This window comes from Leptosomus discolor, chromosome 8 (assembly GCF_034619465.1).
Source record: "Leptosomus discolor isolate bLepDis1 chromosome 8, bLepDis1.hap2, whole genome shotgun sequence".
In the NCBI taxonomy this organism is placed as follows: Eukaryota; Metazoa; Chordata; class Aves; order Leptosomiformes; family Leptosomidae; genus Leptosomus; species Leptosomus discolor.
Genome location: NC_141398.1, coordinates 1,507,669 through 1,651,847, shown reverse-complemented (window position 1 = coordinate 1,651,847; position 144,179 = coordinate 1,507,669). Strand labels below are relative to the sequence as shown.

The following is a 144,179-nucleotide window of genomic DNA, read 5'->3' as shown; positions in this document are numbered from 1 at the left end:
AGCTCAGCACGCTGACGCGGGGCTCAGCGCGGGGGAATTGCCAAGACTTCGCAGCAAGGTGCGTCGGTGCACGCTGGGCTGCTCCTGGCACCTGAACTACCTCCTCGAAACTGTCTAAGGCACCAGCGTGCTACGATGGCCTCTGAAGGGTGGGTACAGCTTCCCTCCGCAGCTGTAACGGGCAATAACCACAACATCTTTGAAGCTCTCTGACTAGGATAATTGTCCTCCCTTAGAAATTTCTTCTGCAGTTGCAAACCTACAGCAAGGCAGCATTCGCCAAAAATCGACATTAGTGCCTCGTCCCACTGCTTTATTTAGGAGGCAGAATCAAAGGTAGTTGCCTGTGATATCACCACATATTAAGCATTTCTGTCTCTGGCTGGTTTAAGTGGCAATCAATGTAAAAGTAGATGTTTCTAGAGATTTTCCCCCTGCAGTTCTGGCCTGTTCTAATTAAGCATGTTTGATTTTTAGATTTGGGAGATTATCTCTCGTATTAGGCCACTACTTGCGAGGCTTTGCAAATAAAGAGGCTAGGGCTTTTTTTTTCTTTATTTTTTTTTTTTTTTTAGTGGTACATTAACTCTCATATTCTAGTGAATAGAGATTTTTACCTAAATCCCATAAACACCTCTGCTGTACCCCAATAGTTCCCATAAGGCCTAAACAGCTATCTTTTTAGGCCACCTGAAAGCAGACGGAAGGACAGCGCCCTATTTTGCCCGTACAGGTTCGGCCGTTCTTGCCATACGAAGAAACTCCAAAGAAATCAACATCGCTGAATGTCATCCCTCGGTGCTGTCACAGGGAGTTCAATCTGAGAAGGCTGCTTATTTGCCAGTGTAATTAGATCGCGTTGCCTACAGCAGAAAGATGCTTAGCCTTAAGGAGCTGGGGATGCAATTTCTCTGAATGACTGCCTGATGGTTAGAAATTACCTCAGGAGAGACAAGAACGCCTGTATTATAGCGCTCAGCGGGGCAAGCGGGATATGGATTTCCATCCCGTGCCTGTTTAATACACTTTCTGAGGAAAGCTTGTACTTTGACAATCTTTTATGATCCTTGTAAGTATTTGGTCAATAGGGTAGTTGGCAGGGAAACACGGATTACTTCATCAATGTTGGTGAAGCGAGCGGCTATTACTAACTCCCAGCTAATATAATTTTATACGAGTTTATAATCACTTTATTTTTTGTGCAATTGGTAAGCATGCATGTGCTTGTGTGTGTGTGTGGAAATGCGCTCTGGATGCATTACTTCAGTTCTCCCAAAGTCAACACTGGTGTATTCTGCAGAGGATACGTAATGAGCAAACCCTTCCGGCTGCACAGGCTTACTGGCTAAGGGGATGTACAACAGGAGGGCCCCCGAAATTTTCATCAAAGAAAGGTCCTCAGTTTTAAAAAGTGTCATTTCTGGTGGCATGAAATATTTCAGGACATCTCCAAATACTTAACTACTCAATTTGATACTCAGCATCCACTCAATGTCCCACTGTTCTACTATTTGTATCAGCATAAGCAGACTCACTGCTTTACTTAAAAATTCAGGGTATCCCAATTTCTACCAAAAGAAAGGAAACACCTTTGCCAAGACAACAACGATTGTGCTGGATAGGTTTGTCCATGGAGTTCCTTGAGGTTTAGCCCAAGTCTTTTGCTATTAATGACACTGGTGCAAACAGCAGGATCGTGCTAATGAAACTTGCAGATGATGCAAAGTTGCGGGAGGAAATCAGCACAGAAGGCGATTGGAACATTTCACAAGATGAGGGCAGAGCTGCAGGCCCACTAGGACAGCCCTTTGCTATCTCCAAGGCATCTAAGCCCTGGGCAATAGAGAGCCAAGTATCCTTTTAAAGGAGCGGGGGAACAGTAACAAAATCCATGCAAAAAACCCACCATTTGCCAACATTTTGATGGAACTTGGTCGCTTTATTAATTTCATTAATATTGCTGCTTATGATGGCAGGACACCATTCCTGTGTTCCCATGGTCAGCAAGTGCTGCCCCTGATAACAAAACTACAAGTTGCACAGAGTCAAGCACAAATAAAAACTCCTAATAAGTGCACTCAGGGGGGTTTTAATGTCATGCTATAACAGTAAGTCTGAGATCTTGTCGTGTTTTCTTCTCTGAAGAGATTTTTAGTCTCATTAAATTCCATTGTTAATTTCTAACTCAACATACCAGTATTTGGAACGAAAATGCAAATGCATATCACCATGTGGAATAGGTTTTGAGTGGGGAAAATTACTCCTTTGTCAACTCATCACGCTACTGCTGGGGCGTGAATTAAGTTTCTCCAAGAGATAAATAAATTCAAAATACTTGTGGTACTGAGGATTACAGCACAATAGGAAATGCTTTTCCTTAGACAGAGGGCATGTTTCAGAGCTAGATTAGAGCCATCTTTTTGGGGGGTGGGGAGAGAGGAGAAACATAAATTTTAACATCTTGGATTTAGGCTGAAGGTGAAAAAGAACCCAGAAAAGTAGAATGAAGAAAATATTGGCTCTTAAATGAAGTGACATAAATGAAATCATTACAGTAAAAAAAGAATAATGCTGAGCTTTGTGGATAGCTATTTGTGTCTTATTCAAGGCAAAAGCCGTGAAAGCTGCTTCAGCTCCTGAAATACCTGCTTCACTTCTCTCCTGTGACCTGCCTGTCACTCGGCATGAGCAATGAACACCTCTCACTGGCTCTGCATTTCCAGTCAAAGGGCAACGAGTGGAGAAAGGGTCAGCAAGTGACAGAGGATCTCATCAGCGACAGTTAAAGAACCCGAGGAAATTCCAGTGGTGACAGTAACATTTGTGATTAGGAAGTACTTTCTTCTTGCACGCCCTTTGCTGTGTTCGTTTCTTCAGTGATATCACCGATACAATTGTTAAAGTGTCATGTTCACTAGAGAGAAATGCCTTTGAGATTTTTTAAAGCTAAACAATATGAGCTAAAGATTCCAGAAATTTGGGAACTTCTTGAAAATTCATTTGAAAATTGAAAACAGAGTAAAAAAATGTCAGTCATCCCAACATTAAAATTGCTGTCCAGTATTCTTTGAGTGAGATAAAAACCAAACAATTTATGATGAGCACTGCACACTGCTGTGACAGAAATGAACGTTACTCTAATTTACAACTTGCCAAGATGTTTTCTGTTCTTAAATATCTACACTATTTTATGTAAAATAGGCTGCTTCAGGTTTAAGTCGGTTTAAGTTGAAAACGTTCATTATTGGTAGCTGAAACCTGACATTTTCAGCTTAGAGGAAACTATGAAACCACTGTCCCTGTAGCTGCAGATGATGAAGTTTATACTGAGCACTTTGTGTCTTTGTAGGCCTACACCTAATATTTCAAAAGTGATTTAGCTGCATGGGTACATCAGGCTTGTGTCTGAACGTAACAGGTTTCAATAATTGATTTCAAAACACCTCCAAAAATGCTGCTTAAGGACAGCAAGTAAATTTTTCCTTTTGAACAATGTTTTCATGTAGGCTAGTCACAGTCTCCATATATACACATCACTTGCACAGACCTCTCCAATACAGATGTACGTACAGACACAAAGTACTCGGCCTCACCTCTTTTTTTTTTTTCCTTTTTCTCTGCAGTATTGGATTCTATATTGCTATCCAGTGCTACTTGGGTGTTAATAAAACGGTCCAAACCAGTTTTAATTTTCATTGCATTGTTTTCTAAAGCCTGAATTCAGTATCCTAAAGTGAATTTATTTTTTTAACTATGCAATATGCCCTTTTCTCAGCTTAATGAGACTTTTGCTTAATACACTGACAGTGGTGAAAGAACTTTAAATAAACAAAGTGCTTGAGCAGAGTGAAAGGCCCTGCTCACTTAATGTAGATAGATTTTAAATGATTTATCCACTCAGTGGAGGGAGATTAAGATAATTGCTTCAAACAATGCCAGCTTTTGTAAAGGGCTTTTCTTCCCACTGTGACGTGAAGCTTTGAAGAGGGTTTCCAGAGATATGAAGCTTTTGCTTATGAAAGGAGTTGCTCAGACTTCAAACATTTTTCACACTAATGGGAAAAAAGTTAATTGCAGAAATGATAAGGTTGCTCCAAAGGCAAAATTCAAGACCGAAATATGTACATCAGACAGAAATCGGGAGAAACAAAGTGTTCACCTCATCAGACTGCATAAATGTCTCTGTTATGCTCATATCTTCAGTAGAAATACATCTGTTAGCAGAGCTTACTGTGGACTTCACAGTATTACGATTCTCCTCCAGGTAACATACAAGATAGTTTCCAAGCTCTGAGGGAAAAAACCTCAAATGTTATTTGAGTTTTGAGCAGGCTAGGTGCCTACTGAAGCTGTTTTTACTTAGGAACAAAGGTAAGTTCCTCCAGTTGTGGGAAATGTGATGTAATTTTCCAGATAAAACAATGCTGAAGAGATGAAACTGCCTCCAGCCTACTTAGAAGTAGTGGGTAAAGGAGGCAAAGGCCAAAACTCTCCTTGAGCTCTTCACTGCTAGAAGAGTAAGGACTGGTTCCTGCTACAGCTTGTCTCCTCCTGACCTGCTGCCCCTCAGACCCAGCAAAGACCTGCACTGGGGTACTGGGACCCATCACTGCTGAAGGGCAACTAAGAAACCTGCCTCCAGCCATTCAAAAAATAATCATCATTTCAACCCCTGACCACAGATCTCTGTGCCTGTCAGGAAGCAGCGAGGGCCAGCTGGTCCCCAAGGGATGGTGACCCAAGACCTGATGGTGACCCAACCGAGGCCGTGCCCTCCTTCAACCCAGGGGTAAATTTCCTGCAGAAACCTGTTGCAAACACACATCCCTCTGTCCCTGCCCAGATCCTCTTGTTTGATTGAGCTCGAGTGGTTTTGGCAGTCACCTGCCTCTGTGTCCCACAGGCCTCTCTCTGGCGAACTCACCTGATTCCCATGCTCTGTAAACTTTATCTGGTTTGAAGCATTTAAGGCAATAAGTGAACTGTTCTGTAGAACACATGCAATGAATAAATAAGGTGAGCCACACTGGGCACTTCAACAGAAATAAAAGGGACATTGGGAGTAAACAATGTGGGTGTTTAGGTAAGAATATGTCTTACAGACATAACAGGAGAGAAAAAGATGGAATGATGGTAAAAAGAAATATGAATAGCATTAGCCCAAAGTGGGATTTTCCTGTAGGCAGGAAGTTCTAATATTTCAAAACCTTTGTTTGAGATTATCCAAGCATTTAGCAAAATTTTTGGTGGATTTTTTTCTGTTTTAAATATACATCATGTCAAAAAAAAAAAAAAAAGGGATAAACTTGAAAATGTTGATACCATTTTTTATTAAACCAAATGTTTGATGAAGCAAAAAAAAAAAAAGTATATTTTGACTTTGTGTTGAACAGTTGTTCCTATTTCTAAAAAAGCATGGTTTGGCTTTGACAGAGCTGCTTTTATAATTGACATCTGCTTTGCTGAAAAAAAGTCAATATGCCCTATTGGAAGATTTTTGAGTTGCAAGAAAGTATTATAGAATGTAAAAAATACTAAGAGATAAGCAAAGGCAAAAGATGGAACTTGATACAGGACGACTATGAGATGTGAGAAAGAAAGTTATGTAGGAAATAGATTTATTGGCACAGCCAGAAAGAGCTCATTCTGTTTGGAACTCAAGAGGGTGACGTGTTCAGCTGGCCACTGAGCGGCTGAAACCTGAAATTGTATGGCCCAGATACTCCTTGCAGATACAAATGCAAGACTTTGATAACTCTGTGTGTGAAATGTGTATTTCTTTCTGTCTTCACGCACAAATATAAATATAGCCTCATATGTGTCTTTGTGTGATAGATACATATTCAAACTGATTAAATCACTGTAAGAGTTGTCAAGAATATTTGTGACAGATAAACCTGACAAGTCAGACTACCCACAGAGCTGTGGCTACTCTGCATACATTTTTTAAAGATATCCGTGATAGAACAGTGGGCTCAGGGAAGCCAAAATTATTGTTTTGTTCTGGAGGAAAAAATATGTATATTCAGGTGTTGGGATATACTACAAATAGCAAAAATAATGCTAGTTAAAGTACATTGAATGTTGAAATTCAGTTTTACAACAAAATAAAAAACTAAGCTCATCTTTACAATAAAACCCAGGTGAACTACACAAACTGCCTTGACTGAGAACACTGCCACAGCATAGCTGGTTGCTTGAAACCACATCTGCTAGTGACGCAGGGCCACGAGCCAAGTGACCATGGCTGCAATTCTGGCGACATCCCCTCCTGCTGCCCTTTGCCAGAGCCAGTGCGAGAGCGACCAGCTGTCTAGACTGGCTCTACAGTGGCCAAGAGGCTTTCCAAGTGTCTGCATTTAGCCTGTACCCAGGGCTCTATCGCTCTGTCACCCAACAAGCCCTCACCAGCCAGGGAGGGGAACTGGGAAAAAGGAGAGCAGAGCCGTGGGTGGGAGTGAAACCAGTTTGATGAAATACCCCCGATATGGACACAGACACACAGAGTTACACTCACCCAAAGGGATATCCAGCCATCACCAGGAGAGCAATCCTCAAGAGAGGCCAGAGAAGGAGCAGCAAGAACCCCACTAGAGCTCCCTCTCCTCCCCAAACCTCCCCCCTTTATACTGACCATGACGTTATGGGACGGGCTACACCTGCAGCTCACTCAGGTCGCTGCCCTGGCTGACTCCAAATTGCTAATGGTCTGCCTGGGCTGGGGTTCTGTCCCAGCCAAATCAGGACAGCCAGCCATGATGCCCTTTTAGTCAGTAGGGTCTCATGTTTCCTTCTCCTTTTGTATTTTGGAGCAGTCCAAGATGCCAGGCTATTTCTAAGTTTGTAACTCAGTTGTTTTAGCCTTTCTTCACATAGCAGAACAAACAACTTCTCTATGTTATTACCCTGTTGCTTGTCCCTCTTTCCTTCCTCACCCTTACTAAAAGACTGCCATCAGTTTGTGTGCCAAGAGAGACAAGCACAAGTGGTCTAAGAAGGATAAAAGTCAAGTCTGAAATGCCCGAACGCCTGTAACAAGTAGTCTCAGGCAGAAGACCAAAATTATGGGAAGCTGGCTGAAACACTGAGGGATGAAAAGACTGGAATTGAAGGCCTGGGCTGTGTTTCAAGATGTGAGCTGTTAAGCCATTTCTTCTAAAAAAGGAGCTCTGTCATGTTAGGAAGATTTTATTATTATTATTGGGGATTTTTTAATACCTATTACTTAATGATAAGGAGGTTCAGGTATCTTTCTATAAAGACAACTCTACTTCTGTTAGCAGTGGAGGTAGAGTCTAGGTCTGGAAATCAATACAGATTTGCGCTTCATTTCAGTAGAGGAGGCGGGCTGGAGAGGGACTTGATGCTATCAAATAGTTAAACTGTTCCGCATGATCCGGTTGTGTCTGTGAACACTGTGTGTTAGAAACAGATCACTAAAGTATCTGAGGGAAGCTGTGCACTAACAGCTTCATAGTCAACAAAAACGTTAAATGGGGTTTTATTGACTTGTTCTTATGTTACTTCAGTCATTTTTCATTTTCCACGTGCAGCAAAAGGAACTGCATAGGAACAGCAATATGGCTGTCGCTTTAAAAATAGAGTAGTATTATACGCTACTCTTTTAAGTTTCCAGAATAACATACGACAGTATCTTCGTGGGATTCAATTAACTTGTGCTCTTGGCTTCAATAGATTATTTGCTCCACCTGCATTTCAATAGCAAAGAAAAGTTGAGCCATTGATTTTTGTTATTCTTTCATCCCTCGCTGTAAGTTGCCTCATGAACAGTGAAAAGTGCTGACAGCTCCAAAAGAAAATCACCAATTGGCAGACAGGTGAGATTTCACCAATAGCTGGTTAGGTTGTGCTCTAATGGAATATCTGCAGATTTGCACCAATAAATTAATGACAATTGGAGCTCAAAACCCATACAGGGTATGCTCCTTTGCTTCGCTGTAGCTATTGGAATATTTTACTACTTTACCTCTTCGATGCACTGACTTATTTGTCACAATACTTTAGTCAAATTTTTTTGTTTATATCCAAAACTTTAAAAATCACAAGCTGGAACACAAAACAAGAATGTCCGATGGTTCTTCCTCTACATCAGTATCACTGCGTTCTGAGAATCATTGAATTGGGAGGCATGAATGCTCTTTGGATTAAAGGTGCATAGAATACTGGAATTTGTTTCCTTTGAGCCTCTTTGCAGCTGTTTCCAGATACTGGCACAGGAACTCTCAGCATGTCTGATCAGTAGCTAAACCCTTCTACTACCGCAAACCAGAAGTAGTTGATATTTAGCACTGAGGCAAAATGATTTTTCGATAATCAGAGAGAAAAACTGATTCTGAATGCCAAGTTACTCAAAATTACTATTAATAATAACATGCATATTCCTTAATTTAAGAGTCATAATATTACAATGCATGCATTGACAAATTAATCTTCATATTCATGTCTACAATAAAGCTAATTAACAAGATACATTAAACTGTAATCACACAGGTGATTTAGTGGAAAATTGGAACGCTTGATCTTGACTCCTGTGTGTCTTGTAGCATCTCCACACTGAAATTACCGGCAAAAGCCCATATGTTGTCAAACTATCAGAACCGACTTAATGACTAACTTTCCTTCTCACACAATGGAAATTGCACCTACTTTTTCAGAGTTGTTGCCTGCAATTACTGCATAATCCCAATTAAGTGTTTAATATCATTGCTTAAATAGAGGGAACTGATAAAATACTTAATTTTTCAGGAAACTTCCTGAATGTAGATGGAAGGATAGATTGATAATCCCTTTTCTCTATGTATTCATTATTTTCAGCATAAACAGACGATTTAAACTTCCAGACATAATGAGAGCCCAAAATAGCAGCCAGCATAGCTTTCAGAAGAGCTGTGATAGTATTCAGTGGCAGTTGTCTTCAGGCTATGTTAAGATACATTCCCTGCTAAGCACGAAAAAACTACTGTCGAAAAATATTGATACTGGTGTTGGAGAGCTGGCTGTTATCCTTCGTCTCCAGGTGAACCAGAAAAAGAAAGTAGGATCTTTGCAGTAGGCTATTTGGCAAGCTGTAACTCTCTCCAAAATTTCCTCAATTAAAGTGCATCCTCCTTGGCTGATCTATAGCACACCTTCTCTGCTGATTGATCTTCTTGCCGGTTCACGGGAAGCTTCGCGTAACTGAGCAGTGTTTGCAGCCGCGCTGTTCAGTATCTGATCGACTCTTTCCCCCGGCGCATAGTTAAAAGCAACCCGTAGAGACTGGCCAGCCCAGGCGTCCACAGGGCTGACTCTCCCTGCCCTCCCTCAGAGAGAGTCTTCCTCAGGGCAGAGGGGTATCTCTGGAGAAGGAAGGGAAAGTGTTTTATGGAGTTATGACCCTGGGGCTGTAGGCTGTAGGGCTGGTTCCAGGGGAGGGGAGGGGAGGGGAGGGGAGGAGAGGAGAGGAGAGGAGAGGAGAGGAGAGGAGAGGAGAGGAGAGGAGAGGAGAGGAGAGGAGAGGAGAGGAGAGGAGAGGAGAGGAGAGGAGAGGAGAGGAGAGGAGAGGAGAGGAGAGGAGAGGAGAGGAGAGGAGAGGAGAGGAGAGGAGAGGAGAGGAGAGGAGAGGAGAGGAGAGGAGAGGAGAGGAGAGGAGAGGAGAGGAGAGGAGAGGAGAGGAGAGGAGAGGAGAGGAGAGGAGAGGAGAGGAGAGGAGAGGAGAGGAGAGGAGAGGAGAGGAGGCCTCTCTTGTTTAAGTTGCACAGCTGTCATGTGGCTTAAACCTAGAAATAGTCCTACAGAAGAGAAAATACTTAAGAATTTCTAGGAGCAGAAACCAGATGCCTCCTGGGTAAAGCTCCAGGCAAAACGATAACAATCCATACAGCCCTCCCCCTGGGGTGGGAAGCAGGGATTTCCACTCCTTTAGGTGAACCAGGAGCTGGCTCTGGGCTCCATTTCCCAGACAAGGGCTGTGGCCGTGAGGTTATTCTGCACAGGGCAGGTGGCTGTACCACAGGTAGTCTCCTTCTATAATCTTGCATTGAAAGGAAACAGTGAGCTCAGGTTAGTTCCCCAAAAGGAGTGGTTTCAACATCTACTCTAAGAAAGGATCACTAGCTTTCTGTAACAAATAGCTGGGAGGTCCTTCTGGATCTCCAACTTCATTACCTAAGCTGAAGGGAAAGTTAGGAGTTCAGACGTAACTCTAGCATGATGCAGACCAATGCTCAATATTGGGTTTTTTTGACTTATCCTTCTGAAGCCCCAGGTCAAGGAACCATTTTAAACTTTGCATTCTGGTCCAAGGATGGCAAACCAAGTGCTGGCAGAGCAGCACTAACCTGTAGGCTCCCACGTCTCTTATTGCATATTGTCTCCACTCTGCTGGAACCTTTTAGAGGCAATCCATTAACTACGATGTATTAACATCACACCTTTCTGGTAAGACTTTTATGTGCTGATTCACGATAAGGTTACGGTGTATTAGTTTTGTAATTTTAAAGACAGATTAAACTCCTTGCCCTTAGTTAATTACTTTGGATTCTGCAGAGGACTGACAGCTTGCTTTTCATACGGGTATTTTCTTGAAAAGAAAACGCAGAATCATAGAATCATGGAATTATTTAAGTTGGAAATACCTTTAAGATCATCGAGTCCAACAATGACAGGAAAACGGGTTTTTGTGTCCTTAGTGGTGTGGAAGTGCTCTGATGAAGAAAGATCTGTCCCGTATAAAAGGGGGACTGTTTAACAATCCTCAAGATACACAAGAACAACATCTAAATCAAGCCATAGGTGACTGAGCACATGTTAAATGTGCATTCCTAATTCTCGAGGTTTATAGTTTAGATATTAATAGTGGCAACTATCTTCATTACTATTTTAGCATCTTCCCAATAAAAAAGGTTACTGTCCTGTAAAAAAAGGCTCCAGTAGCAAAGTTTTTGCTCAGTTTCTCTCCCCTCCCCACCACTGTCTCTGGTGTAGAAGGAAGGTGGTTGTGATGGCCATTCTGGACCGAGAAGCTCTTTCAAATAGGAAGCCTTGCACGTCATTGCAAGTCCATAAATACACCTGTCTCTTGAATCAGTGCAAAAGTTGAAGTACAGTTAAAAAAATGAGCTATTCTCAAGTGAATAACTTACTCTCAATATAAATTACATACCTTTGAAATATTGTGCCACAATTCTCTTTGATAAACTTCCTCGGTTTTCACCCATATAGAACATAAGTAACTGCTGAATTAAGCATTTCTGACAGATAAAGCACAGGTTTTACACATAAAAGCACCCTATTGAAGTTCATGGGGAAAAGGCCAGAATGGAGACTTGGGAGTTGGGAAGTTCTTCAGGCTTTCAGCTGGCATTTTATATCAGGCAGTTCAAGAGTAAAAGCAAGATTCTCGATAAAGAATATCACATAATTTTGCAAGTGTCAGCAGGCCTGTCTGGGATCGTAACCTCATTGAATCAGATGGGTTTAATCAAAGATAAGGGGCTCCCTTATATAAGATGACCCACTTGTAAAATGCTTGGACTGCAGCCCATGGAAAAGACTCGCCCTGGAGCGAGGGGAGGTCTAAGGAGGAAGGAGCATCAGAGAGGAGCTGCTATGGACTGACCCCAAACCTCATTCCCTATCCCCAGAGGAGCTGGAAGTGAAGGGGTGAAGTTGAGCCTGGGAAGAAGGAGGGAGAAGTAAAGGTGGTTTAAGGGTTTTTTTTAATTTTTTAAGCCCAGAACTATGCGGAAAGGCCATTTTCAAACCCACTTGATGACCATCATCACCATAGGAAGCTGCTTTATAGGCAGACCAGCAGCAAAAGCGTTTTGCTGTTCTTCACTACAAAATTCAGTACGTTGGTACCATTTCACCGTCATATCGGAGACCAGAGTGCTTTTCGTTCCGCATTTGTCAGGCCAATGATTAGATTAGAAAGAGTGGGATGCGGCGGCTCTGCACACCTTGTGGCGAGGCTTGTCCCTCAGGCCAGCCTGCATTCGGTTCACTTCTTGTGCTGAGATCACAGGTTAGAAGACATAATGTTGATTGTAGACGACATAGCTCACTGGAAACCATGTTCAGCAGCAGCAGTTGGGGGTCAAACTTTGCTAGAACCCAACATTAAATAAGTTAAATATTTCTAACATTAAATAAGTTCAATATTTTCAGTGCAGGCAGGTCCTTGGCAGTGCCTTCTGACTGTTGTTAATTTACGTATGTAGGTCTCAAACACACAATCAGGACCAATTTTCCAGGTCGTTATTAAATCCTTCGGTAAACTTCCCACTCACAGGTCTTCTTCTTCCCTAACCTCCAGCTTCAGTGAAGTTCTGGAGTGAGTGCGACTAAAGAACAGAGAATGCTTGTGGGTGATGCGAATTCTGGCTTTGAGAAGCTGAATTTAGAGTATCTTGTGATCACCCCTGTTCAGACATCTTGTTCATGCACCACATATGGATCTTTACAGGAGCACTCTGCGTTTAATGTAGCGGTTGCAATGCGATTAAAACGTAATGCTCATTCTTACTTGTAATTGGCAGGGTAGGCTATGGGGCATTTTTATCTCCAATTTGAAAACAGCCTCAAATAAGCTACAGCTATGAAACCATGCTCTAGAAAAGAAAAATCAATGCAGCATGAGATGGCTGTCAGAGAAGGAGCACAGTCCAAACGTGGGGGAATGGACATTCCCCTGGAAACTGTTTTCTGGCTTCAGGGACCCAGGCCATATGGGGCTGATACAACTGCAGAACCTGCTCCATTTCTGTAGTTCTCACGTTTTCCCACAAAGAGAGTAATGCTGCTCATCTTTTCTTTTAAATACTCAAGAAACTGAAAATTTCCCTGGCTGACAGGATACGATTCTGAGGTCATGTGCGTGGCCTATTAAACTTACGGAAGGAAGGATTTCAGGCTTGAATACGTTTAGTAACAAATTCTTCTCTTGCCTGCATTGGGACAACTGTTGTTGATTTTAATTCAGGTAGCAGCAGGTCACATTTGGCCCATGGTCAAGGTTAATTTTAACTGTATTTTTTATTCTTGTACTGTCCTTTTTAAGGGCAGGGCACAGAGAGTTGACTTTATTCCAAAATAAATATATCCTTTGGTATTGGCCTCTTCTTACTCAGCCCACTCAATTATAAAACTTTGAAAATGTTCAGAGTACAATTGATTGCTTCCTCCTCATTAAGGTTAAGATCGTTCGTCTTTCAGCTTCTGTAGAGCTCAGCAACAACCATTTTAAAGAGTTTGTTGGGTACTTCTCTCCGATTCCTGTGATAATGTGTGGCAATTTCCGTATTTTCGTATTTTGATTATACTTAGAAAATAATGAGCAGATTAGTTTTCTTGAAGATCTGCTGTAACTGAGAGATACTATTTAAAACTGCTAAACACTTGCAACAGAAGTTGAGACAAATAAATACGTCAGATATGCTTAACTTGTTGGTTTAGAGGTAATCCTTCCAAGGATTTTTTTAAAAAAAGGAGATTTAACATTTTAAAAACTTCTGTACCTCAGCAGACCATTTTAACTGTTCCCTGAGTGTTTATCAGTTAATACGTTCTGGTGTTTCATCACCCCTATTCCACTTTCAAAGACAACGTACAAAATTACCTGTGTGTTTGTTACTCATAAACTCATTTTCCATTGCATTTACTTGGTAGATAAAGAATAGTATACCAACATTTTTCATCCAGTTTTATACACTGGCTATGTAATTTTTCTGCCCTTTTGGTTCAGTCTTTTTTTCTTTCCCGTGTAGTGACATTTTAAACCAGAAATTCGGTGATTTAATAATCATAAATATGCTGGAAAGATTAATTGTCCCACTGCAGATTTAGCTCAAGTATTATTTGTTATCCTGTGTGTTTCTTCCTTAAATTGTGCTTATAAAGGCTGAGAGTCACCTAAAGAGAGCCAGCCATTCTCCTGACTCACCCCACTACTAAGACAGACAGCAAGATTTGTCTTTGATGGTGTTTATCTTTTATGACTGGTGAGTCAGGTAAGTTTAGATGCATAATGTTACGGGGGACATAACACTAAAGATTCTTTCAGTGCGCTTTTTCCTGTCACCTCCTGCATCATTCCTAAACTCTGCTTCTTCCCACAGCTGAAGAGCAAGTCCGGTTTTTGAAAGCATCCTGGTCCCAGGCCGCCTTATTGCCCATAGCTGTAGAAACAGTAAATTTCTCCTCAAATAAGCACAGTGGAATACAAACAAATGTATTAAAAGTGTCAAAATAGTCAAAAGCAAATAAGAAAAATAAAATAAAGCCTAAAAAAAAATGTGCAAATGTGCTCAGCTGGGGTTTGCAGTGCTGAACTTAGCATGCACACTCATAAAAGGCAGCAGAAAGGTTGGGTTGACTTTTATAAGGCATCCTGAAATCCTAATTCAGTAAGGGCCATCTGACATTTCAAATATCCCATCCCATGCCTCTCCTTTAGCTTCCGTCTGCATTTGCAGAACACCCCCCCCACCCACCCCAAAGGGGTAATTTTTCATTTGCTGTCGTTACTCTGTGCAATGTATGAGTTATTCATCCAATAAATTCAATTTACAAACAAAATATTGATGTTTAAGGAAGTCTCATGAAAAAGACTTGTGTGGTTTGAATTTTGAAAATAAACAGCTCCTGCTGCTTTGGTTATGAGAAAATCCGCACCTCTTCGGGAACGGAGGGTGGAGCAGGTTGCAGAAAAAATGCTTTTCTTTCCTCAGACTCTTGCGGGAGGAAACGTCTGTTTGCTTTAGTTTTCAATCCCTGCTAATTAATTTCAGCCTTCGCTCTGGTTGCTGTCTTAGAATTTATGATCACTTAAAGTCAACATAATTATCATCCCCTGAAATCTGACAGTTCTTCACGGGACTGCGTTGTACCATACACTTTTTTAAGCTTTTTAGTCTAAAGAAAGTGTTACCATTCCTGGTTGTAAAATTTCTGTCCAGAGTTTTGGCCATTCTCAATACTTCACAATGACGCAGTGTACAAATATGAAATAATAAACCTAACACATTCAAAGGGAAGCAAACGAACAGTTTCGTGGCTAGTAAAGCCTGGGAGCCTCTTTTGCTATTAATTTTTTCAAAGGCAATAAGATACAGGAGAGAACATATATTGAGGAAGCTAAAGGTACAACCGCATTGAATAAGTCACAGTTGATTATTGATATTGTCTGTTTTAAATTCTAAAATATTTTTTATTATTTTAAAATATTATTCTCCCAGGAAGGTAGATGGGAAGGGGTGTAAAATAAGGAAGACAAAAGTGGCTTTATTTGTGGTATGGATTAAGAGGAGTTATTTATAAACCTCCTTGCTTGACTTTTTGTTAATTTCATTGCTTATCTAAATACTTCTTTCTTTTCAGCCATGATTGCACGAGACTTCATCCCATGTACACGTAAGATGCATCCCATGTACACGTAAGATACACTACACAGCGTGATAGGGGACAGTTTCCTTTCCACTTGGATGTTAATGCTCAGAAGAACATAGCTTCTGGTTTGGGTAGTTTCTTCCTAACTGTAAGTGCAAAGGGACGATTACACTTCGCTATTCCTTCAGAGAAAGATTATTGTCTTGATGTGGGAAAACCAAACTGAACAATTTAAAGGAAATCCGGTTTGTCAAAGAAAATAGAAAATATCTGCTGTCTCTGTGAAATGAGAGAGCGCCCACCCAGGCTGTTCATTAAAAAAAAAAAGAGAAAACAATGGGGGGGATGGGGTTTTCACTCAGCCAGACATCCCTAGCAAGCAGCAAGTATTGCTTGGCCAAACTTGACAAGATTGCTTGAGAAAAATCCTGCCCACAGTCCCTCTGCAAAAGTAACTGCATTTGCACTGTTACACCTTTCATTTAAGGTGTTTTCACGCAGTTTCCAGCCAGTGTCAGTGAATTAAACCTTTCAGTAACATTGTGAGATGTTGAAAGTTTTGTGTCTCTGTTTTATGACTTGAGGTATAAAAGTTTAAAACCTTAATCTATAAGAGGCCTCCAGCGTCTGGTGCGACAGTTAAATGGGATTTTAGGGAGCCCAAATCGAAAATGTAGGTCCTCAACTCCCCCTTCGCCAGCAGCCTAACCCCAGTGATGCTTGAACTGTGTTGCCCTCCCAAACGAATTTCTTGGGGAGAAGGAAGGTATTACAGCTAAATCAATGAGTCTTCAGATGGTTTAATAAATAACTGAAATAAAAATACTAAGCGATTAGAGCAGAGATTAGAAACCAGGTTTCCTTCCTCTCAGGCAAGCACATACTGAAACATACACAGTGAAACAGGGTCAGTCTCTTTTCCTCAAATTTTTCAGTCGAATGAACTGGTAGTTCTGCTTCACAAGATGTACATCTTCAAAGACAGCAACAGGCAGTGATGTCCTACTGCCCTGTGGCCAAGTCGTTCTCCAGGGGTACGGGAGAGCACAGAACCAGATCCCAACAATCTGAGTTATGGACTGACACCTCTTCCTAAAACAGATTTTCAAGATGGAATATGAAGACAAGGGATTCAGAAAAGACAAGAAAAAGAGATGGAAACGAAAAAGGAAAATCAGAGGGGAAAGGGGATGGGGTAGGGGAGGGGAAGGGAATGGCAGGCTGGGCAGAGGTGCCCATACACCGTATGCTGATAAATTAAGAACGGTATTACGTCTAAATGGCTACACTGCTTCCAATTCTTCAAACAGTCTGGTTATCTCTGTAAAGTATGGCTTTGCACCGTACTGAGAAGCCCACCATAGTACCTGTAAAAGTATTACTGAAAATAAGACGACACCGGTTTTGTGTCCAGATCAATGTTTGGATGCATTTATTTGTATTTCTATAATACTAGTAAAGAGAACTACCCAAGTCCAAACGAAATATATCTCAACTTTCTCCATGAAATGAAAGCAAAGGCAAATCAAGAAATATATTCTGAAAATATCTGACCTGAAAGCAACATCGTACTGTAGCGACGGTAGAGTTTTTCTTCTAACCAGCATAAATGGGTAAAAATTACCATTATTTCTTGGACAAAATTCTGGAAAGGAAATTCTTTATTTCACAAATTAAAAGAAAATCCTACTTTTGCATTGGGTGTCCTCTGGCCATCCTCCAGGCATTTACACTTTTTCCCCATAAAACTGATGACTCAGTCTGGCTTCAATGCTTCTGATTCTGTTAATAAAATCCAGGCTGGAATTTACAAAGGAATCACAAGTCATGAATTAAGAATAATGATGTGCATCTCAGCTCCTCCTGCTTCCACTGAACAAACGAACACTTTCTCAGAATAACTTTGAAAGAACAAAGAGAATTTTTCGTGTGTTTTAACAGAATAAATGAACTTACAAAGTACATTTCCTTCCATATGTAGTTAACATGTCATATACAGCTAAACATATTTAATCAAACTTGTCCATTTGCTTCTGCAGAGTCAGCATCTCATGTAAAGTTAGCAAGAAATTAAATGCAAATTCCACAGAAAATGTATTTTTCTTTCCTTATTCTGTTTCACGTTGTATTTCTTCATTTTTTAGTTTGGTTTCTGGTTTTCCACTATACTTTCATTTTAAGGTTGATTTTTTGGTTTTGTCCAAATAAAGATTCCTATACTGTGCTTGTAGAGAGTTATTGGCACTGTAAAGGAATGACTCCCACAGTAGTTTATAGTTCTTGGATGAATAATATCTTGTGCTCCTTGTTTTGAATATTTGCCATCATCTTGCACATCAGGTTCTTAAGAAGATGAGACGATGCTACCTTTAAGAATATAAGATTTATACCGATTGTTATTGGTATAAATAACATACTCCAAGTATTATTAATTGTGGAAAGAACAAAGCAAATCCGTTACTGAGATGTTCACTTGAAGACTAACCTTCCAATATGGACCTGCACTAGCTCCCCACTTCCATCCCTTACTTACAATTTCAATGTTCTTTTCTCCTCTACTGTCACCAGGCTTGTCTCCTTGCTCCTCTCACTCTTGCTTTGGCTCCCTCTCTCCACTTCTGCTTTGTTCACAAGCACTATCCTTTCTAGCTTGTTCTGCCTTTTTTTATGGCCCCTGTTTGCCATGGAATGGCAGCCAGCAGGGTGAGGCACACAGCTGAAGGGCATATAGCATAAGCAAAGGCTGCTGCTTGTTAGCGTTGATTTTGACACTAAACTCTTTGGATAAATCCATTCATTTTCACAAAACTAAAAGTACTGCGTGAGAAAAGTACCTACCCTGGACTATCCAAACTTTATAAAATTGGTCTGGTGCCTTTCTCTCTAGCTCTCCTCGCCCCTTTCTCTCTAACAAGTGATGGAACCTGTTATGTGCTCAGTACCTCTAAGATCTCCTAAGCATGTAACAATGAATGGTCATGATTAGTGAAAATATCTGGCTCCTGCAAGTACCTTTACTGCAGCAGTTGGGGGGAGCTTATTTGCTTTAGTTTCCTACAGCACCATGTGGAACAATAATAAAATTATCCCTTACATTATAAACAAATACTTTCTGGTTTTGTTAGGTTGTAGAATTCAGATATATTTCTTAGGAGTTTTTATTTGATAGATTTCCATTTTTAGTTTCATATCCAAAATCCGCAATCCAAGCACTGAGGGCTGTATAATAAAAGCTCAGGATGATTTTTTTGAATCTGGATCCCCAAGGCCTACCTGGAGCAGACAGGAGATGCTCAGAATTTATTGGAGTTCATGAAAAATCGTGGATGATAAATTTGCCTGATCACTGAATAGGAAGCATAATGGTTGCAGCCTCCTGGAAATGTTCTACAGACATCGGTTGTGTTTTTAAAAAAATACGGTAGCTGTTGTCTTCAGCAGTTATGGCCATTTATCTTAAGGAATGTTTGTTGCTGGTTGTAACAGTGCTCAAATTGCATTCACTGCCTTTGCCTTCCGAAAGTCCGTGACAACACACTTCAAAAACCCCCCTCTGCGCTGCTGGCCTTGTTCCGAGCTGACTGTGCTGCCACTCCGGTCTCGCTGACTGATGGATCACGGGCGGGGGTCACTGCCCTGAGGTACATATAAGTTTTTAAGAAAGTGTATTCTGATCGTACTGAAGTCTGACCGATTTTTTTTCTGCCTTATTAAGCTCCTGCATTCCAAGGATCTGATTATCTATTAGGAACAATGAAAACAACTTACAAGGCCGCTTTCTCATCGTGTATTTTCCATTTCCACTATCTTTTTCCTGAGCGTGCTTTTCAGAAACCGGCTCCATAGATATGCTCTAAAAGTGACGTGCTGATGAGAACAGCGTGGAGGAAAACGGCATCAAATCGTACATCGTAGGTATTTCCCTACGTGTATTCAATCACACAAATTGAATTTTGATCTTCTAATGGCTTCGCCAGCTCTGAACAGCTGATGTTTCCTTATGTTCTGCCTCCAGCTCCTTTGTAGAAACCTTTCCTTTCCAAGGAAAGCTAGGTCCCATTAAAAAAATCAAGCAAGGATTCTTTTTCATTTTTTCTCAAAAGGGAACGACATATATTGTATTTTTGTATGAATTATTTGAAGTTTTTTATACTTTTGGAATACGTTGTGAAAGCAGAAGACATCGAGTTAATGTTGCCTTTCACTAAGGTTCAGAAACTCAACCAAATTTTGTCTTTTAGAGAACTGACTCCACGTTTCATGTCACCAAAAAGAAAAGGGGAGATATCAACAGAAACAAATGTTTCAGTGCATCTAATTCTATTGCTTCTAAGAAACATCAAACAAACTGCAGGTTTTGTGCTGGGAGGCTGTATTGAACTGGGTACTTTCCAAACTTTCCAGTACTTTGCACACAGTCTCCAGCCCTAACCGAGGCCCCTCTAAACATTTCATGCTTCTTGACATTCAGCTACTGCACAACCTGAGTTTCTATTAATGATGTCCAAACTCAAGGCACTCACTGCCACTCAGTATTGTGATGCTTAACATTTGGGGGGGGGAGGGAGCCTAAAACAGCTCCGCTTTTTCAGAACATGGACATATATAGTAGAAATATTTTGACATAGTGACAGCAGAGCTTTTGATCCCAAGGCCCCCCACCCAGCCTATCTTCACTCGAACAGGAGGGTATAGGTTAAGGCACAGCTTTGGTGCAAGCTGAGTCAGCTCTGAGCACAGCTGTGATTTGAGAAGCACCGCCAGCCTGCCCCCTACACGGGACGGCACAGCTCGTTCCGGTGACGGCACAGCTCGTTCCGGTGACGTCACAGCTCGTTCTGGTGACGTCACAGCTCATTCCGGTGGCGTCACAGCTATCCCGCACTTCCTCTGTGTCATTTCCTGGAACAGCTCAGCGCGTTTGCGGCGGATCAGGTTCGCCCTTTCTGTGCAGCATCGTTCCGTGCACGGGCTGTGCTCGTTCCCCAGGACTGCAGCTCTGCTGTAGCCCGGGCAGCCAGAAACTCAGCAGATCCGACCTGCGAAAGAGGCGGGTCTGGGGCTGGGGTCTCACGAGGCGAGAGGATAACGTACTGTCTTTTCTCCCTTACCACCACCCACCAATATGGGAGGTAATTTTGAAAGAGGTAGTCAAAATCCTCGTTTAGGCTTTGTCTGAAAATCCCAGTCACCGCTTCATCGCTCGTAGCTTCCCAGCTGGAGTGGAGCGCTGCCAGGCAGCTTTCGCCCAGTACAAACCTGAATGATTCTGCTACAGCAAGTATTCAAACCGCAGCTATTCTTCCAGCAGCTCATAAAAGCCTCGTTTTACTCGTTTCTGCCTTGCCTGGGATTCTTCTGACAGCAAAAAAAAAAAAGCATCAGTCTGCAACTCTTTATGTGCTCTGAGATCACCTTGCCCCTGGGAAGACTGGGGCGTGGGGAGGAAATTCTGTCCTCTAGAATGTGATTCTGTGCTGCTGCTTTAAACTCCAGCGGGCAAGTAGTGATAACAACTCATTTTGGGGTTGCATCTTCTCAATAATTAAGTAAATATGCCTAATTGACATTACAACCAACAGTGCCATAAATATTAACCCCTAGGAAAGGGGGAACACAGGCACTCCGAGCAACTTGTCTGTGATCTCATAGCAATTTAAAAAAGAGATGCTAGAGTAGAACTGGTATTTTGGCTCCCAGGGCAGCGGTACTATTGCAGCTCAGCCTGGAGGAGAAGTCCTATTATCTAGATCCCATCCATCCTGCCAAGTCAAGTCTGAAAACGAGCCCTGAGTGTTGCAGTGGACGATGGAAGTCAGGTTGGCAATGCGTTTAGCTTGAATTGAACGACAACATGCCTGACTGCAGCAGCACCCAAGTTCATGGTTGAATATTGCAGTAATGAAAAAGCTGCAGAATACATTGAATGGCCAGTCCCCAGTATAAACCTGTTCCAAACGCTCCAGTTTATGGCACACCACCCAAACTCACATTTTGGTGAAGATTATTCCCATTCTGAAATTAAACCTTTAGTCCCTGGCCATGTAACCTAGGTGTGTTTCAGGAAACTGAGCCTTTTCTGGAGAAATACAAAATACTTAGAAATCATGATGGCTTTTAGCAGGAATGCTTTCTCTAGGCAGGCAAATGGTTGATAGACGAGGCTCAACCCAATCAGCTGGATGATGCATTCAGGCCCTAATTCCAGTCAACATGTGCAAAGTCAGACCAGGCCTCTGCACTGGGATGGGGAAAGAATTGTATTACCTGTTACTTGCAGAAGCACATGGATGTGTTTTCTAGGAATACGAGGTGTCCACTGCAGGTGACACCAAAGCCCCAGCAAAGCAGCCCTCTGCCGATGCAAGGGCCCCAGGGAAAAAACAGAAGTCGGCGCAAGCAGGTGGTGATACCCCCGATAACCCACGGGCTGGTTACTGACAACCCGCGAGCTGAAACCCAGGGGCGCCGGGGGACAGACGCAGGACATTCCAACACGTGCGTCAGAGGCCATGGATCCTCTTCTGTGGAACCATCCGATCCCTTTCTGAATCCTGTAGCAAGGGAAAAGTTTTGTGGCAAGGAGTTCCACAAGTCCTCTGTGCACGGCGTCTGGACATGGTTTCTTTAGTTTCTTTTGTATTTGCTAGCTTGTTTGAGGCTCTCTTGCTCTCAGGCTAGAAAAAGCAGTGAAAAATATTTCCTGTCCCCTTCTCTGCATCAGTCATGGCTTTATTATCTGAGAACCAACCAGTCAGAGCATGAAATGAAACAAGACATTAAACCCTAAACCCTTCAAACTTCAGTAATGCTTTAAGTTACTGGCAACTTACATCAGATTTGGATAGTTTTGTTTGAACTTACATAATTTGTTTTCAGTCTCGTCTAACACAGCAATTTTATATAGCCTAGCTAAATTTCCAAGCCCAAATGAAGAAATGAAAATATTGCTTTAAAATGGAAGTTTTAAAATAGGCTGCAATATTTATAGCACACAGCAAAATTATTGAGAAGGCAGTTTGCTTTTACTCTATAAATACATCTGACAAGTTTTCTGATGCTCTTCTAGGAGGTTGACATTTAAGTCAGATGGAGAAACCTAGAAAACATTTATACAAAAAAAAATGAAAGTAATAAAAGACAGACATGAGTTGATTGGAATGAAAACAGTTGAAGACACCCTTAACTGCCTAACCTTTTAACCAGTGCTTTCTTAATGATGATTTGGGAAAAATATACTTAAGCAGATGGTGTCGTTAACAGAAGATGTAAATCTTCATAAAACTGCTAATGAAGCCTGACACTTCCCTACAAGGTTAAAACAATGTTACTTTGCTGTTTGTCCACTTCTGTGAAGGAAAATACATTTAAGAAGAGTTTGCTGAACACTAGATGCCACTTAGTTGAGATTACCCAGAGAATGACTTGTCATTTTGATTACCAAGCTCCTCAGGTCTGCAGTCACATAGCAGCAGCCGCAGCGACTTTTTGTCTAGCCCGGTGGAGATTTAGAAACTCCGTGGTTACTCTTTGGGTGCTTTTATCTCTCTGCCAGCCCTTGCAGTGCTTTGCAAGAGTTTGCTCAGAGCACTTGTGAGCATCACGTTTTGGAAGTCTTTAGGAAACACCCCAACCAGAGGCTCGATGTGCGGGAGCTCTGAAGTAGGCGATGAGAAAGCTCGTTCGGCGGGAAGGTGGCCTTTTGGCCAGTGCATAAGGGGCGTTTGCTGCACAGGGCTGGTGCTGCTTTGTGCCTTCCACTGGCAATGAAGTGACTTTGGTAGTAAAAGCCTCATCTGAGGCCAGACGGTGGCACGTTCTGGGCAATGGCAGGTCGCAGTGCGTAAGGCGGGAGGGCAAGATCTCTCTCCCCGATGGGAGCGTCCCATACCTGGTGCTGATCCGTCACCTGATGCTCTCCTTTGATTTTATCTTTACTGTGAACTACACTGCAGAGGTTAACTGAAGTTTACTCTTCATTTTCATGTATTTTCTGCATAATTTTCTGGACCTTTACTCCAATTTTCATGGAGTCAATACATTCCAAAGGTGCCACTCTCGGTAGCTTCACGTGCCATTTCTTTCTTCTACGGTAGCATTTCTTTATACTAGCCAGTAAAACAGGATATTTTCGTACAGCAGCACTCACTGTGGGCATTTTTTTCCGAGTTCAAATATTGTCATTTGTTGGCAATCTGTGTGCAATAAAAATGATCGTTAAAATAAGACAATTTGGTAGAAGATACCTCAATAACAGGTAGAAATATGTTTCACACATTCACTCTTACTTAAATTCTCAGCTGCTAACAGTGTTTTACAAGGTGCAGCAATTTTGTCTTGGCAGAAATTTAATTCTCTAGAATACTGAGCTTTCAAAATACCCCTATGTTCCTGGAAAATTAAAAATATTTAATCTAGAATCCGAATTACTGGTATGAATCGGTCGCACTGGTTGCAAATCACAGTTCCATGTAATGTTATGGTGGGGCAGTGTCTGCCTCACTCAAGCTTCTGGCTCATTAACCTCAAACTAACTAATACTAAACCCAAGATCTAAGTCTATTTAGTCTATGATGTAAAGAACAATATTTCCCTCTTTTTATTGCCTCTTCTGTCCTTAAAGTGTCTTCTATTTTTAATGTCTTCTACAGTGTTACATGGTTTATTACTATTTTTCCCTTTGTGGAAATTAGTAGTCTCTTACATTCACTTGATGTTTTGGGGAATTTTTTGTTTATTAGCCTGGAAAACATAACTTTCATTGAATAGATGTCCAGCTTATTTTGGCAGGCGTTTACTTATTTTCTAGCAAATCTTATATCCACCATGTGAAACAAGCCTGACCAGAGAATTTGCATGTGCCATTGTACCCTCTTCAGTTTGCGGCTGTAGCTCATTTCATTTCTCTCTAGATATAATCCATCTTCCCATTTGTAACTGACTTGACGTGGTGCTCTAATTGTATCTGTTCCACATTATTTGTTGTTGTAAATGCCCGTTTCCTCTTCTGCCGTCAGTGTCTGATTGGGTTCATTGTCTCTTTGCTGGCACTTGCTGAAAAATGCTTTGGTATTACAATTCTGTTATCTTTTATATTCAAGTTATTCTAAGAGTCAAAATTGTCTTCCCAGTAATACTGGGGAAGGGAAAGAAAAGTGCCACCGCCTTTGCACAGCCCGTCTGCTCTCTGCGCCGTCTCGAGAGTCTCTTCTCGGTTCCTTTTCTGGAGTCTCTTTCAAGCGCTGAGGCTTTTGCAGGGAGCTGCACCCCAACAGCAGAGCAATAAATAGGACAGTGCAATGATTTCTGAAGAGTATCTTGGACAGCTTGATTCGCTTATTCCTTCACTGTGTCCAGGATGACAGAGGTCATCATTCCTCCTGCGTCATTCCTCCTGTCTTCATCAGCTGAACAAATAGGTGGTTGAAACATAAAATACTAAAGGAACTTGGTTGTTATTACCACCCATTTTCTGGTCTTCACTTGTCCTTGGAGATGTACGTCTAATTGCAGAGCTGAAACCAAACCTCTCTGAAAGTTGCCAGTGCGAATATTTTAAGCTTATCTCTCCAGATCTCAGAGTTCGAAATGTGTTTTTCCTGGAAACACAGACGATATGCTGACAAGCTTGTTCTTGGAGGGCTTTTTCAGCCTGTTTATCTTGTGGGTACTGTTGACCTTACATAATATTAACCTTCAGAATTTAGTTTTGGGATCCTATCGCTAGCGCATTTTGAGCTACAGCATTTAAACAATGTAATAACAGACAAGTAGAATGTCCCTATGCTTGAAGTTTGACAGTATTTCTCTGGCATTTTTGTGGCACTTCAACAACGTTCTGGGGTTTTTTTCAGTAGGGGGCATGGGGGGGGGGGAAAGGAAAGGGTATTTGGGTTTTTTTGTTGTTGAAATATGTTTTTAATGCACTTGGGTGATTGGTCTTGTATTCTACTGAATTTCACAGGCAACTTCGTTACTGATGATGCATATTCCACGTTCTGATTGATGCCGCGATTTTGATTAACTTCAATTTCTGTGATTCTGATTCCCAGACTCCCATGGGAAGGGAAAGGAAGAGCGAAACGGAAGCACTGAGATGACTCCTCAAGGATTTTTTTCAGACCGTCTGGAAAATTCTTGCACTGGCTGAGCTGCCTGCCTAGCATTGGCAAAGCTGAAGCTACTCAGTTTTATCTCACAGCATACCAAGCGTGCGCCTCACTTTCACCTCCTCCTCTCACGTGTGCAGCCTTCTTCCTGTCCGGCTGTGGCGTACGGCACCTCGTGCTTTCCTGCTAGGGGGGCGGGTTTGTCCCTTCGGCATCCTTTTGCCTGTGTAAGTGGTAATGTCGGATAACGACGGTTTGGTGGGCTCCTGGGGCTTCCTCCTCTCAGGAGGTTAATGAGCAACTTTGCCAGGATAGACGCTCACTTAGTTACATAATTCAACAAAGCATAAAAACAAGGTTTCTTCTCAAATAATCTTTATTTTTCTCTAATAATTTATTGTGACAGAAGGCTTTTTAAATGGGCTTAATTTTAGTAATGAATAATGGATGGTGTAATTACATAGAAACAGCATTTAATTATGCTTTTTTTCTTTGAACAATATGACCTATTAGCTACAGTTATTGAGGCTCATTAAACTGCAGTAGACAATAGCACTCACACAGTGTGTCTTGGTCATACCAGAAACCTTTTGTACCATTCTGTACTGCTTGGCGTTGCTTTATGACATTTGAGTGACCGCAATGAAATATGAACTCTATTGTAGCTAGAATTAAAAATTCAAAACTAATTAATATTTGAAATAAATCTTACTTTGTAACCCTAACATTCTTCCTGAATGCTAGCACATTACACTCTTTCAGTGTAACTTTCCAGTGTATTGACCTAAAAGGAGTAATTATTTATTAATGGAAAAGCATACAGAATGTTAAACACGTTCAGCTAATTCCGCTCATGAACTATAAACCACCTTTTGCCCCAAATTAACACAGTCTTTGAAAAATGTATAGGATACCAAACAGTTAAAGAAACCTGAAAATACAGATATGTAAATGAAGTATTGTCCACTCAGAGTGACAGGTATCAAATCTGGAAAATGAAAAGGATTTTTTTTGTAGAGGGAACAACCATATGGATGAGGAGTTGGCTGGATGGTGGCATCCAGAGGGAGGTGGTTAGTGGATCAATGTCCAGATGGAAATTGGTGACCAGTGGTGTCCCTCAGAATCATATTGGGACTAGTACTGTATAATATCTTCATCAATGACATAGAGAGTGGAATCGAGAGCACCCTCAGTGAGTTTGCAGATGACACCAAACTAAGTGGTGCAGTTGACACTCCGGAGGGATGGGACATCATGCAGAGGGACCTGGACAAGCTCAAGAAGTGGGTCCATGTGAACCTCATGAGGTTCAACAAGGCTGAGTGCAAGGTCCTGCACCGGGTCGGGGCAACCACCAGTACCAATAGAGGCTGGGGGCTGAAGGGATAGAGAGCAGCCCTGCCGAGAAGGGCTTGGAGGTGCCAGTGGATGAAGAGCTGGACATGAGCCGGCAGTGTGTGCACTTACAGCCCAGAAAGCCAACCGCATCCTGGGCTGCACCCAGAGCAGTGGGGCAGCAGGTCGAGGGAAGGGATTCTGCCCCTCTGCTTCGCTCTGGTGAGACCCCCCTGCAGGGCTGCGTCCTGCACAAGACAGACACGGACCTGCTCAAGGGGGTCCAGATGAGGCCACGAAGATGCTCAGGGGCTGGAGCAGCTCCCTGTGAAGACAGGCTGGGAGAGCTGGGGGTGTTCAGCCTGGGGAAGAGAAGGCTCCGGGGAGACCTTACAGCAGCCTTCAGTGCTTAAAGAGGACATATAAGAAAGATGGGGATAAAGTTTTTAGCAGGGCCTGTTGCAATAGGACAAGGAGTAATGGTTTTAAACTAAAAGAGGCCGGGTTCAGACTAGATATAAGGAAGAAATTTTTTACACTGAGGGTGGTGAAACACTGGCACAGGCTGCCCAGAGAGGTGGCAGAAGCCCCATTGCTGGAAACATCCAAGGCCAGGCTGGACGGGGCTCTGAGCAGCCTGATCCGGCTGAAGATGCCCCTGCTCCCTGCAGGGGGTTGGACTGGATGAGCTTTAAAGGTCCCTTCCAACCCAAACTGTTCTATGATATGAAGTAAAAGAATGAGCAGGGAACTTTCTGGTATTGGTAAATAAGAATTCATGGACTCGTATAATGGAAAGTGCTGAAGGACCAATAAAAAAAACAAACCTTCCAGTGAACCGAGGACCTGAAATGTAATAAATGGCAAATATATAGAAAGTCAATGCCAATGAAGTGCTATGAGTAATACTCTTCACTGTCTGCCTGAGTGAATCTGATTTGATTTCTGGATTTGTTCTTTTTCCTTATCAGGCCACCAAGTAACTGGAGGATTCTAGCCAACATCCCCTTTCGCTAAAATAAGCCTATGTCTTTGGATGTTGTCCAGCCTTCACTGAAAGCACAGTGACTGCTTTACTTTCCCATATAGTTGGTGCCCCTTCAGTATTTAACCCATACTTGGTAAAATATGTCTGAGTACCATCAGTGTGAGAAGAGCTACTTAGGAACCAAACTATTCCCCTTCAGTCATTACGGGAAAGGATGCTGGGAAAAGAGGTATAATTACAGGGGGTGAATACTCAATAAAATTCACCCCAGGAAATCACAATCTAACTTTAACGAGAGCAGCAAAAGTCAAGTACAGCCTCCATAACGAACATTTAAATCAGAAAACTCTGTGTGTACCCTACAGTTGAGCTAGTTTGCCAAGCTTCACAACTCTTTTATGTATTGTGAGTACAAAGTGCCGAATACACAACTCCACACAAGTAAGATCATGCTGTCCTTAGCACCTCGCCTCGCTCCGCCTGAGAGCCTGATGCAGCTCAGACAAACACCCTTTGTAAGTGTGGCCAGCCCCGTCCTTTGCAGGGCACATCGAACAGATGAGGAACAATTATTTCTGCGAGTAGAGTGCACAGAGGTTTAAACTTCTCATGGAGAAGCAGTTGCTCAGACCGAGCTGAAAAGGCACAGAAATGTATAAATGTGACCATTTAAATATATAAAACACGCCTTCGCAGTCAGCTTAGGGAAAAATCTTTGCAATGTCTTGGAGCCTTACCACGTAGCTTAACCCCCGTAAGGATGAGCCATCTCCTTGAAGTGAGATAAATCAGTGACTACAAACACTCAGGGCTCTGAAGTGTTTCAGCTATACTATTCCAGACTTGGTTTACTTACCCCAGACTCTAGATATTATCCAATAAGCAAGAATTACAAAAACTGGATTGTAATTTGTTTAGAGTTAAGTTTTTAACTAATTTCTATTTTAAAAGGGTAAAAAAAAGTATAAATATTTTATGATCCAGTCTTCAGATCAGACAGCAGTCTTTCGTTGGCCACCTGAATTTTTGTCGTTACATCCCCCCCGCTGCTGGGGGTAAAACAGACTATTTAGCAGGAAATGCCATTAATGCTAACACGAAACAGCAGCTTAGAGTTGTTGCCTCTAGCGCTGCATGTAGATGTCTGGAGTGCTGAGGACATGAAAGTGGAACAAGGATAAGAATTTCCCCCATTGCCACAAATTTACAGGTATTCAATCACAAATTTTTTAATTACTTCAATACGTTCTCCTTGAGAAATAACACTTTAAAAGAGTGAGTTGTAGTTGCTAGTTAATTTTAGGAAAAAAACCACTTTAAAAGTCTAGGAGAACCTCTCATCTGATTATCTTTTCATTTGAAGAGCAACAAGCCAAAGTCACTTGCACAAATATTTGGCAGCGACGTCGGCTAAGATCATTAGGAGCTTTACAATCCCGATGAATCCCTGAGGCTTGGCGAGACGCCAGCGTGACTTTCCGAACTCACCAGCCTGATGCAGGTTATGTAAGACGAGATTCCGACCGAAGACGAGATCATCCCAACCGTTTGACACGACTTACGCACGCGGCGTCCCGCTGCGCCGTGCAGGACGCAGTTGCTGGCTGGGAGGCGCCCGGTGCGCGGCGGGGGCTTTGGTGCTGCACCGCAGCCCCCGCGGGGCGCCAGGTAGGATGCCATGGGGGGTGCAGCGGCTGCTCCCAAGCGTTAACGCTGCACAGGAAAAGCCATCGTTTTTCTTGGCCCGTCAGCCTGGCTTTGAGTAGAGAAACGCAGCAGAAACATCCCATTAAACAGTTCTTTCAGCAAACCGGCCTGTGCGCCTTATTCTTTGTTTTTCCGTTGTGTAACTGGACCTGCACAGTTTCCTGTCAGACTTGCCAGCTCCTGCTGGGTTTTAACTTTTGCCTTGCCCTCTTTAAACATTTTTCTTTTGCAGGCTTTTTAACAAGCTGAATGGCTGTGCCGTCGCAGTCGTCGCTGAGTGACTGACTCAGCCGCGCCACAAGGACCGCCGCAGAAGGTAAGGAGACCGCGCTCGTAGCTGTTGCAGGGATCTGCCTATTCTCAGGCAAATCAGCCTTGTCTGTACTTGTCTTTCAATTTGGTGTGCTTTTATAAGCAGTGGATGAAATGCTTTGTTATATGTAAGATATAGCAATAATGGCAAATAAACCTCCACTTCTCTCATCAAACCTTCGCTATACGACTGGAGTGCATTTCCTACAAAACGAGGTGGTCTTTTCTAAGGGCCTGAGGCACGAGTGGCCTCAGGAGCCCAGACTTCTCATCCGGACTCAGCAGCTGCTCTCAGGCGCGTCAAGCCGTCCTTTGCCAGCCCCCACTTGCCAGCTCACTTGGGAAAAGATTTGAAAGCACAGGTCAAGAAAAGAAAGAGCGGTCAAGCACTGGCACAGGCTGCCCAGGGAGATGGTGGAGTCGCCAGCCCCGGAGGTGTTCAAAAGCTGTGTAGATGTGGGACATGGTTTAGTGGACATGGTAGGGTTGGGTTGACGGTTGGACTTGATGATCTCAGAGTCTTTGCCAACCTTAATGATTCATGACTCTAAGTCCAGAGCAACAATACTTCAGCAATTTCTGTTATTGGGGCTTGTGGGTCTGGGAAGAACCTGTCATCTCCTCAGAGGTTCTTCTACACATTTAACTCACAGCTCAGCGTCTTGGTTACAGGAACGTTTCGGGTCAGAGACAAAGCACAACTCAGGTCCTCCCTCTGTTTCCACACAGGCTACATTTAGCACGTTTCTCTTCAAAAGTGAACCGGAGGTGAAGACACGGAGCTGCCATCTGGGCTGTGTGATCCCTGACTGGAGTTCGGCCCTTCTTTGAAAACACCCTTGTTAGGGGAAACACAGCAAGTGGGCAAAGCACACGGACCTTCCTCCTCCCCCTCGGGGTGAAGCCCCTCTAGGCTGCAGCTCCATTCGCCGGCAGGCTGGCGCCCCTTAACTCGTACACCAAAGGCAGAAGTTCATAGGAGTGACTGCTTTAAACAAGTTGTACCAATAATTGACTCTTTTCCTCCCCACCTGTCATCCCTGGAATGAGTAACTGGTGCGTGCTAGAGTTAGAGGAATGAGCACAAGTGTGAGAGTGCACCGCCGCGTATTTGCAGTGGGCAGCACACGCGTTTCTTGAACTACTTAATTTCTTTTGTCAGTCTCTGCTTTATTTTTTTCCTTGTTATTTACCTTCTCCTGTCTGTCTTTTAACTGTGATGATATTGCAATAATCTCTGCGGAGAAGTATGATTTTTTGAAGATAATAGACAGCAGCTGTCAAAATGGAAATAGCTTCCATTTGTGACAGTCTGAAAAAAAATCCTCTGCCAGTTAGCATTGCTATTCCTTTCTGAGTCTGAATTTCATGTAGTATGTGTATATCATTTGCTTATTTCCTAAATAATGTCTTTATCAATATCACATGAATTGTGGGAACACTGAGGTATATTTTGTTCAGCTTTGCTAGCTTTGCTGAGCGTGATGGGGTGAAGGATGCTAATTTTAGCAGGGATCAGCTGATGTACATTTTTTGTCATTCCTGGGGAAATTTGGGCATGTGCCGAAGTCCTTTCAAAGCACAAAGCATGATAAGTGATGGTAAAAAGCCCTTCTTCCTTGTGGATCTGTAGCAGTACAGCTACTCTTTTGCTTAACTGCAGCCTGTGTCTTCCTGCTAAATGTTTTTCTGATTCCTTTACTTACCAGCCTTAGTCAAGGCAAAAAAATCTCAAAAACTAAAGTGTTCCGATCTGTATTGCATAAGTCCCCCCATATTCGACTTACATGGAGCACAACCTTGTTCAAAGCACTGCAGTATATGTATACACACCCTTGTGCATATGGGATGGGCAGAACGAACTGAAGTTTCTCACTTCTTTTGCTTCTTTTGTAATTTAAGAGTGTCAAACTGCGGATTTCTGGACGCCGGTTGTTCATACCCTTTTCTAGCCAGTATGGTATAAAATTGAACAAAGTTCTTTTTCATTTTTGAGCTACCCAAAGGCTCAGTTACCTGTAGGAGGGGAAAGTAGTAACTTAGAGTGAATCTTTTCGACAGGAGTGGATCCTAAAGGGCCATAAAAATTGGAGACTTGGTGTCGTGCTGTGAAAAGGTACCGAGTCGTTTTCCCTGAAAACTTTGTTCAGTACAAAGTCCAAGTTCTTGTGTTGAAAAAAAAAAAGAAAAAAAAGCTGTCCTTCTTTGAACCTTTGAAACACAGCTGTCTGTCATGAGATTCATTTGCTGCTAAAATCGGAATCACTTTGAGCCTGAACAGCTACCCAGGCTGCTCTTTCTCTCAAATGGTCTCTGTAGAGTCCTTAACTGTAGATCAATGCTGCTGAATTTTTATACAGGCTTTAAGGGGAGCATTGAAAGGAAACGTTCTGTTTCCTAGAGCTAGTCATGGGCTGTTACATTTCGAGAGATTTTACAAAGTCATTTCCTTACTGGTTTGTCAGTGTTATCACCTGAAGGACCTGCTGGGCTTAAGCTGATGTACCTCATTCTTTCCCATCCGTCTGCACTACTAGACAGGGATAATATCCCCACACTCTTTGTAAATACGAAAAGAACTCCCAGTGCTTAAGAGAGTGCTGGAGAGAGCAAGCAGAGCAGATACAGGTCACCAAAAATGAAGGGATTCCTGACAATAAATGAGGGGTGGTATCGAATAGGAGGGAGTGCTCTTCGTATCGCTTAAGGCCATGTTTGAAGGCCTTTCTTGAACGAAGGTCGAACCTCATTAGGTATAGAAATGCCAATTCCAGTTTAAAGTGTCATCCTCACTTTGCTTCTGGCCTGATAATTTCAGGCAAGCAACCTGAACAAAGGGAATTAGGGAAAACACTTGTTTTTGATTTTTCAAGCATTCCAAAATTCCTAATGCTCCTACTTCTTGGTTCATTCATGATCTCATCAACTTGGTTACCAAGAGGTTTATTTTCTCTTCCAGTCCCAAGAAATACACCCTCATCCTTGTCATTTTCTTTGATGTTCTTTGAATGCTGGCATTCCAAAATATTTATCTAGTAGCACCTTACATCTTACGGATTCATACAATCAATTCCTGTAAAATATTTACGTAGGAAGTCCATGGGCTGCCTACTGCCAGCTTCTGAAATCACACATCGGCCTTCAGCTTTCAGTCAGCAACAGAAATCACTGAGGAAGTTATGCAGAATCAAGCCTGTGTTAATGCAAATTTAAAATAGGATTCTGGTTCTCGAGTGCACACACGTTAACTCCAAGATTCAAGCTCACTGGCAGCACGGTGTAAACCTTTGCTGTTGTACTCCCTGATTATTGTATTAAATTTAAAAAATGAACCTGAGTGAAATCTTTGCTACAGCATCCTGTCTGTAATTTATGGTGGTTGGGGTTTTGTGTGGGTTTAGTCTCTTTTTTTCTATTATTTTTGCTGGGGTTTGGTTGGATTTTGGGTGAGGTTTGTGGGGTTTTTTTTGTGGTTGTCATTTTGCTGTTTGCCTTTTTTTTTTTTTTCTTTTTATGACCTAAAATCTAGCTGTGTGCAGATATAGGCAGCTTTATATTTATATCCAGACCTTTCCGAATTTCAGTCTTTTGCATACGTACAGCTGTGGGTGTGAATGTAACTGCTTGGGCTGATTTCTACGGCGTTTGAATTTGTGAGCTAGCAGAAGTATTTAAGTTCTTTTTCTCCTGCATTTTCTTCCCACTTCCTCTCTTTTCCATCCAGCTCTCCCAGTGAAAACAGAAAGAAGAAAATGTAGAAAAATGGCAATACACTTATCAGTACCTGGTTTTGACGGGGTTTTGCACAGCATAAACTTAGATGAGGAGTGATCAAGATCCAAAATATGAATCTATGTGAAATGGGAACTGCAGTGAAATATTATGTTACAAATAAGAAAAAACACAGTAAAATTATTTAAAGTTTTATGAGCATGTAGTCTGCTTCACAACGTGATACTTGCGACTGATGTCCAGTGAGTTCCACAGGAGAAAAAGTATTTTATTTCCTCACAAGGCTCAGTACTAACAGAGCAACACCCTAATGAAGGGACAACACTCAGTGGTTGCTGTTAAGGGAGCAGGAGAAAAGCTGCTGTGTCCTGCTGTGTTGTCACAACTGAAATCTTCGTAAAGAATTGAATTTGATCATTAAGAGAAATTACCTTGGAGATAAGATCAGAGAAGTACGAAGTATTTAACCCGTGCTTTGCACACAAGCAGAAATTAGTCAGTCGATGTCTGTTGACAGGGGAAGCTTGGTGCTGACAGTTTTGTTTCATGTGACAAATACAACTGCAGGGAAACGACCTTCATTTCCAGAGTTTAATTCCAGGGCTTTTCAGCAAACTGATCTGCAATTAAAGAAAAACAAAACAAAGAAGTGTGGATCACAGCTCTCTGTCGAGTTACAGCGATTGAGCTGAATAATCGCTGCCACCGTTTCACTTGCACTGATTCAGCAAGATTCCTGGAAGCACAACACGCAGGCACGCACACACACGAGAAGGTGGCTTGTCTGCTTGCCGGGTTGTTTCAGCCACTGGTTATCAGGGGACCTGGTGAAATATAATGAAAAAAGAAATTTCATTTGTTGCAACAGACGAACACACAGAGGGATGACTGAGGGAATGGTTTTGTCTGAGGTTTCAGGGAGTTCTTTTTCTAAAACTATTTGGTTTTTGCACAAAGAAGGACAGAAGAGATTCACTGTGGCGTTCTCAGGCTCAAATTTTCCATTCTACCTGAGCCACGCACAGAAGTTCAAATCTATCCTCCCAAATCCCAACAAGTGCTCTAACTTCGACATTTGGGGGCTTGAATACGTGTAAATATTTAGTTCTAACAAGTGGGCAAGAGCCACGTCTCCCAGCCAAATGTATGCAGTCCGATGAATCAGCAATACACCCCTTCTGAGTCCTGCCTTGTCAGCTTCCCTTCATTCTGTCCTGGAAGTACACGAAAGAACAATTCATTCTCCTCTTAGCTACGTTGCTGACCTTTGCTAAGTGAGCTCGCAAGATGCTTAATATTAACCACGGTAATAATTTTTCCAGCCTTGATTTACCCTCTAGATAGACCAGTGAAACCCTCACGTGGCTGAACACATTTTCACCGAACAGCTTCTATTTATAGTCAGCCTGGGTAAACTTCGAACCAGGTTCTTGGAAAAGATAACAAAGAGTTGCTACTTCGTGAGCCATCCGGTCTCTTCACAAAGGGTATCCAAAGATGTTCCAAAGTTACTGTGGATCAGGTTTTCATGTGGACTAATTAAACCACATCACACCTCTGTATGGTGACGCTTGATCAGAATTACAGGATTTCAGCTGAGTTTGGTTTAGTTTAATGTATTTTGAACTGCATCACGTCAGTTATTCCATTTAAATTTTGAATGAACATGTTCATATGAGTAGTAGATGGGGTTAAGTAATCTACTTTAAACTCACACCTTTAGTTAACTTAACTTTTTGACCATGCCCATGTAGCCTCAGGCAATTTCAGCATTTATACAGGCACAAGGAAATTTAGCCCCCGTTCTTTTACCTTTTTTGAGGCTGATATTTTAGAATAACTAGAAAGAATGTAGAATTAGTTTTTTTCTGAAAATAATTTCTCCCTCTGCTTGATTAAATCAGATCAAAAAGTTATTGAACATATTTCACAAATTAAGAGTTACAGTAATGATGTCTTAGATGCTTGATCTTAAAATAACTGAAGAAATACTCTGCTTACTTAGGCAAGTAGCATTTGCCAAAGTTGATACTCAAGGGGAAAAAAAAAAAAACCCTTCTTAATACTTTCTGTTTCCTTTGCAGAAAAATTAAGTGCAGAATCTTCTCTCTCAGTAATTCTCTCTCAGCCAAAACCAGTTTTGAGTCAGGGAAATTAAATCAATGCAATTTATTGCTAAGTAGCAAAATTTTCATTACTGATTCTTGTGTTGCAAAATAAAAACAAACAAACACGTAGGGAAAACACCTTTTGTCCTGTGAAGGACTTTTAGAGAGCTGAAAGGCGTACGCCGTAAATAACCGATCTCCTCCTGCCGCTCTGCACCCTTGCGTGCCTGAGGGTGTTCTGCTTCTGCCGGTGCCCAGGTTAATAACTCAGTGGCCATTTGTTATAGTCTTCATCCAGACCAACCTTTCCTGGCTGCTAGGATGCTCATGTTTCCGAAATGACACAGAAATGTCTCCTTATAAACAAATAATAGAGGCTTCACCATGTTTGACATATTTGCTTGCAAAAACGGTTTCTCCTCGGAAAATCCCATCTGTTAAGAGTGAGATGTTCATCAGCTGCAATACAGACATCAATTCAGAATTTTTTCAGCTTTGAGATTCGCTTAGACCTTGGCAGTCCCTCCCTAAAGAAAACCAACAAACATTTCCCAAGAGGGCGGGCATTGCCCACATCAGACTTTCACCACAAACTGGTAGTTAACAGGTGAATTCAGTCCAGAAGAAAAATAAAAACTAAAGCCAGATCAGTTCCTACACCTGGTTCAGTGTCACACAAAGGCAGAAATGAGTTGCTAGGCTGAAGAAAAGGCAAGGCTTCTTCTTATGGAGATAGTGGTACCTCAGGCTGTCTGATGTTTTAATGAAATTTAGGCTAAATCTTCCTGTTGCTTCTCCCTGGCACGTTTTCTTTTCTTTTTGTTTTTGTTTTGTTTTGGTTTTGTTTTGAGGTTATTTTTGTTGGATTCCCAGCCATCACTTCAAACTCTGTAAGGCTCTTCAAAGCAGTCCACTTAGCACAGCTGGGCACTATTTAGCTCAGCATTTTCAGCGGGAAATGTATGCCTGCCCTGTCTACTCATCACCAAAGACCCGAATATTTTCTCATGGGTTAAGAAGTTAGAAACAATTCTCTGCTGACAAGATCTGATCATGAATCTAGAGCAGGACCCAGGTAAAGTAAAAGTAGAGGAAAGATGCACTGGGAGGAATGAAACGTGGAGGGTTTCAGCATGGTTCAAAACCTCAGAAGTGGAAATCAGATCCAAAATTAGCTCTTCCATCTCATCCTGAAGTTATACCACCTGGAATTAGCATTTTCATGTTACAAGGTAGAGGAGTATAGAATTAAATTTTTACCCACCAGTCACAGACTATCTGAGTGAAATGCCAGGGCAATACGCCTCAATCTTTACGTGTCACTACTTGACAAACTGTGACAGGTCAGGAACTCACTCTGGCTATTGGTTGATAAAAACCATGCAGGATATCTCAGGTTACTATTTTTTTTCAAGTGAAACAATTCCGGAATCTCCAAATATCCTTTCTATACTTATATAATCTATATAAAAACACATTTTCCATAATAGTTCACACAGCTGTGTAATCATAAACATTTTATTTCAAATTAAGGAACATGTATTCTAGGCTTAAATATGTTTTTAACTTATATATGTGCTGCATGCACAGGCATCCAGTGTAAGAAGAGCCAGACTAACTGCACTATGTATTCAGGTCTTTCACAGCTGTTAAACCTTTACAAAAACAATTTTTAAAAGTTTTCCTGCCCTTCTCAGTGAATGACTCTACTGGTTTGTAGGGCAGCAACCAAAGATGGTTTTGTAACGAAAGCTTCCAACGTGAGAAGAAAACTTTAGGTATCATTATGCAGATCATCATTTAGCAACCACTCATATCCGAACAGATGGTGAAATCAATTCAAATGAATATGTAAACATATTTTCAAAGATCACAGCACCCTAAAGGAGAGTGCTAGAATTTATTTCTCTTGAACAGTTTTTGCTGTCTTAAAACAAGACAGAGATAAGACTACTGAGACAAAGATTTTCACTGATAATTGCCATTTTAGATGTCTAAATCCAAAGTTTAGATCCTTAAAATCTCTTCGTAGCTGCAGAGGTCCCAGAATTTACAAAAAGTGCCAAATTTTAATGCCAAAAGGACCCTAACAAGCCAACATCTCTGAAATGGGGCGTATTCCTGTCTGGCTAATTTTGACCACTGTTTGATGCTTGGTTTACCCTGAGGGTCTGGTGACATTCACAGCTTGGCGATTTAGATGGTTCAAAGGGCGTGACCAGCGCTACCCCTCTAGCCGAAATGTGAGAGGATGCACACTTTTCTTACAAACTGCAATCCACCCACAACCCACCTGGAAATCTCACCTGGAACATACGACACTCAAGACTTGGCCTCTCCTACACTTCCCTTCTCTTCCCTACCTTTCCTCCCCCTCACCACCGTCTATGCCCTTCTGTTTTCTAAATTCTGATTTTACAAGACGTTGCGGGCCCTTTATGACTGACTGACATCATAAAACTGCCTTTTTTTTTTTTTTCTTTTTGGTGACAGTAACGATACACTCTAAGTCTTGCACTCCATCGTTCTGGAGCTAAGCAGGACCTCGGCCGTGCTAAGAACACCTAGGGAAGTGTCTGCAGCTACCGAAGAATCAGCTTGTCACAGGATAACGCTAAAAATCACATTTCCCATTCCCAAGTACGGCCAGGCCGGGGTCTGATTTAAGGCACTAAGGAATGCCTTTAAACGTGGAGCTACCTCTCTGCGCGGTGTTAGCGGGCAACACAAACCCGAGTCCCGTTTCAGCCTCGCGCTTGCTGCTGTGAAACCACAGCTATTACATCGCGTTGAGGTTCAAAGAGGCGATCACAGCGAGAGGTGAAGGGCTTACAGCTTTGATAAGATCTGGTATACATGTAATGAGAGACGGCGTTTAAGATATTAATTCTTAGAGAATGAATGGCAAGGAGAATAATTTTTCAAGATCCTCTTCCTATTTTCACTGAGGCTGCACGGCCATGAACTGTTCTAAGGAATGGGATGGTTGCTCATATCTAACTAACTCCTTACATAATGAAAAAAACCCGTGAATCGTAGTATTTTCGCTGAGATCTCTTGTCATTCTTGAATAGTAAAGCAAGGACATTTATTGCAGATAGCTATCTCGTTACTCGCTCTTGCTGAATTATAACTTCACTGTAGACAGAGGAGCTTCCAGGGACCTGCTGTGTAACATAACAGTAATTGTCTGGGGTTAAGAAATCTCTTGATCAAATGATCAAGATGACAGGAAAGATTGCAAAGGCTGAAGAATTCTAGGGTTCTAGCAAAGTAGTAAGTAATAATAGCAACTCGAGGGTTGATCTTAATCGAGAAGAACTCATTAATTGTTAATATCTTCGCAAACCTTATAATCCATTATATTTTAAAGTACGCTTTTCCACTCAGTCTTTATATTTATTTTTCCTTTTTCTAAAGCACCCAGGTTTCTTTTGTATCTGCTTGAAAAAAGGTAAATCTCTCATATCCCACATATCTGCTGTAGCTCTAGCAAAGTGCTATTGCAGCTCATCTAAGAGCAGAAAAATATGAAAGATGAAAAAGCATGCATTAAAAAAAAAAAGAGCACTTCACTGCCTGGTATTGTGGAGAACTTACACTGCCTATCATGTGATTATACAGCCGAAAAATCTTTCTTTGGCACCTGCAAAAATCTGACAAGATAATTATCAAAATATTACTTGGAAAGAAATAAAAATAAGCAAATATTTTTTGTGAATACAAACCAGAGATGTTTAGGGTTTAGTGTGATTTGCTGGTAATAATCAAGGCACAGAAACGCCACTGTATGTTTACACTCAGTGCCAAAGGCCTGGAGAGAAATAAGATCGACAACAGCTGAACCATTGTCTGCCAGTATGTCTCTTTGTTAGATTTCTATCCGATAGGTTTGATAAATCCCTTTCTTGAAATCCGAGTGTGGCAAGGCGTGGTGAGCTCTTTGCAGCAGAAGGCCACCGCTTTGTGCCGAAATGAGCCTCATAACCTCCAGCCCAGAAGATGCAGACTCCTCGAGGCAGACTCCTCACTTACTGTCGGTACGAGCTGAAGGAGTTCGGTGGGTTTCGCCTCACCTTGCACAGTAGAATCAAATGCTTGTTGCAATTCCTGCAATGCAGCTGGAAACAGGGTGCGGGATTTGTACCGACTAAGGATCTGCTGAAGCCAAAGGCATTGCAAACGCAGTGAAACTAAGCAATAAATTCAATGCACATTTGGGTAATCAAACGTGCAGTGTGCATGGCAGATGATTTCCCTAGATATCAGAAACGTGTGTCGCACAGCACTGAGACAAGCTTCCTCATTCCTCTTTCCAGTCAAGAAGCTTCTGTCTGCCTGCAAAGTAGGGAGTTGACTTGTCTGATTTGTTTATTTAAGCACGCTTTCTGGAAAACCTGAATGTATGGTTTGTTCTTTCTATAATGTTTGGTGGTTTGTGACTCATTTTTCAGGTGGCCGATCTACCGGGATTTGTTAACGGGGAAAAACTGCTGCTGCTTCTCTAAAACCGTTCAGGGATAAGTTGGTCACCCCTAACTGGGAGACGGTAAGGTCACAAAATATTTGTAATTTTGAAGAAAAGGTTAGGATGCTTGCAACACATAAGCTGTAAAAATTGGGATAACGAGGCGAAGACAAGATTTAATGCGTTTTTGTATATTTTTTGGTTTGTGTAAGCACTTCATTCATTCTTTTCTTTTTACTTGCTCTGTAAGACCTGTTGGTAAGTTCAGAAACCTGCACTAATTGTCACTGAAAAATTACCAGGCCTTGTCTTGGCCATAACCCCCTTTCATTCTTCCTGACTGTCATTGGACAAAGTAAGACAGCTCAATAATTTCTATTAGTGCCTTAAGACGAGTACCTGCACAACCTCGTACCCTTCGGAAACTCGCAAAGCTGCCATAAAGTTTTAAACCATTTCTGTGGATGTGTTTCTTTAGTGGGATAAGCATCTTTATCTGCCTTGATTTAATGTTGATTTTCCCTTAAGACTGCAATTATCCAGCTGGCAAACACAGAATGGTCTCCTTAGTTATTCCTCAGCTTACATTTATAGAGGTTCATCCAAACGGAGCCTAGCGACTGAAACGGGGAGCTGCTTTGGAAGATCAGGGAGAAGAGAGCTCTTAATACTCCCACCTGTCGTTTCTCAATGCGTTCCCAACTCAAACTGTGTGCAGGGGGAGTGATTCACAGGCGAGTGAAAAGCAAGCCGTGGTGCATGGAGTAATGCAAGCCGGGTGTGGGGGTGCGGCTTGGTAGCTTGAGCTCCCGAGGAGAACTTCTGAGACCAAATTTGCTGTGCCACCCTCTGCACGTGCGGGATGCGTTCCTAGCACGTGGGAGCAAAAACGTTTCGGAAAGTATTTTGGGAACGTGGAGGGAAGCAGGTTATGTAGCCGTTTCATGGATCCTCACAAATCTCATTTGTGAACTTACAGTTCAGTGTCCTGATTAACTGAAATTGAAATGAATGGAACTATAACGCCCTACTGACAGTAAGTATGGTCAGAGGTGTTTCTCTCTGGACCATCAAACCATACGGCAGAGAACTCTTGCTTTGCTGTAGCTGAAAGAAAACCAGGAAACATATACTGGCTGTAACTTTCCGAGGTCTTCTGAAAGGTTTTGATAACAATAGATCAGAGTGGAGACTCTGAGACAAAAATGTGCTCAGAGAGAAGTAGTTGTGACCTCATCTTGTATCAGAACACCTTTGTTGTATCGCACTGCTGCCCTGTGTTGGTGAAAATGTTCTCTCAGGCTGATGGCTCAAGGTTCTGACCTGCAGATATGAGGTATTTTGGGTGAGATTTTTCAGTGTAGACCAAAAACTGTTTTACATCTTATCATCCAAGTGAATACCCTGACCTTTACACTTAGGGCACACACTTAAAGCATTCAAAGGCTTCTCTTTTATTGAGAAACAAAAAATGAAAATAAACTATATCAAGAATGCAATCGTTATCTTGTGCTGTGTTCTGTTCACAGATCTTGCAGCTCAAGGCCATGATCTATATCAGCCGCACAGAGGATTACAGCAGGCACTTGGTAGCTCATGAGCCACCAGAAATTCAAGAGGTTGCTTATTTTCAACTTGTAACAAAACAAAAAAAAAAAGCCCAAGGACCTGCTATTAATATCACTTTATCATTCGTGTCACTGTTATTAGGCTGCCTTTAACAACATTCTAAGTGGTATTTACCCACAAACTGGTACTTGAAGAGCTTGTATAATATGTGCCTCCCTCAAAAATAAATCACTATCAAAACTTCCATACCCCCAGACATATGATTACACACATTAGTCTGTTTTCCTGCATGACCTTTTTCGACGTATTCCGAACTGTCTTATTAGTCTTGACACCACCAGCATCTGACACCATGTGACAGACTCCAAAACGCGCGCCTGCAGGTGTAATTGCTCAATGAAATCTTGTCTGCCTTTTCATTACCTCCTGGAAGAGCTGCATCCTCTTTTTGCAAAGGCTGTCCTGTAGAAACAGTAGGACGTACTGCTCAAGGGTGTTTTACAGGGAGAAAGGCATTTTGTGCACAGAGTGCTTTTACATCGGGGAATACCCTGACGATTTTGAAGCTCTGACGTCGTGTTAATATACCCGACAATGCAAGGCACTCTTATCCTCTCATTTTTCAAGCTGCTGAAGAATGCAGAGATAAATTGCCACATATTGCTTGCCCCAAGGAAGTGAACTGAAGGTATCAAAGCAGAGAAGCTTAATTGGTCGCCTTTCACTACCTCAAGGTCAGAGGAACAGGTTTTTTGTAGCTTGCATAAGGTGATCACCCACACTCTCTTACGGTCAGAAAGTCCCCCTCCACCTTCCATCCCCCCGTACCGTGGGTGTGGGCAGCCATGAGAAGCCTGCAGTACCAAAGTCTTATTTTTGCAACATGCTTCGGTCATCATCAGGACTTTGTGTAATACTTTATTTTCTTCATGGCGCCAGTTGATCACGCAGTCGTCCTGGCTGTGTTTCGGTAGGTGGGTAGCCTGCTACCGAAGTCTGTTTACCTTCACGTGCGCTGGAATGTGTTTTGGGTCTTTTTGATGCATGTCAGGGTTCTGCAACTTTGAAGGCCAAAGCCGTCTTGCACTTCTGTGTGTTTAATGTGCTTGAGTGGCAAATGATTGTCCATCCTCATTCCAGCTTTTCTCCTATGCCTTTGAAACAGCTTAATGCTAAAGTAGTGCAGAAAGTGAGTTCTTCATCATTTTTAATGCGCTGTGTGATGTCGGTTCATTCACAGCTCTTCGAAATTTCACCCACTGTAAGCTCTTTCCTAGTCAAAGTTACTTTCTTTAAAGCATCTTGTAACAGTCACGTTTTGCACCATTCAGAATGTCTCTAGCCAGAACTGTTTCTCGAGTAAAAATTTCACAATTCAATAACTAAAAAAACTCCCACTGTCCTCCTGTAATTGATGACACACCACTACAACACAGAGGCGCATACGCGGTTTTTTAAAAGGGTTTATTTTACCTGTGAAAATGCCACAACTCTTCAAGCTTGGCCATGTGATTCAACTCAGATGGTCCACAACCACGTTACACCTTAAGAAGAGGGGATGGGATGGGTATATTAGATTTTCAGGAGAGAAGAGGCTTCCTCTTGTGCTGAAGGAGAATGAAGGAACGTCGTGATGGACACTCTGGAAAGAGTTCTGCTTGTTCTGCTTGTTCTGCTTATTCTGCAACGTGGCCAAACCTCATTAACGCAGTTCTCAGAAATGGCAGATTCACCACGGAGCAAATGCTCCCTTTCATCTGTGACATGTGTAAGGCACGTGACCACACAAACCTGCTAGCTGACATCTTCATCGTGCTTTTGGTTTTGTTTCTGTCCTGCTCTCACTTCAGTTGGCCAGTCACACAGACAGAACATTTGTTCCCATCCAAACTGCAGCGCCCAAACCTACAGGAGTTTAAAAGAAGAATCCAGTAAGTCTGTGATTAAGCACAGGGGAAAATACGGATATCAGTTATGGGTCCATGTCACATTAAGAAAAGAAAGGAAATTCAGTCTGTTATGAAGGATGAGAGGTTGGCTTTGAAACCAAGGGGTTAAAGAGCTTTTTTTTCTAAAGTATAGCTGAGAGTATTGCATCGTGTATTGTGGTTATAGCAAGATTTTGGGAACATCATTCATCCGGCGCATTCGAAACACACGTAAATGCAGAACACGCTGTGGATTAGCAACGGCAAAACTTCTGAATGAATTGCGTTCCTTCCCTTTTGCACCTTCAGTCGTACAATGCAAGTGAATTCCATTCTTTGTCTGTGCAGCATTGAGAAAAGAGACAAAATTTCAACAAGCTCTCTTTTACTCCAGATGGTGAAACACAGAAAAGGTTTGACTCAAAGCGCAGCTTTCATCATACCCAAACTTGTCACTTTTCTGCGCAGTTCTGGAAAATGAGCGTTGGTCTGCTGGGGTTTGGGGGCTTGCTTTCAGAGGCCAGCACTGCTGCTGTCACCCTTCGTCCCTCTAGCACCAACTCCAGTTTAAGCAGTACTTTAAACTCACCCATGAAGGATAGCTCCAGAGAGGGAACATCCTCACCCCCTTTGTGATGAAAACCCTTAAGTAGAATTTATCTGCTGCTTTTTCTGGTAAAACTTGCATTTTCTTGCATAGTCTCTATATGTTGTCTGTATCTGCTCTGTCAGGTTTCCATTAAACTAGGAAGCAATGGAAACTAGACGAACACATTCTCTTTTCCACTACATCATCCATTTCGGATTCTGAAAGTAGTGTGAAACCCAATGTTCATCCTGTTAACATTTTCATCTTGTAACTCAGAATGTGAATGTGGCTTGTGGTGGACTTTTTTGGCAAATACAGCGTTTCGTTAAATGACTGTGATATGTTGATTCGGCTCAGATCGACTGTGCAAATTAAACCTGATCAATAGGATTTTTTAAATAGAAATATTTTATTTTTCAAGGGTAAAGCAACTCAGTGATGAATTTGGGTCCATTTTTTAAAGTGTATTTCATAGAAAAGTCAAGGACAGTATAAATTTTGTAGTCATCATACAAAAGGATGAGCAGACTATAACTCTCAGAGCATTCTTGAATTAACTTTTGAATGATCTCAAAAACGTTATTGTCTGTAATTTCCCTCTTTCTGTACGGTGGGTGAGTTTCTGAACATTTTGAAAGTGAACTAGTATGATTTATGAGGATTATTGCTTTATTATTTTCATAAATACCATCATCTGACTGTTCTGAGAGTTATTAGAAAATTTAGGGATTATCTAGGGATTATTTAGATTCCAGCAAGCCTGTTCTGATCACAGGCCTTTGTGCTAGACTATACCTTAATCTTTTATGCTGTGGATAAAGCATCAAGACCTTTGTGCTTACTTTGTAATTTATCTTTTTTCTTCCTTTTTAAAGCTTAAGGCAGAAACGGGCTATGAGAACCAAACTCTGGTTAGAAGCAGCAACCAAAATGGGCAAGGTGGGCAATAGTGAGGGGCACCATCCCATGGGCTGTGCCAGGAGGGAAACGAGGAATGAATCCTTGGCACCACAGATGTCTCAGGTTTGTGGTGTCATGTTATATCCTATACCACGAACAACACAGATGGTATAACTGAAGTAAAACCACAACGCTTTCCATAAACCACTGAGCAATCACTTATTTTCCCCTATAGAAGCTTGTAGGAGTTTGACAAAGAGTTCCTCTGCAGGTAGTTTAGAGGGAGAAACCATGAGTATTAATTCTGCAGTTTATGTTTTGGGATATCTCTTTTTTGTACCCTTCTTCTGTGATCTCTGAGCCAAAGATTAGGCTGATCATAACTTTCAAGCGCAAAATCTAGTGCCCTGGAGGAGTCAGCTTCAGCTGAGCAGCACCGCTGCACCTCGAGCAGCGTGAGCCCGGGGTCTCGTGATGCTCAAACATGCTCAGCGGGCCCGTGGCGTTTGGGCAGTATGTGGTGGATTTGCGTCCAGAAGGAGTCAGGTTGGATGTCAGCTGCTTGCAAGAACAGGGTTATTGAGGCATGGAAAGAAATTACCCATCGAGACTTTGTTATCTCCTTCTCCATAGAACTTAGGGACTGATGATGAGGGGACTTGAGCATCTCCCCTGGGGCTCTTTCACCTGGAGAAGCGAAGGCTGAGAAGGAACCTTATCAACACTTATCAGTATCTGAAGGGTGGGTGTCAGGAGGACGGGGCCAGGCTCTTCTCAGTGGTGCCCAGCGACAGGACAAGGGGCAATGGGCACAAACTGGAGCACAGGAGGTTCCACCTCAACATGAGGAAAAACTTCTTTACCCCGAGGGTGGCAGAGCCCTGGCACAGGCTGCCCAGGGAGGCTGGGGAGTCTCCTTCTCTGGGGACATTCAAAACCCATCTGGACACGTTCCTGTGTGGCCTGCTGTAGGTGACCCTGCTCTGGCAGCGGGGTTGGACCAAGTGATCTCCAGAGGTCCCTTCCAACCCCTGACCTTCTGTGATTCTATGACCGGCTACACAAATACGTGTCAGGAATGACAAAGATATGGTTCATCTTGCCTTGTGCCAGAGAACTCAGTGACCTCTTAAAGTCCCTCTCGGCTTTATTTTCCTATGATTCTATGAATATTTGAAAATAAATACAATAAAAGCTTCAAGATACTCACAGACTGCAGTAAAGGAGCCATATAATGTTTTGAATAGATGACACCAATGCTGTCTTCCTGGGACTTCTGCCAGGTAAGTGATTTTGAACTACAGCTCTTCTGAACACTTATACTACTGAATCCCTCAATTTATTTCCAGCAAAGCCTTTATTCTTAAATCCATATAAATAAATTAAGCATCTGAACAGACGGGAACACATTCTGAATGTTAGGAATTTATTAGGATGCTATAAATGCTAATAAATGTAAATACCTCTATAAAGAACATTTCTCTGATTTAGTCCATTTCCATTTTGACCTTTGGAGACGGCTTTCAATTCTGATCGCGGATCAGCTGATTAACGGCACGTACATGCGCATCACAGAGGGCTCTAGGAGTCTTCCTGGCTTTCAAGCCTTTTAATGTTGTCAATGGAAAAAGGCAAGTTTTCTGTGATCAAAGGCTCATTTTGGTATAAGTTTTAAAGATTAAATCCAATCAATAGTGTTAATTACTGCAATGTAATTTAGTCATGGCAATACGTATAAAATGGAAAATTACCTTAAAAGTACCTGAAAACATGAATTAATATACACTCAGAAGTTAGGTATGCTATATGTGAGACCATTTGATATCTTAATAATACCCCTTGTTTGTATAAAAATAATGCAGACCCTAATTAATTTATCACAATCCATTTTTTTTAAAAAAGATTTTTTTTTTCCCACAAGAGCGAAGCAATAGCACCATCTAGAAGAAGTATAGTTTCAGTTATGTGTTAGTCTTTTCACATCTATCTTCCTCCTCATTCCTTCCTACTGGGTGGAAGATAGCCCTAATGTGCTTCTCAGCCTCCTAATTTGGTCAAATTTGGATAGACTTTCATTAGTTTTGTTATTTGTGTAACGTACTAGAAATTTAACTTAAATTCATATCCTTCTACTTAAAATAAGGTCCCTATAAAACTTTACAGTGAAATAATTGTCATAAAGAATTAATTAGCGGATTTTTTTTCCTTTACATCAAACTGAGAAATGCCTGAGCTATTCTTGACATTTTTCCAAAATATGAAGAAATAATCAGATACATGGCAGAAAAAGCCTACACAAATAGATAATGCTTAGAAAAAGTATAAGAAACTGAAAATGGACCTTAAGATTGAAAATGCTGAAAAACTTGAGATAACCCTTGGTGCACGGTCCAGGATTTGTGCTCATGTCTGTAACACCGGGCCAATATTACTGTGTCACATGACAACAGCGTAACCTGTAAAATACTCTGTCTCATATAATACTGTGATAACCCTGGTAAAATTTTCTCCCACCAAAAAAGATGATGACGTAAAATTCTATCTGTAGGCCAAGAACAGTTGCTCAAGTGAGCAGCACATCAACATCAAAAGCAAGTTTCCCTGATCCTGGTGAATGGCCAACCCAGTGATGAATGGCCAAACTGTTCCTCTGAGCAGAGAGTAAATGACTGAACATCTCTGTCTGGGTATCTCTGCTGGTGATGCAAATTCAGGGGACAAATTCGATAATGCTCTTGCTATGGATATTTATTCTTCACATTTGGAGTTTCAGTCTAATTCTGCAGCTGGTCCTACCTGACACCTGAGATGAAGAAGCCTCATGGACTGTCCAACCCAGTCTTCGTGTTGCACCAGTTAGTGTGACTAATGTCACCTGAGTACTCGAGCACTCATTGCCTTGAGTACGCGGTGGAATGCTTTGCTTTGTTTTTTTCTAGCTTGCAAACATCTTATCTTGTATTTCGGAAGGGCTAGGATTTTTTCAGTGCAGCAGTTTGAAGGAAGAGGGTAGTTTGGTTTTGTTTAGGTTTTTTTTTTTAATTAAAACATAAGGATTTGTTGAAGGGAAACGTCAACAATGTGACAATGAGCTAGTTTCAAGAAAACATCTTTGGGGACGTTTCTTCTGTCCAGCATGGGATTTTCTAGGAAAAGTAAATAAGTAAAACAGAAGGCCATGGTCAACATCTTGATAGTTACTTAGGATGCAGTACCCTGGATTAAATCTGTAATCTGAATCAGGGAAAAAAAATACTTGAACTGAGGTTTCTCAAATTCCAGACACAGGTTTCCTGTGCAACTCTTTAAAAGTGTGTTAGAGAAGACAAGGTCAAAGAGATAAACCTTGTAGCTGGGAAGAAAGGGGAGTATCTTTCTCTCCTCTGCTTCATGGTGGTGATAAAACCATGCATCATTTTCTTAAACTTTACCTGATGCTCTTACAGGCTAGACCTGTAATCTACAACAGACTTTTGATATTTTTTTTGTTGCTGGAAGACTAAGCCTGTTCTCTGCGTCTTCCTCCCCAAAATTTGAATTGATCTTTTAGTTTCCCTGGGCCCTGGCCATAAAGTAGCAATTGAACTAGAAATAATAGAGAAAGTCAAGTATCGTGGAGAGGGAAGGACAATCCTGGTCTGTTGTTCTTGTCAAAAAAATGTGCCTTTTAAATCTAACTGCACAAGCTGGCCTTCTCTCCACATGGGAAGTTCCATGGTGACGCTTATTGCATTACTGCGGTTCGACCGTGCGGTGAGACAAGCGTGACAGGCATCAGGGATGAGGCAGATGTCTGCTGTGCAAAGGAGCTGCGTCCACCCAGCCCCGAGCCAGCCCCAAGCCCTCTGGCACACACAGCGTCCTGTTCCAGAAAATAAACCTTGTTTCCCGCGGGTGCCTTGGAGCTCAGGGCTCTTCAGGCCACGGTGATTCTCCTGGTGGAGACTCCTGTTTGGCAGCGAGTGGGGTCAGTGCTGGTTGGGAGCAGCCGCGCTAGGCCCCACGGCACACCGCCGGCGTGCCCGCCGAGGCCTTCGCGGCTCCACGGGGAGACGGAGTCGCCGAGTGGGAGACTGTAAATTCGCAGTAGAAACCAAAGTGCCTAAAACTCGTGTTTCTTCACAGGTAGAGTGCTTTCCTTGAGTAGAACTTACATTTTGGACAACCTGGAGAAGCTGTAGATTTAGGAAGCATAGAAACCGTTACCCCACAGCTTCAGACGAGAAGTGGTTCGGACCTCACCTCTCCTGTGGACCTGCAGGTGGTAATTGTCATCGCCGCACAACTGAGGTCTGGCATCTTCTGCGGTATGAACATGGTGAAAAGACCTATTATGTGCCCATTGATTTTCCTACTCAGCACAAGTTGGAAGAGAACCAGCAAGGAAAATGGCACAGCATACCCAAGAAATATGGTATATGATCTCTGTAACTTCTGATTTTTTTTTTCCTTTTCAGTCAGTTTATAAACAGCAGGAACAGGACATATGCCGTTAATGTATTTCAACTTACATTTAAAATGCATGAAATGCAACTGATTTAGACTTTTTTTTTTATTTCACATTCTAAGTACAGAGAAGCAGAACATTAGTATTTAGTGTTCTTCTAATTAAAATAGCAGTTTACTCTAAGCTCTGGAATTAATTACTTTTTGAACTGCTCTGCCTTACTAATAATGTTTGGCAGTTTTAAAATAGAATAGCTAAACTTGAGGCTATTCATTTTAGAAAGCTGATGCAGAATGAACTAAGCTGAACTGTAATTTAAAAAAAAATGTCGTGTGCAAGTGCATGCTATTCATTTAACCATGGGGACCTCTGTGGAAATTTGCGTATGCGCACTGTGAATGAAAGGCTATTCAAAAGATGGAAATCAAAGCTAATTTTAATATTATCACCTAATGATACTACATTTTGTCCCAGCTATGACTTTAAAGACAGCTGATCGTTCTTCCATGACCACAGCCCTTGGAAAGAAATAGTTTGCATTTTACAGGAAAAAATGCGTACTAAAAATGCTGGGGTTTAAAATATTTTTCTTAACTATGAAGGAGTGTTATAGGACTTAACAGAACATGCATTTTAAACTAGAAATTGAGAAAAGTTTTTGCAACCCACTGATGTAAATAACGGTCAATGAAGGATTCTGTATTTATAGTTGTCTTCGTGGAGAAATTACAACCTTAGTACCTACTAACACTTTGTCCCACAGCATAATACAATAATTTTGCCTCATTTAGAATATTTAGACTCCTAAAAGTAAAACTCCCGTGTAGGCAGGACAAGAAAAACATCTCCGTGTGAGCAGCAAACCCCAAACCCAGCCCCAGGCCGGCTGCTGTGAGGAACGTCAGCTCTGCCCCAGCCGAAGCAGCACGGGTACGCAGGTGACAGTCTCTTCCAGACATCTCGGGTGCTGACGAGCCCCCGCCGCGGTTGCCAGCCCGGCTCGTGTCGGTGCTGCTGGGGCAGTGACTCTCCGGGGTGCTTTTCGTGTTCTGCCCGAGTCACCCGTCCCCATTTTGGGGACGCTGCCACTTGAACTTGCTTGCAGTGCGGAGAACCTCAGCTTGATTCTCCTTTCGCTCGTGGTCACCGTGTTGACAACTCCGACACCTCCTGGAGGGCGTAAGCCTGGTGGTGCGACCCTGAGTGAGTCCTACCGTGGTGGAGGTTGTCTCCGGGTATGTCTGTCACGTGAATTCAGGTCCTCAGGAGTATTTAGATTTCCAGTGCTAGATGTTGATCTGGTATTTAACAGTGGAGCTTCCTAGATTTTGAAGTATTTGTAATGAAGCAGTCTGACACGAGAGAAGTCTGCCATGTTACCTCTGTCACAAGCACACCACACCTTCCTTCCTACAGGTGCTCTTTCCATCCCCTGCCCACCTTCCCTTTTCTCCCCACCTCACGATTAAGAGCAGAACAATACAAAGCCTAAACTATGTGTCAGTCTGGAAGCTATCAATTAGAATAGGAAGTCATTTGGACAGATAAATATTTATCCAGCCTCTTCAGTGAAATTTTGTTGATTTACACCTGCTGACCAAACTAGGCTTCTGCTTCTAATTCAGTGTTCCCGCATAACAATTCCTCTCTTACTGTCACCTCAATCTAATTTTCAGTACATCATTTATTTTCTTGTAGTTTGCTGTATATGCTACATATATAACTCATGTGCTAGACATAGCAAAGGTGCTGACTTGGCAGACAGCAAATTGCATGCAGCATTCAAATTCTTTTTCTCTAAAAGATTACAAATAAGTGCCCTTTTTGAACCAGGTGATGGATATTTCCATGGTATCTAACCGTAACTAATACGAGTCCAAGATGTGTGCCCTGCCACTGCCTCTCTTACTCTCTCACAAGGGTGAAAAGTGTGGTAGACAGCATGATTCGTGCTCTTCTTTCCACGGCATGATATTACAAACATTCCATTTAAATAATAAAGATTATCTACCCTGCCTCCCTAGTGTAAAAAAGAGTATTTGTCTTAAAATGTAGATTGAGCCCTATTAACAATCCCCTGGAAAAGTGCATTTAGTCGCAGTGTTCCGCTGGAACACTAACGAAATAAAAATTAGCTGAACTTTCCAATTAATCCATTTAAGTTTCCATACACTTAGGTAGGAGAAATGGTGCTGTTTTGTCTTAATAAGGAGATCGTTTCTTTTGTCAATGCCAAAGGAAATATTTAATGAGCTTCATGAAAACACGCAAGTGTCTTTATAACTAAATTAAACTTTTTGCTTTAAGATGCAATGAAGAACAAGCACATACAGTCCCTACGTATGTCCCATTGTTTTTAAATACAGCCTTCAGGTGGGACCCCATTTGGTGTTTGGATGTATTTACCCTAAATACAGCTACAGGAAGAAAAGTGCGGGGAGAGCTGCAGCGCGGCGGCTCAGAGGTAAGCGCGGGTGACTCAGGTAGTGGTTAATGTCACCAGCACACGGCTAGACAGCCCAGTTTAGCTGCATGCTGTGCTGACGCCCCAGTGCCGTCGACCATCAGGCTACCATTCATTATCAGCCTTGTCTCCAGACATTTCACATGTGCCAGACCAACAGGCAGATGAATGCTCTGTTACCGTATTTGCGTATAACCAGTTAAAGGTGACGCAGGAGGAATTTTCTGCTCCCCCGTGACTCAAGAGGGAAAGTTCTCCTTCAGAAGAGCCGCAGGAGCGAGGCCCAGAAGCGGAAAGCCCCTGCAGCTCAGCAGCAGCAGCTCCTGTTGGCTCTCTACGGGCGGCGGCGTCCTCCCGCGGGGTGTGCACTCACGCGGGTTCCTCGAGAAAGGCGTCCTGCCGTTGGCATTGCGCTCCTCCGCTCCAGAGCCGTGCAGTTTTATCAGATGTTTTCATTTTGGATTAACATTTTCTACAGCTGGCATCATACGGGGAGGGTTCTTCTTTTTTTCCCCCGACCTTTTTTTAAGATCGAGCAAAATCTCTGCAAGGACTCCCTTTAATTCTGGTAAATATGGAAATGAGTGCTCTGGCTTGTGTGAGTATTCATACTTGAGTTGGCATAGTTCAACAAAGATGAAGTCAGAAACCTCAAAGTCGGCTTATTTCTAGTCCTCATTACACCAGATAAAGCAGTGCTGTTATGAACACCTAATTCCGAAACGCTGCATAGGCGTGTTTATGCATATACGTAGCATTTGATTTTAGGAAGATTTAAAAATGTGAAATATGATTTAGGATATAAAAGTGAAACATAGGCTAGATATTTTACACGTTCGAAAAATCCACAGACTTTTGTTTGTGTAAATGTGGATCACGGAGGAGCACGTCTTCCCACCCAAGGGGTTACTTTCAGGATTTAGAAACAGGGGCGTGTATCAGCATTTTGAACCGTTCTCAATAATCCTTTGAATCACATCGTTTGGAGCATATTTCAGTTTTTCTGGTTTCAGCTTCTATCCCAGTTGACAGAAACATTGGGCGAGTCCACAGTGAGCAGGAACTCAGCGCAAAAGGAACTTACCCGAAAGGTGAAGTGGTGGGTCTGGGGATCTCCCCGCCTTCTCGGTGGCTGTTTTACAGGGTATCTGCTCGGCGTCAGCTTTACGCTGCTCCTGCAGGCTGCGTGCCCTTCAGAAGCTGGAAGCCAGGCTCTGCTCCTGGAAGACATCTCTCAGCTTAGTCTCATCCGTAAGTAAAACAGCTCGCACACTCAGAGCCTGCTCTAATTTGCAATCCAAAACGCGGTACGTGGCGGCAGCTGGGAGATCCACTCCAAAACCACGCTCCTCGTGTGAACTGAAACACGGACGTGGATGTGTCGATGGGCTTGGGGATTCAGCTTAGCGTTCCCACGCGTCACGCTGCGTGCGGTGGTGTCACCCTGAGCCTGCGGTTTGGGTGTGCTACAGCCCAGCAACACCACCCTTCGCAGCGGGACTGCGACAAGAAAGCGCGCCTGCGGTTACAGACGTCAGCGCCGAATCCACGCTGTTTTCTAAGTGTAGAGAAGCGAAACGTCACTCTCTGGTTTCCTCTTTCCCACCCTCCGGTGGGTAGGTTGCTCTCCATGAATCAGGAAGCCAACGTCTCCTCCGTTTCATAATTTCTCTGTTTCCTGCAACTCAAGGAGTCTTGCGGTAGGAACGTGGGAGTCACTCGTGGCTACTTGGAATCCTTTCAGTCTAAGGAGGAACTAATTCACTTAGTGATTAAGGGGCGTCATCAGAACAGTGGTCAATGGCAGAGCAGCGATAGGATGAGACTATCCAAAAGTGCCAAGAAAAGGGATAGATGCTGGATGGATTCTATTTTCACAAGACAGATTTTAACAGGGAAAGGCACAGGTACCTAGGATGCCTCCATGCTGGGGACTTGTTAACCGAGGCTGAATAATTTTCCATTTTAACTGAGACTGACTAATCTCCTCTGGCTCCAGTAGAAAATAATCCAGATATATATTGTCTAATTCTATTATATGTTAGAAGTGAAAGCAAGCTTATTCAATCCTGGATATTAAGGAGTTTCTTCTTCTCGCTGACCATCAAAACGAAACCATTCCCCTCCTTTATGCTCCTTTGTCCCCCATGACTCACAGAATCACGGCTGGAGGTCGCCTGGTCCAACCCCCCAGCTCAGCCAGGGCCACCCACAGCCAGTTGCCCAGGACTGACTTCTGCCATTTGTCATATAAACACGCAGATTAACCACAGAAAGGGGAAGCAAGGCCGATTTTTTTTTCTCTTCTTTTGATGGAAACACCAGCATGGCACAGCTCGGAGGCAAAAGCTTTTCTTCTGTCCGTTAAAGCGTCCAGTCCTTCACTCAGCTCCCAACAGCAGACTGCACGCTACTGCTTCTGACAAAACCATTAGAAATATTTTCCTACTTGTTCGTCTCTTTCCATTTTGTAACCTCCATTTGAAAATGTTCCACGGTGCTGGAAGTGGTCTGCAACCGGCCGACCTCCTCTCCGCCACGCTAAGCATCCTCAGGCTGGTCAGTGTCCTGGGCCAGCCTGAAGGGGTCAGACCGCAGGGAGGGAGCGCGTCACGTCCTGCTGAATAAACCGTGCTGGGTTCAGACAAACTCCCGTAAAAATCAATAGGAAAACTCAGCTGTGAGAGAGGGAGGCTGGGAGACCGCGCTGCAGGAAGAGATTGCCGTGTGACGGATGGTTTAGAACCACAAACAATACCATTGGGTGCGCTGGGTCGAGGAACTTAATTGTGTTGGTTATCTTGCTTATTCTTAAAAACAAATTTCAGCTGACACCCAATAAAGAACTAATAAAAGTACATTTCTAACCTGAGAGCGTAGCTGTCATTCCATGTAACAAAATCGGGCGATGTTCTTACTCCAAGGAAAATGCAAAACTTAAAACTTAAAAAAAACCCAAGCCCATTTAAAAATCAGTAGGACTCTTACCAAGTGAAATCCAAAGGATTCCAAACCACACTAAGATGTTGTTTGAGACACTTGTTTACAGTCACTGCTCTTTTCCATTATTTTTTTTTAACATTCCATGTTTTATTAAATGTGAATCCCTTTCTCCCTTTTTTAGTTTACTGGCTAGTAGAAACATCAAGGTGTGGGTATTGGCTAATTAAGGACGGAAAAGATACACACTAAGCATACAAGCACTTACCCCCCCAAAGCCAGGCAGTGAAGGTGCAGGCCGGCTGGTGAGCTGCCACCCTTTTAGAAAGAGTATTTACCAAAACCGACATGAACAGGTTTTCCAACAAAATGAGACCTAAAGCAAGAAAAGGGGGTGGTGAACACTTGAGTAGTGTATGAAGTTCAACATGTCGAACTCCCTACAGGAGGGAGGCCCATTGAGGCAGGAAGGGATGCTGACCAGTCTCTGACTCACAAACCCCGCGTGCTCGCTCGCGAACACGCTCGAACGAGCTGTTGCCACCCAGCTCCGTGGAGCCTGAGATGTCCCCGTCAGGTCCCACCAGCAGAACGTGCGATGGCCACCGTGGCCACTCCTCAGCTAGCTGGGGGATGCCTCACTGCCTAATGATGGTGACTGATTGCATGTTGGCGTATTTTAAGCTTACCCGCTCTGTACCACAGGCTATTTGTCCATCCTATTGCAATGGTGCCCTTAAGGGTGACGATCAAAAGAGACTGAAGATCTTTAAAGATGAAAACACCCCATTTCAGAAAAGGAGGAACGTTGACGCTCGCTGTTATGTGATGTGACACAACACATTTTCCCAGAACAGCAAAATCAGCTGTTTTGTGCCTACTTGTTCCACAACGTGGGGTTTTTTTTTAAGTGACTATAACTTGAAACTTAGCCATATGGACCTCTGCATCATCCTGCAGAAGAAATATCTGAGTGTCTACAAAGACTCCTGTGACTCTTTCCTTTCTCAGTTACTCTGCTGCTTGACTAAGGCAGCCGGCACATCTGTACCACAGAAGTTTATCCTATGGATAAAACAGGCGACATTCACCTATCGTGCAAATAAAGTTCTTTCACTTGAAGTGGGAAAGAATAGGGAAGCTCAGAGAAAATGCTGAGAGGGTCAGAAAGCAGGGTAGGGCAGTTTATTAAGATTAACAGCTCCAGACTTGGTGTTGCTAATGGCAAGAGAGATCACACAACACATAGGTGAGTCCTTGCGTGAGGTCTTATGTCTCCTACGTCCCCTGTGATAAGGAGCTCGCTGCAGAGCCCTGCAGCTGCACCCTGCGCCCTCCCCACCCAGCGGGACTCTCCAGCGCCCGGAGCCCGGTGGCAGGGGTGATGCCTGGCTCCCTTCTGCCCGCCGGGATCGCCTCGGCCTTACCCCGACACACTGGCTGCTCCTGCCACCTCTCCCATTCACGAGCACCCGTGGCAGATGGATTGCTGGTTTCGGAGTACGGAGCAGACAATCCACAGGCTGGGGAAAAAAAAAAACAAAACCAAACAGAACAACAAAAAAAAAAACAAAAAAAAACCCAACAAAACCCCAAAATAAACAAAAAGATCCCCCCCAAAAAAATAAAAAACAAACCAAAAAAAAAAACAAAAACAAACAAAAAAAAAACAACAAAACAAAATCCGGAGGTTCTTTGCTAAAGCACTGAAATTTACTGGGGAAAAAAAAAAATAATAAAAATCGAGGCTTCCTCTGCCCCCCCCCCCCCTCGGGTCAGGGGTTGTGCTGCACCCCCAGACGGAAAAGCCGCCCTGAAGACCACGGGTCTCCCCACTCCGTTGGCAGCGGCGGACCCCGGCCCGCGGGACCCGGCCCCGGCCCCGGCCCGCATCCCGGCTCCGCGGGTGCGCACCGCCGCTCCGCGCCCGGCCCCGCCGACAGCGCTCGCCCCCCCTCGGCCTTTCCTCCCCCGCGCTGAGAGGCGCAGCCCGGACTGTGGTTTATCTGCCACTGATTTACACCCTCCTCCCCAAACCCACACACCCCCCCGACACCACCACCACCCCCCCTCTCGCTGCGCGCTTCCAGCCGCACTTTGCGCGTCGCTAAACGGCGGGAGCATCAGGTGCGGGCAGGGAGGAGCGGGGCTGCAGGGCCGGGGGGGACACACACTGCCCTTCCTCTCCATCCACTCCTCCTCCTCCTCCTCCTCCCCGCTTGTTTTTCGCTGAGATCATTTCACCTTCTCGTTAGGAAGATGTTCCCCCCCCCCCCCCATCCCTGGCCACCAGCTCTCCGCAACCCCCGCCCGAGGGATGGGTTTTTGGTGTGGTTTTTTTTTTTGGGGGGGGGGATGATGCAGCTGGGGAGGAAGATAAGCCTGAGGAAGAAGGAGGGGGGAGGAAGCGAAAGGGAGAGATTTTCCCGTCGTCTCTGGGCTGATTGGGAGAGGCAATCATTGCATCTGCTGCCGGGGGATTAGCAGCTAAACTTTTATTGCTCCCTTTTGTGCGTGTCCGTGCGGGGAGGGGTGTGCGGGGGGGTGGGGGGGGGGGGGGGGTGGGGGGGGGATGTGGGGGGGGTGGTGGGGGGGGTGGAGGCGGTAATAATCTGCCTTTCCCTTTGGCAGGTGCAGTTCGAGGAGGGACTCCGGAGCGTTTTGTCTGACCCACGAACTGATTAGGGGAGGGGAAAGGATCCCTCTCCTCTTTACTCTTCCTTCCCCAGTTTCGGAATCACGCTTTCCCCCCCCCCCCCCCCCCCCCCCCCCCCCCCGCCGCCGCCGCCCTTCCCCTTCCCCTCCACCGAAGGAATGGGAAAGGCTCCAGGGTTTTCTCCTGCTTCTCGCCCCGGACTGGAGAAGTGAGGGGACCTCTCTGGATCCTCATCCATCTCCGCCTCGCTCCATCCCTCTCCCCAGAGGATGCCGGGCGGTGCAATGCCTTTTCAGCCTCTCGCCGCCGCGGCCGCTTGACACTGCGCTGCGCGCAGCGGAGAGGGGTTTTTGAGGGGGAAAAAAAAAAAAAAAAAATTAAAAAAATTTAAAAAAATAAAAATAATCATGGATTTGTTCGATTTTAAGGGATTTCTTCTCTAATGAGGATCGCATGGCACACGAATATGACTAAATCCCCTATTTGGTAAATCTTTCTTGCCCCCACCCCTCCTCTCCGGGCTCCCTCCCGCCCGCCCCCACCCCTTCAGCGGAGCAAGCAGAGGGAGCTGATGACGGACCCATTAATCCCTTCTTCGATGCATCAAAAGAAGCCGAAGGGCTGGAAGTCGCTGGGCTCGGAGTCCTGCAGGAAATGCTTCGATCCGCTTTTGGTTTTGGACGAAACTGGTGACTAGGGGGGCTCGCCCGGCCCCGCCGCCGCCGCCGCCGCCGCCGCCGCCCGCCGGCACCTGGATGCGCGGCCCGCGCTGCCGCCGCGATGCAGCGCGTACGGCGGTGCGGGTGGTAGCTGGGCTGTGATGGGAGCGAGCCGGCGGTGAGCGTTTGAAGGCGCTGAAGGGAGAGCGAGGGAGAGGAAGGGCTGCTCCGCTCCGCTGTCTGTGGGCTTCGGGATTTTTTTTTTTATTATTATTATTATTTTTATTTTTTTTTTTCCTTCTTTTTTCTACTTCCATCCTCTCCCCGCCACTGGAAGTCCTCCCGTATCTAAATGGAATTAGTGGAGACCGAAGCCCCTTGTGTAAGGAACAGACATGACCCATGGGCGCAGCTTCTTTCACAGTGAGTATCCCCCTCCACCACCACCACCGCCCCCCACCGCCCCCTCCCCACCCCTCCGCCGCCTCCACAACTGCCCGAACGGGACGCCCAGACCTCGGCGGGCAGGGGGTAACCCCCTCTCAACCCCCCCCCCCTCCCTGCAGACACAACACCCCCTTCCCCACCGCTGGAGCGGGGCGGGGGGCAGCAGGGTCTGGCGGGGCGACACACACACACAAAAGCTCCGGCCGGCGGGAGCCTGATGGCTTTTGGGGTGATGGGGGGGGGGGGAAGAACCGGGGAAGGGGAACGGCCCCCGCTGCCCGCGGCGGTGCGGCGCAGCCCCCGGCGGGGCTCGAACCGGCGGTGGCGCCGGGCGAGGGGGCGCGGGGCAGCGCGGCGGCGGGGGCGGGCGCAGCGAGCGCGGGTGCGGGAGAGCTGCGGGGAAGGGGGGCGGCCCCCTGGGGCGAAATCCTCCGGGAGGCGGCGGAATGCGAGGGTCCTTCGTGGAAGACCCCCCCCTCCCCAGGGACCCCCGGGGATGGGACCCCCCCCTCTCCAGCCCGGGTTTGGCAGCGGGGGCCGCAGGGGTTTGGCCGGTTCCAGCGCCGCTCGCTACTCCCGCACCTGTAAACCCGCAGCGCCGGGGGCAGGGGCGGCTTGTCCGGCAAGTCCTGGCCAGGCTGAGCCCCCACCGAGGTGGGGGGCCGGGAGAGGAACCTCCCGATGGGCAGCTCCAAGCGGGAAACTGCGCGGATCCCCAAAGATGCAGAGATGCTTAATCAGAGAGGCACTAGAAAGCGTGATTATAATTACAGCCCTGATTAGGAGGGAAAAGGGGAGGAGGAAGACGGAGGGAATACAAGAAATTTGGCGGAAACTTCTTTAAAACCATTCCCAAACGCGGCTAATCACAATATTGACGCCGTACTGTCAAAGCTTCCCAAGTGACAGTTCTCAGTGAGCGAAGATTGCATGGCTGGTCTCTTTGGGGTCTTTTTTTTTTCTTCCCTTCTTCTCTGTGAGAAGCATTGTTCTTTTCCCGTGGCTTGAGAGAGAAAAAGGCAATGGGTCAGAGAATAAAATGGTCTGCCTTGACTGCTTAAGTAAAATATACTGTGTTCTCTTTTCCCATGAAGCCCGTAATTTTAACTACTTTCTGGCAATACATAGATTTGGGCGATGCTGACGTTAATGCCGCTAAATCAAGAGGCTTTCTCTTTTTTTTTGAAATGTGGGTGAAGTGTTTCACTTCATCTATCCAAATGTTAGGTACGATATGGCCAGCAAAAACTTAGTCTCTTCTTGCCTATTACATTTCATTATCGAGATTATTTGGACTCCCTATTGATAATCAATACTGACGTGATGATACATAAATATAGCTCCCTGCTTTGGGAGCTTTACTTAGCTCGGTGACTTGGAAGTATCCTTTCTTCCAGCGGTTACAGCTGGAATTGAAAAGACCCGTGTTTTTCTGTCATCTTGGTAATAATATCTCTGTGACTTGGACCAACTCCCCTCATTTCTCCGAACTTCAGTTTTTTCACTATAGAGGAGGAAGAGGGAAGTGATAGAGAAAGGTGCTTCAAATGAAGTGTAAGAACCAGATATGAATTGTCATTAAGAGCCTAAGAAGACACATTTCTCACGCGGGGTTCGTTTGGCCGCCGTTCCAGCTCCCACAAACCAGTGGGTGGGCAGAACGCCGGCAGCTGGCTCCGGATCCCGCCGCCACTCCACCTGAGGCTGTTGAGAAATTGGGCTGTGCCTGGGGAGGACCAGAGGCGCAGAGGCAGCACGTTCCCCGCATGACACACAGCCAGAGTGAGCGAGCGGCTCCGCAGACGGGCGAATCCTGCCGTGCCTTCAGACTGACACAGCCGGCGGGCAGAGCCCCAGCCGGCGCCTCTTTCCACCCCCGAGGAGAGCAAGGGCATGAACGCTCGGGTAGCACTCGGAGCCGAGCAGAAGATGTCACGTTCTCACTGAATGCCCCTGACACAGAAGAGTTTTTAACTACCAGCTCTGCCAACATCCGTCTCCGTTAGCTGAGGGATTCAGAAAGACACAGGGGCTGTGAGCCTGACCAAGGGATGGTGAATGTGCTGCCAAGCCTTCATTTTCTCAAACTTCAGCATTTCCCTGCTTAATAAGGTAGCCATCATCCATGCCTCATTCCCTCTGTCACACGGGGAGGGTCAAAGGCATAGAAACAGAGAACTCGATGGCATCAGAATGCTGGAAATAGGGAGACTGGCTTCCTTCGGGGTAAAAATGGCACACAGCTTGCAGTATAAAGGCTGAAAATGGTGAAAGCACCATCTTAGAAAGGATCGTTTAGGTAGCTAGTTACAAGCCCACGCTGACTTTTGGTGCCTCTTGGGCGATAAGAAGAGGAAGAAAGTACACCGTTCAATGACATTTGTTAAAGACCACAGGTCCATCGACTCCTCGTCGTCATCAACGCTACAAATGGCAGCGGATGGGTCCAGAACACTCAGAATAAGCACACAGCTTCGCCTCCGCTTTAACTCCAGTGCACTCTGGGCACTATGTCCGGGCGTAACGCCAGACCAGCCGGGGTCAAACCCCCGAGCACTCTGAGAACTGATGGATCTGTTCTCTTATCCTCTTGCTCTGCCACTTTCTCCAACAGCCGGAGAAGATACGGGTGATGACAAGAAAATGCTGTCATCAGCGCACGATTTCCTCACCAGGTGGCTGGCTAGTCACTTGGACCTTCCAAAGCAGCCTCATTATGGCTGGCCAAAGTCTTTGCCTCTTAGCCTTCTCTAGTCAAAATGTTATACTGGGGAAACTCCCAGAAACTCAGGCACCACCTCCAGGTTGGAGTCCACCTCAGGTTCGTTCCCAGGGGGCTCAGCGGTCCTGTCATGGTTGGAGACAGGAGATTTCTATTTCTAAAACAGCCTGCAGGTTCACTGCAGCACAAAGCAACACCCTCTGGGCCAGTCAAACAAACTAGATTAATGAGACCGTTAAGCACACACAATAATTTACTTCACTCGGGATTTGCAAATGCTTTGACGGACGCGAAGAACCCAACCCCTCACTTCATCCTCCCAATACTCAGTTTCAAATTTTATTAGGCCGCAGCGGGAGACGTTAGTGAGTCCGGTGGCACTGAAACTTAGCAGGCCTCCGTCTGCCTCTGTTAAAAGCAGCCACTTCTCCGTTGCTGGCCCAAGCTATGATTATATAGATAAATATGAGTAAAATCATTTTCTCTAAAAAAGGAAAAAAAATAGGAGGGAAACATCAGTGCCTGGGGATTTTGTTGTAAACCCAAAAGACCTCATCTCTGTTTGGAAACATGTACAAAGATAAACACTCAAGGACAGATCATGAAGAGACTTGTTTATACAAAGTGTGCAATTTAACAATGCAAGTAAACATGAACCCTTTTTTCTTTTACAGTAACGCTGTTTAATTTGTATTCTTCTAGGATAGATGTTTACAATTGATTTGATTGCAGGCACTGTCACACCGCGATAACTAATGCATATTTCTCTTTTCAGTTGTAGCAAGTCTAATCATCCTACATTTGTCTGGGGCAACCAAAAAAGGAACAGGTATGTAAACTCCAGACCTTTTTTTTCAGACATCGTATTAGAAGTATGGAGTTGAGTTGTTAGTTTAGTTCTCGAAATTTTTAGTAGTTCACCAACTCCCAGCGTCTGTCCTTTGTTCCTTTGAGTATTAGTGTGCCTGTACACGTGCAAAAATCCAGTGGTTTGTTTTTTTAACGAGTTGGTGACCTGATCCGCAGCTAGACCCGCCTCCAGACTCAGCCTGACTCTCACTAAACACTGCAGAGTGCCCCCACTTTCAGACTGGGAACTCCGGTTTGGGCACTGAGCTATCGACGCCGAAGACCTTTTGCTCGCTGACGTAGAATTCCAAACCTGAAACTGGGTGTCATGGGTGCAGTCGTGCAGGGTGGGGATAGAAAGAGGTTCTCAACAGCCCTGGGTGTGAGGCGTGGCGAGAGCCATGCCGGGAGGGCTGCTGAGCACTGTGTGTGTCTGGACTTGGGTCCAAATGCTCAGTCCCTGCAGGCCTGATGCCAGGGATGGGGATCCGTGTCGTACCCAGCTTGGATACAGGCCAGGAAGAAAGAGGAACGCTTGCAGGACATGGGGCAGACCCCAGGTGGTTCAAGTCACCCTTGGAAGGTGCCTGTCTCCCTCCGTTGGTCGTAAGAGGGAGCCCCCAACAACTCTGCTCTGCACAACAGAGGCTCAAGTTAGACGGGACATTCCTTGGATATAGATACTTCATTCGGAGCAAAGCACAGGGGTCACCTTTGGACACCTATGTGAGGGCTGGAACCCTTCATTTTAATACCAGCCTGGGTGTTTTTTCCCTCTGAAGGATCCAGCTTACTTCAGCCTACCTGTTAAAGCATGGTGCCCAGGAGGTGAGCCTTCATCTTCTTCAGCCTGAGCAGGCTCAACCCTTTGTCTCCAGGCTCTCAGCCAACGTGCAGCAAGGAGCGCAAGAGTTTCAGGGCTAGGAAGAAAGCAGACAAGAAGGTCTGGCTCTTCTCTCTGATGATTTACCTAGGAGGAGGATAGTTCTGGGCTGTGATTCCTGGCCTCAGAGCTATTTATTAATTTTACAGCGAATAGCAAGATAACCTATGAACCAGGATCCAGGAATTCCCCCGTCTGTCTCTGCCTGGTGAATATAGAGTTGGGCTGCTGTGAAATTAAAACAATTTGTGTACTCTATCATCATTCTGTGGGGTTTTTTCTTGATTTTGTGACCCTGATGTGTTCCTGTATTACGGCACGTAGCTTGCTGGCAGAGCACATGCTTGAGCCTTTTGAGATGTACAGGTGGGAAAGTCATGTTTCCCATTTCTTTGGCACATGCTTTCCCTACAAGGTTATTGTTTAAAAAGCAATATAAGAGTCTTCAATGACACATCCAAGCCTCTTCTCTGCTTTGAAAAAAAGTTTTGAGTAAGAATTGTATGTTTGCACCCCAAAAGGACAGCCTCGTTTCCCCCCAGGTCAATGATCGTACTGAGTCTCAACAGACAAAAGCTGAGGCCACCGGCAGAAGGGGCTGTTTTATTCTGTACGAGAGTTCTAAGCGTCATAGGGACATAATAATTTTCGAGCTAATTATGTAATGCTTAATGTGATCATTTCGCAGAAAAGCAAACTCCTCCCGAAGGACAGAAACCAGTGCAGTGCGGAACTTGGACCAAATATGCCGAAGGAGGCATCTTCACTTCTCCCAATTACCCCAACAAGTATCCTCCTGACAGAGAGTGCGTCTACATCATAGAAGGTGACCAGCCGGAGAATCTTTCTATTCTATCATCAACTGCATTAAAAAAATAAGTGTTTTATTTTATGGTATGTGAAGAGTAGGTAAAGCCTATAGGATAACGATAAATCCTTTCAAGACACAAGATGTAGAGGAGGTCTATCTCTGAAATTTTTCTTCGTAAAAAATTTCAAAATTTTGTACAGCGTACCAAGAAATACTGGAAAATAATTGACTCATTTCCTGACATCACTCGTAAATTAGTGCAGGTGGTAAGTACGCACGAGTCACTTAGTAATAAACACAGTAAAATTTGTTTCAGGATATTCAGAGAATGAATAGAACCTAAAACGCTGTAACATGGCAGAAGAAAGAATGTTTTAAAATGAGTAAAGAAAGTGGACACAGGAAACTAAAATGCTTCTGACTTTCATACAGGTATTTCAAAGTTACCATGACTGAATCAGGGCTGACAAGCGTAGGTAGGCAGAGAACAGTAAAGAAAATCATACAGAAAACATCCATATAGTGAGTGTAAAAATTATTTTCCATCCAGTTGTTAATGAGAAATGAAAATAAACGGGAAAAGAACCCCAAAACCAAACCAAACCCAGAAAAGAACAAACATTGACCCCAGCTTTTGAAGGGCAGACAGCCGCGGGCACGGAGGTGGTGTAAGGCCAGAGGTGTGTTACAGACCAGTTACGCGGTTTCTTTCCACCCGTCTTAGCACAGCGGGTGTTGAAGGGATCGTGGTGAAAATGAGTCTGTGGAAGGGAACAGAGATTAGACACCGCCCGAGCTCAGTGGCAGAAAAGGTGAACCATGGACAGAGGGGTAGGTGGTTGGAACCAAGCAGATTCGCTCGTGAGTGGTGAACCCCACCAGGACACAGCGCTGGCGCTTGTTCCGACCGGGCTTGGTTGGACAGAGCTGTTAACTACAGGTGATGGAGCCAGGAATTACAGAAATATTTATTTTACTAAAGGTACCAAGAGAGATTTCCAAAGGTGTGAAGCCGATTCAGCTTGAATTAGCTGCTTTGGATCCCCCCACTGGGCCCTTTTAGAAACCAGTCTGTCTTTCCAAACCCAGTGCTGAGTTATCAGAAGAAATATATTTCATAAAAACCCTCTGGGGAAACGCTGGAGAGTAGCTGTTGTCTGTATTGTTTAGGAAAAATATCACTGCAAAATGACTGAATTCCACTTTAGTGCTAGGTAAGCTGACTGAAGTTGGAGGTAAAGAGGTGATTATGAATCATGGAATGAAACAAGCCCTTTAAAGAAAATCTATGCTTGTCCAGCCTTCCCACTTCAGTCCAAAATTTAAGCAGATGTATGGTAAACATTTAAATTCTTTCATAGTTTAGTAATGGCTTTAAGACAAAATTTTTTTGAAATACAAATGTATAGGTTCAATATGTAGTACTTAGCGCTACAATTTTGTTACACTTACGTTGCTAGATCCAGGTCTTTTTGCACATATTGATCAAATTATCTTTCTCACATCCCTGTGAGGCTGGGAAGCAGTAAGCCTGTTTTATTGTCAAGGATCTGAAACACAAGAGATGTGTTTTATCATTGAAGAGGGAGGGTGTGGAAAAAAATTAAAATACAAGCATTTTTGTCAACCCTAGTCCAGTATCTCAGGCCATATGGTGTTCCTCCTCTTAGTAACAAGGTGCCTGAAAGCCCTTCATTTTAGAGAACATTGTCCTTATTATAGTAATTAAGTACTTATAAAAATACAGTTCATAAACTGAAAGGTGGCAAAATAGGCTGTTGAAATAACCTGATTTAGAATAGCCCGAATTGGAAATGTTTAAGAACAATTTAGGAATGAAAGATTTAATCAACCAGCTTCCGTGGCGAAGGTGAAATTCCACGGTGACAAGTTTGGAGCAATGTATAGTAAAAAGAGTCATCGGGGCTCAAGTGACCTCACGTCACATTTCATGGGAAAAATCAATCTGGCAGAAGCTGGTAGCACACAATTTCTTATGACACTGACGTTTTCTGCTTCCTGCCCAGCCGTAATCAGCAGCTGGGGTTGCAACTGGGTTTTAAAACCCCACGATGGCAGCAGCTCTACCAGTGAGTGTGGAGTCTGATGAGAACTGTGCACATCGCACACACTTTCAGCTCTGATCTCCCCGAGTCTACTTCCATCTTCTGAAAAGCTCAGTCTGAAAAATGTCACAAAAACAAACAGAGATGTAGTGAGGCGTCTGAGCAATGCTGTTTTTAAAGTGGCAGTTTTCAAAAAAAAAAAGGGAAAAGGAGAAACACTGAAGGACAACGAAATTTATTTTGTCATTACAGTCAATTATTTGTCCGTATTTATTCTTTTTACAACATATAAAAATGGTTGAAAATGATAAAGAAGGGTAGCAAGCGAAAACTTCTTGCCATATCTTTTATATTCTGTGGAACTCCGGAGTACGAAACGGAAGTCAAAGGATCACAAAAAAAAAAAAAAAAAGGATTTATTATTTTTTTACTTTGAGCAATATCTTTGAGGTCAGATAACAATCTATGGAGTGGGCAATGCTCGCTCATAGAGGTCGCAAACATCCATTCCATTTTAGGGTAAGGCAGAACCATCTCCGTATGCGTCTTGTATTTATGACTGAGATTTGAACACACCTTAAACGGCTCCTGGCTGCTGCTGAACGGCAGGTACCGAAGCAGGGGGCTGCCGAAGGGGCCTCTATCAGCGTTCCCACATCGGTGTCTCGCTTTTGTCTGTCCTGGGGAGTTCAGCGTGCCAGGGCTGTATATACCGTACCGACTGCTGGGCGGTGTGAGTTTTAATACTCATATGGGTTCCCTCCTGCCTGCTTGCTTTCATTCCTTTGTTTTTTGCTATCAGGCACAATCTAGGGAGAATTCGGATGGCTTCCCTCAAACACGGCTCCTACGGACTTTAGCGGACTGGAGCGAAGACTCCAGCACGTAGCGTGTTGTCATAAAATTGGATTTCATCTCATGGTACAATTTTTTCCCCCACATTGTAGCTGATCTTAAATGCATGCAAGCCTTTTATCATTTCAAAATTACTTTGGTGAAGCAAAGGAGATGGCAAAAATTGCCGTGATCATAGACTGCGAGTTTCTAAAAGAGAAGAGGATTTCTGACTGCAGAGGCTGCTATCCTAGCAGTCAAAGGCAAAAGCAGATCAAACAGCTAGAAGTTTCTTTTTCTTTTTTATTTTCTTCTATTTTAGTAATAATGATAATTAACTATTGGAACAGCTAGGAGTTTTAAAGTCCAGATTGGATGCCTTTCTAAAAGAAATCCTTTAGGTCATCCAGAAGTCATGGACTCGGTAGAAAAATTGTTATGGTAGAGAGGAGCTTCTGGTGAATCCCATCTGGCTTTCGAGAATTTCTTCTTTTTTTTTTCTGTCAGGCTTATTTGGCATATAGAAAACATAGGAAATAGCTGTGCACAGACATGAAAATCCCTGTTGGGCCCGATTTCACCCTTGTTTCGCATATTCATGGCTCTAACCTGGCAAAATCCACAGCTGCCCAGAACAGCAGCAGCAGCAGCAGCCTTTGCCAGGCTGCAGAAAACTTGGCACGTGTGCTCCAAAGGAAAATTTGCACAGGAGATTGTGTAGGAGCGAAGGCCTTTGTTTGTGTTAAAAATATTTGGGGTGCGGGATAGTCACACTTTACACAATAGGTCTTAAGAATTGGCTTGGAAACCCTGTAAGTGAAATACTTGTAAGGTTTTATCCGTTCTTCGGTTTTTAATAATTAAACGCTTATTGATAAATATCGGTGTAGGCTAGAGTTGCTTTATGGAGATATGAAATAAATCTTCCACATTGGCAGCGGGGGGACAGTTAGAGTTAGCTCTCTTGAAGTTCTTCCATCTTTTCACTAAAGACTCTTCAACTCTTTAGTCCCAAATACTTCACAGGTGCTAGAAAATGGTCACGTATCACCGCACGAACAATCTCTGCTCAAAGCCCTTTTGTATTTCGCAGTGATTTTTGTGTTCAAAACCACTTTCATCAAAACAAGGAAAGAATTCCCTTTTAAAAGGAGGATATAGGGGGCTTTCTTATCTATAACGGCTGGACAATCAGAAAGACCAAGGATTATTGAAAACTATTAGTGCTGTAGCAGCTCGGATAGATGGGGGTAGGTGTTGAGTTCAATGTCTCATTTCCATGAAGCCTGGTAAATTGAAACAGATTTTTTGCTTAACTTCAGCTGTCAGTTGCACAGACTTAGAGGCTGATCAGAATTAAATCCCTAATTGTGTGGTTTTGCTGCAACTGTTCTGCTGCAAGTCGAAACCCAATGCCTTTTTTTTTTTATTGAATGTAAAAATCTCAAGACAGCACTTGTGTAAGATAATTAGATGAAAAATATGACAAGGCATGTGAGCATTAAGGAGTCTTTCCATGGTATTAAACATTTTTCAAGAAAGATAATTGGAAGCTAAATAGGGAAGATTTCTAAGATTTGAAGCAAAATCGTTTTCTGAGACAGCTTCAATGCATTTCGTTTGGACTTGTCAACAACTCTCCCTGACATTGTAGCCTCAGTAAAAGTTCTGAAGATGTGAATGGGCTTTACCTGTGGATAAGGATACCAGAAATGACCACTTCATCCCTCCTTTTCTGGTTAGATGGCCAGGTTCCAATCCGGTCTGGAAGCGTTGCGCATTCTGGGCTTTTTCTTTGGTTCAGTTTTGTTGTTCTCTGGTTATATATACAGTATTCTTAGTTGCTGTTCTGGACTTTTCTCGCTGTATTTCTGTATTTTTACTGTGACCGCATTTGCACACGCTTTGTTGCAAGAGCTATGGCACAAGGTGTGTATTTATACCATACCTGCTTGTTCTAGCTTGATTGTGGTGAAGAAACCCATTGTTAAAGCCAAGTATAAGTCCAAAATGATACGTTTTTTGTTAAAAGAAAGTTAAAGTTGGGAGTTTGAATTGTTTGTTTTCATCCCTTATGGTGATTTCCGTTATGATGGAATATGATGAATATTTTTCATCATATGAATGTTGAATGGAATGAAAAAATGAATAATTTTGTTTCTTAGGTAGATGATTGTAACAAAACGTTTTAACTGTACGTACCGTACAAGATGAAGCACAGAGGGGCATTTAAAAGCACTTGATGGAAGGAGCCTGGGTGCGTGTGGAGCACCCTTTCCTCCCTTTGCCCAAGCTTTTGTGGTCACCACAGTCCTCACAGTTACAGAAACACTGGGGGAGAGCTGGGAGAAAGGACCTCATCGTGCCTGGACTAGCTCGCCGAGCAGGCTGGGACACAGGCAGGACCTACACCAATGCCCAAAACAGTCCAGGAGGTGTTCACCGGCCTTCAGGCCGATAGGCACAACCACACATGTGCAGATTGAGTCCTTCCACCCTCCCAGTCAGGAGTACAGACACGCACCGCTTGCTGGGAACGGGCCTTGGCCGACGCAAACCACCACGTCAGCCTAGGGACGGGCTTTGGCCGTTCCCACTGGCATGGCCAAAATGATGCCGGGAGGAGATCTTCACGTTTAAGGAGTGTGAATGGTCAGTGATCCAGCCCTGAACTCATTCGCCAGCCTCGTTTTATTTAGCAGTGGAGAAACGGCGCTAATAAACACTCCGTGCTGCGTTCTCAAAGCGGAGCAGCCTCTGCAGATGGGAGCTTTGGGGGAAAGCAGCAACTCTTTCTTGAGCGCCCCTTCAGCTGATGGGATTCGCTGTGATCCTCTGGCAAGAACTGGGCTTCTCTAGGAATTGCCTCGACTTGACTTTGAAAAATAAATAAAAGCCGAGAAGAAGAAACTGCTGCAATATTCTGGTCGTAAAACTAGTTTGCAATGTGAGATGCAGAGAGCTACGTGGAGGCTGTGGAAATTGCCCAGAATTTTTCTCAGGCTGTGCTCTCACTGAGTCAGTAGACATCACGCCTAACTCTCTAGGCCTGGTTCTCTTTTACCCACAAAGACTCTTTTATACCATACTGAGGCTGTAACTGGCTTCAGGGCTTCTTTTCAACGCCAAAAATCACATCAAATGACTGAGCTGTAACTCAGAGGGGGGCTCACGCCTGGTTTTATCGTATGCTACACGAGTCTTGGATTCAGAGACCTGTTGAGGGTTTAGCTATGGGCCAGCACTTGCGAGCCTCCTCTTGGCATGAAATTGAGCAGCAAGGGCCTGACACAGGAGGTGAATGAAGGACAAAAGTGTCACGTTAACGGTGTAAGCGGGTTTTGAAGCATCTCTTTGTTGCTGTGGAAAGCAGAGCAGCTGCCCATTGTGGTCTGATGCTGTCTGACACTAACAATACTAGCAGAATTCACCTTCATATCTAGTTTGCCGCATTAAAACATGACGATGAAGCCTTAAGTAGGTTCATACCATAATATTCCAATAGTGAGTGTGTAAGGTTTTCAAGCCTTAATGAGTGTTCTTGAGATTACCTAAAACGTTGTCAGGATGGAGCTTCTCATACGTGGCTCTGCATTCCCTAGGTGAATGATGAGTAGCTCTCAAAATGTCCCCTGAAATGGAGTGAAAGCATATAAAACATGGTCCCAGACTGAAAGGTGCTGATTGCTCTCTTCTGCCCCAGTATTGCTTAGTTAAGTTTGAATCAGCATTGGTTATAAATACATGAAGTCAAGGGTAGAAATAGCTGAATAACATTAATCGACGAAGTCTTCCAGTTATTCGGTCTTTTACCATGACCTTAAAGATCTACTTTAGTCTTCAAACCTCACCAAGGGTGGCATTAATAAGATCTCCTCGACAAGCTTTATTACCTGACTTAATTTTGTAAGGTTTTTTTCATACTTTCAAAGTAGTTTCATTTCCATGTACTGTGAATTTGGTGCAATTATATGTAAAGTTTTAGGTTTTGATTTTGCTATTGAATTTGCGTGGGCACAAAGAGCGCAAATTTCCTGTAAATCGGTATAAATAACAAGAAGCCAACATTAAGTACTTCCCTACATGCGAATTTCTTCAAATTGAGAACAGTAGATAAGGTTTCTTTCTTACGTTAAATTAAGTATTTTGATAAATATGAATCATCCAATTATATAAAAATTGAAAGTAAAGCTATTAAAATAATCTTTCTTCTCAAATAATGTGTTTTATTCACTTCTTCAATGCTTCTTACAAAATGAGGCTGTATTTGTCTAAATGAAATAGCTGTAAACGGAATCTGGGCTGTGTGCTCTGACGGAACGACTGTACTCTTCTCATTTAGTTCGTTTTACAGAGTCTCCACACGTGGGTAACGAGCTCATCCCAAAAGCTTCCATTTAAACCCTCTCAGAACACCCACAAGATGTAGGTTCTGGTCATGCTGATAGCTCTCCCGTTTCCACTGAGGAAAGCCAAGGAAGGAGGGAGGCTGCTGGAGCGGCAGCAGCTTCCCCGCGGAGCTGATGCGCTTGGCTCCGAGTTTGATCTTGCACGTTTCCGTGTAAAGAGAGCGCTGGCTCAGGCGGCGCTCAGGGCCCTTCCAGCCCCTTCTGCTGCCTGCGAAGCGGAGGACGTGATCCCAAGAGAGGCTGAGCCGGCGGTGACGCATCAAACCCTTCCTTAGCAGAAGGCTCTGTCAGCAAAAGGCGGTGTCGCACCCTGATCTGGACACGGAAGGCGTAGTCTTTTCGCTGGGGACAGCGTTAAGCGTAGGAACGGGGCACCCCAGGGGTGCTGCAGCTGTTAGAATTTGTAGGCAAAAACTCAATTTTATTTTTCTCCTTTGCTTTATACAGGGCACGCCAGGGAATATTTGTTTTAGAGGTCGTTCTGGCTGCCGCTAGCCTTAGTATCTATGAATAAAGATGGGGTTTATGTCTGTTCACGTGACCACTGTAATGTTTCTTCATCCTTATCTAGTTTCTCAAGTGGGCATTCACTGCACTTGTCCTTAAGTTTCAAACGAGAGGATAAGCAATTCTGAGGATGGGCAATGACACTCAAGCTTGTCATTGACCGCAATACCTATAGGAGCAGAGTTTGTCCTTCTTACTGTAGCACAGACCTGATCAGGCTTTTCTTCATCCTCGTCAGCATTAGGTAGAAAAGGATTCTGATTAACGTTTGCCTCCCCAAACACCAGAAAACACTGTTTTTCCAGAGGCGTAAGTTTCTTAGAGAGATTTTATGTTTGAACCAATTGTTCCTAACCTGTATTTGCTTTTCACCATAGACATGTCTCAGTTTCACTAAGAACTGCTGCCATCAGCATTTTTTTAAAGGAAAAGAATAGACAAGTACACTGATGGTGTAAATTCTATAAAAATACAGACGTGCTAGTTTTCAAGCAAGGTTTTGAGCCAACTGTTAAGATGCACACAAAATTAATTTATTTTCTTTAATTTTGTTTTAGGTTCGAAGGGTCTTGACTTAGAAAGTAATCAGATCATTTTCTTTTCATCTCTAGCTGCCCCTAGACAATGCATTGAACTACACTTCGACGAAAAATATTCCATCGAGCCTTCCTGGGAGTGTAAATTTGACCACATTGAAGTACGAGATGGACCTTTTGGCTTTTCCCCAATCATTGGACGTTTCTGTGGACAGCAAAATCCACCTATGATAAAATCCAGCGGCAGATTCCTGTGGATTAAATTTTTTGCTGATGGTGAGCTGGAATCTATCGGGTTTTCTGCTCGGTATAATTTTACACCTGGTGAGTACAAACCATCACACTTTTTGATAGAAAAAGCTTATCATAGTAACTTTGCTAACGATGTATAACTGTGCTGCTGAATAATATCTTTAACTGGGACTATGTTTATTGCTGAGGAAAGTATTAGCAGGCAGGAAAGTGATAGAAGGTATATATATCTTTTGCATAACAAGTCAGGATTATTCAAGGAAAAAGTTTTCAATACAGTTTTGCCCAGGGTGCATATATTCACCCTCTGCATTATTATTAAATAATTGTTTTCAATCAGATTCTATTGTAGAAAATAATTCGAAATGTTTCATGGGGAGTTATGGGGTTTATGCCGGATTGTTACGCTGCGTAGCTTTTCGTTCAAAATGATCATTGATAAAGTATTCTAATAAAAAAATGTAATCATCTCAGAAAATTCCATCATTGCTTTTCCACTTCACCAGTCATTTCTCCAACCGAGGAGCGGACTAGTTCTCCCTTTTCGATAAAGTAAACTGTTACAAGTATTGCCAGAGGAAGCGTGAGGTTCAAATAGTAAAATGTATTAAATATTTTTCTAAAAAAGATGTACATCTTAATTGTAATTGTACAATTATTCCTTGCCACTTTTAAATTTAATCCATTAAAGTAAACCAAAATTCATAGTCATACTTTCCACCAATTCCCCTCCTTCCCCCACTTATTGAGAAAAGATTGCTGATTTTAAATTTGATTTTTGGCTGCAGCTATACTGTACTGCATTGCACTGCTGGATCTGACGTAGCTCTGTACCTTCTTATGTATTGAGTGATGAGTCATACCTTAATATAGCTCGCTCTAAAGCACTGTAATTATTATGTAATTTTGTCAATTATGTCACTATTGTTTCAGCTAAATTATTGTATTAGGTGGAACAATATTCTTTAGAATACCTGCTAAAATTAACAGGCCCCAAATTCTGCTTGCTTAATTATTCCAGTAGCATCACAGAAGGTAGCAGGACTACTTGAGTGCTCCTCTATGCAGTTTTCTTCCCCTAATACAAGGAAAATAGTTATAAAATTACCCAGCATAGTTCAGTTTTCTTTTAAGTCAAAGATGCTGTTTTCCAGAGGGTGAACATATTTAGAAGGTTCAAACAGCAACAGAACACAGAATTTCTGTAGCAGATAACCTGATAGCCAGGTATAGGTATCTATTGTAAGTGCAAAGATGATGGACAAAATTTTGCTACATCCACACATACTTGTCTCTGAAAAGTGAGTTAAATTTGTATTTTGTTTGCCCTGGCTCTGTGGGCTTGTGCCATTTTCCTCCCCATCCCTGCCAGAAGTTCTTTGCTTTAGATTTCATGTCCTTCTTGTTTCAGAGGGTTACATATCAGGTTGAAAAGATGTTCATAGCACAATCTGCAGCTTATTCTGTCAAGTGAAAAACAATTTCCTGGACCATGTTTTATCCTCATTTCTTTTCTACTGCTATAAGGTGGATTTCTACACAGAGATCAATGCTGCTAAATTGCTATAGCAGCATAAATTATTCCAGACATCAGGTGGAATAGCTATGTCTTTTTTCTTGTTTCTGTCTTTTTTTTTTTTTTTCCCCTCGATAGATTTCAATAGGAAGCTCTGCAAACGATAGAGGGTTTCTAGGAATATTGGCCAAAATGAGAATATATGATCAGTGTGACAAGTGGAAAACAGCACTGCTGCCTCCCTGATCACCAGCGAGGGGGAGCAGTTCTCGCTCCACAGGACTCCTTGACCCACCCTTTATTACACAGGCCCAGATAACGCTTGACACGTTGAGCTCTCTTGTCCCAGTGTGTGCAGCGGGAGGGGTCACTGCCAGCTCCTCAAAAAGAGTGACAGCTTTCGTGACCATGTAAGAGTAGCACAGAGAGGCATTGCCTCCAGAAATCATCACCTAAACCACTCACATCCACCTTGGGTGGTGACACCTTATGAAATCATGAACAAAGGAGGGAGCAGAAGAAGATTTTCAGCTCACTTTTCTTTAAAGAACATCAAGAAAGTGATCCAAAGCAAAGACACCCTTGGAAGCCATTGGTGTCTAGCGCAGCTGAATGCTCCGAAGAGACACAACTTGTTGCTTCCATCTCACCAGGCACGAGCAGCCCCCTCTGCCCAACCACAGCCCACATAGGAGACCCCCAACCAACCCCCCCAGCCCAGTGACAAGCACAGCAGAGCTAAATCTTTAGTAGCAGCGACTTGTGATGGTCCCCACCTGTGTGGCCCCCACCCACCCCCCCACCCCAGTCCATAACTTGATAGAGGCTCTGGTTTGTTGATAAAGAGGAGACATGGGATGCTGGAGGTGTGGGGGTGTTGCAGGATTTCAAAAAAAGTGAGTAAATTTGACTAACTTGAAGCAGCAGCCATTTGTTATTATGTGAATGGTACCTGAAAGAGCAGGGAAAGATGTTATTTGCTGCGTCTCTAGGGTGCACAAAGCCAGCTAACTGGATTAAGTTGAAAAAACCAATCAATTAGGATATCAGGAAAAATGTTTTGATGAAAATTTGTTAGTCTGTGCGAATGGAAGGAGCCCTGTCACCTGGGGCATTTTAAAAATAGTTTGGATAAAGTCCTAAAAAAACAAATTATATAGAACAATCCTGAGGAACAGAGTATTGTTTTGCAATTACTATTACTTTTCTGGTTAATAATTTCTTTGACTCCTTGTTATTGAAATAGTTGGAACTCCATCCATCGATGCAAAAATCTGGTGGAGTTTCAACAGTCCCTCAACAGGCTGGGATTTCAGGCAGCTTGAAGCAAAGAGCATTCCCTTGCCATAGATTTTGTGCTATTTAAATAGGGTTTTTTTCAGAGAGCTTTTCAGCACTCCAAAAGGTGAGATCTAGCAGAAGAAACAATTTAGTGACAAATCCAGAACTACACACAAAACCAGCGAAACCACATCCGGTAAGTGGTAAAGCTACTGAAAAATTTGCAAAAATGTTCCTGATTAAGAGCATAATTTAAGGTTTCATTTTGGTGATTCTAAAAATTACAGAGCTAAGCAAGATGTGGTTGAATGAGGCTGGATGTATGATATAAGGTCTGACTAGTTTAATGTGAAAACTCTGGGTTAAGAGAAGAAGTTTTCTTTTATATTATTACAGATGAATACCAGTAATCAGATGCAATTTGGATGTAAAGTAAATTTTCAACCCTCTTGTATACATGAGAGTTTATAAGGAAAACAAAACATATTTACTCTTTATATATTATTTTAATCTTACTTTTTATTGATAAATGCTCATTAACTGTGAGCATTTCTAAATGGAACTATCTGAACCTATGAAACCTTCATAAACGTATTTTGTTGGGGTTTTTTGCAAATCTCATCTACAAAAGAAATAGCATATCAGACTACAATATTTTCAGGTTGTTCTGATTCGTTTTGAGTGCAAATATGATTGGCTAGGGAAAGACACACGAGATGAGTCATATGATCATTCTTTCTTGCTCTTTTTTTCTTGTCATTCTTTTGGCCATTGAAAGGCCAATGTCTGAAATTTCATTTTACATCTCTGGGCCCTTGGACTCAATGTGTTACCCTCGTTTTTCCTAAAAAGTTATGTCTCAAGAGCATTTTCTGAAATGATGTTGAATCATTGTTTTGTGTAGAAAAATTCAAGTGTTACTTCAAGGGGACTTACTGTTGACAACCATTCTTCAAAATGAGACAGTTTTTTAGGGTAGACAAGGAATCAGAGAGAGAGAGGGGATATGTTTATTTGAGCTTTCTTACTCAGCTAGAATAATCAGATCTCTGTTTATCCTGGTCCCTGATTTTGCAGGCCAGTGGCTTAAGACAGCACATTGCTTTCAGTTCCTTCACTTAGCAGAAGCCATCTGTGTTTTTATTTAGCCCCATTAATAGAAAGGTCAGTCAGTAACATTTTCTGTTCAGCTGCCTGATAACGGGAAAAGAAAGCAAGCTTTGTACTCTTACTTCCCCAAAAGTGGAGTGTAAAACACTGCCTAATCAGAATAACGGTACTTTTACACCCCCCTTGCAGTGGCACAAGTAGCTGCAGAATGTCAGAGCAATAGAATAATGACATCATTTATCCCGGGGCAAAAAAAACCCAAGCCAAACTCTTCCTGATTGGGGATTTTCCGTATCTTAGGACTGGTGAAAATTTTAATGTGAATTTGTTAGATTCAGTCACAGCTCTAAAGAACTTAGATAAGATATTGTCAAATCGTTTTGCCTTTTAATGTCCGTGTTCTGCCTTGTGTGTGTGTAAGGATGGGGTCTGTCCCAGGCATCTGGGGCAGCTGGATGCTTGTGGGATCTTGCTCCTTTGCTTTTTATTTTCCCGTTCTCTTCTGAACTTGGGTTGATTGCTTCAAGGTTAACATCGGCAGTGACAACAACTTTTCCCCAACTCGTAATCCATTGAAGTTTTCTGAGAAACAATAAAAAAATCTCAGAGCTGTGCAACTTTGGATGAGTCGATCTTTTTCCTTTGGGGTCAGAGTTGGTTTGAAACGATGAGAAATTACTCATTACAACACTTTGTTTAAACTTTTAAGCCAGAACCTTCTGATTTTTTTTAAAAGAAAAAAAAGTGAATTTATTTTATTTACTGCGATTTCCAGCCCTCAGCACTTCCAGTTGTCATAAGCAGCTTCCTTGAGTTATCAACTATTCGTGCGCTCATACAAGTGTGCAAAAGCCAGGCACTGGGCGGCTGTTTATGATGTGTGAGGGCATCTGCTCTCATGAAGAAGGGATTTCACCGTAACATCTAGGATGATGCATCTACATGTTGAAAATCATGACCAACTACATAAATACAGTCTTTTCAAGGGAATGTGATTTGTGTTGGGCTGTTCTATAGATTCAATTAACTTAGAGGAACTGTAGGATTAGGCCCAGATTATTTCAGTACCATAGATGTGAATCTGTAATGGGATAGTATGTTTATTTTAAATTTGAAGTGAAAAATAATTCCTTACGTGGAGCAAATGGGTATCAAAAAGATCTCATGGGATTCTCAGGTCCCATATTACCACTTGTTACCACATATTTACATTTTTCTTTCTACAACAGCCTAAAGGCAGCTACAGAACTGCCTGGTCTGGAAATCCCTGTGTGCTGGGAGTATCTCTTACCAGCAGAAAAGTTGAACACTGAAGTTCTCACCCTGTTGAGCTTTGCTGTAAAAATGAGAGCAACAGAAATATAAGATACAGTTTTAAATATTCTAACACTGGAAGAAAGAAAAAACCCAAGAGCTGCATTGACTAGGGACATCACAGTTGCATTGGTGTTGACTGCGTGTGAGCATGGGAGCGAAGGGGCTTCCCAAGTCAGGCCGTGTTGTCTCTCACACTGGGACTGCAAGCAGCAAGCTTCCAACTCGTATCATAAATGTTTAAATTCGTACCTCGCTACTGAGAGAGCTTAAAAGACCTTCAGGGTTAACTTTATTTGGGTATTTTCTGCTGCAGCCATTGTTGTGGAAGACCTGTTCCAGGATCCAAATTGTTAGGAACGTTCTTCTGATTTCTTACCTAAAATGATTCGTGGCCAGCTTAGGTCTTTGCCTTCTTATACCAACGTTACTCACTGGCTTTGAAACCTCTTTTCTCACCAGGACTGCATGCACTGTGCCGTGAGCTTAGAAATGGCAGTCATCTTTTTTTACAATGTCTGTCTGCTTGTCTACACAAGCCAAACCCTTGTGCTGCCTTTTTGTGCCATGGGCTCTTTGTCCCCCTGCCACCAGTACCACCCCTGCTCTCTCCAAGAACCTCTTCTCTGTGTCTGTTCCACAAGTTGAACACAGACTTCTAGAGGAGGTTTACTAGGATATTGCACTGCAGTAGAGGGGCAAATAATTCTTTTCTACCTCCACAGAAAATACCTTTCTTGATATGCAGGTGATCCCACCAATAAAGGTGATTATGGTGTTGCATTGCTAAATATTATTCACAGAGGAACCACATTTCTCTGACCAAAAAGTCTTTTTGAAAGCACCTGGGAGGAACCTTTAGCAAGCTTAGATGTGCATTCAAAAATAATACTAGAAAACCAACATTTGTAGGTCAAGCTGCATTTTTACACGACCATTGTCATCATTCTCGAAATAGCTTATATTATTACTTGTTACGGAACAGTTAAAACTAAATCTTGGAGGCAGGAGGGGATTTCCCTTAAATACGATCCTTTTCTTATGCTCTTTGCCCTAAGGATACTCGTTTGGCTTTATGCAAATACTATACTGGGTTGGCTTAACCTGGGGGCTGGTACGGAGTGATTACCCTTTGCTTTAAACACCTGCAAAACGCGGAAATAACCAGTGAGCCCTGGGCGTTTGTTTTCCCTGTGCATTATTGATTTCTCTGTAATGTTTGTGAAGCATTTGGAAACTGCAGAGCAGGGAAGATATTACAGAACTTGTACTGAACGGAAAGCCTGGGTACCCATCTTCCATAAGTGTTTGGGAACAACTTGCTCACAAGGAGAGTTTTCACTGGTACGCGCGCTCAGAATAGCACCTCCAAACCCTGATGTGGAGTATCTTACTTGGTAGCTCTCGTTCAATCATGTTAACACCTATTTCTTCTGGGAAAAAATGCCTCCTGTAATGAGTAAGGAGTTTTTAAATATGCTTCAAAGTTGTTCCAGGTTGTCTGACTTCCTTATCTGGCAGAGATTCTAGCAGCTCTTACCACGATGCACTTCTGGCCGGTCGCGTTGTGGCCTCATCCTGGCAGCTCTGTTGCCTGTCACAGCTTCTCGTGGTGACCTTGGCAGTGTGATGTCTGCACAGATTCTGCTGACATTGAAGAATTCTTTTTCTTTACTTATCCATTCCTTAAACCGTTGAATTTTCGCCTTTATGTATTGTATCTACAGGTTTCTGAGGTGTTACGGGTAGAGCCGTTGAGTCTTGATAATCACCTCAGCGCTTTTGTTTAATCAGCATGACTGTGGCCCTTCTGTTAGGCCGAGAAACTGGTTTTTGTTCTAGCCACAGAGTTGCAAGTGCTCTCATTCTTTAGCTGTCTGTGTAGAAAGTGATGCTTCTATGTTAGATACAAAACTGTGTTTATATCGCTTGTTTCTGTGTTTATATCACTGTTTTCAGTCACCCGTCTTGTTAATTTGATGTTTGCATAGGTTCGAGTAACTGCGATTGTTGATTTTTGTGTTATCATCTGTTCATTTAATGAAGTATTTCTCAATTCTAACAGCAATAAGGATCTTTATTGACGTATTTAGCTTTCCTTAACAGATCTTTTACTCTTTGAATAGCAGTTCTAGCTAATTCTCCTGAAAGAAAGGCACACAAGCCCTTGTTAGAAAGCTCCCAGTCCTCTGTAGCTAATAAAAAGCGTTCCTGCCCAATAATTAGTAGCTCTGATTCTGCCCACTACAATCTTTGGAAAAGTCAGGCATGTCTCTGTTCCTAGAATTGAGTATTTTTGCAGTATGCAACGGCTACTAAATTAGTAAACGTGTCAAATTCAAAATATATCCTCTCTCAGCCTTTGTGCTGTATACTCATCGACTGCTTAGCCTTGGTTTGTTTTCTGAGGGTAGTATTCATGTTTTTTGCAAGGAGGTCAATCCAGAGAGTCTGTTTTGCTTACCAGTGCTGAGGTGAATGTTATTGAATAATGTTTTGTATATTTGTGGTTCTGGTAGCGGTATGTTGTCACCTAAATATATCGTTTGCGATATCGATGGCTGTGACCAGCGTTGGTTGGCTTGCTGTCTGTTGAGAAGTGCAGACTGTGTCATTCTTTGATCTCAGATACCCCGTTTGAGCCGCTTTGGTGCTCGGGTCCCAAAGTAAGATTCTGCTTCCTTCAACTTTGATAGAAATTTTGTCCTAACTATTTTGTAAATTAACTTTTAGCTAGCCCATTAGAGTGTCTGTGCCTTTGATCTGTCTTCTCTTTCTCTCTTACTGTGTGATATCAAAGAGCCTGCGATCTTTAATGCCATGCTGCTGTCATGGGGTAGAGAAACACCATCATGCATAGACTTTTGCATGTGGGTTCAGAGAACTGTTACCATGCATAGCCCTTTCCATGGGAGGAACAGAAATACAAAGATTTCCGTGAGAGCTGGATGCCATCCGTATGGCTAGTTCTAGCCAACGTGTGCATTGCTAGACACGACCCTGGTAGAGAATCAAGAGCTTGAACCAAGCCTCTGAACACCCAGACTTACTCCTGTCTGTGTTTGCCCTTTCTCTCTTTCACTCGCTCTCTTTTTACCATTTATGCCTTTCTTCACCTTAAACACACACCAAGGAGTTATGAACAAACCTCGTCTCAGTAACGTTAGCTGAGGTTATGTATACAGAGAGGTGTATTATCCTAAAAATGTGCAAGACAAATTGAGAAAGTGAGAAATTGAATTTTTTGAGTCCAACCATAAAAGAATCCAAACTTTGCAATATGAAAATCTGTAATGAAGAGGTATGTAATGGTAACAGTGGGTTCATGCAAGAGCCACCTTCTTGTGGTCAGTGTTATTTAATTTTGTGAATGCTGAATAGATTCAAGGGGTTTTTTCCTTATAATATTAATTCACATTATGTAGAGATATTCCTTTAAAAGTTCATAAGTAACATATCCTTCTGGTCAACAGGGTAAGGTTGACAAAATGTGCAGCCACCAAACACAGGGCGCTGTAAGCGTCTTGACATCCCTAAGTTTCAGAACTTGCTGGCCTCCTGTGGGCTGTTTCTAGAACGTAATTCACACTGTATCTTGTAGATAGGTGTTTTATTAGTTAGCTTTGAAATAAAAAATTGTCACATCATTTTCATTCCTGCAAATCTTTGGACTCATCTTTACACACAGAATGCCGCTAGCACAGGTAACACTTTTCCTATGTTTGGGAAAGCCAGTAAGTCGTTTTTGTTTGTGTTGTGTTCTATGTGTAGATGGGTTCAATTTGCACATGTTTTTTACTGTGGCAAGTCCAGATGCTGGGGATCTTTAATTTGTTTCTCTGCAAAACCTGTTCATTTCACTAAGGTCCTTGGGCCAGATAAGAACAACAGCTACTATAATTTAACACTGTAATCCATCAAAAATCTTTGAAATTACTTTCTGATATGCCCAAAGATAATTCCAAAGTACAGTTGCTTAAGCTTACCATACTCAAATACTGCACTGACAAGCCACTAAATCTAGTCCCAGTTTAGCAAAGAACTTCAGGAAGCCTGCATTTAAGCACGTGCCTACATTTAAGCATGTGCCTAAATCTGGGCAACCTCCAGACTTGTGTACTTACTTAAAGGTAAGTACGTTTAAGTAGCGTCCTCTACCTTTTCATCTCTTGAACTAAGTCAAAATTAAATATTTGTTTATTTTGGAGACCTGAACTACTATCTCTTCAAATCTTTTCATGAATTAAAAGCTAGTTTTCTAAGTTTACACAAATTATGTGGTAGATGTTTATCAATTCAGTGTTGGTCTATTTGATTAATGTCCCACTGATACAGCCTTGGGTAGGCTCAACTTCTTCACTAACTACCAGTTTTCACTTGTTTTCATGTTCTGTTATAGTAAGTTGAGGCTTTGTTGGAGTCAGAACATCATGATTAGTGACTTGTCTGTCTTCCTGTGCTATTATTCCTCTACATATCCTTGCCCCTTAAAAAATATCATCCCAGAATCACCATAAATTAAATTACTTTCTGTATGTAAAAATTTTCTTTAACCATGCTTAGAGCAGAATTCATTCAGATAAGTTTTTTGGTCCAATGCAGTTTGTGAAGCAGGTCTACAAGTTGTAAAATGAAGTAATACTAGTTCTGCAACCACTTGCAATGAGTACTGATTCCACTCCTTGGATTTTAAATTTTAAACATAAACTAAAGTTTCCAGCAGATTTTTACTACATTCCCACTACTTAAACTTGTGGTAGTGCAGCTGTTGCCAGCTGGGCTTTTTGAAATAAAAGTGGAGCTGTACTTCAGGATAAATTTTTGAAGGGAACAATTATTTATTGATAGGAAGAGAGGCCTGTGGGTTTTTTGTGTTATCATTTGTTCTTTTCTCTAAAATTGGGAGTTAAGTTCCCAGACAAAATCTCCACAAACAGGAGGTACCCGGGGAAAGCCAACATGATCTTTAGTATCTTGCTTTTTCTGCAAAATCTGATCTCCTCACTCTAGCTCGTTCTGGAGCTCAGCAGAAGTCAGGGCCGAGGAGCTGTTCCCTTTATCGAATGCCTTTCCAATAATGAAGAAACTCTTGAGCCTGAGCTGGCTCAGCTGCAGCTCTTCCCAAGAATGGTGTCTGTCTTCCGTGCTGTATGTTGTTGGCACCTCTGACTATTTATCACTTCAGTCATTCATTCATTCAGCAATCTGCAGACATTTAAAAGCGCCTGCATTTTCTGTTCATTTATTTTCTCAATTCATTTGGGACCAAGCATTAAGACATTTCGGTGGTGAGACGTCTGTTGAAATAAACAATTGTTTGAGCAAAAGAACTGGATTTAAGAAGATTCAAATTTAAGAAGATTATTTTTTTGTGGACTTGGCACTTTTTTATCTTGCAATTACGTTCTTCATGTTTGTGTTTTCTGCCTTTTCTTTCACCTTTAGCCCACAAAACCAAAATCTAATGTATTGCTAGAAATTACATTCTATTAATAACGATGTGGTAGTTTTATTTTATTACTATAGGAAAATATTTAAAACTAATTTCAGAACTTGCATTTATAATTGCTGAATGAAGACTACAAGATTCCTTAACCCCTCTTGTCTCCCTGAAGTTTTAAATTTTTTTCCTGAAGTAGCTTCTCTGCAGCCCACTGTTTATCTAACTAGTCTAATCTGATGCCTGAAAGTGTTATGTACAGCTCCATACAATGCAGAAAAATGAATCAGCTAAACAGACCAAATTCTTCTCTGGTTTAAGAATGAGACTTCTGTTTGTACCAATGAAGTCGGCTGCACGGTCAGGCAGGTTGGGTTTAGTCTCTGCCATGATACAGCCAGCCTGCTGGGAGAGTGCTTTGCAGTCGTGTGGACACACTCTCTAATCGAGAACCTTTCGTTACAAGGTGCTCACCATTCGTAATCAAATCGGGTGACGTTGCTCTTAGCAAAATTACTTCTGCCCCTAGAGAGCAACTCTCAAGAGAGACATTTTCTGTTTCTTATTAAAAATGCGTGATATAACAAATACCACAAACATTCAAGTACACACATATCTTTTGAAATTGTGAGATCAAATTATTCTTGCTCTGAAGACTCCTCTCGATGATGCTGAACGCACGTTGTTTACCTGATCACAGCACTGTCTGCAATTCACTGGGTAAATGAGTGCCTGACATTAGTGCTTCCCCAAATAGATTTGCAGAGGAGAATTTAACTTCAGAGAGACAAAACATTTTAGTCTGGGCTACACAGCCTAAAATGGACTTTAAATATTTTCTTAATGCTTTGGGTGATGAGATCCACCAAACAATTGAGAATGCCATCGAAAGGAATAAATTCGTTGCAAAACTGTGAAAATAAGTAAGCAAATGCTTTTGATCAACATTTTAAAATATTGCTTCAGAGATCATAACACAATAGAGATGCAGAAAGTTTATTTGAATACTTTGATGTCCAAAGATTACATCTAATGTCCAGCAATTTCTGTTAAGAAAGATTGCTTCAGCCATGAGTAAGATGAATGAGAACAGAATTGCCAAATATTTTCTGAGAATTCAGATTCAAATAAACTGATGTCCGTGGCACATCCATTATTAAAAATGTGTACTAGCATGACAGAAGCAGGCAGCGTGAAATGTGCTATTCTAGTCACATACCCGTCCCCTTGATGACACTGAGAAGCCACAAGATGTTGTGTAACAGGACTTACAAACATCATTTGCCAGATGTTATCTGATAGTTGAAGCTCAAGAGACAATGTTATCAAATCTGCTGGTTGCAGTATGTGGGTTAAAAGATTGTGTGATACCACTTCCCGTTTTCGCTTGATTTTGTCCCTTCCTTGTCTTTCTCGTAGCTCGTTTCTCAACTCTATGTGACAACTAATACTAAAAGAGAATGCACAAAATTATATTAAAAATATTTTGTTCTTTAATGCTGATTTCATTATGTGGATTAGACAGTTGGTTATTAACTGCTGCCAACAACTAAGTCCGTACTGAACTTACACAAAATAAATTTATAGCTTGGGGTTTTTTAATAATATGCATACTGGTTTTGTAGTTTAAAAATCAGATTTGGGTAATTTGAATCTCTGTAACTGTATGTGCTCTCCTCGCAAGAGCTTTAAATGACTCTTTCGGATCAAGATAGGAAAAATCCTGCTGTTTGGCAGTCAAAAACTTGATCTGGTCAAATGAAATTTAATTATTGCCTGATTGTTGGGTAAGCGGCTGACCCATACTTAAAAATCCGGAGCGCTGTGACTGACCGTCATGTTTGACCTGCTGCTGCTGAAAGCGAAAACTGTCCTGATACCTCATTTATTCTAAATATTACCACATCAGGGAAGAACTGGACAATCTCTAATCAGCACCCACTTTGCTGTCCTTTTCCCAGTCTCTTCAGCCAGTTAATGGTGATGTTGGATGTTGTATAAAGTAGACATAAGGACCTAATCAACACTGCCTTTCCAAAGTGTGATTCAACGAATCACAGTGGCCTTTTCGTGGTGAATGTGGTGCAAAACCCAGTTTTCATTCTCTGTATGAGGCTGAGACAGTCAATCAGGGTGACACTCAATAAATCAATTCCGAAATCCAGCTCAGATTGTGGGCCTAAACCTGCTTCTGTTAGAATCGATATTAAAACTGTTGAGTAAATCCAGTGGAAATCAGACTGTTGCTTCAGACTCCTCTGTCTTGAATAGAGGAGAAAAACTGCTAACAGGAAAACACCAACAGATTTCTGCTCTGGATATAGAACAGATCTTAAAAACGTCCTGTGACGCTGGTTTTTGGAGTCATACAAAGACTTTGCTACAGGAGAGCACTGAAACATAATGCATCCAATAACTTTCAAAAATCCAGTAAACTAATGAAGGGCTTTTTCTCTGTGGCTATTTCACTCGTCTGCACTCTAAGGACCGTATTCTCTGGAGTATTGTGTCTGCTTCATCACTCTCTGGTGTCTTACCCGGCCAGATGACTAAGCAATCAGTGGTTTTTACAAACACGGCTCAGTTCCCTTCCAGTGCTCTCTGACACAGTTACTCACTTTAGCGCGAGTCCACCCGGTGCTTTGCTAGGCTGTAAGAGAAAAGTATTTGCAGACAGTGCAAGACAGCTCTTGTAACGCGGGCAGTGAACTGTTCACACAGGGAAACGGGAGGAGGCATTTGAGTTTCTCATGTGAGGTGCAGTTACCTTCAAAAAGGTGCCAAGAGTCCACGCGCCGTAGCTGGCACGGTCGGCTGCAGCAGGGGATTGTTAGTAGGTCCAAACGCTATGCTGAGGTTTGTATTGGAAAGGTGTCGTAATGGGCGGTCAGCTACAGGGTTTGGAGTAGCAGAAGTCATATATTCTGTTGAGCATAACAGCTGAAAAAAAGACGTGGCTCTTCAAAAGAACTGGGACCATTGCAGTGAGCGTATTCATTCTGTTGAACGTTCTGAGAGCCACAGAACTTCTTTTGGATGCAAGGTTTTCTATTGATGTAACTTTTACAAGTCTCCACGTTTCTTACGGAAATTCCTGGTTTTCCTTTCACAAACTTCATTTCCCCGGTAAGCAGATCCTCATTAAAAAATGTAGATGTATTGCATTCCCCTCAAGGGCTATTGCCTCCTGTTTTCTCTCTCTCATTATAGGTGATCAGTCTTAATTTTCACAGCAAACTTTTCCTGTCTTGGGACATCTTCCTAATGGGAACATGATTTTCATCGGGACTATCTGTCTATCGGAAGATCTAGCTAGGCAGTGTTTAGATATCATTAAAAGGGTTCTGACTCAGCCAGACTGATAATAACAGTTTGACTGAATTACATACAGAAGAGCTGCTAAAGTGTAATCTGTTTAATGGCAGACTATTTAAAAACCAAACATTTGCTGCGTAAATATGCTTAAACACAGTTGCATTTGCAGCATCTCTGATAATACCTTATTTACAGATTGTTGTTTTATTATAATAATCTTGGTATACTATTAATGTTTAATGTAATGTATCACCTCAGGTGTCATAGATTGTATTTCGCTGTCACTCGTGAGATGTTGAAAGGTTACAAAAAGATTATTTTTCAAAACTGAGCAAGATCTGCAGTATTTCTAGAATTTTAACAGCTTGTGCACTTCTACGTGGATTGTTACCAATGTTACTGTATTGTTAGCAAGTGAGAACACGCTTTCAGAATTGTTTTGTGGCTCAAAGTCCAAAGTCTAGATTACACTTTGTTGTGGATTCTTGCAACTAGCACTCCTTTGTATGAAAACTCTCATATGGGAGAAATCCTGTCAGGACCTCTTTCTCCTTTTCTCCTCTGCACTTTGTGAATGTGATGGAGTTTTTTCAGTAGGTCAGAGTGATCCTTGCAAACTCAGCAAAAGGAAGAAATGTAATGGCTACATCAGTCACGGTTGGATGTTAGTTTGAAGCAGTAGTCAAAGTGGGTTTCCTTTAAGTGTCTGGCTTCAGCGCTGGATGTCAACATCTGAGAACATTAACTGAGATATTAGTTGCATTTAGTGCGGTTGGTTATCATATCTAACAGCTGATCTATAAAGCTGCCTAACAATCAAGGCTAATTGCCTGCGGAGTTGTATTTGCAGTCCCTTAAGTTCGCGATTTATAATGTGCAACTGTAAAAGGCAATTGGGAAGCCTGGTTACAGAGGAACAGTTTAAAAAAGAGATTTTACAGCTCCAGTTTTTGAAGACAGCACATTCCGACTGTTGAGGCTAACATGGCTGATCTCGCTTATAAAGCACTAGACTTTTTCAGAATATTATTTCGTTATGATTCTTACCGTCCTGGCTCGACTAAAGCTCAAGGGCAACAGCAGTTTTGGTGGTGGGTTTTGGTGGTTTTTTTTTTTTTTCATTCAGTACAATTCCTACTTCCAAATTCTCTCTTCATTGTTTTATTTATAGCTTTTTCTACACTGACCCAATCCTGAAACAATAAGGTCAGTTCCATGAGTAGACTACATGGCTCAAACTCTGCCTTGGTTTTGCTCCTGTGCAATCCTTTTGAGGCCTCGGCACTACGTATGTGGCTCAGGAGAAGCTTAATACAGAGTGTTTGTATATATTTGTTTATCATTGGTTTCAGAAGACCAGATACTATCAACTGAAGGGCTCATGGGGCAGGGTCCAAAGTGGCAACGCTCGTGACATTGCAACCAGCTGGGGAATAAGCCATGCCAACTAGAGCAGTGACAAATGCTCCTTAGCTGCCTCCCGAGATGTGAACCAGAAGACCAACCACCTCAGGCGCACGTACACTGATGCATGCAGCCTGGGGAGCAAACAGGAGAAACTGGAGCTCCATGTCCAGTCAGAAAGTTGTGATACCATAGGAATAACTGAAACGTGGTGGGATAACTCACATGACTGGAGGATTGCGATGGATACCTATAGCCTGTTTTGCAAAGACGGGCAGGGAAGAAGAGGAGGAGGAGTCATGCTCTATGTTGAGGAGAACCTTGAAAGTATAGAGGTCAGCTATGGCCACTGTGGAAGCCCTGTCAAGTGCCTCTGGGTCAAGATCATAGGAGTCATCTCCAAGAGGGATCTTACAGCAGGCATCTGCTACCAACCTCCAAACCAAAACCATAAGGCAAATGAAGCAATATTTGGGTTACATAAGCAAGCTTCAGGTCAACAGAACCTGGTTCTTATGAGTGACTTCAACTGCCCAGACATTTGTTGGAAGAACAATAGAGCAGCTCACATGTCATCCATGAAGTTCCTGGAATGCGCAGGGGATGAATTCCTCATACAAATGTTGGATGTGCCAACCAGGAATGAGGTGCTGCTGGGCTTGCTACTCGCAAACCAAGAAAACCTGCTTTGTAGTATCTCGGTTAATGATAGCCTTGGCTGCAAAGAAGATGGAAACTGCCTTTCTACAAGGAGTCACATGGAAAAGACAAGGAGTAATGGGTACAAGTTAATCCTGGGGAGATTTGATGGGACACTAGAGGAAGATTTTTTGCAATGCGAACAATTTGGCATAATCTCCCGAGGGAAGTGGTGGATTCCCCAACATTGGATACTTTTAAGATCCAGCTGGACAGGGCGCTGGGCCATCGTGTCTAGACCGTGCTTTTGCCAAGAAAGGTTGGACCAGATGATCCCCGAGGTCTCTTCCAGCCTGGTAGTCTGTGATTCTATGAACTTTCCAGAAAAAAAAAAAAAAAAAAGTAGAGGCCAGTGATTTTCTTTCTTGTTTTTTTTTTGGTTTGGTTTTGGTTTTGGTTTGGTTTTTTTCTCCTGAAAATGAGGAAAACCATGCAAAACATTTATTTTAGGTAGAAAGGCAGCGCAAGTGATAAAAATCTCCCAGACAAGACCAGTCTGTTCTGAAGAAATTATCTTCTTTTGAAATACTTCAGCGTCTTTCACATTTCTGGGTTTGGACACTATTTTCACACTGGGCCAAATTTTGTGAAGTGATGATTTGTCTATGGAGAGTTGTCTGCTGAAGCATAGGTCTGAGACCAAGCTCATTTCATCTGTGTGTTATACCTGGCTATAAAAGCATGATACAAAGCATCTCAGGCAGTAAATATAATCATGTTTATCTGATTGAAAATAGCACGTGTATTATACTTATTACCTTGTTAGCACAATGAATTCCATGGTAAATCCTTATGGTATTTATTCCAGGAAGACCAAATGGATTCTTCTAACAAAGGAAGTGTCTCCTCTTTCTTTATCAGTAGGGATGGTAGACTATACACAAACACAGAATGAAGTTTAGATTTCTCTGGTTAAGTTGAGTGTTATGCTGCAAAATGCAAAATAGGCCAAAGGATTCTGAATGGATCTGTAAATATATCCTCTTTCATTAGACTGATGTATTAAAATATTGTGTAGTTAGCTGCGTGACGTTCTTGCTTGCTAGTGTGTGCAGAAATACTTTTGAACTCAGTCTTCTGAAAGAGGGACACAGAGAAAAGCAGGATTTCATAACAGAGAAAAAAAAAAAAAGAACTTGGTATGATAGGATCAATAATTTCTGCATTAATAATGAGTGTGTTGCCATAGTTTCGAAACATTTCTCATTTCCAGGAAATATATGTGTATTTATATCACTGAAAGGCATTGTCAAAATTTAGCACATTGACATTATAGCCAAGATATTGAAAAACTAATTTTCTCTTTCTCAATTTTCAAGATCCAGATTTTAAGGACCTTGGCGTTTTGAAACCATTGCCAGGTTGGTATGTTGGTTTGTTTTTTTTTTTAACTTGGAGGCCTTTGCACTCTGCTGTAGAAAATATTTTTGTTTGCTGTTCAGGTTTCATTTTTTCTGGTATTTTGTTATTCAGTTTGTGAGTTTGAGATGGGAGGACCTGAAGGAATTGTGGAATCTGTACAAATTGTCAAAGAAGGAAAGGCTTCTGAAACTGAAGCAGTAGACTGTAAATGGTACATCCGAGCACCACCCCGATCCAAGGTCAGTCCTTCATCCACTTGCTGATTTGCCATTTAATTTAAGAAATTGACTTTTCTAATATGTCTTGCGTTTCTTAGTACAGTCAGATCTTGTTTAATAACTTTACAGCTTGAACTTGTAAACTATTTCTTCCCTTCTGCCATGGAAGAGTAATTTGTCACCTCAGCCAAAATAACCTTCTTTCTCTATAAATAATGATGTGGGCAGCGTTAATGTGCTTTTTGTGCCATAAGTAATTTTCTTAAATTCATCTTTAATTTTGCTCATATTTTTAAAGAAGCAATGTGTTTTCTTGAGTGGGAGGTAATCTTATCACTTTAATTTTCAATATATTTCAAATACCTAATATAGAGACTACTAGGGGAACACTGCTGGCTCCCTAAGGTCATCGTTTCTCGTCTGGGAACTGTGGAAATGGAGCCAAGGTAAATCCGCATTCCTCTGTATGAGACCTTTGGTTCCTTTGGTTTAGTTACAGACAGAAGGAGGTAGCGTTCTCCTTTCTCTCCCACCACAGTCAGCAAGCCAGGCCTTCCTAACAAACAGGAGAGGGCTGCAATGACTTCAACAGTTCTTGTCTTGCATTCTGGATGAGTTCCTCTCTTACCCGTGGCTTACCAGTTACTATATGGATTCATTGTGGCTGGCTGCACTACCATTTACTCCTCTCTTGGCAACTGGAGCAGCTTTGTGCCTCTCACTTGCTTTCATTCACTGTGTTGAAGACAGCTCTGCATCTTGGGTTTTTCTAGCTGTCTTTTACTGGACAGGGAAGGTTTTACAAGGCAGAATTTATATATCCACTGATCTCTGCCATCTTTAAACAGATAAGGGGGTTTTGGTATAATCTCAGAGCGGACTGTACTGGATATACCTGTTTCAGCAATTGCTAATCAATAAGCAGGAGGAAGGGTTTCCAGAAGAGAAAAAGTCATTAGTATCAGCATTTTTCTGTTGTGAAAGTTTAGGAGAGGAGTTGGCTCATAAAAACAACAAATAAATTATTTCAAGAATATACTTTAATCTCATATTTTATTTTTACTTTTGGATAAATTCAATATTTGTAGAGGTTTTCCATTACATAGATGAGCTTCCCCCTTTGCTACAGTCAGTAGCTATGGATATGAAATGACTGGACTGATGAATCATTGTTGCATATGTTATACACTTAGGTATTAGTAGAAAGAAAACGGGTAAACACAAAATCAGAATTGTGCTTACTAGAGTCAGAACAACTAAATAAGCCAATAAAATTGTCCTGTAGTCTTCATTTCAGTTTATGCTTGGTCGGTCAGATAATGTCACTGTGATATCCTTAATTTCACTGACTTTAAAGATCTGTATGATTCCAAGTTCTGCTAGATATCCCATAGGATTTATCCACACTTCAGTCCTGATGGAAAAATACAAATTGTGTAGCTACATAACCATAAACACAGTGTGTAGCAGAAGAACGCCACACTACCGCTGTTAATAACGGATTAAAGATCGTTTAGTTCTTCATGAACTTCTGTACCTGCCTTTAGCTTGTTTGCATTTCCAAAAGAGTATACCAGCTGAAGAGCACCTGGAAGGGAGAGCAGTGAGAGAGTTCTAGAAAACCTGAGGAAACACTGAAAGTTGTTTAATGTCACCTAGAAGATTTTGTGAAGGACCATGATACCAGATGATAAAAGGCTTTTACAATGAGGAAGGAAAGCTCTGCTGTCCATGTCTATAGGACAAGTCATGGTCCAGCACTCTGAAAGAAAGATTCAGGTTAGCTGCTAGGGAAGAAAATTGCAAACAGCAGGGAGGGGATTGTGAATGGTTGGTTAAGGTTCAGCCAGCCTTGCTAGCGGTCTCAAAGGGCAGGTTAGGTAACAACCCGTGAAGAGTGAGAGAACCATGACTAATCCTGCCATTAGGCAGAGGGGTGGGCTGGGTCATCTCTTGACGAATCTTCCTGCTCCCATCTTACAGAATTCTCTGGAGAGAGAGATAGGGCAATATAAAAGTGTATAAATCAGAGTTTCTTGACGTGGAGTTGAAAGCTTTTTCAGCAAGTTAGAAAAAAAAAAACAGTTTTCAAGCCTAGATTCCTTTTCGAGGGCTAAGCCAAATTTAGCACTTGAACATTCTTAGTGTGGTTTCACATATACATATACATATATAAATATGTGTGTGTGTGTATACACACACGCACACCCATATGGTTATGTCCCCCGCCATACTGGGACAGGCTGAAAAACGTTCAGATATTAAAGAAGGAATTAGTGGGTAAAATTTTAAGAAACCTTGTGTGAAGCAGGATTTATGGTAAGGTTGTTTATGGGCCTGATTCAACTGAACAGGATTCTATTGTCCATATTTTACAGCCAGCTTCCTTTGTGCTTACCTAACCTTGAACTAATGACATATTCAGCACAATAATTTAGTGACACCATTCTAATTTATGGCAGCTTGCACCTATGACAACAGGCTCTCCTGTTAAGAACAGTAAGAAATTAGCAGACGTCTTTAAATCCACATGTTCCTGTACCCTGGGCTGCACAGTTTGTTACTGGGAAATATGCCTAAAAGGCCAGAGTTTCTCAGGCAGAGTTTGGGTTGGATCTTTACATCTTTAGTTTCTTAATTAAACTGTGCCAGAATGTGGGCTGCTTGCAATTTCATTTGGCTTAAGCTCATCCAACCTAAACTGTCTGCAGAAGCAAGATGCAAGTCCTTTCCTTGGTTTCCAACTCCAGATTCAAGCCAAGTCTGAGGTCAACGTGTGAGCAATGAGATCAGTCAGGGAGTGTGAACTTAAGATCTCTAAGCCTGAGCTTCCAACTGGCAGTATGGGTAACGTTGCTGCTGGAATGGGACAGAGAACAGCAAATTTCTTGCACACACTTAAAATAGAGCCATCACCGATTACCTTATAGCACAAAAAATAAGATGCTGAAAATGCGCGCGGAACTGAAACCTTCTGGAAGCGCAGAAGACAGCAGAAGGCGGTTTAAACACAACTTCATCCTATGCCTGGAGCCTTCTATTTGACAGTGACGGGTTGCAAAGTGTGTGTTTCTTGTAATCATTCGAAGTCCGTTCCTGCTGAGCGAGACAGCGGTGAACGTGGAGCTCAGAAATGCTGGGGGTTCTGCACTACGTGTGGAAGCTGACTTCAACTGGTAATCAGAGCAAGAATGGAAAATGAAGAAGAGAGCTGCTGACCAAACGTGCCAGCCCACCCAGAACAGGAAAGAGCTGGAGGAACCTCCCCATACCAAAATTCTTCACTGGAGAACAAAGCCCAGAGAAGGAAGTGGATAAGCTTATTGCACCGGGATTTGAAAAACTTCAGAGATATCGTTGGCTACAGCAAGGGGTGAGCAAAGAAACCCTATTTGTGAATAGAAAACAAGAAAATGAAAAGAATGATAGTGTTTTCTCACTTTCTATTAAGGGTGAAATGTCACAGGATAATACTGACAACAAACGTTTTTCTATATTGAACGTGTCGCAGAGGCTGGCAAGGTCCCCCAGGAACGCATGTTTATGCTCGGGTAGTGCTCCCTTTGGTGAGTAACTCTCCCAGCAAGGCACCATTGTCTTGTGCTTGTTGCTTGAGAGGTTTTGTAGGAAAATTTGTAGCAGAATTTGGCAGTAAAAGTAACAAAACTTTTGCAAAGATGATGTTCTGATGCCGGGAAAAACCAGTAAGCAGTGCTTATAATCAGAAGTTCTAGGGAGCTCGGGAAGAGCATCCAAACTACAGATGGACAAGCTTTTGTTTGAATCCAGTCCAGTGGAAGACATCTGTTCAGGAGGAAGAAGCAAGAGGCACGTTGAGATTGGGCAGATAGTGAGGCTACACCATGAGAAATAAAATGAAGTCGTAAGGTAGTTAGGCAAAGTGATGCCTAATTCTCCCACCCCACCCGAGCATGCTACTGGGCAAAGACGACATCTTTACAGGTTGTAGGATGCAAGACTTAACAAAAACCTTAAGAAACTGAAAGGATTAATTAACGAGTATCTAGTTTTGACGTGTTATTGCAGTATCCTTAACCCTGAGCTGCCTGTGAGCAGTGACGTCTGATTCAAGCCGAGCCGTTGGGAAGCAGTGGGAGGGGGTGCACGGTGCACAGGAGGGGTCCAAGGTGGCCACGGGGCCAGGACAAGGCTGACGAGGAGAGCCATGGTGGCTGGACTCGCCCGCGGCAGAGGCGCCAGCCCCAGCTCAAGCCGGGCGTGGGCCACAAGTCCCAGTGGGACCTCTTTACAAAGGACAGGTATCGCTACCGGGTTCTGAGTCGCTTGTCACTCTCTTCATGGTGGACCTCATATCCGCGTACCTGGCCAAGCAGAGAGGCGATGCTTTCTGTTCCTGGTGACTGACTTCGGCTGGAACGAACTCTGGAGGGAGAGCGGGTTGTTGCGCATGCATTTGCCAGGCGATGAGGAGGAAACACGCGGCGAAGCACATTGCCCAGCTACAAGTCTGTATAAGTCAGACTAAACCAAAACATTTTCTGTTCTCACACGTGAAGTGGAAACTTGTGCTCTTGGGTGAGACCCGTGAGAAAAACAGTTTAAGCTGTCAGCACTGGCAGACTAGTATATCCCAAATATTTGGAGGCTTCTTAATCAGGTGTGGAAGAGAAGCTTTAAGTAGTACACTAAAATTTAATAGGAGCTGTTTGAGTGGTGATTCCTGAAATGTTACAGAAAGATGGACTTTAGAGACTGAAAAAACTAATAGCCAGAGACATTTCTACAGACTTCAGATGAGCTCCATCCCTGAAGGAGCTCTGAAGCTTGCTAACATACAGATAACGCAAGTAATATTATGAATTAATAAAACCCAACACATTTATATGGCATCCCTGGAACAAGGTGAGCAAATTATGTTTAAACAAGTAGAAACTATTGCTTACATATGTTAAACTATTAAAATCACTTCTTTGAGAGAGTTCCGTTAGATGAAGATGCAAGACAAGTGCGTGTGTAAAATCGTGTATGTAGCATCTCTTCTAGCAGGCGTGGTGGTACACGTGCCAGAGTAGCGCTAACAAAAACCACTTCTAAGTTAGCAAGAATCTGTTCTATTCAGGTATAGAAATAGAGCCAACCTCAGCATCCTCAAACCAAATAATTGCTAAGGAATGTGATTTTAAAAAGCTACTGACAAAAGTAATAAAACATCTGCCAAAGAGAACAGCAGAATCAGGATGTGATCTACGGTCCTTAGAGCTAAAAAGCAGAACAGCACCAAGGAGATGTAAAGGTTGTCACTTGTGAGGTTGTCACGGTACGAGAGAAAAAGGAGGATGACTTGACAGAGTACATGTCAGTTATTGGGGACCCACAGAAGTCTGAAGAAACAAATAGGACAAAGCAAAGAAATCCAAAGAGCTTCTCTTGTCCAGGAAAACAATATTTTGATGTCAGAGCATGGCTGTTCATCACAGGGTGTGAGAAGAACCATATAAGGTTGTCACCTTCAACAGTATTCTCCAAGCCCCAGCAAAGAGGAAAACACGAGGTGTGGAGTTCTCTGCACAGTGTGGTCCCAGACTAGTGACAGCAGGCCCAAAAATGTCAGAAACAAACAAAAAAAAAATAAAAACCAAGCAGAACATACGCTGTTAACACTTTTGGGCTGAAGTAATGTTGATTTCAAAAAAACCTTTAGGATCTGAGCAACAGTACAGGCTACTTCAGAAAAACTCCAACATTGTTAGTAATATGCTTTTGAGGCTGATATACTTGTCCTCTTGCCTTGGAGGCTAACTGGTGCTACACAATCTGCTTTAAAAAACTGGGCTTCCCAGGCCTGGATACTGGAGGTACCATCTTGAAAGTCCTTCGTTAATCACACGGAGCTGAACAGGATGCAGAATCAAGCAGGCGCTGATCACTGAGCAATGGGGAAGGGCAGAGGACCATCAAACCCAGTCCTGGGCTTGCGAGAGAGTTGGCTGAGCCTGGAAGCTGAATAGGCGAGATCTGGACGTTAGGCCCCGATGAAGAGGAGGTTTTTGTCTTACATCTAAATTACTTTTGGCAGTTGAACGATGGCTTTTTGTTGGTTTGGTTTGGTTTTAAGGGACTGGATGTCTGTGCACATATATTAAGTCTGATATGCTGGGATATGGTTTGAAGCTTTTCCTGACTGGCCTGATCAATCATGTTGTCAGCCCTAACCTTCAGTGATGGATTACAAAGCAGAACTCATAAGAAGTGATTCACTATGAAGAGATTATAATCTGACCACTTTACTGAGATGATACATTATTCATAGTTTGCAATCGTTCTTTTTTTTTTTTTCTTTTAATATATGCAGAGATTTCTGTTGTTCTCAAATTCAAATAAATAATACTAAAACTTATCCAGCACTTCCCTTTTCATTATTATGATGACAATACGGACCTTAAAGGTGACAAGACAATTATTTACAATATAATGCGACCGAGTGTAAATTACACATGCCACAGTGGCAGTGAGGCTTTATCAGTTTTGTTGCTAATGGCATTGGCATTTGCAGTGACACCTCGAAACTCAGTGAAAGCTGGTGCTTGTGCACTAGCAGCCTGTTCTTCTAAGTAATGTGGAACCCATGGTTTGAGGAATATGTCTTATTAAAGCTTTACAAGACCGTGAAAGAAGAAGATATGGCAGCTATGCTACTGCTCTCAAACAAGACGTTCTCTTCAACAAGAATGTCCCGATTATGCTAATCTAATGTCTTGGCATCTACCGAAATGTTATCCTTCTGAAAGCTCCCATCGGCATCAAGGAAAAACCGCTTAATGAAGGCAGATGGTGGCCTTTGAGGTTGTGACCTCTTCTTTGTTCATTTGTTTTCTTTTGGGGGAGCAAAGTTTCTTACCCACTGCTGGCAGAAGGAATGACTAAGATCTCAGTAAATGAAATTACCAGAAATACTGGTAACTTTTCTCTCAGTTTCTGCTTAATTTCTTTTAGTGAGATCCACATACCAGTGAAAGTAATGAGAATATTGCCACTGATTTCAGAAAACTGTGTATTTGGAAAGTTTTGCATTAGATAGCAGTTTGTCATATAATCAGTTTTATTCTTTCCCTGGGGAACTCAATTTATTAGTCATTTTCTTCTGCCAGGGTGGGTCTCACAGCCAGTGACAGGAACAATGGCAAATACATAGTAATAAAACCATAAAAATTGGCAGAGGCATGAAGATGTAATTAAATTATTCCAGCTCTTTAAAACAAAATCTGATCCAATGTCAGGTTGTCAGTTTGTGTAACCAGTTTCCAGTTTTTAAAAATGCACTGCAGTCTTAATCCGTAGGTCTGGTCCAAATAAGCAAATGGAAAGATACCCAGTGACTTCAGGGAGCTTCGTATTGAGGCCTCGTTACTTTATGTGAAGTTCTGGGAACGGTCATCTGCAAAGGGGACTGTGAGGATGAAACTCCAGCTCACCTCAGAACACCAGGAATTTGTGTTCTCTAATTTATGAAACTTCATGCCACAGGAAACTTTGTGCCATCTTTCTTCTGAAGGACAGGCATAGGTTTTTAAGTCAAATATTGCTTTCCAGTGGTTCCAGTACCTACTGAGTCTCTATACGGTATCATCTTAGCTGAATTTGTCACAGAGAGGAGTGAACTGGTGTGACCGACAGCAGCATTCAGGCTTGGGAAGAGCTGAAATTGTTGGCTTCTTCACTGAAAGACTCGAAGTGAAATGCTAAGTCATTTTTCTCTCGATTCCTTCTTGGCATTTTTAACTGCTACTCTGAGGAATATTTTACTATTTCCGAAGGTTAGCGTGCTACCAGAAACTAGAGAACGCCGAATGATAAGCCCTTAGAAATAAGACTTTGGCTGTGCTGTTACATGAACAATCTGTTTGAACAGATCAGGAATAATTGATGAATGCTCTGCGAGCTGGTGTTTTATAACCACAGTGAGGATTAGCACACGTTTCTCGTAAGAACGAAAACTGTTATAAATTACATCTCGATGCTGAAATGGGACACCCTGTACAAGATATACGTGTGCTTGTAGGCACGTGTACGCACAGACACGTGTACATGTCAATGTGTATGCAGCAGATAGCAGGGTAGAAATAGGGAACAAGTGAGCAAGCGTAAGAGTCTTTCCCCCATTGGGTCAAGTATAGTTTTACTATTCTTCTGCAGTCAGACTAAGATAATTTTTTTGTGGAGTCGGTCAGAGCTTTCCTGAAGAGCGGAATAAGACAAAAATGCGATGTATGTACCTTGCATCATATCTGTACGGTCTATCGTATCTACGTAGGGTGTATTGTACCATGCGGATAGTATACATCTGGTAGGCACGTATGGCCTAAAAGCGATGGTTCACAACAACAACGCGTTGGAAGCCGCCTGTGCCTTCCTGTGAGACATTTATGGGACAGGCTTTGCTTTCTGGGAAGCAGTCGCGTGCCCACGATCCTGCACGCCCTCAGCTGCAGCAGCCGTTTGCTGCCTTACCTGCCACAACGCTGCCGGCACGGCAGCGCCGCTCCGAAACAGGCTCCTCCTGTTGGCGGGGGTAAGAAAACCGAGGGGCACATTTAGCTCCCTGCTCTCAGTGAAACGTCCTGCGGGGACGGACTAGGGACTATCTCAGGAGCTTTGCAGGAGAGGGAACCCTGCAGGGACGGACTAGGGACTATCTCAGGGCTTTGCAGGAGAGGGAACACTGGGGGCCAGGGTTTCGCAGTGCCTCTTACTCTCTTGTCGGAGCAGGAGCGACTGGTCCCTGGGAGCAGGAGCAGCTCTGTGGCGTGTCCCAGCCATGGCCACTTGCTGGGTGTGGGTATCACGCAGGGCTCTGCCTCTTCCCACGCCGCCCTCCCTCCCGCGTGGACTTGCTGGGGCAGGACAAGAGCGTGTCCATGCCGGCTGGACCCCCAGAGGAACTTGTCAAACCATGAGAGCGAGGAGCAAGAGCCCATCTCGCATTGCCCATCCCGGTCCTGCATGGCTGCCCGCCAGGCACTGAGTGCTCCAAAACTCCTGCCTGCAGCTCTCTGTCTGGCCTTTTTTTGTGTGGTTCCGGTTAATTTCTGCACGTTTTCATACACCTCCTGTCAGAGGCGTAACTGTTTCTGGGAAGCAGCTGGAAGCGAAGGTCGGCCGCCTGCCTGGTGGCCATGGAGGTGCTGATGCTGTGTAAAGAGAACAGAGCAGGAGCCACACCGAAGAGGTGGTTGACCCGAGGGGCTGACGTAGTCCGGTATCAGCAAGACAGAAATGCTCTAAATAGCTGGAGAACACCAAGCCCAAGGATTTGGAGCACGAGGAGGTGTAAAGTGTCAGGCACCTGGGTGCCTGGGGCAGGGAGGAAGAGAATAGGGACAGAAAGAGGGACTTGTAAAGGGATGTAGCCAGTGCAGAGGAACTTCAGAAGAGCCTTTTCTGCACAAGTGTTCAGAATTCAAAACAAGCCTTTAAGTATGACTTTGCCAAGGAAGTAGGCGACCTGTTTGAACGGGAATGGAAACTGCATGTCCTCAGGAGGAGAGGAAATGACAAGACATTTCAAGACAACACATTTTTTTATAAGAAGTGGTGGATATTGTGAGAAAATTTCAGCAATGTCAGGTGACTGAACTCTGGTAATTTTTCATCCCACTGCAGGGGTGGAGCAGCCAGTAAAGGAAATGAAAAACACTATAAAAAGTGTTCCTTGATGTAAGATATTGCCCTCTGAATATTACTTTGTGTATTGCTGTTAACTGTTCCATTTTGTAGAGATCAATACTAGCAGTTTCGTTACTTTAGAATATTTGAAAACTAGGATACGTGATGAAAGTAGAACTCACTCAACTGCAATTTAATTGAAATATATTCCTTGGAGTTCTTGTACAGGATGGGAATGTTGGAACATAAGTAAAGATTACTGTAAGAAATAACATACTAGAAAAAGGTGAGGCAAACAAAATGAAACTTAGTATACCAAATTTCAATGCTAGCAAAAATTGTTTTACAAATACTCTTTTCAGAGAGACCAGTTGCAAAGCATAACAAGGAACGAAAATGTGCCATAACACACCACCTGAAAAGGCTCTTTTAAAAACCCGAGCTGCTGTTAAACAGTGGCAGACTGCTTAATAGCACATAATTCTCAAACCAGAAGAGCTTTAATATATTCATGAGGTGAAGTGGTGAGTCCTGTTGCTACTAGGATATGCTGTGTTAGTGTGCTTTAGGCAAATCCAGAGAAGCTTTTTAAGCAATTGTTTTGTGCATGTAAAAAACTACCTGAAGTTAATAAGGTTGTTTATAAAAAAGTGTTTCTGGTGTCTAGTACTGTGGAGTTTCTTTTTGGTTATTTTTTCAAATGAAGATGCATATAGCTGGGCACTGGATAGGTTTACTGGCTTTTTATGCTATTTCTGCCCTGCTTCACCTCTCTGTATCATTATCCTGAAGTCTCTTGAGTCCACTTGGCAGTTTGGTTACATATCATGTGCCTATTGAAAATATTACTTGCCTTCTCTGTTACTGGAATATTTGACATTTCTTGTGTTATCAATTGCTTCTAAAATTAGTGGTTTTCCCTGTTAATGACCATATAAAGTTGAATAGCAAACAATATTATTTTCTCCTCACCCCTGCTTCTTTTTGGGTAGATTTGACGAGTGTTTTTGCAAAGGGCAATACATCTATTACATTTATGAGAGAAGTCAGCTTGCATGCAAGAGACATTTCCTAAAAATCTTTCTAGGTTTCTACCAGTTTCCAGGAAATACACTTGATTTCAACTCTGTTACATTATGAAGATGTATACCGTAAGGCTTTGTTTAGAAAAACTCAGGTGGTGGCCAAATTGCTTGAGGAAACATAAAAAGATTAAAGATTGAGTTCTGCCTGGCTCCCAGATTCTCGCTTTGTGAGTCAGTGTAGCTGAGACATATCACAAAGATGACACATATTGACTCTGGGGAGGGAGCACCAATTATTTGCCTTGTTATTTTCCATGTCAGGCAAGTAATAGAGCAATATTGTGCCAGCCAGCGAAAGAAGAAATTTCTAGCTTGTCTGTCCTTCAGCTTGAAGGGCTGTTGTACATACTTCTCAAAGACAGATACATGTTTGGAAATTAGGACCTTACTGCAAAGAAGAACACAAATATCTAGATCTTCCACTAAATTCTACTTTGGAGCAAGACAAAATGCCAGGCAGTATCAACAGCGCTCACTTTCCATATTAACGCCCTCCCAGGGAAGTGGCCTATGGATCACCAGGCCCAGAAAAACTATTTGGATGGCCGTGTTGTGTAGTCTTTCTCCTGCAAGGCAGAGCAGAGGTGTTTAACGTTCCTTTAGTCATTCTCCAACGTCTGTACAAGTTGCCTTTGTTGTCTGTTGGTCTGTTTCGTAGATCTATTTGCGATTCTTGGACTACGAGATGCAGAATTCCAACGAATGCAAGAGGAATTTCGTAGCTGTCTATGACGGCAGCAGCTCCGTGGAGGATTTGAAAGCGAAGTTTTGCAGCACCGTCGCTAACGACGTGATGCTGCGGACAGGCCTGGGTGTGATCCGCATGTGGGCAGATGAAGGCAGTCGAAGCAGCCGGTTCCAGATGCTCTTCACCTCTTTCCAAGAACGTAAGACCCTAAGCAACGCGCCCGTCTTCCAGTTTGTTAAATGCTCACGAGTCCCAAAACCTCTCAGGGCATCCTTCATGCAGAGTAGTCACTGAAGAATGTCCCCAAACGACGTGTGTCAATATTCAGGACAGGTTTTATTCCAAGTGTTTACGGTGTGTGATAACTGATAAGGCCGTAGGTGGAGCCCAGGAGTCAGAGGCAGGCAGACAGGTAGAGTAGCCACGTGTGTCCGCGACTTTTACCCGATCCCCAGGCTACCAGGCCGCTACGTCTCAGCTTTCCCTTACACAATGGGGAAAATAATCCGGTTCTGAAGGTTTTTATCAAACCTGATCCTTTTCTATGAATTTCGTTTTTCAGATCTCATTATGATGGGCGTTTGAAAAATATCTTATGACTATTTCATCACCGATGGTGGGTGTGTTTGTGCATACTCCAGAATGCATATATCGATAATGCCAGACATTGTTAAGCAAAGACTTTAGTTAATTTTTTGCAGTAACAGAAGTCTTCTAAAACCCTTACATGATGTTTTGGTTAATATTCTCTCTATACACTTTGGCTGCATTCGTATGTTTCTATGATTTCTGGGCTCAGATAATAAGCAAAACAGCCTTTGAAAGAAACAAAACTTAGTTCCAGCCAGTTTAAAACAAACAAACGTACCACAGAAAACCCCTCAACAAAACTCAACAATCCCATTCACTGGAAACGATTGACGCGGGAATCACCTGTGAAAGATACCGATTCGTTTTCTTTGATGGAAATAATGCATATTTGGTCCCTTGAGGAAGGAGTATGTGCGTTTATTTTCACATGTCGATTCGTGTTCGTTTTTAATGTAGTTTTGGGTTTGTGCGTCACACGTCTGACAGGCGGATTCCTGTGCGGCTGTCAGTGGTCGGGATGAAGGCGCGATCCTGCCAAACACATTCTTCATCTGTATGCTGTGTGTGTGTGTACCCTGCAATGAGGCTGTGAGACTCTGTTGAGAGCTGCCTCTGTAATTCCTTAATTATGGCTCTGATTAAAAATTTCTGACAGTCTGCATGCCCGAAACTGCAAACGCCACTGCGCCCTCACACCGCAGCCTTCGGGTGGATTACATTTTTCTGGCCCGTAAATCAGGCCAGGGTCTAAAAGATACTGCGGACCCTCAGTTGAGATGATACTGCCCTTTCCTCGTTTCTGCAACTGGAGGTGTCTTGAATATTCAAGATCTGATTCATTTTTTTCGCAAGGCATCCTGATCTGTTACCTTAGAAACAACTGCATAGACACTGGAGGTTCGCAGCGTATAAGAACTGGAGAGTGAAGCGCTGTGATGACTAACTTGGAATGAAGGTTTGAATAAGTGTGTGTTTGCCCGGCTTTCATGTTTTAAAGGAAAACAAGGAAAAATGTGTTTTTTTCTCTTACAGTATTCCTAATATGTTCCTGACATGCTGCATCTTATGAGCTACTCCATTCTTGTAAACAGACAGTAGTTTATCCCGCACGGTATTCTGACAGGGAGCTGAAAATATTAACATGATGGGTTTTCTGTAAATTTATTCTGAGCAGTCATTGTGCGCTACCGGCTGAAAATCTATTAAGGGCTTAAATTGTGCTTTGACATACGTATAATCGCAGAGGAAGCTGCATCTGTGTTTTCAGTGCTGGAGATGGACTTTACAGATGTAAAGGCAGTGCAGGTCGCGCTTGCTGTGCCCCGTCGGGGGTCGGTCGGTGCTGCCCGGCGCAGCGGAGCGGAGCTGGCTGTCGGGAGCCAGAGGCACCTGAGCGCTCCGCGGGGCCGTGGCTTTCAGCGGCGTGGGGGAATAATTAGATCATCTGCATGGAAGGGGAGGAATGTCAGACCTCATTCAGGGAGATGTGCATCAGGGAACAGACACCTGTGTCTCCTCGGGGACAAAGAAAGAGGAGAAAAGCTGCTTTGTTGCCCTGGAGCTCAGAAAGGACCAAAACATGAGATGACGTCTATGTTGTGGTTATGTGCGTGGGGAAGAGTGACAACGTGAAATCCCTGTACTTACTGTTGCAGCGGGAATGGCTCGGAGGTGTTGTGGTCTGTAGCCCCCCAAGTTCCTCTCCTTAGTGTGGGGTGAAGTTGTTGAGATTGTCAGCCTCCCCTTTCACAAGGCTCTGTGAATTGGAAGTGGGGTTTTTTGTGTGGAAACAGGCTCCTTGGCTGGAGGAAGGTTTTCTTTCTGTGTAAGTCTGTTAGTTCTTCTTGGGGACTTGACATTTGTGTAGAACAGAGGAATCTTAAAGAGATTTCTTACAGGATTGTTTTCACGGGGTTTGGTCAGTGCGCTCCAGCTACATTTGAAATAGATAGGTGGTTTTTGTTCGGGTCTTAAAAGTTTCCAAACCTCTAGCAGTGCCGCTCTGCAGAGCAGCAGTGCTAGAAATATGGCTGAAGGAAAGACATACATGGCAAGAAGTTGCTATTTTTTCCTATGCCAGAAAATCAGTGATGATTCTCACATTGTCGAAATAGTAGTAGAGCTCTAAGTGACATTTAACAACCAATTAATTCTTAATAGCTGACAATTTAGAGTGATGATCTGTTAATTTGTGATCAGCATTGTTAGCTGTTCCAACTATCATTATGGGTTTTGTCTGCTCCTGTCCTCACCTTTTTAATCTTTAATGTATCTTCTAAGCATATAGATATATAACCATAACTTTGTGTGAGGTAGTCACTGTCTACAGTAGATTTCAAATACCCAATAAACCGATTTAAGAATCAGAAAAAGGAAAACAAGAAAGCTGATGTCATCAAAAGGTTCACCTGGTAAGACTTGAAAAATGAGTCTTTGTGTTTTCACCCGCTGACTAACCGCTCATTTCATTTTCCATGACTGTGAGAGTGATCTCCAGTCTGACTGATGAATGACAGCCCTGCTAGACCTACAGCTCCTCCAGAGAGCTGCTCCCGCGCAGGCACACTGTGGCTTTATCCCAAAAGCCGATCCCTAGAACCAGGGCCTGTGGATAAGATAAAATCCCCCCCGTACGCACAGCAGGCAGGGTGCTCGCTCCCTCACCTCGGACTGGCAGCACCGCTTCCTTCTCCGGCCCTAACACCACGTCACAACCCCCAGAGCAGAAAAACAGTGTTCGTGCTCTTGCTTTGTAGCCCCTTTGAGCCTGTTTGTAAAGCCCCATCACACGTGGCTTTCCTGGAGGAGCACAACTTCAACTTCTAACATTCCTCTTTCCTTTTTATTAGCAAAACCCCTGTTGGGATAGAAATCCAGGGCCCTGTTTGAAGAGTAGCGCACAGCTTTATCGATAAGAGCACTCGAGCGGTGCTCTGCAGCCCGGCTGCCTGAGGATGGTCCCCCCGGCGAGGGAATCGCCCCCAGAGGGGCGAGCGCGGCCCACGTGAGGGGACCCCCTTTCCCTTCGCAAGGGCTTCGGCCTGCGAACCGGTTCCAGCGGCGCTGGCTCGGCTCCCTGCTCCCGCGCCAACACCTCGAAAGGACGACGCTGGGGTTGCTCCTCGCTGGCGAGCGCTCGCCTGTGGGTTTCTTCCCCGCCGGGGAAGAAACCTCCCAAGCATCCCCGACCCCGAGCGGGACGCGCGCCTGTTGGTGTGCCTGGAGAGCCCAAAGCGGCGGCACGCTGGAGCCACGTGCTCTTCCTGAGCTGCCGTTCGCTGCTGAGCTCATATATAAAAAAAAAAAAAAGCCCCATGAAGCCACATATAAGTGTTTTCTAAAGACTAAATTACCGACACGTAGCTGGTACTAACTACCCATAAAAGCACATTTATTTTGAATGGAGCTGTCTGAGGGTGGCTGAGAAAGAAGATTCGGTATGAAGCACATTTTGTTTTCACGTTTCTAATGGCTGTATCTTAATAAGAAACGTCAATGGTATTTTAATGATTATTTTTTTTCATTAGCGGCAAATGAAAAGGTAAGTAATTTTACTTTAGGTAATATACTTGTAGTGTACACTACTAAAAGCATCTTAATAATTTTATAATCTTAATAAAGTAAGTGAAACGGTGTCTCAGCATGACTGATGAGCTCTTCCTTGGAGAGGCTGAGAGAAAACGTCTTCCTCTCTTTCAACCATGATTCAAGGAACATCTGAGTAATTTCTTTTTTCTTTCTCCTGTGAAGGAAAACAAGCTCTATTTTTCAGTAAGGAACAGTGGGAAAATCCAAGTGATCTATACTTAAAGAATTCATGTGCAGAGTATGATGCAATGAGCTATCTTGAGAGTGTGAGGAGTAGGTGTGAAACGTCTGACCATGTTCAGTGTCAAGTATTTCTCACCATTTCTTGACCATTGTTAAAATCTCAGAATATTCCCATTCACCCTCCGGAGAAAGCAAGACCTCTCAAAAATGTGACCATGTTCACGTTTAAACCCAAAGTATCCTCTAATGCCCAACAAAACGATGTGCAACACACACAGATAATGCATTTTATTATTAATGTCATAACATCACAATAGTATAATGATTATTAATTACACACAGAATCGTTAATCTCTGTAGTGCTTTATAAATATATTAGTGTATAAACGTGCATGTATTGCTTGTGACTATTTAATTGTCTCAGTGAAAGCAGGTGGTTTTTTTTTTTCAAATATAAAATACGACTGCTTTTGTTTCATGTTCCTTTGTAAACACGGCGTGGGGGAGATCTATTCGTGCTCTATGTTTCTCTGCCTTAGGGCCATTCAGGATTAAAAGAACTGCTGATCATTTTGCATTAATAAATGAAATACTATAGGTTATTGGCTCCGTCCCCAAAACCTTCCAATAGTAAGAAAATACAGACAACTCCGTTGGCTCAGTTTTTATGAATTTTGAAAGCCATAACCTTCAAATACTGAACTCTGGCTCTTTTGAATTCTGTGGCAGTAACCTTCGGGAAATACGATCATTATAACCATCTCCTCACTTGTACTAGAAACAAAATATATTTACATGCCAGATAACAGAAATAGGTTGTTGTTATTATAGCATTTTTTTTAAAGCATGGGTTTCCTAAACCTGGAAAAGACCCTGGGATAGCAGGTCCATTCCTGCTCACGCAGCAGCTTATCTGTCTCCTAGGATAAGTGCACCATCTTGTGTTCGGTGTCGGTACTTGTTGCCAGGCAGAGGACCACAATCAATTCAATGACTATAAAATCTGTTTGTATGTATGAGATACAAGGTGCCCCTATACATACCACTCAAATTTTTAAAAAGAAAATATAATCGTTAAAAATAACATGCAATGACAGTGTTTGAAGATTTTTGTTTTGTATGTTTTATTTTCTATACACTATCATTTTACATAAAATTAATTATTGGTTCAAATCCGAACTGCAAAAAGAACCGTTAACAATGTTTTTTTTTCTTTAATTACTGAACGAAATTACTCTGCCCTGCTATTCATCTAGTTTTGACATTTAGTCACCTACCATCTCTTTCCTCCATAGTTCAACGGCACAATTCAGAGAAACTGAAATTTTCTTTCTTTTCTCTTCCTTTCTCTGGCCTCTCATTTCCAGATCTCCCTGCCATCGCTGTGCATAATTATCCTTTCTTCTTAAGTCTGTGAAAAATGTCTTTTGTGCTGCTCTTATTCTCTTTTATTTCTGAAACACTTCCTAATATTTTTCATTTTATCTGAAATCTCTTGTCATTCCTTTCAGCGCAGAATGCCTGAAGTGTCACCTATTTCTGCTGTGAGGTTCTCTCTCGCTTCCTTTCACTTCCTTTACAACTTTCCCCTAGTTCTCCTTTTCTACTTACTGTCACTACACTTCCTTCATTTCTTCCTCGCATAACTGTCCATCCTTCCCTTAAATTGTTCTCTGTTCCTTTGGGGGTTGTTTTCCCCCTGTTAATCCTGTCTTTGCGGTTGCATTCAGGATTAAATCAGACTAATTTTAAAGTGGCCAGAGCAAGTCATAGACATCTGGGAGGTTTTGCCTGCTCAGACACAGCACTCTGTCCTCATCATTTTCACTTTTAAGGCTTTTCACGCCATTCTGTGCGGGTTTTGGTGTTTTGGTGGTGGTTTTTTTTTTTTCTTTATGGCTCTATTAGCATCAACTTTCCCAATCCTGCACTTTTTTCACTTCACTTTTAAGGCTTTTCATGCCATTCTGTGTTGGTTTTGGTGGTGGTTTTTTTTCTTTATGGCTTTATTAGCATCAGCTTTCCCAATCCTACACATTTTTCACTTCACTTTTAAGGCTTTTCATGCCATTCTGTGTTGGTTTTGGTGTTTTGGTGGTGGTTTTTTTTTTTGTTTACGGCTTTATTAGCATCAGCTTTCCCAATCCTGCACTTTTTTCCCCCTTGTTCCCGTGTCACTCTGTGTGCTTTCTCCGTTTGTCATCTGGGTCTTCTTTTCTTGTGCACTTCCTGCCTATCACCACGTATTTTGAACGGGTGCCATCTTCGGGCTTCTTAGATTTCCCTTTCACGAATTCTCCCCCTCTCCGTTTCACTTTTAGCGCAGTTCCTGCGCGCCGGAAAGAACCAGTCCCAAAAGCTCCTCACCTTACCCAGAAACAGAGCGTGAAAGGATGACGGTGCCTCTGGCGGGTGCCCTGTGTGATGTGCCACACCGTGATGTGCCACCGCACCCTCCGGGCTCAGCCCTCGCTGTCCCCAAATGACGGCCGCAGGGAGATAAGGCCCGTCCCAAAGCACCCTCCCTTGCTCATACGCACGTTCTGCTCTTTCTGTCCAGTTTAAAGCAAAATCCTTCCGGGAACAACCTTAACACCTGAACCAGGCTCACTGCAGCTTGGGAGGTGGTGTACCAGATTTTTCCCAAATTTGGACAGTGGGCAGAACCGGTCAGGCTGATCAGTCTTGGCTGAGGGATGCAGTGCACCTATACTGCTGCATCCGAGCAGATGTTGCGTATTTGGGGGCGTGTACCAGTTCTGAGGGCACCTACTACTTGTTTCACAGACCGTAACTGCTCTGAAGAAGCCATTACAGTCAGTTGTGGATATCTGAACTCAAACAGGCATTGAAAAGCGGATTTCTTGACAGGATATATGGAGTCATTAAGTTCTATGATGTTGTTATCCATTGTACCATCCTCAGCAAACCACCGAAGCAGTCACCTGCTCTAAGCCAGTCTCTGCACTGTACAGATCTGCATACAGGGATCTGCTCTCAAAGTTGCAAAGGAGAAAAATTGCCACGAAGCATCCAACTCTTGAGTATCAATAGCATGATCATCGTAACTCCTTTCCGATTAGTTAAGGGTTTAGGTTATTTTTTAAGTTTCCCTTAAAAACAATTATAACAACAGTTTTGGGTTGTTTCAGCTAAAAAAATAATTAATTTTTTTTTGCCAATTTAATACTGATAAAGTTCGTAGCTCTTTTTGTGCATGGAAGAAGATCTTCTGGTTTGGTTTTAGTAAAAGAAGTATGAGGAGTAATTTACCTTCACTATGTTGTATAATTTTGGAGTAGCATCTTTCCAGCCCCCGCACCGAAGGCTCTCCTGACGCTTGAGTACGCAGCACAGTTCAGCAGCGTGCACAAACCCTTCTGAGGGCTTCCAAGCTGCTGCTCCCCAGCAACGGCGTACGGCCTTCAGCGAAGCCTTCATCCTGCAGCTGTAACCCGCGTCACTCGCCTGCAGCGGGGGTCTCAGCGGCACTGAAGGCTGTTGCTTTTTTAAATCCTCACACTTGTGATCAGAGGGATACTTTTTTTGCTAATGACCAAAAGTTTTTAAAATAATTGTATTTTCTCTGTGTATAAGTGTTCGGGCGCTAAAGCACCTATCTTCTTTAGGGCGCACAAGTTTTCTTATAAAACTGGAGTTTCAGCAGCAAACTCTAAGCCAGATTATCTCCCATACACCAGGTCTGGTTGGGATGCAGTTTCCTTTTTTGATGGCAGCCCCTAGGGTGCTGTGGTTTGGATCCGTGGCTAAAACTGTCGCTAACACATCAGTGACCCCCCGCCAGTGTACGGGGGTGCCGACCCCCTGCAGCCATGAGAGTCAGGCTGTGGGAAAGGCCATCCGCCTCAGGCAGCACTGAAACTCTCTTGCCACAGCATAACAGACCGTGTGTGACTTGAGTGCTGCCAGTGCTGCATGTCAGATATTAAATACGCGGAGGGAAGCTGTGTTGTACGGCTTTTTCCCGTTACAGAGTGCGCGATCACTCCTAGATGTGTTTGTTGTGGAGAGCTGAATGATTTACAACTTAATACCAGCTTTTTTCTCTCTTGTTTTTAGCCCCTTGTGAAGCCAACACATTCTTTTGCCACAGTAATATGTGTATTAACAATACATTGGTCTGCAATGGACTCCAGAATTGTGTGTACCCTTGGGATGAAAACCACTGCAAAGGTAATGTGGAGACTTGAAATGCCGCTTAGACTGCGTGGGATACAGCACACTGTCCTTAGTTTCTTGTTGAGTGTGTGCCAGGTGGGTCAAAGCTCAGGAAGAGCGATTCAGGGAGAGCATGCATCAAGCAATAGAGAAATTGGAGAGAGGTAAAAATACCAATGGATTTTATTTTCAGTGCTTGCACTTGTTTTGCTTGGTGTTGATTTGTGTTGGTTATGTCCTTCTGGCTGGTTACGTCCCTCTGGCAGGCTTTCTGATCGCTTGGGCTCTTTACAATCTAAAACATAATTAAAAGTCCTATTACAACCTAAATTACGATCTAAAATGGAACTAAAAGTCCTATTTTTGTTCCTTTGCCAGAGTTACCTTTGTAGTAGAGTAACATAAGGGTAGCAGATGCCTTTTAGCCACGTGTCATGCCCATGATAGCCCAGGTGGGCTAAAAAGCTGAGCTGAAGTTGAATTAACACTGTAAGAAAGCAACCAAATCTACCTGTAGTCAAGTGAGGCTGACGAGCAAAGAACAAGCCCAGGAAATCAGGCATAATGTCCATGTCATAGGCAAGGACTGATGTTCCCAACCAGGTGCTGACCGTGGTTTCTAAATATTGCTCTGTGTTTCTGAAAAAAAAAACCCAAAACTGAAAAACCAGAAAAAAAAAAAACCATCACTATCTCTGTTGTCTTCAGGGAAAAGAGCTTAACTAACTTACAGTGCAGGCTAGGGAGAGAGTTTGCTTCCTTCCCACCCACACCCCCCCCCCCGCTACTGCAGATTTGTTCCTGGAAACATGGGATATGCCAAATTCAGGGACCAATCAAGGAAAAATTCAGGACGAGGTGGATTAGCAGTCGGCCCGTGAGTCTGCTGAAGCCTGTACAACCCTGACAAGCCGTGCGATAGAGTACGACACCAATGGAAACGTACTTCAAAGGAACACAGCAAAACTGTGGCACGGCATAGTATTCTGCAAAGACACTAAACATACAACTGGGAAATAGCGATCTGTTCCCTACTTCTCCGGCGCAGAGGAAAACAGAAAACCTTCCCCACTCTTTAATTTCCAGAACGATTTTCATCCTTCATTTGCCAAGTATCTTTTTATTGGGCCTTGTGCATTTATCCTCTCTTGTTTTTCTGAGTAGAAAGAGGAGGTTTGCCGGTTCCAGCAAAAAGCTTGTTGGCTGCTGCGTTGCTTTTTCTAACTCTGCTGCTTCCCCAGAGTCTGTGTCAGTCGCCCAGAGAAACCCTGGGTGACCTACGAGAGGAGGCAACGGGGAGTTCCGAAAAGGTCCTTTTTGGGGATCTAGGAGACTATGAAGAGATGGATGTTATTGTTTTGGTGCCAACAACTTCCATTTCAAAGGCTTTTTATTAAGTCCTTTGAAATGTTTTAGGTTGCCAGGAAAAATTACACTAAACTGGGTGTTGAAATTTAGTCACAGCGGTCGAGTCTTGCTATGGCCGTGAGAGAGCGACGTGGGTGCTTTCAGCTGGGATTTCTGCAAGGCTCAGCCGCCGTCTCACATGTCTGCAGCCGTCTGAAAGCAAATCACAGGGAAGTGTACACAACAGTAGGGTGACACTGGTTTTCTTTTCATTATTTTACTGCGTATTTTCTCTTTCTCTTCATTCACGATGCTGAGTTTGCTGGGTAACTTCCTAGAGGCCCCTGAGCAGTAAAGGACAGTAAGTAGGACCAGCTTTTGGATTTTTGTGGGTGTTTAGAAAAGACGTGGCAATTAATATGTCAGGACAAAAGAAGTAACTTGTGAGCATCTTTTTGTCCTTTCTGAAACCTCAGTTTGAACAGCTTTTCTATTTTCTCCTGATTTAGCTTTTTCATTGGATACTGTCAACAGTCCCAGTCAGCTCATAAATATTAGGACTCCACTGAAGTTCCCAATGCAAAAAGGAATCTCTTTTAAAACCTTATTCTTTCATTGGTCCTAATGTCCTGGTTGCCTATGCTTACTGGGAGACAGAAAATAATGAAGAGAACATCTGTAACAGTCTTGGGGGTTTAGCAGGCAAGTGGAGCTCAGCGGTGACACTGAAGCCCTCTGCTTGTTACGGTGGTTGCTCTTTATAAAAAATGTAAATAATTCTTTCCTCTAAGTAAGCTTGTGATATACCCCAAATAAATCACTTTCCGAGTGAGTAGGCACACAGAGGACCTGCGTGTTGATTATCTGGCTTTCACAAATCTGTGACTTCTTCCCTCTTTCTCTCTGTCAGTGAGATTAAGTGAGCTCAGACACAGGCTAGGCTCGGCTTTGCAGAAATCTGCGCACCCATCGTGGTTGTTTTTATTCTTGAGCCGCAATTAACGCTGCGCTTTTTTTCCCTCCTGTCACACAGAAAAAAGAAAAGCTAACCTGTTGGACCAGCTTACCAATACCAGTGGGACTATCATTGGGGTGACGTCTTGCATTGTGATCATCCTCATTGTTGTCTCGGTCATAGTCCAGATCAAGCAGCCTCGTAAAAAATTCGTCCAAAGGAAAACAGACTTTGATCAAACAGTGTTCCAGGAGGTGTTTGAGCCTCCTCATTACGAGTTATGCACCCTCAGAGGGACAGGGACTACAGCTGACCTTGCTGATGTTGCAGATGACTTTGAAAATTACCATAAACTGCGGAGATCATCTTCAAAATGCATTCACGACCATCACTGTGGATCACAAGTGTCTAGCATTAAGGGCAGCCGTAGTAACCTCAGCACAAGAGATGCTTCTGTCTTGACAGAAATACAACCCCAGCCTGTAAAGCCACTCATTCAGCCCATGAACAGGAGAAACATCCTCGTCATGAAGCATAGCTACTCACAAGATGCTGCAGACGCCTGTGAGATCGACGAAATTGAGGAGGTACCGACCACAAGCCACAGGCTGTCCAGGCATGATAAAGCTGTTCAGCGGTCAGTATCAATAGATTTTTGATGAAGACTATTGTGTAAGGACTTGATTGCCCAAACATTTTCACTCTCTATTCAGTAAAGACATATTTTCTTTCTTCCTTATTTATTGTTTGTTTCTTTTTCCTGGTAGCGCATGCCGTTATTTTATCTCTCCCCTCTTGCCTCCCTTTCTGCCATCTCTGCTCCCGTTTCCTGAAGGGTCCTGTATCTCAGTTTTGCCTTCCCTCTTTATATCCTTCTTTTTCTTTTACTCTTTTACACGTACCCACATGCCTACACACACAGGTCAACAGAGAACAGGTACGATTCTTAAAAACCAAAGAAGATTTCGTGTCAATCTAGTTTTTGAAAGAGCCACATACCTGTGGTTTCCTTGTAACTGAGGTGGCCTTGAGTATCGTCTGCTGTTGGTCTGACTTCTCTAAATCAACACGTCAATAAATAAAAAATACACATATGCATTTTGAGGCATGGCACAATAACGAGAAACACAATCCTGGGGTAAGGAAACCCCTTTTCTCGTGAAACATTCTCTTTTCTATAATGAATGGCGATGTTTGCAAAACTCTGCTGTGTCTGTTCCACTATCAATCACGGTATCTTGGCTTGTCATATTAACATAGGTACATATATATATATCGATTAGAACATGAGACAGCATGGTGGATAGAGAGTACTTACATATTTACATATAAGAATGTAGTTTAAAGGAATCTTTCTAATCAAAGAAAAAGTAAAGTCAAGCATGATATTTTTGATAAAAGACCTATTTCTACTGTACATTGCACTTTGAATGACTGTAAATATGAATGATTAAAAGTTTACAAGTAAAAGAAAAAGAAAAGCAGAAACATTTATGAACAATTTATTTGAAAAAGAACACAGAAACTTTTTATACATATTTGTGTTTTCTCTTGCATGCATTATTTATGCACTTCTTGTGACTGTTTACATGCCCTCCGTATTTTCTTTGCACATTAAGGCATTTCTGTCTCTTAAAAAAAATAATTTATTCGATTTATTTAATCTAATTGCATGCCGATGTAAGTTACTTCATGAATATTGAACAGATTATCAAGGTGTGCTGTTTATTAAGTATCTATATGCATATATTTCTTTTTTTCTATGCAAACATTATTATTTTGAATGAAATAGCCATAACATTCCAGGTTCTGCCTCATTGGGTCTCTAAGCAAACATGAGTCTGAGTACAACACAACTAGGGTCTAAGAGACAGCCTTGAGGTAAGTAAACGTACCTATACAACACTTGAACCCTCTGTTGCTTTCCAGTTTATTCGTTGTAGTGCTAAAATGCATGTTCGTTCCCAAGTTTTGTGGCACCTTGTACGGAGAGAGCCGGGGGCGAGTACCGAGCCAGCTGCCAGGCAGGGGACCGCTTTGGCGTAGTAAACTAAGGAAAATCTATGAATTCCTTACTCTTGACAGCTCTGTAATCATCCCCTCGCTAAGTCCAACCTTCATTCCAAACGCATTACAATGACAGATGCTTTGCATGGCTCTGGTCTTTCGTTGATTGATGAAAATAAGATTTAGCGTCCCAGCATGTGAAATGGTATGTACAACCCGGCAACCTAACCCGAGCCAGGAAGATGTGGAACTGTCCGTTTTCAGGTCATTTTCCTCATTCAGCCTTGTGAAGTGTCAGGGGACGGGTGTGTGGTAGTGCTGATAAGAGTAGAGATTCCGTAGCGCTAACGTTAATGTTTGCAAATTAAACTTCCTTTTTTGAGTCTTTTCCTAGGCTTTTCCATTTGTTTCGTTTTTTTATCATTACTTAATCTCAATAAACATCATCTCAAATGTTTCTAATGAAGTTATAGATAGCTGCTAGTCTGCCAACTGATACACGTACGTGTGCGTCTCTGCGAACATAGATACGTATCTATACATGTCTGTATGTGTATATACGGGTACAGCAATTTTACTGGGAAAGAATCCGTTAATGCTTTTATTGCTTCCAGATAGCATAGGTAAATGTTTTTCTGTATTTTTCCTCATAGAAAAAACTCACTTTAACTTTGTTTTGCTTTCAGACCACTATTCACGCAGTCATGCAAACTCTGAATGGAAAAATCTATAGTGAATTATTTCAGCTGTCTGAAAGAGAGAGTGGACTTGTTTCTAATTTCATTTCATTGCCTTTATCCAAACCTGAGAAGTACAGACACATCTTACTTCCTTAGCAAGATATTCCCGTTGCACAATAATATGTTTCTTTGGTAATTTGGTTGCTGGCCACCAAGTGCTCCTTAGTTTTTAAATACATTCGGAGATTTGCTGCAGACTTGAAGAAGAAATTAGCTCCTAACTGAGACTGTCCCTTTTTTTTTTTTTTTTTTAAATCTTAGTTTTATTTCAGTTGATATTTTTATGTCTGTTATTTACTTGTATGTTGTGTGACATGTGGAAAAAGATTTACATTGAACTTTTGTCGTATGTACGTTGTTTTCATTATATAGACTGCTTGAGAATAGTGCGCTCCTGGGTGATTTTGAACATGCTACAATGAAATGTGAAACTATCGACCTTGGGAACACCAGCTAGAGGTTTTATGGACTCTCTGACCAGCTATTCTCATATCATGACAAAATTCAGCAAACAGTGTTGAGCAAAATTACTAGAAGGCAATAAGACTTTGGTTATTATGCTTATTGGTCATTTCTCTTTTTCTTTTTCTCTCTTCTTTTCGTTGCAAGTTAAATTCCCAATTTCAGGAACAATTTATTGAAATCAGGTATTTAGCCATTCATAATCACTCCAATAGAAACGTTTGTTGGATAAGCATCTAGCAATAGGACTGAATTTGACATTGAGAAAATAATCTGCATGTATGTTACTGAATATTTGAGTTGGCAAAAATCCCTTTATTAGACACATTGTAAAAAGCATGCATCCACAATTATTGCTGTTACTGTTCCATTTCTGTGTCATATGCTTGCTACTTGTAACTTTTTATATAAAGATACATAAAACAATGTATAATAATTTCTTACCTTGAGTTTAATGGCAATGTTTTCTTTTACCAAATTTACGAATCTTGTGTAATTCGGGAGGTTCCGCTCCAGATGTAGCCACTAGGAACTTGAAACCCAGACACATCGGAGAGTCAGCTGTCTCTCATCCCTCACTTACCGAAAAGCAAGATACATTAATCTTTTAAGATTTAAATGAATTCCTAATACATAAAGTTGATCACCTAATTTCAGTTAAAATGTTTGTGATAACCGTTGTGTTCAATTCTGTGCTCTCAATTAACTTATTTCCATGGCAATTATTAGGAAGTTCGCTTCAGCGCAGCAGAGCAGCAGATTTTTATCAGTTACACAAACATGGTGGCTGGGCTGCAGTTTTAGAGACACAGACATAAACCAGTTCCTCACGCAAGACAAAATGAGATTCAGAACTCAAGCTACAAACGTTCGTAACCACCCCTGAAACCAAACCCGAGAGGCGAAGTTACCAAGGCCTTGTTGTAGGGGGGAAAGGCACAGTTACGTCAAGTTGAAAGCCCCCTCCTCTAAGAACTCGCCACCATGCATGAAACCGTAGTTTCTTTATCCATTTAAAATGTTATCTTCCAAATTCTGTTTCAAAACAAATCCCAGTTCCTTCTTAAACATGTTGTGCAATTCACTGTTGTTAGGTTTTTCTGTATAAAAATTTTGCTGGTTTTAAGGAAAAAGTAGGAAGAATTCCATGGATCTTTCCACGGTATAAATAGATGGGAAAAGAGAAAAGCTCAAAGACTACTGTAAAAAATAAGGTGATCTATATAAGCTATTTAAATGTACAGCACATAATTTACATATTTAAAAATACAGGTAATCTGATTTCTGCAAAACAATTTCTACAAATCTGGTTTAGGAACGACACCAGAAGAAGGGTTTCAGGTGTTTGCCTCCTCTTTTGTACACTGTATTTGCTAAGTATTTTCCATGATTAGATTTTAGCTTGGTTAATTTGTTTGGTATCAGGTATTAGCTGCCAAGAACAGTCGTCTGTCCTCTGCAGTCAGCATCACTGAATCACCACTTTAGCGTGCACTTGTAGTTTGTTCACAGATCAGTCTCTCTTTCCAAGTCCATATACGTTATCACTGCTTTTTCCCTTAATCTTTCCAAGTCCTATTTCACGATCCTTTCTTAAGTATATTATGGTAAGATGTGTGCCACATCCGTGCCTAAAATGAATGCATCCATGCACTCGTTATAAAATCAAGGAAGAACGAGAGACCTGCTGGAAGAGATGCATAGCCCCGCACACACAGTTACGTATATTGATAAATATTTGCTAACGGACGTAATGCATAAATAAATACATAAGGAGAAATGTAACTGTGAATTTAGCTCTGAATGAATTATGTTGGTCACCTAGAAAACTGCTGAAGCCTTGGATGTTCAAGTGGCTGTATATTCAAGTGCCTAAATCCCACTGAAACATAGGGTTGGTCTTGTCCCTCCTAGACAAGCACACAATGAAATCCATTTCATGATTTTTCCAGTGAAGTGTTGACCGAGAGAACTTAACTGGAGAAGACACGGGTATTAATAATTATGTGGCATGCACACCCTTGCTTTCTTAAAAAAAAAAAAAACAACTAGTTGCATCAGGGAAAATGAGTGGGAAACATAAAAACCTGTGTAAATAGAGCAGGCCAAACAAAGTGGGAATGGTATTGCTTATGTGATCTTGGAAATTCCTTTAGCAACACGTGGTCTAACAGCTAGTTATATCCTTAAAAAAAAGCACCGTTGTAAGTAACAAAATACGTGTGTACTGGGGGAACAGGGTCAAATTATAAAATTATCTGTTAAAAATAAAGAAAAATAAATTCAAACCCAATTAAATTATTATAACTGAAGTATTTAAATTTAAGTAATTATGCTCTGTATATAGTCAGCATAAATAATAGCCTAGTCCACTATACTGCAAACACTAAAGATAACTTTTGTTTGGTGTCACTCAACAGTAGGATACCTTAATGTGGTCTATAAAACTCGAAATGTTAAAATAAAAGGGGTTGTTGCTGAAAGCAAACAGTTTGCCTTTCCTATGAGTATTTTTTTTATTATCATGCAGCAACTTTTTTAAAAACAGAAAGCAGGTCGAGCAAGGTAGCTCGAGCAGCAAATGTAGTTCAAGCGACTTCAAGCTCACGCAAGCTCAATCAGCTACAGAGAGAATACTCAAAACTGGTATTTGGCCACAGACTCCAAGTGAAATTTGACCTATTCTAGTAGACCTTTTGTGGAAAGAAGGTTTGGCTGGTCAAATGAATACAGCTGCCTGTATTCTGTACAACAGTGAGTGAATTACTGTGGCTTAGCTGAGCTGGTAGTGTCAGCTTCGTGCATGGTACCTCGTATTTGCCTCAAGCTAAAACTAGGACTGGTGGTCACTAGAGCATTTGGACGGGCACAATGTGTGTGATGTATAGCCATGTTGACAGTATGCGTATTTCTTAATCTATTTTTAAATACTAATTTTTATTATCGTGGTGCATTGCCATACTGTTCATAGTTTTGCGCTTTTTTCCCCTTTTTCCCATGGCTGTAGTGCTATGTATAGCCTTTTCTTTTTAGATGCTAGTCTGAACAACCGCTCCCAACCGATTCTCTCAGCTCCAGGAAATATGGCCTTTTGAGTTTGTGAAGTCTTCTCTGCAGCATCGTTTAAAAACCTCAGGAAGTCCGTTTTGTAAACCACCCCAGTCTAAACCTTTTCTATCTTCCCAACGCTGAAAACAGCTTGAAGAAAAAAAAAAGAAAAAAAAAAAAAGGGCTCTGAGAATTGTTAGTACCTTATCCTTCTATTTTTCTCCATTTTCATGCTGGAGATATTCTCTTGAACCCAGCAGTGATGTAACCGATGGGAAGGAATAAGAGAAAGTAGAAAGGTTTCCTGCCCCCAAAAAATAGCTAGCACCAAAAAAAAAAAAAAAGAAAAGAAAAGCCATATAAAGATGGGGAATGGTGTGCTAATTGAAAGAAGCGTGTGAGGGATTGTTGCTCACACCCATTCACAAATTTACAGACACGTTTAGGACAGATAAATTCCCTAATGACCAAGTAAAGCTGTACTGCCCATGTCCACCTCCCAAAGACAGCTGTAGTACCTGTGCTTGACAGCACACCGTCCTGCAAACAGGGAGTTGGCCTTTTGCGTTTTCTTGCCTCTGCTTTGTATGCCGTCTCCCTGCTACCGCAGAGGTATTCCAGCCGAGGGAGCACAGCTGGAGAGCTAAATGACACAAAAACTGCACCATTCAAAACTCCTTTTATCGCAGAAGTCTGTACGTGATCTGGAATCTCTTATCTCCTCACTCTTGACTCAACGTTTGATGTGTAGTCCTGGGCTCATGGCTCCACTGCTCTCCCTCATCATCACCTTAGCATCGTCTCTCTTCACTCTCTGATGATCATTTCGCATCTGTACCGCTGCTGTCTTTCATTTCTGTCCACTGTGAGATTAGTTCTGTTGCCTCCTCTCCTCCAAACTCCCTGCCCGTGCTGAGACCCTGTCAGCTCACTGCCCTGGTGTCACCCTTGCACCCCCCCTGGCTCTTTTCCCGCTGTCACACCAGAGCCATCTTAACCTTACCTTGCCTGTACGCAGCAAAATGAAACCACGTGGTCGCAGCGTGTCTGAGTTACCTTTGATTTACGCAGCACAACAAAAGCTAGGAAGGTGCATTGGAGTAAAACGGGCTCCTGAGGGATACTGGGTTTGTGTTTTAATGCCCACGCATCAGTGTTGTCTGGGTACCTCTGGGCTGGCGCGCCTGCTCCTGCTGTAGTCACACCTCAATGGGCCGAAAAGAGGAACTCACCGCCACCCCTTTTCTTCTCCCAGCCATACCTGCGCCGCTGTCAAACCAAGTTTCGTTTGAAGCGCTTCTCTGTTTTCTCCTGTGCTGTGTTTCTACCAGTATGTCCCTCCACACCAGGTAGATCCCTGTCCTAGCCTCCTTCGCGTGCCTAACAGAACACGCACGAGCTGCATCGCCTGGCGAACACCTGCCAGTGGTGTGGCAGGGCTACCATCAGCCAGGTAAGAGCATCGGGCACCAGGAGAAGCAGGGGTTGCTGCTTCCCTCCGTTTCTTTCCCAGGGAAACGAGTCGTGCTGATCCGCAATCTTCCGACAAGGTGACTACTGGAAAAAAGGGAAGCTGCCATCCCCCTCGAGCAACGAACCGTAACCAGGAGTAGAGAGACAATCGAAGGTGCCCACGATGAATCTCGGAAAGCACAAGATTGCCCGGATTCCGTTGCCAAAGTCACAGGCCTGGCCGACCCCGTGCAGCAGCACTGCATCTCTCCACACTCCCGAGGGAAGACTGAAGCGCAATCCGTCTTTACCCCGGGGAGACGGATACCCGCACTGTGAGTACCGGTTCTGCTCAGGGCTCTGCAAGGACTTGCCAGCTGCTGGCAGAAACGGGGGCAGGCAAGGACGTACTGGGTCTGTGGGCACCTCTGCCACCTCTGCCACCTCAGACAGCTTCTGAGCTTGCCGTTCTTCAGTCTGTCCTCCTCCTCTCCAGCGAGAGACGTAGCAATCGCTCTCAACGACCTCTAATACGGTGGCTTCATGGGAAAGTGGTTACTCAGCATTGAATTCGCTTGGATGTCAAAGACATTCATGGCACTTGCTGCAGCTATTGTAAAAAAATAATAATATTTGAGGGGTTTTGCACAGGTCCTAAATGGATGTGTGTGGTTAAACGAACCGTTCAGCTGTACCAACCGCATCAGTAAACGAAGACACCTTCCTTCCATCGGAGGTTCTGCCAATAAAACTGCAGGGCCTGATTCATGCTCTGTTCACACCACCCCTCTAGCTCCTGCTTTCTTCTGAGTTCAATAAAAATTTTAACCAAGAAAAACCTGTGCAAAGTGAACGGCTTTCACCATCTTTAGTGAAGCACAGAATACATCTTACGTTGGGGAAGCAGATCTTCGTTCCTCGTTCCTTGCTTAGTGCTTGAGGAGTTTTCAACGTCGGTGAAAACACAGGTGAGCTGCTCTTTCCCGATGTGTGACAGACCAGTGATTCGAAGCAAACAGTGCTCTGTACTTAACTGACCCCTGTAAGTGAGAAAAGGAAGGAAATCAATGAAAGAGAACACCAGATATCTGAAGCAAGCATATTCTCCAATGAGCAACGCAGCAATAATATTTTTAACAGTTACAAGACTAACAGCTGAACAGTTGGTTATTATAAAAAGCCAATCCTCACCCCCATTTTTGTAACAAATTTCATATCATCATAAAATGGACTCCAGCTGAGGAATACAAACAAATTTATATTTGTATATTCGTTTAAAATTATAAATCTAACATTTGAAAATCTGTAGCGAGGAGCTGACACCTTTTGTTTCGGGACAGGCATTCTGAATACGACTGATTTTGCTGGCCAAATACAATTGTCGTCCTCTTTTTTTTCAGAGCCAAATCTCTGCATTTTGAGTATTTATTGTCAAATGGAAGACATTTTTAATTCCTTTCCAACTTTTTCACTCCCACGTTCAACTGGCTGTTTTGGTGTAGAAGACACCCATGGGGTGGTTTTGTTTGATATTCCGAGTGTATCTGGCACCTCCTTAGTAATGAAACAGTACATTGCAGCTTTGCCTGCAGGAGGAATTTCTTCAATAGTTCGCCAAGCTGCATGGCAAAGATCCAGGCCCAGAGACTCGCGCTGTCATTTGGGAGTAACTTCAGTGACATAAAGGATCTTATTAATTTTTTTGCGTGTTGGTGGAAAGCCTACACCGATCTAGGCAAATATTGAATGTTAGTTAGCTAGTAGTAACTTAAATCTTAAATTATTAGAAATAACATGAATATGGTATCTCCATTTGTTAATAATCACCATCACACTGGTGATTAAAAAAGAGAGAGAGGTTGTCATGGAAAACTTTCAGTTCATAGCAGAAGGTGGCAAAGATAAGGTGACATTATTACTATATGTGCTAGGGTTTTCAGATCTGTGGTATTCTTCTCCCTAAATTCAGCTGGAATTCTTAGTTTTACTCCTCCTCCCCCTTTTGTAACACAAACCCTGTGTATGTCTATACACATCTCTTCTCCAAATCAGTAGCTTATCTTGGTGTGGACTCAAAAAATATTTGCTGAGATAAAATATAATACACAGCTTTTTTAAAAAAGGCTGTCAGACGCCATTAGCGTTTAACTGAATCCCTTGATGTGCTGCTGGAAAGTGATTAGATCCAAGAAGCATAAAATAAAAATAGGAAAGTACTCTGGAAGCTCTGCACGATTTTAATTCTCTAAGATTTTATTATTCAACTGGCTTTGATCACCAGAAATTGCAACAGGCATAAACTTTTATGGAAATCTCAACAGAGACATAAACTTTATATAGCATAAAGTTTTAAACACACATCTGGTTGGAGTATATGGAGAAAAGAAAGGGAACATTTAGGAACTTCTGTAATGGTTTGAGAAAATAGTGGTTCTTCTATCTCAGAACTAGTCAGACTTTGCACAGGCTCCTTTCTGCAGAATCTGTGCAGCACGATGAACAAAACATTCAAATAGGAGGTACAAAATGCCATTGTTAAGAAGTAGGTCATGGCAGTGAAAGCGTTTGGAAGTCTGGTGTGCGATGCTGAACCTGGCAAATGCTACAAAACCTGAAATATTGCAAAGCTTCACGTCTCCCTTTGGTTTCCTTCCAATAAGGCAAACCTACAAGGTTTCAAGCTTCAGGTACCAAAGGGGCACTACCCAACCACGTCACTAGGGAACTTCTTTTCTTGCTGAGGCTCTTGTCTAGTTCTTGAATCGGGATCTTGTCCTCCAGTCTGTGCGGGTGGGCTCTTCGTGACAGACCTGTGGTCATTTTGGCTAGCGCTGCAAATCCCACCGCTGGCTATGATGGTAATAACTGGAGTCAGTGGGTGATGGAGAACTTGGTCTAGTCAAGCCTTGACTGTGTACCTATATCATCTGTGTCTCCTTCTATGTTTTAGCAGTCAAAGCAGAAATAACAGGGTAGCTAATTTAATTTAAAGCACAGTCTCTCACTCTGGGTTTTCTTCAGCGTTCTTGCAACAAGTTCATTGGTAAACCCCTATCTGAAGTATTTCTTATTGAACATCATGGCTCAAACGACATTTAGCTTGAGCATGAAGCTCTGAAGATCTACATTTTTGTATCCTACCCCCGCTCAACATTTATGAACATCTTAAAGCTCTCCAAGCCTCTCAGGAACCCTGATCCAGTTTGGAGCTGACTTGTCCATTACCAGTACCAGCTGGGTCAGAAGAAAGAAGAAGACCTTCGCATCTGAAGATCGCTAATATATTTTCCCAATGTGAAGAACAACCTGGGTAGTGTAGCCACGTGGATCCTTCTCCTCTTAGGGGAGAAACAAAACCCGACGTGACAGCTGGCTAGGTTTCTGCCATAGTTGTATTTTCACCGTGTGAAAACAGTCCTCATCATCCTCAGTTTCAAAGTATATACAAGAGAAAATGGAAAGCAAAGGAGGCTGCTAAGGAAGAAAACCATCCAAAACCCTGACATTGGTAAGTAAATCAATCATTGTACACTTGTGCATAAAATTACTGTACAGCGTCCCATGGAGCGGAGCCACTTCTGTTCCTTCTGGTCAATTTGCAAATCCTCTAATGAGTTTATGGAGTTTGGTTTTAGACACGGATCAGTCACTGTCTGCTAACGCTTTAGTTATGTTTGCTTCATCTAATCTAAGAATTATAAACTCTCTACATTCCTAAATACTTTTGAAAGTGGTTAGCCAGACAGTTCCAACACTGTCCTCTGCTTGACGTGATTCCATAGATCACTGAGAAGCAGGACCTGTGCTGTGGAACTCCTGTTGTGCCCAGCAACGCATCGCACAGCCATGGCATCTAGCCAGTCCTGTAATCGCAGCGCATTGCGTGAAATAAGGGGGAAAATGCAATGATGTCAAATAAGGTCACATTCCAGGACCCAATCCACAGACCCCTGGCAAACCAGGTGAAAAGGCAGAGCAGAGTTATTTCTGAGGATCTTGAATTTGTCCTTTTTCATATGCTGATGTCTAAAATGACAGCAAGCATTATGAAGGAGAAAGGGAGAACAAAAGAGTAATCCAGATTTTTTTCTTTCTTGACAATAGTAATGCTTATCTCTGCATCTACTGCTTGGGTGATGTATTGTTTGGGGAGAATTCTGTGCTGATACAGGCTCTCAATCATAACACGTAATGCTGGTGCTTATACAAGCCTCCCCCAAGCTTGTTATTGAAGTTTCATAAAATTCATAAATCCAATAAACATGATATGAGAACATTACAGCATTTTGCCTTTGCTGTTTTCAACAGGAAATACATCCTAGATTAAAACTTTGCAGGAAGCTCGAGTTTGAACAAAAGTCATGAGCCTCTCCCCTCCTCCCAGCCGTGCACGTAGCAGAGTTTAACACAGACTAATTTGTAAAAGTGTGGTGCATATGCTGACAGTGCAATCTGTTTTCTAACACGGCTTTCTGTCACTTAGTATGCAGATCTCCCAGGTATGGGGGTACTCCATCACGAACACAAGAGCTTATATGTCCCCAGACAGCAATAAGCAGTCATTAGATTGCTGCAAACTGCCAGTGTGCCCAAGCTAATGCTGTGAGGGTTTGGACCGACGCTGCACAAAGAAGTTGGACAGAGAAATACAAAGGAAGGCTTTCATCCGTTTCCAGAATATTTCATGCTTGGCATTACAAAGTGTATTTCAATTTCTGTGATGATGAACATAAATTAAAAAGATTTACCGGTTCGCTTTCTGAAGATGCTGGTACTGTTTTATTCTGGGGGCAGAAAAGATGCAGCTAAAATGCCATGATGCTTAGGAAACAGCTGTTCTACCAGATCATGACTGGAGAAACTCCACACTCACTTTGTTTATGTTTTGTTATTGGTTTTTATGTCTTTCAATCGCTCTTAATGAACGGTGAAAGCTGTTAGTCAAAGGCACGTAATGTCTCAAAGCCAAACCTTGCTTCAAGAAGATCTTGGATGGGTTGGACCCTTACTGGGCTACATACAGCAGGAGCGAAAGGGAACAATGGGGATTTGGCGTTTCCCCAAGCCTGTGCCACTTCAGGGAGAGCAGGGAAGGAAACAGCTTTGTCTGATAAAGGTCTGGAGGTTTGCTGGACTCCTTAACCCTCTTGTACGTCAGAAACCAAAGCACTGTAAATAAAGTCCCTCTTCTGCAAAAGCACTATTTTTGCTGCCATCAGAACGAATATGAGAGGCAGATCCAAGCTGTCTGACGTCCTTCTGATTTATTACTCGGTGGTTGTTCATCTGCATTAGTTTTCGTGGAATAGAATTGGTCTCTCCTTCTGAAGCTGGTCTAGGAGGTTTCAAGCTTAGTCTCCCACATGACAGAAAATGGCCTCTAACCACTGGCACAAGGATTCATCCTTACTCCTTACTCCTTTTCCTTCAGTTTCCCTCTTGTTCTAGCGGATGGTTGTCGTTAAACAGAAAAGGAATAGTTCTCCCAGAAGCAATTTAGCAGAGCAGTATGCAGGAACAGCTGGAGTGTAGCACTTGCAGGAGATTAGTTTTAGAATTATTTCCGTTAAGATACTTGAATTCACAGCTTTAGGTAACACTCTCTGGACCCTTCCAGCTGAAGGGAGGCTCTGCTCTTGCATCTGTCTTGCCATGTTTCAGTTCTGCTGTTCCAGCAGGGTTTGGAAGCTCCTGCTTCAAAGGGCTGGAAGAAAATCCCTCCAGAAGAAGGACCGCTCCCCAGTTTCTGTTGGAAAGCTCGGTGTCCAGCATAGTTATTTCAGTGAATTCATAGCCAAAGTTACTTTCCTCATGACTACTCATTTCTTGTGATTCAGGTCAAAACAAACTCAATTACTTGCCTCTGAGACAGATTTCAATAAATCTTTCTTCTTTCTTTCTGCTAAAATGGGAAGATGAAGGGAAGAACGTAACATATTTTATCTGAAGTCAGTTCCTAATTCAATTAGAGCTTCATCTTGGCCCCATTGAACTCACCGGGCTTTTTGCCACTGGCTTTAATAAGGTTAGAATCAGACTCATAACATGCAGCTTCTTATTTCTTCCAGATAACCAATTAAAATATTAAATATCTCAGGGTGAACGCTTCCTTCTTGCCTACCTGTCCCTTGATATTGTGTTATTGCTTTTTCCTCTGTCCTTCATTAAGTTTTAATTAAGTGTTCCTTTCTGTGTAGGTAAAAGGGGGCTGGTTTATTTTAAAACTTTTCAGGATATGCTTCTGTTTTGATGGTTTCTAAAGAGGGGAAAAATACAAACATGTTTTTTTTCTAGTGGAGGCCTAATCTTCCAAATGTGCTTGCCTGAGGATGAATTGGGAAATGAGATGACGAATAAGGGATATGAGAGCAAGCACGCACTTTCTCTCCTCTTTTAATTAAAAAAAAAAAAAAAAAAAGAAGAATGCATTTGATTAATAAGAATCCTGGTCCTCATCAAGGTTCTCCAGAGAAAATAAACCTCCTTTCTATTTCATAGAACATCCCTTGTAAAAACAAGATTAATATTACTGATAGTTGGTTTCATTTCTGAAGCCTCATTACATTCATATCCACTCATTCTTCTTTTTAAACCCGTCAGATCAGAGCTTATTATTTTACACTAGTGACAACTAAAAGTAACGCCTTCTGATCCAGTTGATGGCAAGGGCTGCTGCGCCTGACAATACAGGTGAAAAGGGTGTGATAGCAGGGACTCCAGATCCAGGTAAGAGCGTGAAGGAAGAGGTGTGGGTAAAGCAACCCCTCTGAAAGCACACGCGAATGCTGGTGTGTTCTTTTATGCGGAAGGAAGATATTTACTTGAGTGGTGGAGAGAAGCAGCGAAGGAGAAAAGGGATGATTTGGCTTGATTTTCCTTCAGATTTGTTCTAGTGACCGTGAACTTGTTGGGTTGCAGGGTATGTACCTGTAGTTCTGGCTGCGTAACGAATGTGTGTATATTGCCCTCCTTTCAGGTAAATATTTGAAAATCGTAACTTCAGTCTAAGCGCAGATTTCGCGCTACAGTGACTGACTTAGGCCTTATGTGCAAGGCCAAAACCATATCAGTGATCTCTCTTCTGTGCAGGTCCGCACACGGGATATGGGTATATGCAAGATGACAGTTACAGAACTCTGTAGGGCATCTGAAATGAATGAAAAATTAAGTTTTTACTTGGATTTAATAACTGTAGGGGGATAGAAGGGGTGAAAGTAGAATCCCACCCAATCTTCTGACTTGCCAAGTCAGTAAGAATTATTTCTGACAGTGTGCAATGTCATTAAGACCACTAACTGTATTTATTCTGAAACCTAAGTTACACGGTCCAGAGTGTTAGATGCATGATAGCGATTCCTACTCCTTGTAAGAATTAAACTTTTGGCTGCTTACAAGGTTTTCTAATGACAAAACTCTCCTGTGACTTTATTTCTCTAGGTCTCTAGGGAACGTTACAGACCTATCTGAAATTTCTGTCTCAGATGGATATTGAAAGACTTAGAACTGCTGAAAACAACCTATTTAATGTACAAACACCTTTGTCTAAGTGTTGACTTTAAAACTAACTTAAACAATGGGTCGGATGTCATCATGGCATTAACTTTCCCCTCTGATGAGGGTGTTTGAACATCCTCCTGCACGCTTTAAGTTCCTTGCTGAAGATGCAGTAAGGGCAAGGAAGACTTTTTCTCAGTACAGCACTGTGCTGTGAAATCCTCTCCAGCAAAGCATTTTATCTCGACTAATACTTCTTCCTTCTGTCTGAAAATCAATTGGAAACGTTTTCTATGCACTGTATATCCTGGACAATTTCCAGGGTTTGAATTTTGGCCAGTGTCACTGTCAGACTCCAGGGGCAGGAATTTAACATTTGTTTAATCAAACGAAATAGGAGCCGTAGGTCGAGATGTTGTTTATGATCCAACGACCCAGGCTAATTTTAGTAGCCAAGCTATATATGCCCTAAGCAAGCCACGGCTACAACTTGCTTAAAAGAGCTTTGCTGTCTATTGATCTTGACGATTATTTCATCTGGAAAGTGATAAATGCACATCCTTGGATAGACTGAAAACCACATCAAAGGAAATTACTTTTTTACTTAAACAAACAGATGTGAAACTGTATTTTGCCTATATAAATTGCATGAATTTTCTTCTTTTTTTCACCTGATCTAGGTGGTGGAAGGTTTTCGTTGTCTCTGTCAAGTTTAAGAGACTACGGTTTGAATGAAGCAGCACTGACCAGATATCCATTTAAACAAGAGTAAAGGGATGGAAAAAGATACTGAGTCAAACTGAAAACAGGCCTTGTGCTGCACTTGTTCAACAGGCTTGGGGCTGGGTTAGCTTTTGTGTTTCTAACCGCTAGATTCTAAGCTGAAGTGGTGTATCTGCCCAGAACTTGTTAGAGGAAGAAGAAAAAGAAATAAACCTCACAGATATTTACCCCAAATCAGGCGTCCCTTGGTGTCACTCATGGCTGTGGAGTTTTAGATGTGGTTGAAATCATGCTGTAGAGCAAGGCAGAGTTTCCTTTGCCAGAAACTGGCAAGATTTGTAAAACAACCTAAGTTTATTTTACAGCAAAATAATCACGTAATCTGTTTTTTTTTTTTTAGTTCAACAAGGAAAAGAAAGAGATTCAACGCACACCATTTTATTATAACATTCAGGTGTTTTGAAGAGAAATACATGAGTCTCAGGTGATTCACACCACGGATCCAAACCTGAGGTTTTTCTGTATTTTGGGAGAGTCCTTGGATGAGCAAAATGCATATGCCAATATGCATATGCAAAATAAATCTGTTCCTCTGGGAAACTGGCATATTTTGATGCAGACATTTAAGATCTGCTTCCTTTATCTCTAAAACTAATTAGCGTAAATTTTAACAGCAGGTTTCTGAGATGCTTAAAGCAAAATCTCAGTGGTCAAACAGTATTGCAGAAACAGCTCTGGTAAAATATCTGAAGCAAAAATGGAGGCAAAAACAGTTCTTCAGCTCAAAACTTACCTTAAATCCATAAATCCATCTATTTCACTGGCTTAGCGGGAGGATGGAGCAAGCATTTACAGATCAGTGAAGGTGCTGATCTGTTCATAGTAAATCCTATTGAAATTATGGTAAACATACACTGATTTTCATTTTTAAGCATCAGAATATAACTTTAGGAAGGCCTGTATTATGAAGTGCATGGCAGCCTGGCTGATATTTTTCAGCAGAACAATTAGTAATCAGTTACAAAAAGAAAATGTTTCAACTTTGGAGCCGTTCTTGTCGGTATGAATAGCCAAGGCTAAATAGTAACTACTGCTACTGGCAACTTAATGAAATATGAGCAGTGGATAATGCCAGAGATCTTTTTGAATGGCTGATCTGTCCAAATACGAATTTTAAACAGTAACAGCACAAACTATGCTTGTTTCAGATTTTTATTTTATATAAAACTGATCATAATATAGATATATTTTTATATCTGATTTAATAACACTTAGTAATTCTATCCGTTCATTGTCTGTCTGTTAAAGTTTGTACTAATATAAAATTCACCGTTCACGTCTGCAGGTTCCCAGAACTTGCGGGTTTAATTACTCTTTGTAACGTTAGTATCTTGCTGCCACCTTTCATTACTCGTGAGCTGGCCGTGCTTTGCCGTGCAGGCTGAGAAAACGCTTTGTGCCTAGCCGTGTCTGTTAGTTTGAAACGAAACACAACCAAACACCTCGTACGGCTGACGGTGCCATGACCTGTTAACTTGTCCTGCAGCCAGGCTCCACGCTGCTCTCTCCAAAAGCATCATGGAAACAGTCCAAGCCTACGCTGTGTCTCTGACGGGTGCACTGAGCAACAGCTTTTGCTTTGGCTTCACCTGTTCTTGCTGTTTCCTCATCAGGATGCCTAAGGACTTTGACTGAACTGGTGGGGTGGAATGTAACTGGGAACGGAACATGCCCCCAGTTCAGGGTTTCTTGTCACTGGAAAAGACCTCGTCTTCACCTTCCAAACTCCAGTGGACAGCAATCTAAAGTGAAACTGTTCAGCTGAAGTTGCCGGGACCTTAGGTACTCCGGGCTACTGGAAAGACACCTTATTATGAACCCTGCATTACTGAAGAGATTGGATTTAGGGCATGATCCAGAGCCCATTGTAGTCAATGGGAGTCTTTTTCCATTGACTTCAGCGGGGTTTGGATCAGGCCTTTACTTCCTAAAACGAATAGACTCCCAGCGAAGGTCTGCTGTAAGCAAGTGGCACCCTTTCCTGAGAACTTGGAAGATACTGAAGACAGTAGTGCTACATCGCTCATGAGTAAGGCTGCATGCGTGGCTCACTGCTCACGGCTAGCACCCAGTGTAACTCAGAAGTAAAGGAAACCCTTAAAGCCTGAGCGTGGCTGGTCTCGTTCAGCATACTTGATCTAGAAAGCAGGGATTTGTGTTCATGTAATAAACTGGCAAATTATGAGAAACAATGCAGATAAATCTCTGAGTATTTCTTTGTTCCCAAGGGAAAGGGGAGAATTTAAGTTTGAAACTCCCAGAACTCGTGGATGTGAGTCCTTGAGATTCAGAAATAAAAAGCAATGATCTCACTAGAGACTTCACTTGCTGTCGCAATGACTGTAATGAAAACTGGCAGTACCAACACAAAATCACTGGTTTTTCTGTGAGGAGTGACCATTTTCAAAAATTTCTGTTTCTATAAAAGGGCTCTAAATATGCTACAAAATTGAAGGAAACTGGAAGATTTCTTTAGAAAGAACAGTTAAGGGGGGTTACAACGTCCCTGTTTTGTTGTTGTTGTGTTGCTGTTGTTTTTCCTGAATAAGTTTAAAGAATTTTCCTAAATTGAAGAGCAAGTAGAAAAAAATTAAATTCTCCCCTGCCTCTTGAACCCTTGTACTTTCCATGGAAAAAGTTCTGTTTCAAGTCATGTAAATGTCTGAAATCCTGAATGCCTGAGAGCACAGACAGAGCAATGGCTTCAAGGCTTTTGGCTTCATAATCTTGATGAGTTACGTGATGTCTGACTTAGACATCTGCAGGACTGTCTCTGTGTCTGAGCTCGCTGCTCAAGATTTCCTTTACAGATAGCACTTTGGTGGCAGAAATCTTGTCATGCTCGTGCAGCTGTTTAAAGCCAATCTGATGAACTGTGCCCTGAAACTACCTCTACCTCTGCACTCACGATGAAAGGAATAAACATGACAACTCAAAAATACACGTATACATCTCAGCACATGATTTGCTTCTACCTCCCACCTGAGTTGATACAAACTCAGAACCACAAAACCTTGTGATCAGGACCACCAAAAGGCTGTAATCAAGGCTGGAGGTTTGAGAGTGAAGTGGCTGAGAAAGCCTTTGGACTCCCAGCAATCCTTATTGCAACAGTGAGAGGACTTGGATGCTGCCAATTGCAATTTCCACGGCTCTAAAACAAGTGACTTGCACAGGGAAGAAAGGCGAGCCTGAAAGATTTCTGCCAGATGTTCAGAGACATCCAAAGTCCAGACGCTCCTCATACCTTCTCCTTTTCCTCCTTCCACATGAGGGTGCTCATATCTTCCCTTTCTGGCCAACAGCCTGAAGCTCTTACTTTCTGGTACTTTGTAGAAAATTCAGTCAAAATTTGTCCTTTTTTATGAGTTCTGTCCTCCTTTCCTAGGCATAATGAGATGCATAGAGGGAAATAAAATGTCTCTCAAATTTTTGTTCTATCTGGCACCTCTGAAGAGAGTTATCTGTAGTGTTTAATTGATGTAATCTTTGACAAAGTAACCATTTCTAGTGAACAAATAGTATGGGGCAGATTGTTGGCACTTCTGTGGTGGTTCCATCCTCTACAGTAATTCCGTAAAGGTAGAGAGCCCTGGTTGACTGCAACAGAACTTCGATGGGAATGGAGCTGCTTGAAAAATCCAGTTTGGAAACAGAATTACATAGTGGAACTCCTCAAGAGTTCTTGCTTTTATAGCTAATCCAAATTTCTTTTCCCATTACAAATTGAATGCACTAATCTTACCAGTTAGTGCAAATTTTGTAGGAAACCTTATAGTCAAAGTATGTATCATAATTGGGATCATTATTTCACCTGATAATTCATTTTCTTATAAAAAGTTACGTTTCCTCGCTAGGCAGCTCTCGACATAGTGTCTATCCCCCTTGATTGGTGTGACCATATTTGTCCCCATTTGTGCGGTTTCCAATGTTCTATAGGTCAAAATTTCTCCTTGAACCCTGGGAAGGTGCACTATTAAGTTTTGCACAGTCATATTCTGTGGGGGCGATTGGCATGACTGCAGTTTATAACGCCACAAAACTGTAAACCTCTAAATATAAACTGTAAATACGGTCTGGAGGTTGACCTTGGGCTACTGGTTTTTGAAGGTTGCTCTTAACATCATACAGCTTCCTGATAAATGTTACACTTACTTGTTCTTTTATGCAGTCTTTTCACTTTAGTTTATCCCTTTCTTACTGAAGTTCTTGGGCTTCCTGAGAGAACACTAATTAAAATTGTTAATATACTGCCTGCTGCAATGAATCGCTTTTCCTAACTTGCGAGAGAATGTTGGTAGCACCCCTCTTGATGTTCTGCAGAAATACTGAGATAACACTGCCGAAAAGTTTTGGAATTGTTTTCCTTCGACTGTGTAAATTATTTCTGTCATCTGTGTTATTAGATTTTAATTCAGTAAAGCCGAGCTAACGAACTGTGAAGGGCACAGACTGTAAACCCTTCAACATCTTTGGCAAGAAGAGTCACGCAAGGAAAATACATGTGCCGGTATGAATGGGGATTTGGAGGATCAGCTGAGTGAGTGAGTGATGTAAAAGAAGGACTGTATTTAGTGTGGTGGATGACAATTTACATCTTCAGCTTGAAAAAGAATCTGCATTTGTTTTACAGAGTGTGGTAATTCAAAGTGACCAAATTACAGGGGTGTCAATAAACTTCCTTTTCTGTTCTCTACCTCAAACAAATCACTTTTTTTTCTTTTCTTCTTCTTTGAAATAACACAAATATGAAATGCAAGAATTCATTCAAGTACGCCACTGTGGCGTGGTAAATTGCATGTTGTCCCGGCTCAGAGTGTTCTGCAGAAACTTTACATGTTGCCTCTAGAATTCGGCGTTATCTGCAGACCAACTGAGCGTTCCCACGGTCTTATTTTTAAGAATCTTTTGAGTGATGTTAACTGCGCAGCCGTCTCTGAAACTATCACTGTTTCAAACACATCAGGAATATCTACTGCTAGTTTCTCATATCAAATTAATGTGTGTGCATTAGCTGAGAACAGAGGTGAAATGGCTGAACGTTAGAAAACCATCCTGACGGGCAAGATGGCAAAGAAAATTAACAAAAAATATGGGGAATTGAATGGGTTTTGATTAAGGTTTAGTTAGGACAATAACCCAAAAGCATACAGAAAAAAGATTCATCCTCTCATACAAAAAAAAAAAAAAAGAACAAATGGGCACTAATATGAAAATTAATTACTTAAATAGCTGTTACACATGGGGATGGTGAACGAGGTGTTGGTGCTGGTAAACAGTATTGATTTCTTTATACTGCATGTAGTGATCGAAATAAGGTGATAAAACAATCCACAAGTGGGGAGAGACATCTTTATGAGAACTAGAGAGTGAGACTCTTGGTTTCATGCAGAGGCAATGCATGTTGTAAGAGAAATCGTATCAAGGCCTCTTAACCTTGGCGTTTGCACCCAGAAAGCAGAATAACCATTTGGAAGAAATTTTAGGAAAGTTCTCCCCTGTGAGGGCGGTGAGGCGCTGGCCCAGGCTGCCCAGAGGAGCTGTGGCTGCCCCCTCCCTGGCAGGGCTCAAGGCCGGGCTGGATGGGGCTGGGAGCGACCTGGTCTGGTGGGAGGTGTCCCTGCCCGTGTAAGGGGGTTGGAACTGGATGCTCTTTAAGGTCCCTTCCCACCCAAACCATTCTGTGATCCTGTGATTTAGGCTAGAATATTTTTGTTTGAGTCTCTGCAGTGTTAGAATCATAAAGCCTGAGCTTCTAAGGGCTAGAGGAGAGAGAGCTTTTAGGTGTTACTTTATTTTGAATCCATTTCTATATGCCACACACCGAAAACTCAGAACATACATTGGTAAGGAGATGTGAGAGGAGAGCTATCAAGCTTCTCTTTTGCTTTATGTCTTTCACAATCTTCCCAGGTGAAAAGGAGGTAAAGGTTTCAACAAGACTCCTTCATTTTGCCAGGTACTCATCTGTTTGTGTGTCATCTTCTTAAATTTTCTTTTTTGTGGTTTATGGCAGTCTGTCTTCCAGGCTTCTCCCTTATTTATTTTCCAGGAGTGACCTCCAGGCTTCTCCCTTATTTATTTTCCAGGAGTGACCCAGAGGGAAAATAGCGAGATGGATCTGATTTTGCATATTAATTCTCAGAGCTCTAGCATATAAGCATAGGTGTTTCTGTTGTTGTAGGAGACAAAATTCATCCTTTTGGCCTGCGGAAATATTGGAAGTACTGTATGCTTTTACGATACCAGATGGTTTCTAATTACTAAGGCCCTTGCCTGGAAGGCTGTTTTCAGTCACTGACAAACTCACATCCTATTTGCATTTAAATGGCTCTCAGATGTACCTGACAGCTTCACACTGGGCTGTCGGTGGGGACACGAGGGTACACTCCAGTTCCATGCAGTAGCCTCACAGAAGTGGCTGCTAGCCTGCCGCCTGTCTAGAAGAGGAACATTTTGGGTTGGGGTGAGTGTCTGTGGCTCTGGTGTGACGACTAGTTACCTTTTACTTGGTTCTTCAGAACAGGGCTCCCTCCACCCCAACAAACCCACCTCTGCCTTTAACGTGACAACCTCCTACAGCTCTTGCATTACAATTTTCCCAGTGCTAATACAGCCTTCCCTCATGAAGCGAATTACTGCCAAGTGCTACAGGTACTGTGCCTAAAAATCCTCGTTCTACTCAGAACAAAGAAAAAAAAAATCCATTTGTTTATGTAAAGTTTCCGTAATAGCACTGCGAGTGCGGAGCCATTATTGCATTTCATCTACAATTGACTGAACTCTGGTTCAAAAATGAGTTCTATTCAGTGCAGATTAACTTCATAGAATAGTTTGGACAAAATTGCTTCAAAGGCAACAATTTTGCTGTGCCACTTGTGAATCCAGTGCTGGCAAATATTTGTTTGGAGAATGTGTGTAACATAAAGATACAGACATTTAAAAGTCTAGGCAACAACAGCGTTATCCCCAAACTTGTACCCTGCTGATCGCTGACATACAGAAACTTTTCTTTGAAGATTGTTTCAAAGATTATGTTTCTGAATTTGACTGTTCTGGGATCAAATGGTCAGAGAGAATTGTTTTCTATAATTTCTGTATGAGTCTATAATTTCTAATTGATTTCCATAAATTAAAGAAGGTAATAGGGTGTCTATTAAGTGATTATACAACTTTATCTCCATGATTTTCATTCAAAGGCAATCCTTAGGATTTTTCCATATACAGCAGTTTCATCTGTTTACAAATTTACCATAGGATTTTTTTAAAGTGTGTAATTTTATCGTTAGAATTCACAGAGATGAGAGAAACACCAGCCCCTTGTAGTTCAATTATCCCAGCTCATGGCATGTACTATTAATTTCTACCAGCTCTTTCTTTTTTCATTTCTGGTTCAGTGACAGACCCACGTAGCTGTCTGTATTGCTGTAGCAGGCTTATGTGTTGTCACTGTTGAACACCCGCAGTGTCAGCCAACTGCGGCATCGTACTGTCATCGTCCTGAGCCTGACGGTAAGACGTGTTTTATGGGTGTCCTGCTCTGCCTGGGACAGAGCCCAGCCCACCAGGCCAGGCAGGCCCTTAGCAGCTCCACCAGCCAGGGCAGTGACCTGAGTGAGCTACAGGTGTAACTCATCCCTTAACACCGTGGTCAGTATAAAGGGGGAGGTTTGGTGGGGAGAGGGGGGCTCCTGCTCCTCCTCTGGCTTCTCCTGAGGACTGCTCTCCTGTCGGGTGTGATGGCTGGGTGTTCCTTTGGGTGAGTACACCTCTGTGTGTGTCTGTTGGTGCTGGTGGTGTCTCATTAAATCTGTTCTTGCCCTCACCCAGGGCTCTGCTCTCCTTTTCCTGATTCCCCTCTGGCTGGTGAGGGGTTATCAGGCGATGGAGTGACTGTTAGTTACGGTTTATCCCTGGGTACAGGGTAAATGTAGACAGTGGGCAGATTTTGTGAGCTGTCAGGTGAGGTGAGCAGGTGCTGATGTTAAAGGAACTGTGAGATGGGCAACTAATATTTTGCACCTCAGTGTTACTCTGTGTAGTCTCTGTAGTTTAGGGTTTTAGCCCATAAAAAGAGGAGCTTTTCTGGGACAAAACCTCAGTCCTGCTGAAGTCAACACTAAAAGCCTTGCTGAGCTCAACAGGCCAGATTTCACCTCTAGTGCTTACACTTGCTGTAGACCAAGGTAAAAGTTAGTGACCCCTCTTCTGTATTGCTCTGTTTGTTCTAGGGGTGGGAGGGGAAATCCCCCAGGTACGGATGCAGACAGTTGGGACAGGATTGTTTTTATGAGTGAATGAGCACGAATTGTGTTCTGGGTCGGGAAAAGTGGCAGCTGGAACTTCTACCACCTGCTCCTTTAAAAGAAATCCACGCTGAGGCACATCATTCTGGTATAACTGGTGGCAGTAGTCCTACTGCTGGCAGTTCACCCAGCACAGAATGGGGGCCTGATGACCCCTGACAGTGATGGGAATGCTTTCTCTGACTTCAGCATGAGTCTGGAAGGAAATGCTGGCCCTGTCTGTGGTTTATCGACCTCCTGTTTGGCTCCGTTCCCCTTGCAGTCAGCAGGGAGGCACAGGTCTCTAGAGAGTGATTCACGCCGTCCAAAGGCAAGTGTGAAGGAGCACAAGGAGAGTGATTCCCCTGAATTACTTCTTTCCATCCACTTGGAGGGGAATGAAAAACATGACCAATATAGGCAAGTCAAATATCCAGATCTCTAATGAATCTGTTAAATATCACGTTGAAAATCTTGACGTGACTAAATATAACATGACAAAAATAAGTTTAAATTGAGTTTCAAGGCCCACACTCAAACTGTGCTCAACTTCTCTAGCTGAGAGAAGGATGAAAACAGTTTTTCTTGTTAAGCCTTGTCTCCTATATAAGGTGCTTCCCGCGGTGCAGGCTCTCTTCTCTTCCAGTAGCGTTTTTAAAGCCATCTGTATAGACAGGAGCTGTCAAGGGCAAAACGCCGTTGGTGTCTGCCAGCCAAACCGGGCAGGCGTACGCTCTGTGTTGGAGGGATATAAAAGCAGGCACAATCCCTCCCTGCTGTCTGGGAAGCGACAGAAGAATCTACACAAAAACACTGTTTGCCCAACGTGTCGGTACGAAGCGCTGGGTTCTAATAAAAACCTAATTTTCCAATTGGTATTGTGATGACTGCCTGTAGGGAGATGTCCTTCTGTAGCAATGCTGTGGTAGAAAATACTTGAAATAGGTCCTGACTTGAATAAAAAATGCCAGAATCTCTAAAGGCGGCATCTAGTTTCTGGCGCTATGGCGATTGCAAAGTCCCCTGCCCAGGGGAAGGAGAAGACACTCTGGAAGGGACTAAGCACGTTATGGGGAGCAAACAGAGAAAGCGGGGGGAGCTGTATGCGCCAGCTCCGGGTCTCGTGTCAGGAAAGCGCTTCTGCCCAGCGACGCAAGCTCAGCGTGTGCCTCCCACCCGCGGCACCCGGGAGGCTGGCGGGGGAGCGGAGCGGCTCCTCCCTCGGGAACTCGCGGCACAGAGGAGCGTTCGCTGCCGTGGTTCTGCTGAAAGAGAACCAGCAGAAAACAATCCTCTCCACTCATTAGACTTGCTTCCTGCTGAGGGCAACGGAGGTTTTATCTGGAAATGTGTGGAGGGACATCTGCCTCTGTGGTTTTTGGACATGTAACACCTATTGGTTTCTTCTAGGTTATTATTATGTCCATATCAGACAAACCAGAAGCTATATGAATTTGACAGAGTCCTAAAATGACACCCCAATTGTGCATGCATGCTTCAGATTCTGGAAGCTGTAAAGCATATGTGGAAAAAGTGCCAAACTCTCCTAAAAAATCTTTACCAAAACTGGGTCTTGAACTACTTAAGCTTGAGTTGCACAGACAAGGACAGAAAATTACCGGTTTGGGGAGGTTGTTTGGGTTTTTTGGTTTGTTTGGTTTTTTCACAAATGATTTGTTCATTCCACACTTCCTGAGCCATTAGTTTAATATCTATAAATTATGGAGGGTTTTGAGAGTTAACTGGTCAGGAGCAGCAACATGCTAAATGTCAACAGAATCTCGATGGAATTATTAGCTTAATAACCAGCTTAAGCCAAGGAATATAAAAAGTGATTTTGTTTTTAAAGGTTAAAAGAAATCACAAATTAACAGAAGGGAATGGTTTTGTTTCAGATTTAATTACAACCTTTATTAATGACAGACAAAATGAGAGCTGAAGCTCATATCTTCCTTGGTACAGTCTCCAAAAGCCTGCTTTTGATATTTTATATAGATTTATGTCTCATACAGAAGAAACATTACAGAATGTTAGTGTGGCTTGTGAAAAGAACCAATATGTATCAAATATTTTTGAGAGACGAAATGTTTCTGAAGCAATGTGACTGTAACAGGCACAGATTTATAGATCCCTGAGACAGGTTTTGGTGATCTTCTGCCTCTGATCCACAACAGAAAATGTAAGGATCTGAAAATCCCGATAAACTAACTGGGTAGAGAGTGGTTTGACTGGCAGTAAAGAAGGCATCCGTGGCACTACGTGGCATTGATGTTCAATTACATCAGGGAGGTGCAGTACACTCAGTGCTGCTGAATATGACTATGGGAGAAGTGGCACAACCACCATGAAAAGTCTCAAACCGGACTAAATATAAGGTGTTTGGAAAAGTTCTTGGCTAGGCTCATGTTTTAGGCGGTGTGCGCAGCAGGGACCTTGAAAAGAAAGTCAAGAGTTTGCCTGCCAGCAGGGCAAGAGAAATGCACTTGAAGAAAGAAATGTGAAAAATTCTGTGATGCTCTGGGCAAAGCGGGATGACCAGAGAAAGCTATTTCCCAGATGGGGAAGGGCTGTGACTGCCATGAACGGCAACCAGGGAGGGAAGAAATAAGTCCTTGGGACAAGACTGCAGCCATGAGTGAACTGACTTCTGGGGCTGTGACCCCGCCGCCTGCGTCGGAGCTTTGCCGAATACCAGAGCCGTGCTGGGAGCTGGGCAGTCGCTGCTGGGGCGGTGGGCGGCAGCCGTAGCTCTTGGCTCTTGTCCCACAGCCTTTGGAGCAGCAAGCTTGGGTCTACAGGGGCCTTCACTGCTCTTTCCTTCAGCCCCTTTCGTGCTCAGGCTCTCGCTTGTAGGGCAGGAAAATTCAGTTCTGGTTTTGTGATCTTCGTTGCCACCTTCTTTCCTAGAAAGAGGCAGAGGTAAATGGTGAGAGCAACCAAGGAGCTTTGGGATAATGAGATCCATAAAACATTTATGAAAATTTACTAAACGGCAAGTTTTCTGCTGTGTCTGCTCACTATAAATTAGATATTCTTTTTAAAATCTATTTGCCTGGTACGGTGTTCTTCTAGATTTCTTTGCTATGAAATGGCTGTCATTCTTTAATCCTTTAATCTCAAGCAGTCTGGTGTATAAAAACAACAAACATATCTACCAGAAGTATTTAGCTATTTTAAATCAAGCTAGTAGAGCAGTGTCACCAGCTGAATCGACTCGTTTCATTTTTAGGTCAGCCTACCCAAACCTGGTTTTTTTAATTATTATTTTTTGCTATTCATCAGTTAATCCTTTCAAAATTTTGGCAATTCCTGCTAACCAGTGGAACAATATCGCGTTTTTTTTCTATAATGAAGAATGGACTGTGCCTCTCACTGAAGCACGGCTATGGCTGGTGTGTAAATTAACCAACAAACAGACCACAGGCTAATCCATTTATTCATTCAAGTACCATTTACTTCTGGACTTGTTTTGCCTCAAAAGCAATTTCTACTGTCTTATATAATTAAAAGAATAAATCTTTTTGCTTTATAGCATTGTTCAGTAAATCCAAAGCCTCTTTCAAAGCTGAAGGATGATTTCACTTGCTTTACGGAGTCACTTCCCAGCAGAACTCAATATATATGCGTGTGCATACCTATTGAAGCTAGCCTGGTTACAGAATTTCTCTGTTGCCTTTGTCACAGTTGCTGCTTTAGTGAGATACACAACTGGGTACAGCGCTGTGGCCTGGAGACAAGACCAGGAAAACCTTGTGCACATCTGGTAACCGTGAATTTATGGAAAGTCCCTTTGGTATAATTTTAAAAGCTTGTTGAACAGAACAAACAGACTAAAATTATTATTCCTAATTCACTTGCGCTCAATAAATTGTATCTGTGTAAAACTGGAATTTAAAGACCATCCACAGTCACCAGCTAAAAAATGGCTTTAGACCTGAAACATCACAAGCCAACTTTTTAGCAGCTAAAGCAGCAATGCCTGAATGGAATTCACATACCTGTAGTTAAACAAATGCAGAATCCAGGCAACATCAATAGAATTCTGGGCAGGCTTGTTTCCTTTAAGGTTGGTTATTTGTTTTCCTTTTGGTATGGTGTGGTCATGCTACAGTAGTCAAGAACGGCAAGGAGTTACTAGGGTACGGGCTCTGTCGTTGCTGATGGCAGGATTTGTGACGTGCACCAGTACGCCTCCCTGCTGTCACTTGTTTGAAGCCGTTGTCTCCATGACTGCCTGCCCATGGATAGGGAACTAACACGCAGTACTGAGCTCGTTATTAAAAACCACTTTATTATTTGTCTTGTTATGCCTCCCACAGAGGATTTTAAGCTAGCCCTTGCCATCTGAAAAGAAACAGTTTTGTTAGTGGCAGAACTGCCAAGGACATTACAGGGCTCCCTGGAATTCTTTTGAGGAAACGCCAATTAGATCGATACTGAGGAGCTGTTTTGAGGTCTATGAAAGCAAGGCAAAGCAGGACAAAGCACACTTATCCCATGGAACAGACAAAACTGAAGTTTCAAAAACAACTCTCTCGAGACCTGGGTCTCCATATGTGTAAATTCAGTTTAGATTCAGCAGGGGATGCACAAGGTAATGACACGAGATAAACTTAAACTTATACACACTTAGACTCTCATAAACCTCCTAACACTGTACTCCCAGATGACTAAATTCAAGTCCCACATGTAAATCTACTGCTACCAGCATTGACCTAATTTATTCATTTACACGTACACTTTCAAACAAGTTTAAAAAACCACCAACAGGCAGACCAAGGCAAATACTAAAGGGATCAGGTTAGACTACACACGTTCTGGATGACTAAAATCCTATGAGATGATCTCACCATTTGTTTCTGACAACTTTGGTAGTAATTTTGATCTAAATTGACTTGAACAGGTAATTTATACCTATTAATGACCAATGTTCAATGACAAGTAACTGGGCCAGAAGTTAATATAGCTCTAGTTAACCGGAATAGAACTTGTCATGGCTGAGAAATACAACAGGATGCCAAATTAAAGCCTGTGATGATTTGTAACTTGTGTGTTTTCAATGAAATCTGAGGAGTATTTGGAAAAATAACTGGCCTTTATAAGTGTTCTTTGCTATGCTTTATGATCCCAAATTAGTGAAGAGAAAAAACTAGCCTGTGTTCTGGATGGATCAACAAAACTAGCAAATGTTCCTCTCCCGAAAGGCTGGACACAAATAAACAGTATTAAACAGATTTCAGCAACAACTTCTTCAAGAAACACTTTTGCCTGTTTCCTTAAACCATTCGGGATGAAAAAGAACATTTCACAGAAAATAAAAGCAATGAAGGGAAACAAGACAATAATTAATGACAATAGGATAAAAAAACTTCTTAAATCATAGTCTTGACCATCCAAAGGTTTGAAAATGTGTATTATACAGAGGGTGTATAATGTTAAATTTTAAAATGAGGGGGCAGTAATACAGATCCCCTCCTTCATAACCCAATACTAAGCTTGTCAAAGGGAGCTGTGATCTAGGTTGGCTTGGCTGCCGTTCATGGGCTGTGCCCCAGTACAGAGCGCTTGCAGGCCCAAGAACTATGTTATAACTAAGCTCATTGCAGCATCCTATGGCAGGTAAAACATGAAGAAGCGCTATCTGGATTTTTCTGGACACCTCTGTGAAAAAAAAAATCATTAATTTGTCACAAGAGTCTCTTCTAACAAGATAGATAAAAATATATATATACACACATACTCATGAGGACATTCTCATGTCACCTGTCAGGTGGTGAGAGGTGTGACAGCTCTGTACAAGGCATCATTATTTCCTGTAAGATTGGAAGGTTTGAATGGAATCAGTCTGTCACCCTGTGTGTGCTCTAGCTAGGAAATGCCTCTCCCCTCCTCTCGTGGGCTGGTGAAGTGAGCTTGCGTTTGCCTGGCACAGGGCTTGTTAAAACTCTGGTGCTGCCTTATCTTTTGCGAGCAGCTGGCTGGTAAAAGTTGCATATTGAATTGCTTGAGCTCATTCATATTTCAAAACATGTTTATATCTGCCAGTGAGCAGTTTTATAGCAACCCTCTTATATTTTACATCAACGGTATTAACTACAACTCATGTTGTTCATTCGCTATTAAAAGTAACAGATGGAACACTAAGATGGTGTTCTTCAACATAAAGCACACGCTCAGTTGATGTTAAAATGTGTTTCTGCTCTGAAAAGTGTTTTTTTTTGTAAAATATACTTTGTGGATTTCACGTTTATTGTTTCTCAATGATTCTTGGATGAAATCACCTCTTCTTTACAAGTTATAAATTGGGTTTTCCAGCTGCTTGCAAGTTGGGATGGCTTGTGAAAACAAAGCTGGTTTTAGTGGCACCAGCACGCACAAAGGAAAAAGGCTTTGCAGTGAGGATTTAGGTACCAGTTTTGTTCATGTCCCAGTCGGGCACAGATTCTAGCTCAGTCCCCAGATCTGCACTAGCCTTACCAAAAAAAGGAGGATCACAATAAAAATATGTAAACCAGAATATGACTAACAGGTCTCTCAGACCAGCCAGCTCAACCCTTGAAGTGTTTCTGTCAGCTTAATGGAGCCCACAGCAGCCCGCAGCTGGGGTTGCTGTCACGCTGGCTGTCACCCTCGGAAGGTACCGTGGGCTCCTGGCGTTTGCTTAGGGAGTATCTAACGCTTCGGCAGGTCGTGAGTCTTTGGTGGCAGGTGAAGCTTCCTTGCTGCCCAAATAATCAGATTGTTATGAAAAACTCTGGTCTTTCATTACTACCTGTGTCAGGGCTGTTTTCTAAGGTTTCTGTTCTGATTGATCTCTTCCTGGGAAGTAACAGGAGTTGCTGGGAGATGTTATCTTACAGCTCTCTGGTTTTCATTTATTTTCCTGACTCTTTTCCCTGAGAGCATGGTGGTATGGAGGCATCTGACATAAAGTTAGCAGAATGGTTTGCATTCTAAAAAAAAACTTGGAGACTCTGGAAAGCTGTAATATAGAGAAAATTAAGAGTCGGTGCATTTTGATTAGAAGACCGGTCAATAATTAAATGGCAGTATAGACACAGGGTGTAGAGATTCAGGAGACAATGGCTATGTTATCGTTGTAAGAGCTTATCTCCCTGTTTTGCTCCAGCAGAGAAAGAGGTGTGCTGAGGGAAGACGTACAAAATTGCTGGAAAAATACATTTTCACGTGCCTTTTCATTGATGCTTTTAATTTAATTGGACAAATATTCAGAAATGCCTTTCTCTGTGTTGGGATGCAACACTGCAAAGCTTTTCCTAGTTAGTTGTCCTATGTTAACTTCAAAGTCGTAGGGAGTGATGCATTCTGTCGTCTTTAAAACAGTTAATATACATGTTCTCCCTTCCA

General features: G+C 42.6%; 1 protein-coding gene across 1 annotated transcript; it reads left to right on the top strand.

The window, feature by feature from the left end:
- Positions 1-58,699: 58,699 nt before the first annotated feature.
- Positions 58,700-114,407, top strand: NETO1 (neuropilin and tolloid like 1). Its single transcript, XM_086469222.1, has 10 exons — positions 58,700-58,727; positions 62,249-62,302; positions 63,894-64,031; positions 72,444-72,692; positions 90,019-90,060; positions 90,173-90,300; positions 101,668-101,896; positions 110,140-110,253; positions 112,619-113,177; positions 114,347-114,407. The coding sequence occupies exons 1-10, from the start codon at positions 58,700-58,702 to the stop codon at positions 114,405-114,407; spliced, it is 1,602 nt and encodes a 533-aa protein (XP_086325348.1).
- Positions 114,408-144,179: the final 29,772 nt, after the last annotated feature.

Coding starts and splice junctions, on each gene's coding strand:
- NETO1 (XM_086469222.1), top strand. CDS start 58,700: ATGACCCATGGGCGCAGCTTCTTTCACA. Junction 58,728..62,248: donor TGGGCGCAGCTTCTTTCACA/GTGAGTATCCCC, acceptor TTCTCTTTTCAG/TTGTAGCAAGTCTAATCATC. Junction 110,254..112,618: donor GGATGAAAACCACTGCAAAG/GTAATGTGGAGA, acceptor CCTGTCACACAG/AAAAAAGAAAAGCTAACCTG.